The 120,049-nt window shown below is 47.9% G+C and overlaps 4 protein-coding genes across 12 annotated transcripts; 2 read left to right on the top strand and 2 right to left on the bottom strand.

Moving 5' to 3' along the window:
• Nucleotides 1-4,436: 4,436 nt before the first annotated feature.
• Nucleotides 4,437-16,840, bottom strand: CUNH7orf26 (chromosome unknown C7orf26 homolog). Of its 2 annotated transcripts, none has more exons than XM_042686956.1 (6): nt 16,596-16,840; nt 15,859-16,023; nt 12,103-12,268; nt 8,095-8,622; nt 7,314-7,353; nt 4,437-5,121 (listed from the first exon to the last, which is right to left on the bottom strand). In XM_042686956.1, the coding sequence occupies exons 1-6, from the start codon at nt 16,785-16,787 to the stop codon at nt 4,920-4,922; spliced, it is 1,293 nt and encodes a 430-aa protein (XP_042542890.1). In that variant the 5' UTR covers nt 16,788-16,840; the 3' UTR covers nt 4,437-4,919. The 2 variants fall into 2 exon arrangements, with proteins under 2 accessions (XP_042542890.1, XP_042542889.1); XM_042686955.1 differs by having other exon boundaries at nt 15,859-16,080; nt 16,596-16,839.
• Nucleotides 16,841-18,151: 1,311 nt separating this feature from the next.
• On the bottom strand, nt 18,152-34,366 carry Zdhhc4 (zinc finger DHHC-type palmitoyltransferase 4). 4 transcript variants are annotated; one of them, XM_042687041.1, is made up of 9 exons: nt 34,312-34,366; nt 33,507-33,707; nt 32,843-32,933; nt 32,519-32,644; nt 30,092-30,165; nt 29,321-29,499; nt 25,587-25,712; nt 22,869-23,113; nt 18,152-18,495 (listed from the first exon to the last, which is right to left on the bottom strand). In XM_042687041.1, the coding sequence occupies exons 4-9, from the start codon at nt 32,633-32,635 to the stop codon at nt 18,205-18,207; spliced, it is 1,032 nt and encodes a 343-aa protein (XP_042542975.1). In that variant the 5' UTR covers nt 32,636-32,644; nt 32,843-32,933; nt 33,507-33,707; nt 34,312-34,366; the 3' UTR covers nt 18,152-18,204. The 4 variants fall into 4 exon arrangements, with proteins under 4 accessions (XP_042542975.1, XP_042542976.1, XP_042542977.1 ...); XM_042687042.1 differs by lacking the exon at nt 33,507-33,707 and having other exon boundaries at nt 34,312-34,334; XM_042687043.1 differs by lacking the exons at nt 29,321-29,499; nt 30,092-30,165; nt 32,843-32,933; nt 33,507-33,707; nt 34,312-34,366 and having other exon boundaries at nt 32,519-32,599.
• Nucleotides 34,367-50,020: 15,654 nt separating this feature from the next.
• LOC122113766 (Grid2 interacting protein) lies at nt 50,021-89,033 on the top strand. 5 transcript variants are annotated; one of them, XM_042686846.1, is made up of 22 exons: nt 50,021-50,419; nt 56,496-56,650; nt 67,640-67,888; nt 68,062-68,147; nt 70,739-70,808; nt 71,276-71,370; nt 71,642-71,825; nt 75,004-75,158; nt 76,435-76,575; nt 76,741-76,838; nt 77,058-77,175; nt 79,285-79,640; nt 79,967-80,383; nt 82,675-82,762; nt 83,775-83,852; nt 84,612-84,808; nt 85,093-85,248; nt 85,360-85,446; nt 86,153-86,282; nt 86,372-86,490; nt 88,335-88,499; nt 88,661-89,033. In XM_042686846.1, the coding sequence occupies exons 1-22, from the start codon at nt 50,021-50,023 to the stop codon at nt 88,730-88,732; spliced, it is 3,615 nt and encodes a 1,204-aa protein (XP_042542780.1). In that variant the 3' UTR covers nt 88,733-89,033. The 5 variants fall into 5 exon arrangements, with proteins under 5 accessions (XP_042542780.1, XP_042542779.1, XP_042542784.1 ...); XM_042686845.1 differs by having other exon boundaries at nt 76,432-76,575; XM_042686850.1 differs by lacking the exons at nt 50,021-50,419; nt 56,496-56,650 and adding an exon at nt 58,986-59,027.
• Nucleotides 89,034-95,487: 6,454 nt separating this feature from the next.
• On the top strand, nt 95,488-116,736 carry Kdelr2 (KDEL endoplasmic reticulum protein retention receptor 2). Its single transcript, XM_042686731.1, has 5 exons — nt 95,488-95,709; nt 106,991-107,091; nt 111,456-111,614; nt 113,912-114,164; nt 115,734-116,736. Exons 1-5 carry the CDS (start codon nt 95,619-95,621, stop codon nt 115,766-115,768), a joined length of 639 nt encoding a protein of 212 aa, XP_042542665.1. The 5' UTR covers nt 95,488-95,618; the 3' UTR covers nt 115,769-116,736.
• Nucleotides 116,737-120,049: the final 3,313 nt, after the last annotated feature.

The raw sequence follows: 120,049 nt of genomic DNA, 5'->3' as shown, positions 1-120,049 counted from the left end.
TCTGGACCACAACCCACTTATTTTATATCTCATTTCACCTGACAGACACACACCACCACCATGCTCAGTTTCTTCCATTAAGATAAAATCTCACAAAGCTTTCTTTTTTGCCTAGGCTGGCCTGGAACTACAATCCTCCTACTCTCAGCCTCTTATGTAGCCAGGCTGATAGGTTCACAGTTTAAGATATAGCTTAAGATATATCTATTAATATGCACAGTTGTCCTCTCATTCTGCCTTTGCATAAACAATTTTGGGGGTGATTGCCTAGCTCAGGTGACAGAGTATTTTCCTAGCACATGCCTGGCAACTCATTAGCATAAGCTCACAACAAAGTCTCACTGTGTACATCCTAAGATTTTAGAAGCCCTGTTGCAAGAATCCAGGGCAAAAGAAATGCCCTTTCTTCCTGTGGCACAGGTATCTTCCCTCCCTCTCTCACTTCCTCTCTTTTCTTTCTTGTGGAAGGAAGAACAGAAACTCTTGGTAAGTCTCCAAGATAGGTGGCCCACCCTATCATACTGTCCATGAGATTTGGATTGAGGTGTTGAGTCATATGATATTAATGTGCTCCCTGGGAAGGAAGCTGGACATTTAGTTTGATCATCTTCTCACCACTGCTGCCACCATGTCAGATACTGTTTTGCTTCCTTGTCCATAGTCAATGCTGTCTCCTCTTTGTGTTACCAGCTCAGTTGGCTTCTCACTTATTGGGCCTTACTGGTAGCATAGGAAGGTGCCACCTGTTGACTCCAAAAGTGAGTTGAAGAGCCTGCTTATATATAACCTGCAAGGCACTGTAACAAAGGGTCTGCACCAATCATGGAAGACCTTTGTGTAAATGAAGGACTCTGCACCAATCATAGTGACCTCTGTTCAAGTTTTGATTACAGGCCTTCTGCTGGGCCCGGGTGAAAATGGTTGCTGAGGCTTGTGATGGCAAAAAGATCCAAAAAGCTGTCTAATAGAGGTGTGGCTGAGATAGTGCCTTCTTGAGAGTTATGGCACTCTGGCTTTTTGGTGGCCAGTTGGAGATACTCTCACAGACTTTCCTGCCCAGGCTGGCTTCTAATTGTGATCCTCAGACTTCATCCTCCTGAGTAGCTAGGACTACAGGCATGAGTCACTGGCACCCAGCTCTTGTTTCTTTTCTAGTCTGACCATGGACAAATTAAAGTACCATATAGTATCTGAAATCCTGAGAGGAACTATTTCTGGAGTAAGTAACCTGGAGGAAAGGTACCTGCTGTGTGGGCTTTTGTTTTTGTACTTTGCAGTAAATCCTGTGGTGACACATGTGCTATGTCATTGTCTGTCCCCCACCACTATACTGGCTTTTTTTTTTTGGTCGGTCATGGGGCTTGAACTGTGGGCCTGGGCGCTGTCCCTCAGCTCTTCAGCTCAAGGCGAGTGCTCTACCACTTGAGCCACAGCGCCACTTCTGGCTTTTTCTGTTTATGTAGTACTGAGGAATCGAACACAGGGCTTTATGCATGCACTCCACTACTATGCCGCATTCCCAGCCCCCCTCCCTTTTTTTTTTTTTCCCTGTGTGGTACTTGGCATGAACTCAAGGTCTTGTGACTATAGGCAAACATGCTACCACTTGAGCCATACTCCCAACCTCCCTTCCCCTGCTGGTTTTGCTTTAGTTTTTGGATAGTCTTGCTTTTTGCCTAGGCCACTTCCCTAAGACCCTGATTCTCCTATCTCTGCCTCCAGGACTACATGTGAAACATGTATGGCTTCTTTGCTAAGACAGGGTCTCAGTAACTTTGTGACCAGGCTGTCCTCAAATTATGATCCTCCCAATCTCCACCTAAGTAGATGAGATTACAGATGTGTGCCACCACGTCCATCCCAATGGCTCAACTAAAAAAAAATAAAACACACACTTGGAAACTATGATGTTATAAGTCAAGATTGTGGGGCTAGGTATGGTGGTACATGCCTGTAATCCCAGCTACCTCATTATTTGCACTGTTTTTTATTTAGGAGGTAGAAGTAGGAAGATTATACTTTTAGGCTGGCCTCAGGCAAAAGTATAAAAATCTGTCTGAAAAACAAACTAAAGCAAAAGGGTTAGGAGTATGACCTTAAGTGGATCTTGTAGCAAGTTCCAGAAGATTCTTAATTACAGCATGCAAAAACTCATTTCCATCATCTCCAACACTCAAAGTCCTGGCAACACTTACTGGTGCCCATAAATGGCAATGATGAGTTCTGTGTTCTCCAGTGCAGCACAGTGCCTAGCCCTTCCTGGAGTCTAATCCTAGAGCACAGGACAGGCTTAGTCATAAAGGAGTTACGAATTTATAACTGGTAGCTAAGCCCTTTTTGATGACTCTTCAACCTGTTTTTGGATTTTCCTTATCAAAAAACTATTGCATGGAGCAATTTGTGTGTGTGTGTGTGTGTGTGTGTGTGTATTTGAAACTCGAGCCCTGAGTTCAAGCTCAGTACCCATATCTTCCCCACCCTTTCCACCCACCCAATAAAGGACTCAGAGCAAGAAGGCAGACACAAGGTACATTGCTGTTTGATTCCACCTGCGTGAAATCTTCAGCAATGCAAGTTCATATCAAGCAGACTGGTGGTTGCCTGGGTCTGGGGAAAGCAATAGTGACTTCTGATGAGTATGAGTATGAAGTGTCTTTTGCAGGGTGGGAGTGGGGGGATGAGGGGAAAATGGCAGGGATCCTTGAAAATGTCATTTTAGTTCTGGAATTGCTGAGTGATGAGGCCATTTTATATTTTACTCTCTCAAGAGGGGCCAAACGATTGCACACAGAGTGACAACTGGTTCCTCCGTGTCAAAGCACATTTCCTGTTGTGTCAGTCTGGATGGGTGACAGAACAGGATATCAGTTAGACTGGCAATCTGCCCACATGTACTGGCCATTTTATGTTCTGTTTCTATGTTTATATTGATGAATATGACATGTTTTGAATGTCTTTTGATTAGTTTGAAGTTCTTTATATAATCTATAAGCTGATTTATATATTGCAAATATGTTTGCATGTTTATGAATGTAAGACACTTAGCCAAGTGTTACATTGTAACTATTAAATAAGAGGCTATCTTCCTAGTTAGTATAGAAAGAACTGGTAAGCAGTTAGACATGGTGGCACATGCCTAAAATACCAGCTACTCAGAAGGTGAAGGCAGAAAGATCTCAAGTTCAGCACCAGCCAGGATAAAGTTAGAGAGTCCCTCTATCAAAAACAAAGTGAAAATAGCCAGGTGGAGGCCAGCCCGGGCAGAAAAGTTCATGACCCACCATCTTCTTAACCCTTGCCATCCCAAGCTATGTAGAAGACTGAGACTGTGAAAATCATGGTTTCAGCTCAGCCTAGAAAGGAAAATCTGACTCTCTTACAAGGGAAAGAACCTACCACTTGAACACAACTCCATCCCTGCTTTTTGCCATGCTGGCTTCAAACTGTGATCCTCTGGATCTCAGCCTTCTGAGTAGGTAGGATTACAGGTATGAGCCGCCACCACCCAACATTGCTTAGGTGGAAGTAGGTGGTGACATGAGAGCTGACTTTGGATCATTGCTGAAACACTCTGTCGCTGGGGCTGATCTCATAGTGCCAAGGTGTGCATCTGGGAAGAGCTGAGAGCTCTTCATTTGACATCAGCCCATAAACACAGAACTTGCTGAAGCAGGGATTACCAGCTTAAACTCAAAATGGCCTTTATACTTATTTTGTTTTTGTTTTTCCACTCTTGGGTAATACTGGGGCTTGAACAGAGTCCTGAGCTTGCTAAGCTACTTCAGTCATACCCCAGCCATATTGCTGTTTAGTTTGAAAATAAAGATTTCTGATGGACTTCACTGTCAAGTCTGGCTTTTCTGTGCATGCTCTGGCTGCAATCCAGGCCATGAGGAAGCTGTGGGCTCTCATCCATGAGAAGGAACACAGGCCCTTCCACAGAAGGCCAGCCCTATATGCAGCCCAGCCTCCATTCTTGACCATGGACACACACAGCAATTAGGCCACTAGGAACAGAAGCGTGACAAGGTCACATATCTAACCTCAGTCTGGTCAGGCTGCAATGGCTGCGGTTAGCATCTGTCACCAGTCACCTACAGGCCAGGGGTGCCAGTGACGTGGCCACTCCCCACCCCCTAACTAATGAGAAGTTAAAGCAGGTACCTTCCAATGCCATTCTAGAAAATCCCTCCTGAGGGGGACCTCTGTGCTGGGGCAACAAAGAACCAGGACCTGAGCAGGTGGGGCAAGGACCCAGGACTACATTTCTGTCACCACCTGTTACCTCTCCTTAGCAGGCAGCATAAGCACATTTATGATGTTGTTAAAATCCACTCTGCAAGGCTGGGGTAGCTCGATGGCAGAGAGCTCACTTAGTGTGAGCAAGGCCCTGGATTTCAGCTCCAGCACAAATAAAGAATCCATAAAGTCTATAAAACTGTTTAGAAAAAATGTATTTGATCATATGAAAGGAAAATTTGGAGACTCCCAATAAAACAAGTTTCTTCCCGAGGTGGCGGGAAGCACCGCCGGTGTCCCTGAGCAGTGCCGGAGCTGCAGCGAGCTGGGGCCGTTCCAGCTGAACTCCCGGAGCTGACTGCGGGCATCACGTCCTGAGGAGCGAGGCCAGGAGTGGGACTGGCAGAGCTGGCAGAGTGGCTTCCCCACTGGGGTCCCCGGGGCTGGGAACTGGCACGCAACCATGCAGGCACTCGGCAGAGAGCTGCATGCCTCCCTTTCATTCATCCAATCTGGATGTTTAAGAATATGACCAAGAGGCACCTGGACTTGAGCGACTCAGGACTTCTGCCTGCTGCTTCCTGAAGCCCCTCTGGGGCCAGCACCCCTTTGGCTCTGAAGGCGTCCTTGGTCCAGGCGGGAAGGCACACCACCACCGCCCTGCGGTGCACAGGCCCGGTCTAGCGGATGGGCCTGAATGGGAAGGTCACGCCTGAGATGAAGGTGTGCCCGGGGTGCGTGGGCAGTGCAGGGTGGGCGGCAGGGTGGGCTGGCACAGGCCCGTAGCCCAGCGGGGGCGTGTGGATATGCGGATAGAAGCCAGGAGGGAGAGCTGCATGTGGCGACTGCTGCACAGGGCCTGAGATCACCAGCTGGAGGAGGCTGCAAGCACAAGGACAGGGGTGAGGATGCCAACTCCAACCATTCTGTGACCTATGGGGCCTGCTCTGTCCCAGTGCACCTGGCAGCTGGAAATGGTGGCACTCACCCACGGACCAGGAGAGGCATGGATGGAGGCACAAGGAAGGAGGAAGGATTGACAGGCTTTAGCTCCAGGGCTGGACAGAGCCAAGGGCAAAGCCACGAACCCCAGCAATGAACATGAAGAGCAGGTCTATACCCTGGGCCATGGGCCCTGTGGAAGCTCCCACTGGCTTCTGCAGCCCCAGGGGATTGAGGCCCACCACACATTGGCCAGTTTCAGCTCAGCTGTCTCTGCACCTATGTAGACTGCACAACAATCCATACCATGGCAGTGAGGACAGCAGGTAGTTTCACTAACTCTTCATGCCTCAGTCCTGAATGGACTCTACTCATACGCCTCACAGAAGTTGGCCTTCCAAATGATCTTGAAATAGACCATGTACAGCTTCCTTGGATACAACCTAGGTCTGAACCACAGCCTCCACCAACCTGAACAGCCCACTGGTCAAGACCCACCTTGGGGGGCTGGGAAGGTGGCTCAGTGGTAGAGTTGCCTTGCATGCATGAGGCCCTGGGTTCAATTCCTCAGCACACATAAGCGGAAAAAGCCGGAAATGGCGCTGTGGCTCAAGTGGTAGAGCACTAGCCTTGAGCTGAAGAGCTGAGGGACAACGCCCAGGCCCAGAGTTCAGGTCCCATGACTAACCAAAAAAATTAAAAGACCCACCTTGGGAAACTGCAGCCCTTCTTTTTCCCAGTTCTCCACACCAGGCCCACAGCACCCCAGTGCCATCTTCCCTACCCAGGGCCTTAGCCTTCGCCCATCTTTCTTTACCCTCCACTTTTAGGGATGCTCCTTCCTGAACTCGGTGAGTTTCCAATGCTGGGTTCTTTGAATGAGAAACTTCCTAAGAGAGCTGCTGCCTTGCCCTCTAGTTCTCACTTCTGCAAACCCTGCCATGGAAATGTCCCCTTGTGTGTAGGGGGTCACAATTCTTTTTTTTTTTTTTTTTTTTTAAGTGCCTGTCCTGGGGCTTGAACTCAGGGCTAGTGTTCTACCATTGAGCCACAGCACCACTTTGGGCTTTTTTGGTGGTTCACTGAAGATAAGAGTCTCACAGACTTTCCTGTCTGTGCTGGCTTTGAACCATGAGCCTTCAGAGCTCAACCTCCTGAGTAGCTAGGTGCGAGCCAACAGCGTTTGGCACAATTGCTGTTTTTTAGTGGCTATGTAATACTCTACCTTTCAGAGGCACAAGGCTCACTTACCAATTCTCCCAAGACTTGGGTTCTTAAGACTAAGTGGTTTGCACGAGACAGTTCTGTGCACACCTTTGACCTCTTTTCTAAGGATAGCTTCACAGACATGACACCCTAAGTTCCGAAGTGAGCAGCAGTGCACATTGACTAGACCTCACACACCTGGCTCACACCTATCTAAGGGCTTCCTGTGCTTTTTCTCATCCCACTCACAAAACCCTCTGGCAGGTGGGTGGGTGGCTAAGGCCATGAGTCCCAAAGTAAAACCAGAATTCTCTTGATTTTTCAAAGGAAGACACACATCACAGGAGGCAGAGGACTTGCCGCAGGGACAGGACTCTGTAGAATGTGAGTGACACTTCCTGCTTTTCCCACAATGAGTGTGATTGGGGAGAGGGATGAGAACTCCACTCCACTTTAGCACAGACCATGGGAGGGCAGACTGGTATTTCTCTTCACCAGCAGGAGTCAAGGCTGGGAGACAGTAAGCCCACCCCAACGTCACAGCAAAGCAGAGCGGGGCACTGCTCAGAAACCAGGTTCCTATGGCCAGAGGCCTTGGCACGGATATGATCAATTCGTGCCTCTAGGTCGGTGGCCCTCTGTTTCTCCCCAGAGCTCCAGCAGGACCTGCCCTGACATGGGGAGCACACTCTGCTGCCTTCTCAACCTCCAGCCAGATACTAGCCTCCAAGTTTACACTCTGCCTAGGACTCCCCACACAAGGGTCACACGAGCACTTCTGCCTCCCACTTTGCAGGTACTGAAGCCCTTGCAGACCACCTCGCTAAAGCATCAGGATGGAGGAGTCTGCCCCACTGGACACTTGCTATGTCTCCCCCCCCCCCCCCGTGCTGCTGGCCCCACTGCAGGCCTCCCAGGGCACCTACTTGTTATGGGGCAGCCTGGAGCACAGCGTTCGCAGGTCATCTGAAACAAGGAAACACATGATTAAGCAACAGACTGCAGACAGGTGAACTTTGCTGAAACTTCTCAAGGATGCTGGCAAGAGAGCTACATGTTCTCGGCATCCTTTTGAAACTGGCTTCTCCTTTCTCCCATTCTTGCTTTAACAAACTGGCCCACAAGAGAAGAAGCTGCTCAGAAGGGAGCAGATTTGCTGATGCTTGTCAAGTGGCTGCAAAAGAGCGGGGGCAAGGCTGTACTGAGCAATAAACCATACAAGGTGGTCCAGGAGCAGCAGTGCGGTAAGATAGAAAACTCACCACTGGCGGTGCCATGGTGACCTTAAGCAAATCAACACTGACAGAGCAAACACAGCCAAGCAGCAGGCCACTCCCAGGGTGGACTGTGAGCACCAGAATACAGAGGCACTAGAATTCCTCAAATCAGGAGGTAGGAAGGTATGCCTAAGTGGGCAGTGTTTAAGTGTAAATGTTTCACCAAACACGTCACCTTTTACTGTATGTAAACCACCTCTGGAGAAAGGATAATAGGAAAAGATAACTGCTCAAGGGGAAAAAACTCCTATGTTCTCCAAGAGTCCCCAAAGAGTCTGGGACAAAGAGCCAGGTGGTGCCTGGTATAGCATGGTAGGACCTGATGGGGGTGAGCCCTGCCCCCAGTATCTATCTAGGGGGTCTATTTTCTCTCTGCCTGGGCAGAGTTATTGCAATTCCAGGAGGCTTGCAGGGCAGGGGGAGGACCCACCTCTGGTGCACAGCAGAGCTCCAGAGGCCATGGCCACCTGCAAAGCTTGTGCCAGCCGGTCCAACGAGAGCTCAATTTCCTGGGAGGCGTTGAGGGGGTTCAGTTCATCCGCGAGCCTATTGATCTCCTCCACCAATGGGACCATGTGGTCAAAGAGAATGAGCCCCAGGCGCCCATAGAGATTCTTCTCAGTCAAGTGCAGCTGCAGTGTCATGAGGACTTGCAGGACACTGAGGTGGAGTTTGGAGTACAGGAGGTGCGCGTCGCGATCCAGCCCCACGCCCGGGTCCTTGGCAACCTTGCTACTGACATGCCCGTTAGACAAACAGGGCTTCTTCTTCCTTTTGTAAGCCAGGGGGGCCTTCACGCACCAGCGGATCAGCCCAATGAGGGGCGTGAGCTCTAAAAATCCTATCGGGAGATTGGCTGCAATCGGAGTATTTAAGAAAGTGATGAGGATCAACCTTGGGTCCTCAAATATCCAGTGGACAATCATTTCTAGCAAGTCCAGAGGTGGGATGAGGTCATCTGTAAACAAAAGACATTGTCAGCTGTACTCCTGGCCTTGGGAATAGCTCTGGACAGAGACACCAGATCTCCTAGTCCATAGCCTAACTGACCAACTCCAACCTCTGAGGCGTGGCTCCTTTCCTGGAACACCACCCTAGGAGGGTGTGGACTCCTGCTCTAGTCACTGCCCAGGAAGCTCTGTCAAGGTGAAGACTGAGAAATTACTTAAGCCAGAAGTTCTTAAGAGTACCATCATGCAGAGGAAACAGCCTAAATGTCCATTCAAATAAAGCCTACTTCTGACATCCCAAACCACATCCACACTGACCACTTTCCACAGGAGGGGTTTTTCTATTCAGTGTCTCCTCCATGGGGTAGTGACAGCTGCAGTGGCCTGGCCCTCTGCAGCTCAGATTCCTGTCAGTTATCTGTGAGAGGCCAATGGTAACCCTGGCCAAAAGCAGAACCTTCTTAAGGTACAGTGTGACTTTCTGTGGTCCCAGGACCCAGCATGAGCCAGAGAATAAACATAAAATGGTAATAATGAGGACCAGTGTTGACAATGCTTACCATGTGCCAGTCCTGCACATAGACCCACGCAGTCCCCACACAAAGGATGGGGAGACTGAGGCACAGAGATAATAAGTAATTTCCTAGATTTGGACTCAGATCTGACCTCAGCAGCCTGGTTGCCCAGTGCCTCAACGAAAAGAAAAGGAGGAGAGGGGAGGAGCGGGGAGGGGAAAAAAAGCTTAAAAGCAAGAAAACAGGTGTTAGAGGCATGGCTCAGGTGGTAGACTGCTAGCCAATGATGACTGGTGCTGGCAGAGTAAAAGAGAGGGCAGAGGAGAAGAGAGCGGAGAGAAGGAGGAACATGGAGCTAGTAGAAAAGCAGGCTTGGAGCTGAACTCTGCAAAGAGCTGGTCATCAAGGCCTGTCAGTTTTCCTGGAGGAAAGCAACACACCTGGCCCCTGCTGGGGAGCCACACAGCCCCACTGGGACCACAGATGACCAGACATGGACAGTGTCAGTACACTACATGCCCTGCTTATCAAACCTTGTTCCTTGGGCCCCACTCCTGGTGGTAGAGGCAGGCAGAAGAGCCTACTGCCAGTGAGACCCCAGATGTCAATTCTTGCTGTTCCTTGTTGTTTCAGTCTGACCCGAGTTCAGCTATTGGACAGCGATTAGGCCATGGGCTTCTCCCATGGAGAAGAACACTCTCAAGACAGACCCAAGAACCTCGACTGGCATTATGCTAAGGAAGTCTCAAAACTGTCACCAAAGCAGAACCAGCAAGCTGGACACTGATGGCTCACACCTGTAATCCTAGCTACTTAGGAGGCTGAGATCTGAGGATTACTGTTCAAAGCCAGTCCCAGCAGCAAAGTCCATGAGACTCTTATCTCCAATTAACCAATAGAAAACTGGAAGTGGCACTGTGGCTCAAAGTGGTAGAATGCTAGCCTTGAGCAAACAAAGCTCAGGGACAGCACCCATGCCGAGTTCAAGCCCCACAACTGACAACAACAACAACCACAAAAAGCAGAACCAGCATGTACCAGACACCAAGGACACTCTTCCCCTATGTTGGGCTGCTGCCAAAAGGTTTAACTTGTCTTTTCATTAGGAAACAACTAGACAAACTGAAGTTCAGGGATATTCAGTAAAACAACAGGTCTAAGCTCTTCAAAAATGTCAGTGTCACAGACTAAGGAGTAGACTGAGTGTGGCTCAGCAGTCAGGGTGGGGAGAACACTGGGTGGGGAGAACAAAGTGCCCGACAATTATGTATAACGCATCATCCCTAATTGGAGATCCTGATTCTCTTGATCCCTCAAAGTGGAAAAGAGGCTACTGAAAAGCAATATCAGAGCCAGGTGTTATGGCTCACACCTGTAATTCCAGACTACTTGGAAGGCTGAGAACAGGAGAGCCAGGTCAGCCCAGGCAGCACCCTCTCAACAGAGGTGTACACATCTGTCATTCCGGAAATAACAGGAAGTGTAAAATAGGTAGTTGGCAGTCCAGGAGTGCTATCCTAAAAACAGCTAAAGTGAAACGCTATCTTAAAAACAGCAGCAGAAAACAGATAGAAGCATGGCTTAGCAGTAATACAGTGCCTGACTAGCAAGCATGAAGCCCTGAGTTCAAACCCCAGTACTGAGGGGGGGGGGGGGAAAGCAACATAAAGATAATAAAGAAAATCTGAATACAGGCTATCATAGTAATAATATTTTATTCACCATTAAATCCTAAGTATGATGGGATTATAGCTATATAAGGGGATGTCCTACATCTTAGAAGATACAAGGTGTATATATGTACGCACATACATGTGAGCCAATACTGGGTCTTGAACTCGGAGACTGGGTGCTGTCCCTTAGCTTTTTTGTCCAAGGCTGGCACTCTACCACTTGAGCCACAGCTCCACTTTTGGCTTTTTGCTGGTTAGATAAGAGTCTCAGATTTGTCTGCTCAGGCTGGCTTTGAATCCAATCCTCAGATCTCAGCCTCCTGAATAAATAGCTAGGATTACAGATGTGAGCCAACAGCACACAGCTAGGAGATATAAGTTTAAATACTTGAGAACTGATATCAACAACAAATGTTCAATAGTTTGTGGGATGTATGTAGGAATAATCTTTGGTTGCTGTTAGTGGTTATGAGGCACATAAATGTCTATTGTACTATTCTCCCAATTTTCCCAAACATTTTAAATTTTCACAGTAAAAAGTGGACCTGGGTTCGATTCCTCAGCACCACATAAGCAAAAAAGAAAAAAGCTGGAAGTGGCGCTGTGGCTCAAGTGGTAGAGTGCTAGCCTTGAGCTGAAGAGCTGAGGGACAGCGCCCAGGCCCAGAGTTCAGGCCCCACGACCAGACGCCCCCCCCCCCCAAAAAAAGTGGAATATAAAAAGGCAAGTTGCATAGCTGGGCAAGGTGCACGTGCCTAAAATTCCAGCACTTGTGAGGAGGAGGCAGAAGGATGAGTTCCAGGCCAACCTAGGTTACATAGGTTGCAAAATAAAGTAGGTCATAAGCCTTTAGACACTCTGTCTAGGCCCAAGTCTTGGGGCTACTTGCCACTTCTACCCCTGGAACTTGGAGAATACTACAGAAAGTTGTCACTTAGCAAACTGTGTGGGTCTAAGTGCTTGCATTTTTAGCTTTAGACCCTAAAGTAAAGATATACACTTCAGCTGGGTGCCAGTGGCTCACGCCTGTAATCCTTGCTGCTCAGGAGACTGAGATCTGAGGATCACTGTTCAAAGCCAGTCCAGGCAGGAACACCCGTGAGACTCTCATCTCCAATAAACCTCAAGAAAATCCAAAGTGGCGCTGTGGCTCAAGTGATAGAGCACTAGCCTTGAGCTGAAGAGTTCAGGGACAATGCCCAGAGTTCCAGTCCTACAACTGACAAAAGAAAAAAGAAATACACTTCAGGGGGAAGTGTGGAGGAAGGACTTCACTGACAGCAGTGCTGTCTTGGCTTACCTGATGACAGGTCGTAGAGTGCAGTGACGGATGTTATGAATTGGCAGCAGAACCGTGGGCTGGCGCTAAACGTCTGCTTCAGTGTGTGAACAGAGCCGGGCACCAAGCAACAGTAGTCATCCACGAGGGCCCTGGCCAGCCTCACACAGTAGACCACAGGCGTCCTCTGGGGAGAAACCACAGCCTGTGTCACTGCAGGCAGCAGCCAGCAGGCAGGAGAAGGGACAGACCCACACAGGACAGGAGAAGGACAGAACAGCCTCCTTTGAAGGAGATCAGTCAGGTCCCTTCGAAGAGCCTCACTAGGATCAGCCATGTTCCTTCACTCCTGTGCCACACAGGACACCTTGCTACCAGGCAGTGGAGCAGCTGTGACCCACAAATCTGCCCACTCTTAGGAAAGATCATCTTTGACTTTGGGTGAGGAAATGATACATCTGGTAACCTTACTGGAGTACTAGTGAAACCCAACAGGTACAACAAATGCCAGGCTCACGCCTGTAATCCTAGCTACTCAGGAGACTGAGACCTAAGGATTCTGACTCAAAGCCAGCTCAGGCAGGAAAGTCTGTGAGACTCTTACATCCAATAAACCACCAAAAGCTGGAAGTGAAGCTGTGGCTCAAGTGGTAGAGCACCAGCTTTGAGTGAAAAAGCTAAGGAACACAGCATCTTGGCCCTGAGTTTATGCCCCAGAACTGGCACAAAAAAAATAAATAAAAGTTTCTCACATGATGAAAATGCCTGCATTGGCACCACTCCCAAATTCCCCTTACAATCCTACTCCCTTTTTTTTCTTTTTTTTTTTTTTTTTTTTTGGGGGGGGGGGGGGAAGTCCGGTCATAGGGCCTGAGCTCTGGGCCTGGGCGCTGTCCCTCAGCTCTTCAGCTCAAGGCTAGCGCTCTACCACTTGAGCCACAGTGCCACTTCCGGCTTTTTGCTTTTTGCTTATGTGGTGCTGAGGAATCGAACCCAGGGCCTCATGCATGCAAGGCAAGCGCTCTACCACTGAGCCACCTTCCCAGCCCAATCCTACTCCCTTGAGGTTTCTATAATACTTCCAGGTCATGCGTCACCCCCCTCCCATCTATTCCTTCCCACCTGTGTAACTATTACTAGCTGTGGCTGTGCTCAACAGTGGCAAATAGAACAACTACCTAGCAGATAATGTACTGCAAAAGAAAAAAAGCAATATGGAGACAATTAGGGAAATCTGAATACAGGCTGTATCATAGATAACTGTATTCCATGACCATTAAGTTTCTTTTTTTTTTTTTTGGGTCTGGTCGTGGGCCCTGAACTCTTGGCCTGGGCGCTGTCCCTCAACTCTTCAGCTCAAGGCTAGCACTCTACCACTTGAGCCACAGTGCCACTTCCAGCTTTTTTTTTTCTTTTTGCTTATGTGGTGCTGAGGAATCGAACCCAGGGCCTCATGCATGCAAGGCAAGCGCTCTACCACTGAGCCACCTTCCCAGCCCCCCATCAAGTTTCTTAGGTGTGATGGTATTATGGTTGTATAAGAAAATGTCCTTGTTCCTAAAGAGACACATCTTCTACACACACAAATTCATAATGGTTTAGGGAAAAAAATGGTAGGGTTAGGTTTGCTCAAGATGCTATTCCAGGACACCCACTGGACTACAGAGGACAGCAAGGACAGCCGGCTCATGCAGCTGGTTGACTGCTCACACAGGACCAGAGCAGTCAATCACAACATGATCTCTCTGCTGCTCTCAGGAGAAAACTCATATGACAGGACCAAACTCAAGCTATGAAGATGGCTTTCTTTCTTTTTTTTTTTTTTGTTGGTCATGGGGCTTGAACTCTGGGCCTAGGCACTGTCCCTCAGCTCTTCAGCTCAAAGCGAGTGCTCTACCACTTGAGCTACACCACCACTTCCAGTTTTCTGGTGGTTTATTCAAGATAAGAGTCTCACAGTCTTTCCTGCCCAGGCTGGCTTTGAACTACAATCCTCAGATCTCAGCCTATTGAGTAGCTAGGATTACTGAAGATGGTTTTCTTGGTAGTCATCTGCCTTCAGTTGCCAAAATGCCAGCACAACACCATCAGATGAGATAAATTTTAAATTACATGATAACACTAGAAGAGGCTTAACTCAGCTTCACTAAAATTGCCAAGGAGTGAAAGGTAATCAAGCTTGAGGTCAAACACAACACAAATGATCCATAGACACTGGATTGGGGCTACACATAATCATATGGACAAAGGTTGTAAGAAAAACAGAAAGCTGGGTACTAGTGGCTCACACCTATAATCCTAGCTACTCAGGACACTGAGATCTGAGAATCAAAGCCAGCCAGAGCAGTCCATAAAACATGTATCTACAACTCATCACCAAAAGGCTGGAAATGGAGCTGTGGATCAAGTGGTAGAAAGCTAGCCTTGAGCTTATAAAAAGCTCAGGGATTATACCCAAGTCCTGAGTTCAAGTCAGCACAAAAAGAAGAGGGAGAGGGAGACCAAGAGAAAGAGAGACAGAGGGGAGGAGAGAGAGGGGGTGAGGGGAAAGACAGACAAAATTCCAAGTACTTGGTCAAGAAGCAGGTTTATGACACTGACCAGGGTACATTCTGTTAATTTCACTAAAGAATAGATTAGCCACATAGCTACTGTGTGGAGTGTTTGTTTTTTAACCCTTAAATAGCAAAATAGTAAAACCAAAGACGTCTTGAAAAATACCTTCTAAAACTAAATCTATTATAAATACTTTTTCCTTTCATACATTCAATAAGGAAACCAACAACTATGTGATGTCACCATCAAACTGTGCAAAACAACCCACATGCTTACTGATCTACCTGTATAAAAAGCAACCTTCTGGTTGGGAAGACAGAGAAGTTGGAGGCCAGCCTGAAGAAAAAGTTGGCAAGACCCTATCTCAACCAATAAGCTAGGCATGGTAATAGACCCCTAAAATCCCAGCTACTGGGAAACAAACAGGAGGATCACAGCATGAAGCTGGCCTTAGCAGAAAAAGCAAGACCCTATCTGAAAATTAAATAAAGCAAAAAAGGGCAGAGAACTTGACTCAAGTGGTACAGCACATGCTCAGCAAGGACAAGGCCCTGAGTTTAAAACTAGTGTTACACACACACCAAAAAAACAAAAACCAACTTCAAAGGATATACATCATCATTAGTTGACTATGTGTGTGTGTGTGTGTGTGTGTGTGTGTGTGTGTGTGTGTGTGTGTGTGTGTGTGTGTGTGTGTGTGTGTGTGGCAGTGCTGGGGCTTGAACTCAGGACCAGGGTGCTGTTCCTTAGCCTTTTCACTCAAGGTTGCTTGGTGCTCTCCTTACATGAGCCACCACTTGTTGATAGTTAACTGGAAATAAAAATTCATGAACTTTCCTGCCTGCGCTGACTTCCAAACATGATCCTCAGATCTGAGCCTCTTAGCCTGACTCACAATGATCTTTTAAAAAAGAAAAATCCTGTCTTTGAGACTGAATGCATACTGTTTTCAAATTCCTATTTTGCTTAAGAAAAGGATTTTTTCACTTGTTCTAAAGCCCTTTCTTCATTAAATGACTTAATCTACCACTATCGACTGTTAGTGAGGATTTTTACATTCTGTATACAAAATTGGGGTGCTGATGTCACCAAGCACAACAATGACCCAGTGACACAGTGCATTTGTAAAGACTGTGTCAAGATCTCTCCAGGAATCCTGCTCCATGGAAAGCCCTAAAAGCAAGCTTGACTTCGGAATACCAGGAGGAAGGCTAGCAGTACCTGGAGCCAGGAGGCCGCACACTCCAACACTGGGATTCGGCACACGGCAACAGCCATAGAGACCAGTTTCCCCAACAAGCTCATCCGGCTGTCATCAGCTTTATTCCCTTGAGGGCTGAAAAGCGATGAAAAAATAATCTGCCGCACAGAGTCCTTGGTTTGCTCCTGGAAATAATTGCACATGATTTCAAGTAGTTGAAGCTCTTGGAGAGAATTCAGTCTCTGTAAAAACAAACCCGGGGGGAAACGGTGAGAGGTGTGGTTTTCACAGGCTGGTTAGAGTACAGAGGAAGAAAGAAAAAAGCAGGGGATTGATTCCTTTCCCGCCCCCAGTGTGTACCCCGTACCCTTCCGAAAAAGAGCAGGCCCCAGGGAGCAGATCAAGAAAAAGTCCTGTGACATTAGCTGTCACTTCGAAGAGTTCAGGCTGCCCCATGGGGTGGCGACTCTAGATAAAGAAGCCTTTGGGGGGGGGGGGTAAGCAATTCCTAAAATGTCTCAGTGGAGAGCTACCAATGGGGGAGGGGGGGGAGAGGGGAGGAGAAGAGGCTGCCACTAGCTTGCAAACCAGGCAGGCTGAGTGAAGCTCCAAGGCCTCGGGGCAGGGGGTGCATGGGCTGAGCGATGCCCCAGGGCCGCGGGGCAGGGACGGGCGTGAGCGTGGGGAGAATGAGTCGGGAGCCGGGCTGAGGGAGCGCCCCGGCGGCAGAGGGGAGGGGCGCGGCGGGGCCGGGCACCTTGGGCTGCGCTCCGCGCTCCTTGGGCACCTGGAACACGAACTCCTCCAGCAGCTCCACGGGGCCCTTGTCCACGAGCGGCAGCGGCGCACTCTGCAGCTGCCCGCTGAAGTAGATGTCCAGGTGGTACAGCACCTCCTTGGCGGCGCTCAGCGCGTCGCGGCGCAGCAGCGAGTGCCGGATGTCGCTCATGGTGCGGCCGCCGCCGCGGCCCGGCGCCCCGCGCGTCCACTTCCGCCCCGGCGGCCGGGGACGCGCGCCGCCGCCGCCGCCGCCGCCGCCGCCGCCGCCACCGCCGCCTGCGGGGGAGACAAAGAGGCGCGGCCTGGGCTCCGCCCCGACACGGCGGGCTGAGTCGCGGCGCCCGCCCGTCTTCCCGCCGCTACCTGATGCGGGCCCGCTCGCGAGGCCCTCGCCGCCGCCGCCGCCGCCGCCGCCGCTGGCGGCCAGCGGGCGCCCGGGGTCCGACTGCGGCGCCGCCCAGAGCTGCGGGAGCCGACGCCGCGCAGCCGAACGGCGGCCGAATGCCGGGCGAGCGACGGCGGCCCGCAGAGGCCAAGCGCAGGCTGCGGCCTCGCGCTCTCCGGAGGGCGCCCCCTGGCGGCACGGCCGGGCGGGAGGCGGTGTGTCAGAGGTCGGCCCCGCCCCGCCGCAGGTAGGCCCCGCCCCGCCAGGCCGCGGGGACGCACGCGGCCGGGTCCGGCGCCCCCCCATGGCTACCCCTGGAGGCGCCCTGGCCTGCGGTCACCGCGCTCAGAGCCTCCACCGTGCTTTCCACCTGTTGGGACGGGGCAAGGGCGCAGGACCTCGGCTTGGAGCCAGCGAACTTTGGGGCTCTCCGGGCTCCAGCCATTGAAGTTGCATCCTTTGGGGAAGCCATGGGCTCCCTGCCCCCGTTCCTACTTCCTTTCCAGGACACCCATCTCCAAGTTCTCTCCGGAGGCCTGGCCTCTCTGGCTGCTGACCCTTGGCCCGCTAGCCCTGGAGGGCCATGGGCATTTTCGTAGCTTGCAAGGTCACAGGCCGCCAAGTTCCTCTCTGGGACACCAGGCCACCCTACAGACCTCAGTATTTATACCACCTCCTTTCTGCACTGAACTAGATGGCACTCTCACTTCAGAATTTTTCGACAGGGCAGGAAAATTGATTAAAGTTAAAGCAAGCAACCAGCCAGGGCAGGAGTGAATGAGGGTGAGGTTAAGATCACGAAAATCCTCTGGCAGAGGGGTATAGACCAGGGAATGGCATAAAATGAGGGTAAAGCCAGGCATAATCCAAAATGTTGAGTCACTGCAACCCTCTTGCACTCTAGGGGACATGGCTAAAAGGCTCTCCTTGTCCAGGTTCGGGTATGCAGTGAAACACCAAGGTCTCCTTGGTAGCTGGGGCCTTGGACAAGTCTGCTGTAGACCTCCCCCCCCATACCTGGACCTCCCGGTGCTCCATTCCAGCAGATGACAAATACAGCACCGTGTGAAGCCTAGATACCCAGTGAGCCCAGGTTTTCCCTTCTCTCCCTCCCCAGCTGGAAGCCCATTTCTACATACACAGCAGAATCCGAAACAATGAATATATACTGTATTTAAACAGTAGTAACAATCTCTCCATTCTATTTCTTCTTTTTCTGGTAATAGGGGAGGGCAGGTAGAAAGATCTCTCCAAGGTTGCTCCAAAGCCCTCGGGAGTGAATGTTCCTATAGACTTTGGGATCTGCTGATTGGGATCTGGCCACAAGGGGGCAGTGTTGACACCAGGTCCAGTCACCTCTGTACCACTCATTGGTGGTCTGATTGGTGGCAGCCAAGTATATCACAAAGCACAAATAGCCCCCCAGGAGGAAGCTCAGCACCAGGACGAAGCCCAGCAAGAAAACGATCCTTGGAAAGCTCAGGAACAGGTACTAGAGGCAAAGAAAACACACAGGTTAGGAAGTGGACCCACAGGGACAGCACCCACCAGCCCTAATCCTGCCCCGCCTCCCCCCAAAAAAAGTCTCATGGACTTTCCTGCCAGAGATGGCTTTGAACCATGGTCCTCAGATCTCAGCCTTCTGAGTAGCTAGGATTACAGGCATGAACCACTGTTGCCTAGCAACTTCTCTCCTTTTTTCTTTTTCTTTTTTTCTTGTCTTTCTTTTTTTCTTTTTCTTTTTTTTTTGGGTCCGGCCATGGGGTCTGAACTCGGCTTACCCGCTGTCCCTCAGCAGTTCAGCTCAAGGCTAGCGCTCTACCACTTGAGCCATAGCGCCACTTCCGGCTTTTTTCTTTTTGGTTATGTGGTGCTGAGGAATCGAACCCAGGGCCTCATGCATGCAAGGCAAGCGCTCTACCACTGAGCCACCTTCCCAGCCCTTTTTGTTTGTTTGATTGTTTCATTGTAAAGATACTACACAGAGGGTTACAGTTGCATGAGTGAGGTAATGAGTACACTTCCTCTTGAACATTGTTACCCCCTCCATTGTTTTCCCCCTACCATCCCCTCCCTCCCTCCCTTCCCCAGGTTCTTTTTTTATTTGATTGTGATTAAGTGATTACATAATTTCCGGAAATTCACAGTATTGTGGAATAATGATGCTCATTTAAAGTCACAAGTTCATTCTAACTTTCCTGGAGCAAACTGTCTATCACAGTCTGTAATATATAACGGTGTTCACATGTTATATACCATATATGTGATCAGCAGCATGGGGATATTTAGTAGTGGTTCAACCAGATGAGTGGGAGTTCATTGTTTCTTAAGTCCTGTTAGTTTTGTCATATCACCTAACATTTTAGATTTAGCATCCACTTTATCAGGGAGACCATGTACCGTTTGTCTCTTCGTTCTTGGCTAACCTCGCTCAACATGATTCCTTCTAGCTCCATCCATTTCCCTGCAAATTGTTTGTTTTTGTATTTGTGCTAGTCCTGGGACTTAAAGGCCTGGGTGCTGTCCCTGAGCTTCTTTTGCTCAAGGCTAGCACTTTATTATTTGAGCCGTAGCTCCACTTCCCTTCTCTCCTTTTTGAGACAGTCTAACTGGGTGTCCCAGGCTGACCTGGAACCAGTGACCATCATAGCTCAGCCTCCCCAAATGCCAGGGTGACAGCCTAAACCACCACACTTAGTCCCAACTGTCTCCAGAATGGCTATCAATCTAGCACTATCATGCTGGTAAGGATGTGGGAGAGTGAGGTCACCCACACTGCTAGTGGGTGTAAAACAATGCGATTGCAAGTCCTTTTCAAATCCTACAACCCAACAATTACTCTCAAGACTGGTTTTCATGGAGGAATTTAGAAACAGATGTTCACAGCAACACTACCCAAATGTCCTTCTAACAGTAGAGGGTTAAACTACCTAGTACATCCACACTTGGAACACCGAAGACAATAGAAAGGATCGACTACTGCTGTGTGCAACAACATGTGAATTTCAAGGGAAAAAAGTGAAAAAAGCTAATCTCAGCTAAGCAAGGTGGCTCACACCTGTAATCCCTGCTACTCAGAAGACAGAAATCAGGGAGAGTGTAGTTACAGGCTAGCTTAGGCACACACATACACACACATGCACACACACAAACTGGCACAACCCCATCTCAACCAATCAAAGCTGTGCGACATAGTGGTGATATATAGGTATATACCAACTACACCAAAGACATAAATAGAAAAAAATATTGTCTAGGCCAGCTATGAGAACAAGATCCTATTTAAAAAGGAAACTAAAAACAAAAGAAAAGGGGCTATTGGGTCAAGGGTAAAGCCGCTGTCCAGCAAGTATAAGGACCCAAGTTCAATTCCCAGTCCCCGCCCCCCACAAAAATGTTTAAAAGCTCCATAGCACAAAATTCTTTTTTATTTTTATAATAAAAATTTTTAAATAATAATAATGGGACTTAGAATTCAGGGCCTGGGCACTGTCTCTGAGCTTCTTTTACTCAAGGTGAGCACTCTACCACTTGAGCCATGGCTCCACTTCCAGCTTTTTTGAGTAGTTTATTGGAGATAAGAGTCTCATGGAGTTTCCTATATGGTCTGGCTATAAACTGCAATCCTCAAATCTCAGTCTCTTGAGTCGGTAGGATTATAGGTATGAGCCACCAGCACCTGGCATGAGATTCTTATTTATGAAAGAACAGGGATGGGAAGATCAGCAGTGGGCAGGTGTTCACAGTGGGGAGAGGGAGGAGTCCAGTGGAAGCAGTTCAGCATCTTGATGGCAATGGCAGCTAAGCTGTGCAGAAGTGTGCAGACAGACAGGTGCACAAAAGCCTATGAGCACATGTAACTAGTGCAACGTGAATCTGCCTGCCACCATGTAGAATTCTAAGCCCCAGGTCTGTCAAAAAAAAAAAAAAGAAAGAAAAGAACTTTGTGCTATGGAGTTTTTAAGCATTTGGAGGGGGGGGGGGCTGGGAAGGTGGCTCAGTGGTAGAGTGCTTCCCTTGCATGCATGAGGCACTGGGTTCAATTCCTCAGCACCAAATAAACAGAAAAAATCGGAAGTATTGCTGTGGCTCAAGTCCTAGGGTATTAGCCTTGAGCTGAAGAGCTGAGCCTAAGCCGAGTTCAGGTCCCATGACCAACCAAAAAAACAACATTTTTGGGGGGGACTGGGAATTGAACTTGGGTCCTTATACTTGCTAGATCCATAGCCCCTTTTCTTTTGTTTTTAGTTTCCTTTTAAAATAAGATCTTGTCATTCTCATAGCTGGCCTCGACAGTATTTTTTCTATTATGTCTTTGGTGTAGTTGGTGTATACCTATATAACACCATTATGTCACACAGCTTTCATAGTTTTGACACTGAACTGTAGTTGTACAAGACATTAGCACGTGAGAACATTAGAAATGTGTGAGCCTGCATTGGGAATGAGGCTCAGTGGTAGAGTGTTTGCCTAGCATGTACAAGCCCTGGTTTTGAAACCTCAGTACCACATAAACAGAAAAAGGTGGAAATGGCGTTGTGGCTCAAGTAGTAGAGTGCTCACCTTGAGCATAAGAAGCTGAAGTACAGTGCCCAGGCCCTGAGTTCAAGCCATAGGACTGGCAAAAAAAAAAAAAAAAAAGAAGCATGTGAGCCTTCCTGCATGCTTCTTTAAATCTATATTTACTTTCAAATAAGAGATGAAAAGATATTGGCTTTAGGACTAAATGATATGTGTATGTGTGTAATCATGTGAGTTTTTTTTGTTTGTCTGTGGGTCGTGGGGCTTGAATTCTGGGCCTGGGCGCTGTCCCTCAACTCTTCAGCTCAAGGTTAGCAATCTACCACTTGAGCTACAGCACCACTTCTGGTTTTCTAGTGGTTAACTGGAGATAAGAGTCTCATGGACTTTCCTGCCTAGGTTGGCTTTGAACCATGATCCTCAGATCTCAGCCTCGTGAGTAGCTAGGATTACAGGTGTGAGCCACCACCGCCCAGCTGTAATCATGCTAAGAAAAGAAAATAGCCTTCAGCTGAGGGCAGGTTGGAGGAAAAGAGACTCAGTCTCAAAAAAGAAAAAAGTAAAAAAGTAAATGAATAGCAGGGGCGCTGGTGGCTCACACCTGTAATCCTAGCTACTCAAGAGGATGAAATGTGAGGATCTCTGTTCAAAGACAGCCCGGGCAGCAAAATCCGTGAGACTTTTATCTCCAATAAACCACTCAGAAAACCGGAAGTGCACTGTGGTTCAAAGTGGTAAAGCCCTCGCTGTGATCTGAAGAGCTGAGGGACAGTGCCCAGGCCCAGAGTTCAAGTTCAGAGATATCACCCAGGCCCGGAGTTCAAGCCCAAAGACAGGCAATAATAATGATAATGATGATGACAATGATGATGATGATGAAATAAATGAATGAAATGTTTTTAAAAGCCAGAAGTGGAACTGTGGCTTGGGTAATAGAACACCAGTTTTGCCGGGCGCCGGTGGCTCACGCCTGAAATCCTAGCTACTCAGGAGGCTGAGATCTGAGAATCCTGGTTCAAAACCAGCCCAGGCAGGAAAGTCAGTGAAACTCTTATCTCCAATAAACTGTTAGAAAACCAGAAGTGGCGCTGTGGCTCAAGCGGTAGAGTGCTCGCCTTGAGCTGAAGAGCTGAGGGACAACGGCCAGGCCCAGAGTTCAAGCCCCATGACCGACAAAAAAAGAAAAAAAAAAAGTAGGACAGCAGCTTTGAGCCAAAAAGGGACAGATAGCACTCTTCAAGTCCCAGAACCCACACACACAAAAAAAGGAAAAGCATCATACATTTACAGGAGAGTAAACATTTTTTATCGCATTCTGAAACCTGAAGTCCTCTGTATCATTACCTGAATAATCAAGACAAAGTCCATCTCCTGGAGGCGTCCAAGGTCATCATGGTACATTTCTTGGTACAGATCGGACACCATCACCAGGTGGACCAGAAATGCAGCACTCACGGCAGCTATGGTGGCAGCAGACACTGTCAGCGTCAAGAGGTAGGTGAGGAAGTACCTGGTGTTCCAGGCGCCAATGCAGTTATTCACCCAGACACAGTGATGGTCGAAGCGGTGCACACACCTGTCGCACACACCTGCGAGAGGAGGGGGCAGCAGGCCAGGTGTTTCCAGGGCAAGATGATGGCTCCTGCACATCTGCTGAGGTTTCTACACACTCATCATGGGAGGACTGGGGAGAGCAGGTAGCAGGGACTGTGGGCAAGTTTAAGAACTGCCACTATGGGCCACATGAGGGTATTACTGAACTATGGCCACAGGAGAAAACTTAATACTGACAGGTGTGTTTCAATTCATGTACCACCCTCTGAATCAGTACATATAATACCAAAGTGACCCAGAGTTAGTGACTGACTCAACGTGGGTCTAATCGGTTCTTCTGAAAAGTGAACTGTGGTCATTGTAGACATGGGGAGTGAGGAGAAATGTGTGATTTCAGTTAGTGTAAAGCTTTTTTTTTTTTGTCGTGGGGCTTAAACTCTGGGCCTGGGCACTATCCCCTCAGCTCTTCAGCTCAAAGCGAGCACTCTACCACTTGGGCCACAGCACCACTTCTGGTTTTCTGGTGGTTTATTAGAGATAAGAGTTTCATGGACTTTCCTGCCTGGGCTGGCTTTGAACCACAATCCTCAGATCTCAGCCTCCTGAGTAGCTAGGATTACAGTTGTGAGCCACTGGAGCCTGGCTGAAAACTTTTAAGAATATTTACAGGGGGCTGGGAAGGTGGCTCAATGGTAGAGCGCTTGCCTTGCATGCCTGAGGCCCTGAGTTCGATTCCTCAGCACCACATAAGCAAAAAGAAAAAAGCCGGAAGTGGTGCTGTGGCTCAAGTGGTAGAGCGCTAGCCTTGAGCTGAAGAGCTGAGGGACAGCGCCCAGGCCCAGAGTTCAGGCCCCACAACCGGACCCAAAAAAAAAAAAAAAAAAAAAGAATATTTACAGGGGCTGGGAATAAGGCTTAATGGTAGAGTGCTTACCTAGCATGCATGAAGCACTAGGTTTGAATCCTCAGTAGTACCACATAAACAGAAAAAGCTGGAAGTAGCACTGTGGCTCAAAGTGGTAGCTTTGAGCAAAAGAAGGTCAGGGACAGTGCCCAGGCCCTGAGTTCAAGCCTGACCGAGGACTGGGAAAAAAAAAAGAAAAAAAATTTACGTATAGTTTGGGTGTGTGAGTGAGTCTGTTCTTCCAACTAGAATTGTCATGAATTTAAACATAAATCAAGTCTTTCCAATGACAAATTTAGTATCTGAATCAATATGTACAGAAAATGTAAAATGCACTCTGGATTTCAAATGATACTATGAAAAAAAGAATATAAGCAGATTGCCAGTAGCTCATGCCTGTAATCCTAGCTACTCAGGAGGCTGAGATCGGAGGATCACGGTTCAAAGCCAGCCCGGGCAGGAGAGACTGTGAGACTCCTATCTCCAATAAACCACCAGAAAACCGGAAGTGGCGCTGTAGCTCAAGTGGTAGAGCGCTCGCCTTGAGCTGAAGAGCTGAGGGACAGCGCCCAGACCCAGAGTTCAGGCCCCACAACTGACAAAAAAAAAAAAAAAAAGGCTCAGGGACAGCACCTTAACTCTGAGTTCAAGCCCCCACAAAAAAATAAAATAAAATAAAATAAAAAATATTCTTTTTTTTAAAACTGCCTCATAGATTGTGTGTGTGTAGGGGGGAGGGGCAGTCCTGGGGTTTGAACTCAAGGCCTGGGCACTATCCCTGAGCTCTCTTTGGCTCAAGGCTAGCACTCTACCACTTTGAGCCACAGACCACTTCTGGGTTTTTTGTGTGTATGTGTGATTCATGGAGATAAGAGTCTCATGAACTTTCCTACCCAGACTGGCTTTGAACTGCAATCTGCAGATCTCAGCCTCCTAAGTAGCTGGGATGATAGGTGATTGCTGGTGCCCGGCTCATGGACGTGTCCTGTCACTGACAATATTTGATGGTTGGATTTTACAGCTCAGTGACAAGGGGCTTACTTGGCATATGTGAGGCCCTAGGTTCCACTCCCAGAACCACAGGAGGGAAAAAGATATATTTTTTTTTTTTTGGTCCGGTCGTGGGGCCTGAACTCTGGGCCTGGGCGCTGTCCCTCAGCTCTTCAGCTCAAGGCTAGCACTCTACCACTTGAGCCACAGCGCCACTTCCGGCTTTTTTCATTTTGCTTTATGTGGTGCTGAGGAATTGAACCCAGGGCCTCAGGCATGCAAGGCAAGCGCTCTACCACTGAGCCACCTTCCCAGCCCGGGAAAAAGATATTTTAAGTGCACTGATTTAAATAAAATGTATAATTAAAACTAAGTAATTAGGGCTGGGAATGTGTCTTAGTGGTAGAGTGCTTGCCTCTTTAGACAGAATAGCACGGCAAAGGTTCTTATTCCCAGGCTTGTAGGCCAGCCCCCAGTTTATCCTGTTGTCTGAAAGAAACCAAGTGGTGACCTCTAACAGTGGCAGCTACCCCATGTCTGCTTTACACTCATGAAACATCTGGAAGCCTGCGTGGGTACTGGGAGGGGCCACTGTGCCTCAGCAGCTAACTCACGGCAGTGCTTGGACCGAGCTGGCTTCCGTAAGTCACAGGTAGAGCACCTCGCATTCTGGGGAAACATCACATTATCAAATTCATAAACTTGAAGAAACAGTAATTCATCTGCTTTTGTGATGGTGCCTGCAAAAAGGATAAAGATCACTTTCAAACAGTGTAGTGCACTTGATGTTCACAACACCTGCCCAACGCAACACAACTGAAACAGCTACATTAAGCATTTTAAGTCATTTACTTTTTGTTTTGTTTTTTGTCGGTTGTGGGGCTTGAACTCTGGGCTTGGGCACTGTCCCTCAGTTCTTTAGCTCAATGCTAGCACTCTACCACTTGAGCCACAGTGCTACTTCTGGTCTTCTGAGTAGTTTATTGGAAATAAGAGTCTCACAGACTTTCCTGCCTAGACTGGCTTTGAACCGAAAACCTCAAATCTCAGCCTCCTGAGTAGCTAGGATTACATGCTTGAGCCACCTGGCCCAGCTAAGTCATTTACTTTTTTTTTTTTTTTTGTCCGTCGTGGGGCTTGAACTCTGGGCTTGGACTGCTGTCCCTGTGCTCTTCAGCTCAAGGCAAGCGCTCTACCACTTGAGCCACAGCACCACTTCCAGTTTTCTAATGGTTTATTGGAGATAAGAGTCTTGACTTTCCTGCCCAGGCTGGCTTTGAATGGCTATCCTCAGATCTCAGCCTCCTGAGTAGCTAGGATTACAGGCGTAAGCCACCGGCGCCCGGCTTCATTTACTTTTTACAACTACTTTAGGAGATGGGACCCACAAATCCCATTAAATATAAATTATATATGGTGTGCAGAATCTTCAGAGACATATTAGAACACCATCACCATCCTCCCATCCTGTCAGCAGCCATTCCACGCCAATGCCCTAGATGCCAGAAGACAAGTCACCTGCTTTCTATCTCTATGGATTTGTCTTTTCTGGATATTTCATATAGATGGAATTTTTTCATCTGTGGGTGTTTACTTCTAGCTTCTTTTTGTGTATTACCTGTAAGTGCCAGTGCTGGGGGCTTGAACTCCGCCTTGTGCTTCACTTGGCTTTTTTGCTCAAGGCAAAGCTCTTTCTAGTTAATTGGAGATAGCATGTCTTGGACTTCATTGGGGCAAAGTCTAGCTACTCACGTCTAGTTACTCAACCCCTGAGTAGATAGGATTACAGGCATGAGCCACCAGTGCCCAGCTATATCTGGGTTTTTTTTTTTTTTAATATTTATTTTTTATTGTGCAAATACTGTACAGAGGGGTTACAATTACATGGGCAAGATAATGAGTACATTTCTTATCAAGCATTGTAGCCTCCTCCTTTGTTTCCCCTTCCCATCCCTTCCCATCCTCCCCCCACCCCCCTATATCTGGGTTCTTATACCCATTATGTTTCCATGGTTCTTCAAATTGTAACATGAATCTGTGAATCCTTTTTTATTTTGTTTTGGGGTGCTGGGAATTAAACCTGATGTTTCACACATGCTAGGAAAGTGCTCTACGACTGAGCTATATTCACAGCTCTTCATTTTTTTTTTTTTTTTTTAATGGGTCATGGGGTTGAACTATGGGCCTGGGCACTGTCCCTCAGCTCTTCAGCTCAAGGCAAGTGCTCTACCACTTGAGCCACAGAGCCACTTCCAGTTTTCTGGTGGTTAATTGGAGATAAGAGTCTCACAGACTTTCCTGCCCAGGCTGGCTTTGAACCTCGAACCTCAGATCTCAGCCTCCAGAGTAGGTAGGATTATAGATGTGAGCCACTGGCACCCAGCTCTTCATTCTTTTATGGCTAAATAATATTCCATTGGATGAGATTATGACATTTATTCATTTTTTAGTTGATGGACATTTAGCACTTCAATCACCAAAAAGTTTGGAAATAAAAAATAAAAAAAAAAGGGAATAAAATACCAATTATATGCCAAAAGTAAGTATAATCAATTAATATCAGGCAAAGAGACCTGAATGAAAACAGCAGTAGCTGTGCTACACTATGAGAGAAACTCAGTTTACCAGGAAGAGGTAACACTAACTCTAATCTTGAACATACCTACTAAGAATATGCATATATAAGACAGGTGCTAGTGGCTCACACCTGTAATCCTAGCTACTCAGGAGACTGAAATCTGAGGATTGAAGGTTGGAAAGCCAGCCGAGCAAGAAAGTTTGTAAGACTCTTAGCTTCAATTAAACACCAAGAAGCTGAAGTGGAGCTGCGGCTCAGTGGTACAACAATACCCTTGAGAGAAAAAGCTCGGACTGGAAGAAAAAAAAAAAGAATATACAAATATACATTTCAGTTTCAGAAGAAGTGAGGTACAAGCTACAAGAACTCTGAATGATAATAATGAAATCCATTGTTTTGTACAATTAATATACATTATTTTAAAAAAAGAACAGCTTCACATACCACTCTCAGGAAGTGATTGACAAAACAACTCATATGGATGTAAAAAATTACACATGAATAACTTGGTTAATGGACTTTTGGTTCTCTATACCCAAGAACTAGAAAACAAAACTGCAATCAAGCAAATAGAGATCACTTATAAAAACTGCAGTGCAAGTCTAAAAAATTGTTAAAGGAGAAATGGTATCATACTGACCATAGTTCTACGTGTATGTAATTAAGTCAAACTATCAAAAAGATAAAATTTGGGGTTAGGAAGGTGGCTCAGTGGTAGAGCGCTTGCCTTGCATGCCTGAGGCCCTGGGTTCGATTCCTCAGTACCACATAAGCAAAAAGAAAAAAGCCAGAAGTGGCACTGTGGCTCAAGTGGTAGAGCGCTAGACTTGAGCTGAAGAGCTGAGGGACAGAGTTCAGGCCCCACGACCGGACCCAAAAAAAAAAAGATAAAACTTTAAAAAAAAGATTGAAGCTGGTCATGTAACTCGAGAGCCTGGGAGGTAGATGGAGGAAGGGAAGTAGATGGAGGAATTCAAGGCCAGCCTGGGACACAGAGAAAGATTCTGCCTCAAAGCCGGGCACTGGTGGTTCACACCTGTAATCCTAGCTACTCAGGAGGCTGAGATCTGAGGATCCGGGTTCAAAGCCAGCCCAGGCAGGAAAGTCCGTGAAACTCTTATTTCCAATAAACCACCAGAAAACCAGAAGTGGTGCTGTGGCTCAAGTGGTAGAGTGCTCGCCTTGAGCTGAAGAACTGAGGGACAGCACTCAAGCCCAGAGTTCAAGCCCCACGACCGACAAAAAAATAAATACAAAAAAGAGATTCTGCCTCAAAAAATAAATAGCTAGGCATGATGGCTCATGCCTATAATCCTAGGTAGTCAGGAGGCAGAGATGGGGGCTCATAGATGGAGTCTAAACTGGACAAAAAGCTCATAAGACTCCTTTTCACCCGATAGCTAGGTGTGGTAGACTGTCATCGTATATACAAGAAAGTAAAAACATGAAACCTTCTCCCAAAAATAACTAAAACAAAAAGGGCTCAAAGACAACAGTGCTTGCCTAGCAAGCATGAGGCCCTAAGGCCCTGAGTTCATACCCCAGTAATAGGTATAAATTGTTGTGAATATATGTATGTATCGTGTATTGGAAGATACTAAATAACCTATGGATCAAAAACTAGGAATATAAACATAAAACTAGGAAACACTTCAAAGTGAGAGATTGGGAAACATGGCACATGTACACTGCCATGTACACTGCTTGTTCCCAGCACTCTCAGCAAGATGACAGAACTATCACCAACCTGTGACAAGCGCCTTGACTCACCAGGATTGGTTACACAAGTCAGGGTGAAGAAAACCAGGTTGACAATCAGCAAGAGATAGGGCAGAAGAAGGTAAGACAAAGAAAACTCCAGGTCTTGACAGTAGCCAAGGATTTCCCAGGTGTATTCCACATAAACTGTCCCTTGCAAGACCAGGTGCAGCACGATGAAGATGTGGTTGCTGGAAGGAAGCAAAGGGCCGCTTATTCCCAAGGCCGCCCCATGAAGAAAGTACACAAAAGAAAGTAACCAAGGCAACCACTGCCACTAAGGAGTGAATAAGAAAAAAATGAAACATTTCACAGGTATGTTACAGAGTATGTCTCAATACTTTCCCACTCTTTAAATATCTCCATTCAAAAGCAGACATTTCAAGCGGGCCCCAGTGGCGCTGGTGGCTCATGGCTATAATCCTAGCTACTCAGGAGGCTGAGATCTGAAGATCAAGATTCAAAGCCAGCCCAGGCAAGAAAATCTGTGAGACTCTTAATTCTAATTAACCACCAAAAAAGCCAGAAGTGGAGCTCTGGCCCACTAAGCACAAAAGCTTAGGGTCAGCACCTAGGCCCTGAGTTCACCCCCCAAAAAAAAGAAAAAAAAAGACATTTCAAAACCCAGAGACCAATGGCAGACTGGCTCTTTGTGAGTGGAGGCCCCAAGCCCAGAGCTCCCACCCCTGCTAGCACCCTTCCCGTCACTACACTGAAAACCACAGCTTCCTGAAGCTATAAGCAGCAACAATTATTAAAAAAGAACTCTGAATGTTTAAGTACCGTGTGTGGAAGAGGTAATGGAAAAATCTCTGTGTGGCTCTCTGAAGGCACTTTGGGAACACACAGGAACATAGCTGAAATGAAAGAAAAAAGCTCAGTTCTACTTCTTTTTTTTTTTTTGGTCGGTCATGGGGCTTGAACTCTGGGTGTGGGTGCTGTCCCTCAGCTCTTCAGCTCAAGGCTAGCGCTCTACCACTTGAGTTACAGCACCACTTCCGGTTTTCTGGTGGTTTATTGGAGAGAAGAGTTTCACAGACTTTCCTACCTGGGCTAGCTTTGAACCCCGTTCCTCAGATCTCAGCCTCCTGAGTAGCTAGGATTACTACTGGCGTGAGCCACCAGCACCTGGCTTCAGTTCTACTTTTTATTCTCCTTACTTCCAAACAAATTAGATCTGCACACCCCCCTGGCACTGTCATGAGTGTAAGTTCTGTCCATACATGGGCAGAGAGAATGAAGGACAGTAAAGAACAAGGACTTACTGGCCCATGTTGAGGCCAGCTCCTCCACTTCTACTCAAACCCCAAAGGTGGCACTGAAAAGCAGGCAAGATGCTCGGGGGATGCTGATGTGAAGGCTGCTCCTCTCCTTCCCCTCCACTGGATTTGACCCCATGTTCAATGGAGTCATCACTGGATGGTAATCCAGATCCCTTCTAAATCAACCTCCTCAGAACTGGGACAAGATGGCACATTAGAAGCATCTTCTGTTTCCACTCCATGAATGAGAACATTCTGATAACACAGAAGAGATTCTGAAGAGAGGAAAATATGGGAAGAGAACCAGGACCCACAAAGGAGGTGGTGGTGCTGAGCAAACCAGGGAGTCAAATCTGGCAGAAAAGAAGCATCAAGGAGCTCCAAACCCATCCCTAACTCCATGGGGGTCAGGTCGATGCTGAAGACTCTAGTGCAAGGTAGGACAGAATCCTGGCAATGGATGGATTGCCAACTCTCATGGCAGGAAAAGTCTAAATCCTTCAAGTCTTAATCCCAAGCAAAGAGATCTGTGAACAATGAAACATCAAGACTCAGGGATTCAGAGGACACTTTCCCACAGAAGTTTGGTATAAATTAGTTATAAGAGCCATGAACCAGTAGCTCACGCCTGTAATCCTAGCTGCTCAGGAGGCTGAGATCTAAGATCACAGTTCAAAGCCAGACCTGGCAGGAAAGTCTGTGAGACTCTTATATCCACTTAACCACCAGAAAACCAGAAGTGGAGCTGTGGCTCAAAGTAGTAGAGCACCAGCCTTGAGTAAAAGAGCTCAGGGCTAGCACCCAGGCCTCAGTTCAAGTCCCCTGGCTGACAAAAGGAAAAAGAACAGATAGAAATTAAAGGAATAGATAGCTTATTCAATAAAATTTTTTTTTTTGTTTGTTTGTTTTTTGGGTCCGGTCGTGGGGCCTGAACTCTGGGCCTGGGCACTGTCCCTCAGCTCTTCAGCTCAAGGCTAGCGCTCTACCACTTGAGCCACAGCGCCACTTCCGGCTTTTTTCTTTTTGCTTATGTGGTGCTGGGAATCGAACCCAGGGCCTCAGGCATGCAAGACAAGCGCTCTACCACTAAGCCACCTTCCCAGCCCCTTATTCAATAAAATTTTAACAGAAAACTAAGTCAACCTCTTCCCATGGGTTACTTGCCCCAATTTTGCTGCCTGATCCCTGAAGCCCAGTACTCAGCTTTCTGCTCCCATTTCCACCAGTTTCACTCCCAGGCACTTCTGTTCAGAGCTAAAGAGCCAACCTCAAGAATGCGACCTTGTTTCAAATCACTACTAACTCTCCGCAGTAACATAAACATCAAATACACCACAACAGCCATAAATGAAGGACTAAGTAAACCAATAAATTTAACTGCCATCACCTGGCCAGGTATGGTAGCATTCGCTTGCAGTCCCAGCACTGGGGCAGGAGGATCAAGGGTTTGAGGCCAGGGGCTAGGAATGTGGCTTAGTGGTAGCATGCTTGCCTAGCGTGCATACAGCTCTGGGTTCCATTCCTCAGTAGAAAAAGTAAGAAGTGGTGCTGTGGCTCAAGTGGTAGAGCACTAGCCTTGAGCAAAAAGAGCTCAGGGACAGTGCTCAGACCCTGAGTTCACACTCCAGCACAGGCAGAAAAAAAGAGAAAAAAAAAAAAAAGGTTTGAGGCCAGCCTGAGAAACAGAGAGAGACATCACCTCTAAATAAATAAGTAAATGAATTCTTGTCTTTTTTTTAATTGGGAGATAAGACTTCTCTGCCTGGACTGACTTCAAACCATGATCCTCAGATCTCAGCCTACTGAGTAGCTAGGATTTCAGGCATGAGCCACTGGCACCCAGTGGGTTTTTTGTTGTTGTTGTTGTTTTTGTTCTTAATCTTATTAGGTGAAGCTTTTACATTAATAAAGTCATCCAATGTCAGTGGTATCTAAGGATCATCATTACCTGTGCTCCTTCCTGGGCCAGGCCTTTCAAACGAGGGGTTTTTGAGCAGATGCAGATCAGAATTACAGTAACCAGTATAAAAGTCAGGTACCACAAGAAGAGAACCAAGAAGTCCATCCTGGGAGACTGCAAAAGAACAGAATGCATATGTAGTGCAGCTCAATAAAATTATAACATTCACTTATGGCATTACTTCTATAGCACATATTCTTTGATAACAACTCTCTCAAGAAATGAGTGGTCCTACAGCGCCCAAGCCCAGAGTTCAAGCCCCACGACTGACCAAAAAAAAGAAAAAGAAATGAGTGGTCCTTATGTACATACCACAGAGCCAAACTGTTTCTCAGTGTGGCCCCAGAGATGGTTATGAGCTCTCTTTCAAGATGAACACTGCGGTCTGCTTTTGGGACATCTCCTGCCCGTAAATTCCAAGATAAAACAAGGAAGGAAATGAATCCACAGTAACATCCTTTAATATTACATCCTTTAATAATACATCCTTAAATATTCCCATACTCACTAACAGAGAAAAGATTCAAAAGAATCTGCTGCCCTCAGCTGAGTACAGTGCTACAAACTATAATCCCAGCACTTAGGAGGGTGAGACAGGAAGACTGGGAGTTTGAAGGGAGCATGCTGTATATAGCAAGTTCTAGGCTAGCCTGGGCTAAGTAGCAAGACCCTACCATGCAAAAAAAGAAAAAGAAAAGAAAAGAAAAAAGAACCTGCTGCCTCATTGGAAGCACTTCTTAGAGGCAATCAGAGGCCATGAATCCAAGATTAGCCACACAGAATTAGGCAGAGACATGTTATGAAGCCTCTCTCCTGGCCTGGGGCCACAAATGAAAATAACTCCGAAGAATCAAGAGTTAATATGTAGGTCTGTGCTAAGGAAGTGGAACTGGTTACATTGAACCTTCGTGGACAGGCTACTGTGCCAGAATTCCAACTGAGATAATGAAAGTAGAAAGTATTCATGACTCCGTACAAAGAGCAGCGATTCTCACGAGGGGATGCAAGCTCTCCCGCCTACATCTTCCTCTAGGTTGGATACATTTTCAGCCCGCAGCTCTACCATTCCTTTTTGCCAAAATTCATGGAGAATTCAGACAGCAACTCCTCTTGGGCGGCAAAGTGTTCCAGGCACACCCCCAGCTGCAGGAGACATGGTTCCACCAGGAGGCTGGATCTGGTGCACAGACAAATCAGTTCAAAACACAGTAAGACCGGAGTTCTCTGGGAAATACATTGTGGAGAAGGATTTGGAAGTAAGGGGGTCTGGTTTTCTTACTGTGCTGGGAGTCAAATTCAGTGCTTTGAGAATGCAAAACATGCACTCTACCAATGAACTACATCCCCAGTCCAGGAGTAGGGGAACTTGGATCCCCGTAGCGTGGACAGTCGTAAGTCTTCCTGGGAAACAGCTAACGGATAGAAACACGCCTGGTGTGGTAGCCTCGGGTCTAATCTCCCTGTGCCTGTACTCATCCTAATCCATGACCGCCCATCCTGGGACCTGTGGACCTGCCCCAGGCTACTCTTTATCTGGGCATAGCCAGAGCTTTCTATCTGGAAAAACTGGAGGCTGGGGGTGCGGCGGCTTGAGGATAGAGTGGAGAAGACAGAGGAGGCTAATGGACCGCAGGCTCAGAGGAGCGGGGAGGAGCTGTAGGACACCCGGGCGTGAACACGGGGGACCCCAGCCCTCCCCCCCCAGTAGCACTGTGGCCACAACACAAAATAGGTTCGGACAGAGAATGCGAACGGCCCCGGGCGACGAAAGCCTAACTCACAGATCCGCGAACCGCCCGCAGCACGGAGCCTTGAAGACCTGCGGGAGACTTCCGGCGTGCCTGTGACGTCATCGCGGCGACTCTAACAAGCCGCACTTCCGGCGGACGTAGATGCAGGTACCGGTCCAGGGAGCTGTGACAGTTTTTGTTGTTCCGCCGCGGGTGTTTGGTTTGGTTTGTTTTTCCCGGTTTGGGGGTTTTGAGTTTTGTTGTTGTTTTGCTTTTTTTTTTTTAAACGGGAGTCTGTGTAATCCGGATTGTCCTGGAACTTGAGATCGTTCCTGCCTCAGTCTCCCTAGTGAGGGGATTAGAGGTATTCATCACCACACCCGCTGAGTTTAGCCCGTGGTCCGGGCCATAAGGAGCATCCGCGCTTAAGCTACTCAACTATTGTGTCTTCATGGTGGGTAAAGTTTGCAAGCAGCCTGCACACCACTGGGATTTCTCTTAACCTATCCAGAATCTTCCCACGCGTGCTCCTGCTCCTCTTGTCTATGTGAGGCTCTGTGAACACCACCTCCGGCTGGGTGAGGGAAGGGCAATGACCAGTGCTTGACCATAAGCCTTAAAAATAAAAGGGAAGGCTGTTTTGATGATAGCCAGGCTTAGAGTGAGAAGAGCTGTTTCTAAACATAGCACCGAGAAGGCCTCTGTGGGGTGTTGCTTTGTTCTGAACGCCTTGGAAGCCGCTAACAACGACGGTCTATTCTTGATGTTTCTGAAAATCTGAGCCAGGCCTGGCCTTTTGAAAGGGGAAATGTCTGATCTCCAAACAACAGGCCTCAAAGCCTTCATCTTGTTTGTCTTTGCTACTCAACCTGGCTTCTTGATCGCCTTTCTTTTTCCTGAAGAGGAGGGACTGACCTAGAATTTTACTAAGCTAGAAACCAACTTTCTGAATGCATTATACTCAAGGCCTTCTTGAATTTTCGAACAAGAAATCTAAAGATGTGTTGGGACCAGAGAAGATTAATTATAGATGGGACCCATCCCACATTTAGTGTGTGCATTTTGTTCTGGGTTGCCTTCATTATTTTCGGGGTTTTTTTGTTGTTGTTGTTCTTGGTGGTGGTGGTGGTGGTCATGGGGCTTGAACTCTGGGCCTGGGCACTATCCTTCATCTCTTCAGCTCAATGTGAGCACTTGAGCCACAGTGCCACTGCTAGTTTTCTGGTGGTTAACTGGAAATAAGAGCCTTATGGACTTTCCTGCCCAGGCTAGCTTTGAACCACAATCCTTAGATCTCAGCCTCCTGAGCAGCTAGGATTATAGGCGTGAGCCACCAGCGCCTGGCCTGAGTTGCCTTTATTGTTTTTTAAAAAATATCTGAGACACAATATGTTCTCCTTGCCAAAGTGTCATACTATCAAAAGTGAAAAAGATGCCATTTCACCCTCCCAAATCACAGTTCCTTGACAGATTTCTTTTGGGGAGGTGGGAAGTATTGGGTCTTGAAACATCTGCTACTTGAGCCATGCCCACAATCCTTTTTACTTTATTTTTCTAGTAAGAGCTCACTTTTCCTGGGAGTCACCTTCTGATTACATCTGACCTAGTTGGGATTACAGGCCCGCACCTCCACAGCCAGCTTTTTTTTGTATGTTCATTCATTTGTTTTTGTGGTTTGAACTCACTCTACCATGTAAGTACCAGGCTGCTAGCCTTACTTTCTTCTGGTGCCAGTCCTGGGGCTTGAACTTAGAACCTGGCTACTGTACCAAGCATTTAAGCTCGAGGCTAGTACTGTACCACTTGAGATGTAGCTCCATTTCTGTTTTTTTGCTGCTTAATCGGGGATGAGTCTCATGGATTTTCCTTCTCAGTCTGGCTTTGAACCTTCACCTCAGCCACCTAAGTGTCCATGAGACTCTTTTCTCCAGTTAACCACCAGAAAACAGAAGTGGCTTGTGGGTTCAAGTGGTAGAATACTCACCTTGAGCTGAAGAGCTCAGGGGCAGTGTCCAGGCCCAGAGTTCAAGCCCCATGAGCGACAAAAAAGAGAGAGAGAGAGAGAGAGGAAAAAGAAAGAAAGGAAGGGAGAAAGGGAGAAAGAAAGAAAGGAAGGAAGGAAGGGAGAAAGAAAGAAAAGCAGAATGAACATGCCAGGCCATGAGTTCAAGCCCTGGCACCAGAATAACAACAAAAATATTTTCCTCAGGTTGACACAGTGCTTAGTCAGTGTCTGAAAATCATGTGCTTCTGGCAACTTCTCTTTCCACTCTGTTCTTCTAAACCTCCAAACACAAATATAACACCTGTAGGGTTTTGTTTTGTTTTGCTGTCAGTTGTGGGCTTGAACTCTGGGCCTGGGCACTGTCCCTGAGCTCCTCAGCTCAAGAAAAGTGCTCTACCACTTGAGCCACAGTGCTACTTTTGGTTTTCTGGTGATTAGAGTCTCACGAACTTTCCTGCCCATGCTGGCTTTGAACAGCAATCCTCAGATCTCAGCTACTCAGTGCTCAGCTCCACCTGTAGTTTTTAATCACCATAGAAGAAGACACTGTTTAAGTCTAAAACAAGACTGAAAAGGACTGTATCATCTTTGATATGTCGGCGGGGGGCGGGGGGGGGGGAGGAAGAGAGCCTTCTTAGCATTCCTAAACCACCCAGGGGCCCTGGAACTGGAACTGTGGTATCAGATTTTTTTGTTGATTTTTTACCATTGCAAGATCAGTTGTCAGGATCAACCATCTTTTATACCATGATCTCTTTGGAAATGGGATACAAGACTCCATAGCTGCTTTTAGAGTGAGCCCATGTCACAGGATGCTGGATCATAGTGATTTGCTGACCAAGAGAAATTTTGCAAATGAAGATTGAAAAAAAAAGAAATGTAACAAGCAGTTTTAGTACAAAAGAAGGACTGCATGAATTGTGTAAATCATACCTGAAGGAAATCTGTATTGTAGAGAATACCAAAATAGCCAGGTGATGGTGGTTCCATGCCTGTAATCCCAGCTACCCAGGAGGCTGAGATCTGAAGATCAAGCTTCAAAGCCAGCCTGGGCAGAAAAAAAAGCTGCAAGATTTTCGTCTCCAATTAACCAGCAAGAAACTGGAAGTAGGGGCATGGCTCAAGGGGTAAAGTGCCAGACTTCAGCAAAACAGCTAAGCAACAGTGCAAGGCCGTGTGTCCAAACCCCCCAAAATTATAGGTTAGGGCTCAAATGGTGGAGTATCTACCTAGCAAGCACAATTCTGAATTCAAAACTCAGTACTGAAACTAAAAAAAACCTATTCAGTAATATGAAATAGCTGGAATGATGGCAGCAACATATTAAAAAGTCCCCATAATTTATAGATGAAAATGCCACAGTGAAAATATGGGATGCTTTGGGGATCCAGCAGTATATAGAGGCAAGTGCCCTTTATTTCCCAGACTCAAAGGCAAATCTATTAATAAAATTCCTTCCTGGCAGCTGTCTCCTGGTACAGATTCAAGGAAATGTGCATTCAAAGGCAAGAAAAAGAAATCTTATCCACAAAGCTGCAGTTACACCCTGGTGCAAGGTCACCCAGAACGGATGCAATTCCTTAAGAGGGGCAAGGGAGTGTAAAGAGAGAAAAGGTCTTGGTGCTATCACCTCACTGGGCCAGCAGAAAAAGAGGAGTTGGCAAAGCAGGCCAAGTTCATATGGTCAAAGATGTAAGAGAGCCAGGCACTAGTGGCTTACACCTGTAATCCCTGCCATGCAGGAGGCTGAGATCTGAGGATAATGGTTTGAAGTCAGCTGGGGCAGAAACGTCCCCATGAGACTCATATCCAATTAACTAGAAGTGGTGCTAACCTTGAGCAAAAAGAGCTCAGGACAGTGTCAAAGCCCTGGGTTCAAGCCCCATGACAGAGAGGGGTGCAGGGCTGGGGGGGGGGGGGAAGGGCAGAATAAGGCAAGAGGAGCATCTTGGGAGCTAGAAAGAGAGGTGACATGGGCTCTGATCTCTCCAAGGAGCCAAGAACAACAGTGAAGTCAAGGGGTGGAGCCTGGAATAAGCCACATGCAGAAAGATTGGCAGGTCCCCCACCCAATCCTTGCTCCAGTGATGATTACAGACCAGCCCACTAGATGCTGACAACTCTACTTAAAGCTAACTTGACCTTTGGGGAAAGCCATGAGTGTCAGGAATGGGAAGGTCAACTTCAAAATGGGACTCTTGGGCTGGGAATGAGGCTTAGTGGTAGAATGCTTGCCTAGCATGCATGAAGTCCTGGGTTTGATTCCTCAATACCACATAAAACAGAAAAACCCAGAGTGGTGCTGTGGCTCAAGTGGTAGAGTGCTAGCCTTGAGCAAAAGATGCTCAGGGACATTGTCCAGTCCCTGAGTTCAAGCCCCAGGACTGGAAAAAAAAAATGGGACCCTTACACTCCCCAATACCTCATCTGGCACTGGAGACTGAATCCAAGGCCTTGTGCTTGCAAGGCAAGTGCTCTACCACTTACACCCTGATTTTTTAGTTTATTTACCAAATATGGCCCCATGCTTTTGCACAAGATGACATCAAACTACAATACTCCTTCCTCCATGTGCCAAGTAGCTGGGATTATGGACATGCATCACCATGTCTAGCTCACTGTATTTCTTTATATTGGCCTGTTTTATCCCAGGAAATATTGGGGAAGGTATGCAAAGACAGACAAAGCAAGAGAAAATCTTTTCTTTTTGGTGGTCATGGGCTTGAACTCTGGGTTTGGGCATTGTCCCTCAGCTCTTCAGCTCAAGGCAAGCACTCTACCACTTGAGTCACAGCACCACTTCCAGTTTTCTGGAGATAAGAATCTCATGGACTTTCCTGCCCAGACTGGCTTTGAACTGGGATCCTCAGATCTTAGCTTCCTGAGTAGCTAGGATTACAGGTGTGAGCCACCGATGCCTGGCTGAGGAAATTCTTAAAGTGAGTAGGAAGGAAAAGAATAGAAAAACAGCAAGGCAAAGCCAGGTGTTCCATCAAGAAGTGTGGTGCTAGAGGCTGACACAAAGACTCCCAGACCAGCACTATAAGTAGGTGACAAAGGAAATTTGATCATGGGAAACCATGGAGATTGAAGTCTTGTTATAGCAACTCGCCTTATGAGGCTGACTAATACACAGCCAAGATGTTGGTGAAAGCCAGAGTGGCCCAATGCCAACCATCAAGCCTGCTCTCAAAATGCCACTGTCAAAATGCCATTTATCAACCTCAGTTCAGTCATATGGATAGACAATCATCTGATCCAATTCATTCTCCACTCTAGGCTATCATACCTCCTCCTTGGTCTGTCATCCAAGGTTGGGGGAGGACACAGGACAAACACATACAGAGACTTTATACAGGTGTGTATGACCTCAAGATATGAATTTCAGCTTGGACTCTGTCTCCTCACTCCAGAAAGGCTGGATCTGTTGTGTAGGTTGAGCAGGAGAGGACATCTGGATTTCCTAATAAATCTCTGTCTGCTCTCATTTGCTCTCCTTCATGGAGGCCTCTTAACCCCATACCCTCTCAACACATCCTAAATGGAAAGTCAGCCCTGTGCAGATGTTAAGTTCACTGTGGCAGCCCATTTGTCTACTAGAGCCTCCTTGACAGAATATCAAGCCTGAGGAGCTCCAAACACAGAAACTTATTCTTTCATAGTTTGCGGCCACTGGTCTGAGATCAAAGTGTCAGAATGTTCATTTCTTCTAAGGCCTCTTTCATGTCTTGTAGTCAGAAGTCTTCTTTGTGGTCCATGTGAGTTTCTCCTCTTATAAGAATATCATCTGTTCAGGCCCACAACCAGACCACCCCCCCCCCCAAAAAAAAGAAAAAAGTGGTAGAGCACTAGCCTTAGCTGAAGAGCTTAAGGACAGCACCCAGGCCCAGAGTTTAAGCCCCACAACTGACAAAAAAAAAAAAGAATTCTGTTGTTTGGGGCTGGGAAGGTGGCTTCAGTGGTAGAGCGCTTGCCTTGCATGCATGAAGCCCTGGGTTCGATTCCTCAGAACCCCATAAGAAAAAAGAAAAAAGCGGGAAGTGGTGCTGTGGCTCAAGTGGTAGAGCACTAACCTTGAGCTGAAGAGCTGAGGGACAGTGCCCAGGCCCAGAGTTCAGGCCCCATGACCAGACCTCCCCCCCCAAAAAAAAAACAAAAAACCATCTGTAAGCCAGGCCCTAGTGGCTCACACCTGTAATTCTAGCTACTCAGGAGGCTGAGTTCTGAGAACTGCAGTTTGAAGCCCGCCCAGGCAGAAAACTCCATGAGACTCTTATCTCCAATAAACTACTCAGAAAAAGCCCAAAGTGGAACTGTGGCTCAAGTGGTAGAATGCTAGCTAGCCTTGAGCACAAAGAGGCTCAGAGTTCAAGCCCCATGACTGACAAAAAAGGAAGGGAAGGGAAGGAAAAGGACAGGAAGGGAAGAAGGAAGGAAAGAGAGAGAGAGAGAAAGAGAGGAAGGAAGGAAGAAAGAGAGAGAGAAAGAGAGAGCGAGCTGGGCGCCGGTGACTCACGCCTGTAATCCTAGCTACTCAGGAGGTTGAGATCTGAGGATTGCGGTTCGAGGTTCAAAGTCAGCCCAGGCAGGAAAGTCCGTGAAACTCTTATCTCCAATAAGCCACCAGAAAACTATAGCTCAAGTAGTGGAGTGCTAGCCTTGAGCTGAAGAGCTGAGGGACAGCACCCCAGCCCAGAGTTCAAGCACCATGACTGAAAGAGGAAGGAAGGAAGGAAGAAAGAAAGGAAGGAAGGAATACCATCTGGCTGGGCACAGGTGGTTCACACCTGTAATCCTAGCTACTCATGAGACCAAGATCTGAGGATCAAGGCTCAAAGCCAACACAAGGAGAAAAGTTTGAGAGTTGTTTTTTGTTGTTGTTGTTTTGGTCAGTCATGGGCTTGAACTCTGGGCCTGGAAGCTGTCCCTGTGCTCTTCAGCTCAAGGCAAGCGCTCTACTGCTTGAGCCATAGCACCACTTCCGGTTTTTGAGTTTATTGGAGATAAGAGTCTCCTGGACTTTCCTGCCCAGCTGGCTTTGAGCCTCGATCCTCAGATCTCAGCCTCCTGAGTAGCTAGGATTACAGGCGTGAGCCACTGGCACCCGGCTAAGTTTGAGACTTTTATCTCCAATTAACCAGCAGAACGCAGTACTCATGGCTTGAGAGAGTGAGAAAGCTGAGTAAGAGTGTGAAGTCCTAAGTTCAAGCTGCAGTCCTGACACAAACACAAAAACAGAATACCATCTGAAGTCCCTTTCACAGTCCACTGACACTATTAAGGATAGACTGCAGGAAGCACAGGAAACCCAGTGAGGAAGATCATTTGATGATGACTTGAAATGGGACCTCTTTTTTTTTTTTGGCGGGGGGGGGGGGGGGGGGGGGGGGGGTCTGGTCATGGGGCCTGAACTCTGGGCCTGGGCACTGTCCCTCGGCTCTTCAGCTCAAGGCTAGCACTCTACCACTTGAGCCACAGTGCCACTTCTGGATTTTTTCTTTTTGCTTATGTGGTGCTGAGGAATTGAACCCAGGGCCTCAGGCATGCAAGGCAAGCACTCTACCACTGAGCCACCTTCCCAGCCCCTCCCCTTTTGTTTTTGGTTGGTCGTGGGGCTTGAACTCTGACTCTGGGCTTGGGTACTGTCCCTCAGCTCTTCAGCTCAAGGCAAGCGCTCTACCGCTTGAGCTACAGCGCCACTTCTGGTTTTCTCATAGTTTATTGGAGATAAGAGTCTCACGGACTTTCCTGCCCAGGCTGGCTTTGAACCCCGATCCTCAGATCTCAGCCTCCTGAGTAGCTAGGATTACAGGCGTGAGCCACCGGCACTCAGATGAAATGGGAGCTTCTGATGATTTGAAAGTAGAGGATGGAGTCTAGGATTTGCTGAAGCTTAAATCTAAGATGTAAAGTAGAGAGAGAGGGAGAGAGGCCTGAGGTGGTAGCCCAATGATAGCACTTTCCTAGCACACACAAGACCATGGGTTCCACCCCTACACCACAAATGTGAAATGAGTAGAACAGTAATAAGAACAGAATAGAAAACATGGTTGAAAATAGAATAGAATGAATAGAGAATAAAATAGGAGGACAGAATAGGATAGTAGAATAGAAAGAATAGAATATGTTAAGCTGGGCTGGGAAGATGGCTCAGTGGTAGAGCGCTTGCCTTGCATGCCTGAGGCCCTGGGTTCGATTCCTTAGCACCACATAAGCAAAAAAGAAAAATACTGGAAGTGGTGCTGGGGCTCAAGTGGTAGAGCACTAACCTTGAGCTGAAGAGCTGAGGGACACCGCCCAGGCCCAGAGTCAGGCCCCACGACCGGCCCCAAAAACAAACAAACAAACAAAAAACAAAAAAAAAAGAATATGCTAAGCTGGGTGCTGGTGGCTCACCCCTGTAATCCTAGCTACTCAGGAGGCTGAGATCTGAGGATTATACTTCAAAGCCAGCCCAGGCAGGAAAGTCCATGAGATTCTTATCACCAATAAACTACTCAGAAAAAACAGGAAGTGCAGCTGTGGCTCAAATGGTAGAGCACTAGTCTTTTCTTTTCTTTTCTTTTTTGCCAGTCCTGGGGCTTGAACTCTGGGCCTGGGCTCTGACCTGAAGATTTTTGCTCAAGGCTAGCACTCTACTACGTGAGCCACAGCACCACTTCCAGTTTTTTCTGTTTGTGTGGTACTGAGGAATTGAACCCAGGGCTTCATGCATGGTAGGCAAGCATTCCACCCTAGAGCCACATTCCCAGCCCTAGAGCACTAATCTTGAGCACAAAAATGCTCAGGGACAATACTCATGACCTGAGTTCAATCCCCAGGACCCAGCGAGAAAACAACAACAACAACAACAACAAAAAATATTTCAAGAATGCCAATCTTGGGGGATGGGTAGTTGTGGAGGTAGGAGGGAAGGGATGGTAGGGGGAAAACAAAAGGAGGAGACAACAGTGCTCAATAGGAAAAGTACTCATTACCTTGCTCATGTAACTGTAACCCCTCTGTACAGCATTTTTACAATAAAAAATGTACAAAAAAAGAGTGCTAATTTTCCACAGTGCCCCTCAACAGGCTGCAAGGGTTTGTTTTTCCACACCCGCAGATAACCCTGCTGATCCACCACTCTCCCTCTATCAGGTGGTGAGAAGATGGAACATGTAGGATGGGGAAGGTAGTCCGAGCAGGTATGAAGCAATGCCTCTCTTCTACAGTGAATAGAAAGAGCACAGGATACAAGAGTCCCCCTGAAGGCTGACAGGCAGCTGGGTTCAGTCTTCAGTACCACGAAAATATATAAGCTAAAATTAGATCTACATGCTTGAGAAAAATGAAGAGCATGAATGAGCATCCAGAGGAGCAGGTTAGGGATCCACAGAGCAGTGACACCCAGCCCTTCCTCTCAGCATGAACTGCGTTCTTGTTCACCATCTTCACTCTCTTAAGCCAGCCCCTCTTTCTGGGTTTTATGGAACTTCTACCCTGTAGGATGGCTGAGTCCCTCATTTGCCACTGAAGGATCAACTTTCATTGTCAGCCCTTCCTGGGTTGGAGGCTAGGGATTGGGGCTGAAAACTCCAGCCATATAATCATCTAGTTGGTTACCCTGGCAACAACCCCTGCAGCTCTCCAAGAGCCCACCAAGAGTCAGAGTCAGCTCATAAGGACAAAAGATGCTCCTATAACTCAGGAAATTCCAAGGGAGTTAAGAGTTGTCTCTACTCAGGAAATTTACACAGATCTTGTGTCAGAATCCAGGATTGAGATCAACGTGTGTGTGTGTGTGTGTGTGTGTGTGTGTGTGTGTGTGTGTGTGTGTGTGTGTGTTTGTCTCTCTGTATGCATGCGCACACATGTGCACACATACACACCAGTACTGGGACTTGAATTTAGGGCCTGGACACTGTACATCACTACTGAGACTTGAATTTAGGACCTGGACACTGTCCCTTAGAATTTTTCACTCAAGTCTGGCAACAACTTGAGCCACAGTTCCACTTCTGGCTTTGATGGTTAATGGAGATAAGAGTCTCAGGATTCCTAGAAATACTTTTGCCTTACTTAGAAATACGATAATTTTTGTATAACAAAAGGGTCGAAGGGTTTTCTAATTTAAATAAAGTTACCTGAATTTCAAAAAAAAAAAAAAAAGAGTCTCAGAAATGTATTCTAGCACCAGTGGCTTACGCCTATAATCCTAGTTACTCAGGAGGCTGAGATCTGAGAATCACAGCTCAAAGCCAGCCCAGGTAGGAAGGTTCGTGAGACTCTTATCTCCAATAAACCACCAGAAAACCATAAGTGGCACTGTGGCTCAAGTGGTAGAGCGCTAACCTTGAGCTGAAGAGCTGAGGGACAGAGCCCAGGCCCAGAGTTCAAGCCTCACAACAGACAAAAAAAATAAGAAAAGAAAAATTAAAAATAATGAAAAACAAAAAATGTGAGGTGCTGGAAGGTGGCTCAGTGGTAGAGCGCTTACCTTGCATGCATGAGGCCCTGGGTTCGATTCCTCAGCACCACATAAGCAAAAAGAAAAAAGCCCGGAAGTGGCGCTGTGGCTCAAGTGGTAGAGAGCTAGCCTTGAGCTGAAGAGCTGAGGGACAGTGCCCTGGCCCAGAGTTCAGGCCCCACGACCAGACCAAAAAAAAAGAGAATGTGAGTTCTTAAATTCAAGCCCCAGTACCAGCTCAACCAAAAGGGGGGAAAAAGTATCAGAAACTTTCCTGCTCTGGTTGTCTGCAAACTGTGATCCTCAGATCTCAATTAATGTATTTCTTATTATTTTACAGCAGCAGATCAAATACTACTTCATAGTAAGGTGTGGTGGTACATGATTATAATCCCATCACTCAAAGACTTCAGTGGGAGACTCAAGAATTTGAAGCCAACCTGGACTACACAGTGAAATATTGTCTCAAAAGCAAAAAAAGCCCAGGAGCCAGAGGCTCATACCTGTAATCCTAGCTACTCAGGAGGCTAGAGGCTGAGATCTGAGAATTGTGGTTTGAAGCCAGCACAGGCAGCAAAGTCTGTGACTCTATTATCTCCAATTAACTTACCAAAAAAGCCAGAAGAGGAATGGTGGCTCAAGTAGTAGAGCAGTAGCATTGAGCATAAAATCTGAGGACAGTGCCCAGGCCCTGAGTTGAAGCTGTGCATACATGTGTGCATACACACACACACACACACACACACACACACACACACACACACACACACACACACACACACACGGAAAGAAAAAATACTCCCTTAGCTGCTGACGGACTCATGTGACCCTGGATTAGTCTCTTACTCCCTCCAAAGGTCTACTTATTCATCTGAAAACTAAGACAAACAACTCAGTTGGTTGAAATGATTGTGACAATTGAATGAGGATAAGAAATATATGAAAACCGATAGAAGAATGAGGTCTGGCTCTACAACCCTTACTTTTCCCAGGCTCTTGAGCTATAAGTTTCGAAATTTTTCCCTCAAGGAATTCAAGTTTTAAAAAAATCAACTTTGGCTGGGTGCAGTGGTACATGTCTATAATCCCAGCTACTTAGGAGGTATCTAACAGGAACAGATATGTAAATATGCTCACAAGTGTATTTTAGCTTAATAAGATTTTTTGGGTTTTTTGTTGTTTGAGTTTTTTTTTGTTTTTTGTTTTGCCAGTCCTGGGGCTTGAACTCAGGGCCAGGGCACTGTCCCTGAGCATCTTTTGCTCAAGGCTAGCACTCTACCACTTGAGTCACAGCACCACTTGTGGCATTTTCTGTTTATATGGAACTGAGGACTCGAACCCAGGGCTTCATGACTGGTAGACAAGCACTCTACCACTAAGCCACATTCCCAGCCCTAGGATTTGGTTTTTTCCCATTTTCTTCCTCAATCTCCTATCTCTCTGCTTCCCGTTCCATTCCTATGTGAAGGACATAAAAAATGTCTTTAGAGCTCAAGTAAGGTCATCATGATTTTCTCCCTATCTTACTAATCAGAAGAGTAACAGGACATTCAAGACAGCAAGGAATATAACTCTGGAGACTAACACCAGCCCATTAGAAATTAAGGACGCCCAAGGCCACTAACTGTTTGGCCCAGAATAATGCCTTAGCACACACATCCAGAAGCCCTAGCCTGTGGAATTGCCTAGAATCGCTCACACACACTAGAACTGTGTTGAGAGCTGTGTAAGCAGTTCTCATTTTTGACTGGCAAAATGAGTAAGCCTTTATTTCCTGTTCTCCAAAAACTTGATCTCATTATTTGTAAAGTAGCACTGAGTTCAGGGGACTGAATTTCCAGTAACAGCTGGACATAAGAGGATCAAGGTTCCAGAATGGCCTGCACAAAAAACATGTGACCCTTCCTAAAAACCAAAATTTTGATGGGGTGGCTCACACCTGTAATACTAGCTACTCAGAAGGCTGAAATGTTAGGAGTGCAGTTCCAAGCCAGACAGGACAGAAATGTCCATGAGATTCAAATCTCTAACTAGTAAAAAAAAAAGAAAATCTGGAAATGGCCGAGAGCTGGTGGCTCACACCTGTAATTCTAGCTACTCAAGAGGCTGAGCTCTGAGGATCAGAGTTCAAAGCCAGCCCTGGCAAGAAAAGGCCATGAGATTCTTATCTTCAATAAACAACTCAGAAAAAGCCACAAGTGGTACTGTGGCTCAAGTGGTAGAGCACTAGCTTTGAGCACAAAGAGGCTCAGGGACAGCACCCAAGCCCTGAGTTCAAGCTCCAGTACTGGCATACATGCTTACATTTGCATGCACACACACAGAAACAGACACACACACACACACAAATTGAGATAGTAGTGTTCCTTCTCTATCTGGACCTAATTTTCCCAATTGTGGTCATCTTACATATGGTACATTTGTCACCAAGAGTGATCTATTTTTGTAAATTTATTTTTTTCCTGTTGTGGGGCTTGAACTCGGCACTGTCCAGCACCACTTCTGGTTTTCTGATGGTTAATTGGAGATAAGAGTCTCAGGGACTTTCCTGCTTGGACTGGCTTCGAACCTCGATTCTCAGATCTCAGGCTCCTGTACTCAGGATTACACACTTGGGATTACAGGTGTGAGACACTGATCCGTGGTACCCAGCTTAACCTATTATTATTTTTTTTTTTTTGTCGGTCCTGGGGCTTGAACTCTGGGTCTGGACACTGTCCCTGAGCTCTTCAGCTTGAGGCAAGCGCTTTACCACTTGAGCCACAGCATCACTTCCAGTTTTCTGGCAGTTAATTGGAGATGAATCTCAACAGACTTTCCTGACCAGGCTGGCTTTGACCCATGATCCTCAGATCTCAGCCTCCTGAGTAGCTAGGATTACAGGCGTGCGCCACGGCACCCAGCTATTAGTTACTATTTTAGAGTCTGTTGCCATTTGTTTATAAAATGTCCCCAAAGGCTATGTTTACTGAAGGCCCCACTGGTAGTTGCTGCTGAAAGGAGATTAGATTGTGAAGGCGCAAACTCATCAATGGAGTTCATCAATGGATTGGCCCAGTGTTATGTTCATCACTAAGTGGAGTATTGGGAGGCGGGGCCTGTTGGAGGCAGTTGGTCACTGGTCCCATTGAACCAAAAGCTACTTTCTGCCCACAAGTAGCCCTACTGAGTCTGCTCCCCCTCACCCCCACCCCCCTGCCAAGCCCCTGGGCTTCATGGGTGGAAAAGCCCAGTAAATCTCCACTTCCAGCTCAGGAATGGCTGCTTGCCCCCTAAGACCATGCAGTGGGGGCCAATAAGCCTGGGTCTTGGCCAAGCTGCTCAGCATCCCACTGGTCTACCTGGTAACAGGGGCCTGACAGGGGCCCTTCTCAGGTTACTCGGAGGATCACTTTGCCTTAGAAACTCCAGCTGTCCCCTTGGGTGCACCAGTAACTGATGCCAGGGCCCTGAGCAGCCAGAGCCCACAAAAAGCAAGTGTCCCTGTGCGTTCCTAGAGCGCTGTGCTTTGTCATTTGTGACCACAACAATTATCAGCGTGGAAGGTGAGCAAATGCGGGGAGTGGGTCTACCACCCCACGATCCGGGATGGGGTCTCTAAGATGCCTCCACTCATATCCTGAGATAACCTAGTCAGCCTTGAGATGGTGCAGGAGGACAGAACAGCCAGTCTCTGGGCTCTGGGTAAATAGGAGAGAGCTTGGGTCCATCTGCAGAGTTGGGAGAAACATCAAAGGGCATGCCCTGGTTTTCAGAAGCCCTAGGGAACTGCTGGCAGCCTCTTAGGTCCCATGGGGACCCTCAGGATGGTTGTAGAGGTTTTAAGGATGTATGTTCTGGCCTTTGCCAGGCAGCCCTGCCACCCAATGTTAAGTGTGCGTTTGGAGGGGGGTGGGGACCCCAGTTTCAGCATCTACTCAGCCTTTCTCTATGGGACCTCTCTGGACTGAGGTTTGAGGGGTGGGAGGAAACACTATTCTAAGAGGGAGTGGCCCCTGCCATTCCACAGAGGGGTAACCTTGGATCAAGACCCTCCTGTCTTCAGATGCCGGCATTCTACTGTCTGGAACTGGAGAAATTTGTAAAGCTTCTTCCTGGGGTCTGCATGAGCTCCAGGCCTCTTCATGTGGGGCTGTGAAGGAGAATTTGAACAGCTATGTAAATATGAACAGATATATAAATTCAAACAGGTAAATAAGAAGAGGGTTGAAGGTTTAGGGAAGAGTAAGGAGAGGGCCATGAAAACTTCATGTACCATGGAAACCAGACAGTAAAACAGCATGGAAGACCTTAAGGAATGGACATTTGCCTTTGGCTTACCAAGAAAATAACTGTCTTAAAATGACAAAAGTCCGGGGCTGGGAAGGTGGCTCAGTGGTAGAGTGCTTGCCTTGCATGCATGAGGCCCTGGGTTCGATTCCTCAGCACCACATAAGCAAAAAGAGAAAAGCCGGAAGTGGCGATGTGGCTCAAGTGGTAGAGCGCTAGCCTTGAGCTGAAGAGCTGAGGGACAGCGCTCAGGCCCAGAGTTCAGGCCCACGACCAGACCCAAAAAAATTAAAAAAATAAAATAAAATAAATGATAAAAGTCCAGGATAGTGCACAGTAGTGCTTATCTGTAATCCCAGCTATGTGAAGGATTGCACAGTTGCACTGACAACCAATCTGAAAAATAATCCAAACACAAGGGCAGGAAGTGTGGCCCAAGTGGTTGAGCAACTGCCAGGCCCCAAGTACAAATCCCAAAACCCTATAAAAGTAAAGTCCAACTCGAAGGAAAATATGAATGATGTCTTCAGAAACCCTTGTCTTGGTCATTGGTGACCACAGGGTACTGGGAGCAGTCTCAGCGATCCTCGGCCCCCTAACCTATTTTTGGAGACAAGGTCTCACTAGTAGTCCTGGCTGGCCTCAAGTTCACGACGCTCTAGCCTCAGCCTCTGCAATACTGGGATTACAGACAGGAACCACCATTCCAGGATTCCTCTGCCCACCAGAAACCCCTCCACCCCCGCCCCCCCCCCCCCCCCCCCCCGCCCATCCTACCTTTCCCCCTCTAATCACATTCTTCTGAACTGTCTCCTCACCATTCCTCCATCTGGACTTAGGGCCAGACAGGTAGGACTCAAACCGAACAGGCTGTTGAATGGGGAAGGGGAAAAGCATAGACAGGCGGACAGAGAGTCAGAAGGAGGAGGAGGCAGGGAGATGTAGAGGCCCAGACCAGCACGTGTCCTGGGGCCTCCAAGGACAGGATCACAAGAAACCCCGTTCTTTCCCACTCCAGTCACATCGCCGTCACGGCTGCAATGCCAGCCACCAACCAGGGCTGGCCGGAGGACTTCGGCTTCCGGCTGGGCGGCTCCGGCCCCTGCTTCGTCCTGGAGGTGGCCGAGGGGAGCAGCGCGCACGCCGGGGGGCTGCGGCCCGGGGACCAGATCCTGGAGGTGGAGGGGATGGCCGTGGGGGGCCTGAGCCGCGAGCGCCTGGTGCGCCTGGCACGGCGTTGTCCCCGGGTGCCACCCAGCCTGGGTGTGCTCCCGGGCCCCGAGGGTGGCCCTGCTGCCCTGACTACAGCCTTGCGGGCCGCTCGCCCAGGCCGCGGCCTGGCCCTGGGCCGCGAGCTGCTGCGCCTGGCCGGCCGCCAGCGCCCTGACGCCGCGGTGCATCGAGAGCGCAGGCGCAAGGCCCAGGAGTTCAGCCGCAAGGTGGGGCGTGAGGGGCGTGGTCAGAGGGTGCGAGCGGGCTGCAGGTGGGGCTGATTGGCGGAAGGGTAACACGGGGGGCGGGATCTTTGATGAGTGGGCGGGGCTAGGACTAAGCCCACTTCTGGAGACGGATTGTAATAGAATGAGGCTCAAGCTTCAGGATTCTGTACCTAATTTTCTGATTTCTGTTCATCTGTTCGAATGGGGTTTTATGACCCCCCCCCCTCGTTTTTGTGTGCCCATCCAGGACCTGGACACTGTCCCTGAGCTTTTTATTCTCAAGGCTGGCACTCTACCACTTGAGCCATACCCCTACCTCTACCTTTTTGGTAGTTAATGGAAGATAAGAGTCTCATGGTCTTTCTTGCCTGGGCTAGCTTTGAACTTTGATCATCAGTTCTCAGTGCCCAGCCATGACTAGGCAATTTTAATTCTTCGACTGTCCTCCACAGAAAGGGAACTTCCCAGTCCTGTCCTTGACAGGGCCTGGCCTAGAAATCCTGTTTGAGTTTGGTTATTGAAAAAAAAAAAAAGTCTCCTAGCCCACTGTCCAAATGCCAAATCTCCAGCCTCCTCCAATGTCCAAGTTTGGTACACTCCTTACTCCTTCTGAAATGACTATTTAAGAGTTTCTCCATGCTATAACCTAGGACAGACCCCTCTCAGCTTATACCCCTGAGCATATACTGTAAGCATCCCTCTGAGATACATTCTCCATGCACACAGAACTCGCTTCTAATTTCCTTGCATCACTAATATCCAGCGAATCCAAAGTTGTGATTTTTGTATAATGGAGTTGCCTCCTGCCTGTCTTAGTGTGTAGTTTAGGGGTAGAGAGCAATTGATTATGTTGTGCCAAGACCATGGACTCCATTCACAGTGCTGAAAACACAAAAATGAGTGACTTTCTTCCTATACCCAGAAGAGGTTCTGCTGAATCAAATCAGCATTGTAATGCCTTTGTGCTTTTTATTTTAAAATGGCAGTCATAGGGCTTGAACTCTGGGCCTAAGCGCTGTCCCTCCTCTCTTCAGCTCAAGGCAAGCACTCTACCACTTGAGCCATGGCACCACTTCCAGATTTCTGTTGATTTATTGGAGATAAGAGTCTCACAGACTTTCCTGCCCAGGCTGGCTTTGAACCGCGATCCTCAGATCTCAGCCTCCTGAGTAGCTAGGATTACAGGCATGAGCACCGGCACTCAGCTGCCTTTGCACTTATATTTCACCTACACAAAATCCTCTAGAAGGGCTGGGAAGGTGGCTCAGTGGTAGAGTGCTTGCTTTGCATGCATGAGGCCCTGGGTTCAATTCCTCAGCACCACATAAGCAGAAAAAGCCAAAAGTGGCACTGTGGCTCAAGTGGTAGAGAGCTAGCCTTGAGTTGAAGAGCTGAGGGACAGAGCCCAGGCCCAGAGTTCATGCCCCACAACCGACAAAGAAAAAAAAATCCTCTAGAAGTCCAGACCACTTTCTAGAGCCACTGATACCCAGATGAGATCTCAGCACTTCCTCGTCTTAACAGGGAAACCTCCAGATTTCCCAAAGGAACAGGAAGTGGACAAGGAAAATTTTCCTTCAGGATTCATGGCATCACTGTCAAATCAATGCTCATTTGGGCAGAACTGGGCAAAACGGTCTTCCCAGAGAATGCTGAGAAATAGTCTAATTTCTGCAGTGTTAGAAGGGGGCATGTTTATCCTCCCCAGCAGGGGGCACTGTGGATAGGGAAAGCTAACCAGGAAACAGGACTAGCTAAGGAAAAAACTTTAAGTCTGCCAGGTCTGCTAGGATCCATTTCCTGGCAATGAGGAGTCAGAAGTTATGAGTCATCAAGCACTCTGAAAAAGGTGAATGAATCCGAATAAAAGAGCATGTGGAAAATGAAGAGCCTCTGCAAAGCCCCCACTGACTTTCAGGAACCAGCTTCCCACTGGGTTTTCCCCAGCATTCTGCCTGCCCCAGTTTTTTCTCCTTGAAGTAGCTGATATTTAATAGAAAAACCATTAGCGTCCCGTGATGGTGCCACATGCTTGGATGTAGGTTGAGAACATCTGGGTAATAACAGACACCGAAACCACACTGTGGCAAGGTCCCCAGGAGGGAGAACTATTTTTTCCTCTTTCTTACATAAAGCATCTTTGCAGCCAGCCATATTCTCCTTTGAATCGAGGCTGCTGCCTTTGGTCTCACATCATCAGCCTTCTCTGTAGTATAGCAGGTGCATGAGGAGGGGGGTGCCTGGTGTTACAGCCTGCCCCATCCACTGGAAGAACAACAGAGGCGAGCAGGGGACCTGCAGGAAATGCAATGCAATTGCAACCTTTACTTCAGTTCTAGGCTCATGCATAAAGAGCCTACTGTGTGCCAGGAGACAGACAGTGAGGCATCCATGATGGATATAAGGTCATGGCGAGAATGTGCTAGCATTCAGACATGTGCAGAAAGTAAGCTTGGTCTGGAATTCTTCAAAGCCCCCTGATAGTGCCTTTTCAATCCTCTCTGAAAAGCCACTGTACATAATCCCCTGGTGGAACATCTAGAAAGCAGATAGAGTTCTGAAGTTCAGGAGCGAGCTCCAGGCCAAAGATCAAGATGTGAGTCACCACCAGAGGACATGGGTAGAGCAGAGTTATGCAGCATGCAAGTCAGCAGGCAGACTATAATGGTTAAGGGAACTAGAACATGTAGACAGCTTGGGACTAGAAAAGGGAAAAGGATGATAGAGTTGTGGGTACTAGGGGAAATTATTGATTCATTTAATTTATTTGTAAGAGACTGGGACATTTACATAATTTGAGAGGGAGGAAAAATGTGAAAACTTAGAAGTTCCTCATGCACTTAGAAGTCATTGCTTATAGAGTAATGATGTGCAGCACAGGGGAAACAGCCATGAATGACAGACAATGGAGCTGGGTATAGTGGAGCATGACTATAGTCCCAGTGCTAGGGAACCCGAGATAGGAGAATCAAGAATTCCAGGCCAGAGTGAATTATACAGTGAGAACATCGCAAAAAAAAAAAATAATAATCAAGCACATGCCCGCGCTGGTGGCTCACACCTATAATCCTAGCTACTCAGGAGGCTGAGATCTGAGGATCGCGGTTCAAAGCCAGCCCGGGCAGGAAAGTCCATGTGACTCTTATCTCCAATAAACCACTAGAAAACCGGAAGTGGCAATGTGGCTCAAGTGGTAGAGCGCTCGCCTTGAGCTGAAGACATAAGGGACAGCACCCAGGCCCAGTGTTCAAGCCCCACAACCAACAAAAAAAAAAAAAAAAAAATCAAACACATATCTATAATCCCAGCTACTCAGGAGGCAGAGGTAGGAAGTTCATAGTCCAAGGGTGGCCCAGGGAAAAGCATAATGTACTTGAAAAACAAAGCAAAAAGTCATGGGAGTATGGCTCAAAAGGTAGAGGGCCAACTTCCAAGTGGTCCAATCCCTAGTCTCTCTCTCTCTCTCTCTCTCTCTCTCTTCCTCTCTCTCTCTCTGTCTCTCTCTCACACACACACACATATACATGCATGCACCAACACTAACAAGGAGCCTGGTCTCTTACAACTAACACAACAATCAACAAATGGAGGAAGTGGTTCTGTGGCTCAAGCAATAGAGTGCTAGCCTTGAACTGAAGAGCTGAGGGACAGTACCCAGGCCCAGAGTTCAAGCCCCATGACCCACTAAATAAATAAATAAAGTATATGGGGCTGGGAAGGTGGCTCAGTGGTAGAGCACTTGCCTTGCATGCCTGAGGCCCTGGGTTTGATTCCTCAGCACCACATAAGCAAAAAGAAAAAAGCTGGAAGTGGTGCTGTGGCTCAAGTGGCAGAACACTAGCCTTGAGCTGAGGGACAGCGCCCAGGCCCAAAGTTCAGGCCCCACGACCAGACCCAAAAAAACAAAAACAAAAACAAATGGACAAGTAGATAAATGCAAAATTCCAAAAAATGACCAGTAAGGGAATGGAGTACAGGAGAAAGTAAAAGACACTACTTTGAAAGAGTAGTCAGGAAAGGCTCCCTAATGGGGTGAGTTTATTTAGATCTGGGGAGCAAATGAGTAGCAGGTGGCAGGAAGATAGAGGTTTGAAGCTAACTTGAGCAAAACACATGAGAATGTCCATCTCCGTGTTGGATGTGGTGGCATCATTCCTATTGTCCCTGAGACACAAAGATGCCCAAGTAGGAAGATCACAGTCCAGGTTGGCCCAACTATTTTAAAAAAATGTGATTGGGTGCTGGTGGCTCAAGCCTATAATCCTAGCTGCTCAGGAGGCTGATATCTGAGGATTTCAGTGCAAAGCCAGCTGGGGCAGGAAAGTCTGTGAGATTCCTTATCCCCAATTAATCACAAAAAGCCAGAAGTGGGTCTGTGGCTCAAAATAGTAGAGAGCTAGCCTTGAACACAAAAGCTCAGGGACAGCTCCAAGATTGTGAGTTCAAGCCCCAGGACTGACAAAACAAAACCTTTCCTCAAAAATAACCAAAACTCAGGGCTGGGAAGGTGGCTCAGTGGTAGAGCACTTGCCTTGTATGCTTAAGGCCCTGTGTTTGATTCCTCAGCACCACATAAGCAAAAAGAAAAAAAAAAAAGCTGGAAGTGGTGCTGTGGCTCAAGTGGCAGAGCGCTAGCCTTGAGCTGAAGAGCTGAGGGACAGCGCCCAGGCCCAGAGTTCAGGCCCCACAATTGGACCCCCCCCCAAAAAAAAAATAACCAAAACTCAAAAAGTGCTGATGAGGTGGCTCAAGTGGTAGAGTACCTGCCCAGCAAATGGAAGGCACTGAGTTCATACTCTAGTAATGTAAATGAAAAAGAAACAAACAAAAATGGATGTTGACTTCACTGACAGGCAGGAAAGGAATTTATAGGAACTGATTTTTGGTTCACATAATCAGTGCTGAAGACTCAGACCAAGGTTGACTAGCTGGGCACCGATGGCTCACACCTATACCCTAGCTACTCTGAAGCCTGAGATCTAAGGATCTAAGTTCAAGGACAGCCTGGGAAGCAATGTTTGTGAGACTCCATATAAACAGCAAAAAGCTAGAAATAGAGTTGTGGTTCTAGTGGTACAGCACTAGCCTTGAGCGAAAAAGCTAAGGGACAGTGCCCAGGCCCTAAGTTCAAGCCCCAGTACCACTGTGCATGCATACACGTGCGCACGCGTGCGTGCGTGCATGCGCGCGCGCACACACACACACACACACACACAGGGCTACATTCCAGAAATGTGTATATCTGCAGGTTCATGTTTGATGGCCACAGAATCCTCTGAATAGATGTGCATGGAGAAAAAAAACAAAACCCAGGAGGGAGAGCTGAGAAAGTCAAAATTCAACACTGGAATATGTGCTGTATAGCATTTTTATGGAGCCAGGATGTTCTCTGTGGGACCTCACAGCAGTGCCGTAGAACCCAGCATAGTATTATAATAATAGTAACTAGCAATTAGTGAGGGCCTGTCACATGTATAAGCTCTTGTATTGATTCATTTGATCTTTCCTTCCCTCCCTCCTTCCCCTACTCTCTGCTTCCTTTTTACCTTCCCTGCCTTCCTCCTTTTTTTCCTTTCCTTCCTTCCTTTCTTCTCCCTCTCTCTCCCTCCCTTCCTTCTTTCTTTTCTCCCTTCCTTTCTTCCTTATTTCCTATCTCCCTTCCTTATTTTCTTCCCTCCTTCCAACAAGTATCCTAGGCTGGCCTGGACTCTTCTGCAACAGCTTCCAGAACTCTAGGACTACAGGAATACACCACCACACCCAGCTCTCCTTTGATCCTTAGAATTTTTATTACAATGGCCATCCCTGGATTTGGATCCTGATTCCATAATTTCACAACCCACATTGATACTGTGCACTGTCCCTCCTGTAAACTGCTTTCCTGCAAGTCTTCGTTTCTATCAACTCTGCTTGGATTTAAAAAGGAAAATAACAAAGGGGGAAGCCATAAATTTGGAAATAAAGTCCTGTGGGCAAAGTGCTCCCCATGTCAGTTACCCTATGGAGATAAACTGAGGGAGGAAGAGGTGGGGAAAGGGGAAATCTGTACAGTTTTGCCTTGGATCCTTCCTTGCAGGTGGATGAAATCTTGGGGGACCAGCCCATTGCCAAGGAGCAAGTGTTCATCGCTCTAAAACAGTTTGCAGCTGAACAGCGGGTGGATGAACTGGTGTGGGCTCTCACGTTGGCACTGCCCGGAGAGGCATGGGGGCCACTCCTGGATAACCTCAGGTACTTCTGATGGGGCCCAAAATGGGCAGAGACTGGGTGAGCGTCACACTGAACTGGCCGCCCTCCCATCACCAGCTCAGAACATTCTGCCAGCTTGGGGAGATGCTGCCCAGAAAGACCACTCAGGGAAGGCAACTGTTGGTGTTACTAAATGCCAGGGCCTCGTCCTACAGGATGGTGACCAGTGCAGGGCAGTGACCTGAGAGAGGACACATTCATGATGTCATGTCACCCGCTTGGTGCCAATCTCCCAACAGGATACCAAAATACTCCTGGGTAGTTTTGGTTTGTTTGTTTTTATGGCAGTACTGGGGTTTGTAGGCTGGCTCTCTTACCACTTGAGTCCTGTCTCTGGTCCTGATTTTTGCTTATTATTATTATTTTTTTGTCAGTTGTGGGGCTTGAACTCTGGGCCTGGGAGCTGTCCCTTAGCTCTTCAGCTCAAGGCTAGAGCTCTACCACTTGAGCCACAGCACCACTTCCTGCTTATTATTTTGAAGATGGAACTGTGCTAGGTGCTGGTAGCTCATGGTTGTAATCCTAGCTACTCAGAGGTTGAGATCTGAGGATCAGGATTCAAGGCCAGCCTGGGCAAGAAAGTCCTTGAGACTCCTAGCTCCAATACACCACTAGAAACTGGAAGTGGCACTGTGGCTCAAGTGGTAGAATGTTTGCCTTGAGCTGAAGAGCTGAGGGATAGAGCCCGGGCCCAGAGTTCAAGTACCATGACTGATCAAATAATAATAATAATAATAATAAAAATAGCCAGGCGCTGGTGGCTCATGCCTGTAATCTTAGCTACTCAGGAGGCTGAGATCTGAGAATCACGATTCAAAGCCAGCCTGGGCAAGAAAGTCCGTGAAACTCATCTCCAATAAACCACCAGAAAACCAGAAGTGGTGCTGTAGCTCAAGTGGTAGAGCACTAGCCTTGAGATGAAGAGCTGAGAGACAGCGCCCAGGCCCAGAGTTCAAGCCCCACAACCAACAAAAAAAAAAAAAAAAAAAGAAAGAAATGATCTAATAATAATAATAATAATGAAGTTGGACTCTAATGAACTTTCTGCCTGGGCTGGCCTTACACTTTGATCCACCAGATCTCTGCCTGCTGAGTAGGTAGGATTACAGGTGTAAGCCACTGGCTCTGGGTTCTTTACAAAGAGGGACCAATGGTGCAATGTGAAGGCAGGACGCTTAGGTGCTGTGAATCATGACATTCACCCTCATCCTACAAGAAGTTGTTGTTTTCTGCCCTTTGGGTGCCTTTATTATATTTTATTTAATTTTGGCAATACTGGTTTGAACTCAGAACCTCATGTTTGCTAGGCAGATACTCTACTACTTGAGAAACACACCCAGAATTTTTTTTTATTTTAGTTTAGTTATTTTTCCAAATAAGGATTCCCCTTTTTGGGTTGGGCAGGCTTAGAACCTCGATCTTCCCATCTCTTCCTCTTAAGTAGGTGGGATTAAAAGCATGAGCCACTTGCCAGGCACAAGTGACTCAATATCTGTAATTTTAACTACTCAGGAGGCTGAGATCTGAGGATTGTGGTTTGAAGCCTGCCTGGTCAAGAAAGTCCGTGAGACTCTTGTCTCCAATAAACTACTTAGAAAAAGCCAGAAGGCGGGGCTGTGGCTTAAGTGGCTAGCCTTGAGCCAAAGAAGCTTATGGACAGTGTCCAGGCCCAGAATTCAAGCCCCAGGGCCAGCAAAAATTAATTAATTAATTAAAATAAAATTGTGAGCCACTATGCTCTTTGATGACGGTGAAAGGTATGTGCTAAGACCTCACTAGGTCCTGATGGGACACTGGGTCACTAAATTCACTCTGTGCCACACTACTAATCTCAGAGAGGTTCAGAGACTGGCCAGAAACCACACAGCCAACTAGTTGCCATCACAGGACGTAGAACCAGGTCAGCTTTGCCTTAGACTCACCATTAAGTTTGTTAGTTAGAAAGGAAAAAATCATGATAGTACTGTTGGGTTCTCACCTGGGGTGACCACAGGTGGCCCCAGGGATCACCCCAGCCCACCTTCATGCCTTGTGGGCTCCACTGTGTGGACAACTTCCCATCAGGCTCCTTCTGAGAGTTGTTCTGCCTGGGTCTTGCCAGGCTTTCTCCCCCACCCCACAGCCCCCCTAAACACCTTCAGAGCCTGAGGCTGTCCCCGCCCCGCCCCCATTCCGCGGCTCAGCCCGCCCCCTCCCCTCGCTGCCAGTCACCCCGCAGCCTGCCCCTCCCTCTGGGCCTGGCCAATGTCAGGGACGGGGCTGGCCACTCGGTCCCCCACCTCCGCCCGGGAGGGAGAGAGGGCGCAGCCCGAGCCGAGCACCGGAGGCCACCGACACCGGCTACCATGAGCTGCCTAGGGTGAGTAAGGGGAAGGTTAATGAACACTGACAATAATAACAATAAGAAAAAGTTCTTGCTAGAGCTGAATTTGGCTCCGGGGTGGTGCTCAGCGCCGAGGGCTGCCTGGGAGGGGATGGATGGGCACCACCCCGTACCCACCCGCCCTGCCCAGGCTGGTCCTGGGAGGTTCTGCCCCGGGGAACTTGGCAGGATGGTCTTCCTGGCTGCCACACTCGGCTTGGAGGCTTGGAGTCCCTCCCAGGCCCCCTGGTGTCTCCTCCGTGCTGCCTGGCGTCTGTCCCACACCTCTCCGGGTTGCTTTCCTGTCCCCAGGCGATCTATCCACAGCGGGTCAGGAAGGGAGGAAGGGGCGGGGGTGGGGGGGGAGGGGGCTCGATTTAGATCCCGAGCACCTAGGGAATGTCCCATGCCCTCAGCATGCTCAGGGCACAGCCCCTGAGCAAAGAAGAACAGCTGTGTTGTCAGCGGGTGTCAAGTGTGACAGGAAAATTAAGGGGAGGCTGCTGGAGGTGGGGGATGGTGCAGAGGGTGAGGCTGGCAAGCAGGGGCTTCAGCCACCGAACCCTGACATCACAACCCTCCCCCTACTTCCCTACATCCCCCCTCCCTTCCCAGGCTGGCCAGTTGCCAGTGGGCTCCAGGCGATCCAGAGATACAATTACAGCATCTTCAGGAAGGGCTCAGAGGGGTTGCAGAAGGGACATTGCCACAGCTAACTGTGATTCTCAGGCCTGGTGGGCAGCCCATGGCTAAGTCACCCACCCACCCTCTCCCCAGAATCCCCACAGGCTCCTGTTCTTTCTGGAGACAGCAGGTGTCTGCACTGTAGCTCAGACGGTGAGGATCGTGGGTTCTGTGAAGAGGCATGGACAGTCCCCAGGGAAAGTTCATCAAAACTGGGCTTCTAGCCACAGAGGACAAGGGTAGAGTCACAGTCACACTCCGAACCCGATAATGCCAGCATGGAATGGGTGTGGGGCACTGGGAACTATTGCTTAGGGAAGACCCCACATGGAGGAGAGACAGATTTAAATGAAAGGTTAACACAGCCAAAGAGGAACAGATGATGAAGTACATGTTAAAGTTCTACCCAAGCCAGGTGTAGTAGCACGCACCTATAATTTCAGCACTCAGGAGGCAAAGACAGGAGGATCAAGAGTTCCAGGTCAGACTGGGCTACATAGTGAAACCCTGTCTCTAAAGAGTCCAGCTTATTTTCATTGGTTGCGACTGAAGCACTAGCTCTGTATGGCCCTTAGGTGCTATCTGGGACAACACAGATGCGGAACATGTCCAGGTGCCTTTGGGCTGAACTGTGGTGAACTGTGACAGGTCAGTGTAGAAAAGAATCATCTTGGGGAACCAGTGGCTCATGCCTGTAGTTCTAGCCACCCAGAAGGATGAGATCTAAGGATTGTGACACAAGATCAATCTCCGCAGGAAAGTCTGTGACACTTTTTTGGTCAGTCATGGAACTTAAACTCAGGGCCTGGGCGCTATCCCTCAGCTCTTCAGCTCAAGGTGAGTGCTCTACCACTTGAGCCACAGTGCCACTTCCAGTTTTCTGGTGATTAATTGGAGATAAGAGTCTCTCGGACTTTCCTGCCTGGGCTGGCTTTGAAATCATGATCCTCAGATCTCCACCTCCTGAGTTGCTAGGGTTACACCATTGCCCGACTGTGACAACCTTATCTTCAATTAACCACCAAAAAGATGGAAGTGGAGCTGTGGTTCAAGTGATAGAGCACTAGTCATGAGAGAGAAAAAAAGAAAAAAAAAAGCTAAGAGATGGCACTCAGGTCCTAACTACAAGCCCCAGGGCCTGGCATAAAAGAAAAAAGAAGCCTAATTTGGGCCCATCCCCAAAGGAAACTCAGTCTGATTAAGTGACAAAATGGCTTTCTAATTAGGCCAGGCCAGGCAGTTTGGAAAGTGTGCCATGGCCAGGAGGGAACCAAAAAGCAACTAGAGGTACAGGGAATAGATGAGGAGGGGGAGGGCAACACTGGGTTCTCTTGTTACGGAACCACGTTAAGTAGGCTAATTGACCTTTACAGTTTGTTAAATAGGGCTGGTCAGACCTATGTGTTCCTACAAGAGTTCTTAATAGGAAACCACAAAAATAAACTTTTCAGACCATAAGTAGAAAAGGGATTTGCTGAGGATGTGGGGATGGGGAGGGACCATCTGCACCTTCATCTCTACTGCTCAGTGGCAAGGTTTGCTTGTTTTGGTTTGGGTTGTTTTTGGTACCAGTGCTGGGGCTTGAACTCAGGGTCTGGGCACTGTCCCTGAATTTTTGTGCTCAAGGCCAGTGCTCTATCACTTGAGCCCCAGTTCTACTTCCAGTTTTATAGTGGTTCATTGGAGCTAAAAGTCTCAGGGACTTTCCTGCCTGGGTTGGATTCGAACCATGATCCTCAGATTTTGGCCTCCTGAGTAGCTAGAAATTACAGGCATAAGCCACAGTGCTCAACTGTGGCAAGTTCTTTTTCAGGAGAATTTTATAAACTGGTACTGAGAGAAGAGACGATAGTATGTCCTCAGTCAGTGTTGGTGTCACTTAGAGAGGATCTTTTTTTTTTCCCTCAGGAGCAGACAGATTTCTCAATGTGGCACTGTTTGTATTTTGGGTCTGCCATTTTATTGTTTGGAGCCATCCTGGGCTTGTAGACCTCTACTCACTACATGCCAGTAGCACAACTCTTTTCTTTTCGTGTGTGTGTGTGTGTGTGTGTGTGTGTGTGTGTGTGTGTGTGTGTGTGTACTGGCTTGAACTCAGGGCTTCTCACTCTTGCTTAGCTTTTTTGCCCAAGGCTGGCACTTTTTACCACTTGAGCCACACCTTTGCTTCCAGCTTTTTACGAGTTAGTTGGAGCTAAAAGTTTATCAGATTTGTCTGTTTGGCTGGCTCTGAACCTTGTTCCTCCTTTGAACCTCCAGATATTAGCCTCCTGAGTAGTTAGGATTACAGGTGTGAGCCACTGGCACCCGTGAGCCACTGGCACCTGGCCAGATGTCATCTCTCTCTCTCTCTCTCTCTCTCTCTCTCTCTCTCTCATGCCAGTCCTGGGGCTTGAACTCAGGGCCTGGACACTGTCCCTGAGCCTCTCTTGCTCAAGGCTAGCACTTTACCACTTGAGCCTCAGTAACACTTCCAGCTTTTTCTGTTTATGTGTTACTAAACAATTGAATCTATGGGGCTGGGAAGGTGGCTCAGTGGTAGAGCGCTTGCCTTTGCATGCAAGAGGCCCTGGGTTTGATTCCCCAGCACCACATAAGCAAAAAGAAAAAAAGCCGGAATTGGAGCTGTGGCTCAAGTGGTAGAGCGATAGCCTTGAGCTGAAGAGCTGAGGGACAGCACCCAGGCCCAGAGTTCAGGCTCCACGACTGGACCCCCGCCCCCCCTCCCAAAAAAAAGAATTGAATCCAGGGCTTCATGAATGCTAAGCAAACACTCTACCACTAAGCCATACTCCCAGCCCTGGATGTCATTGTTCAACAACTGAAAATATCTCTAGACAATAACAAAAGCTTGCTGAGGAGTGTGGGGTGACAAAAATCACCGTGATGGAGAACTATTGCCCTGGAATACTCTTTGGCAGTGTTTTCTCATTGAAGTAGTCCCTTCGGAGAAGTCCAGCTATGGCCTGTCCCCTGGCACTGCTCCTGATGCTTGGGTCACCTGGCCTGGTATGCCAGCAGCTGGCCCCATCTGAGGCTCTAACTTCCTACAAGGACCTGGTCTTGAGGCAATGTGTCTGAAATCCAGCATGAACATTTGCTCTATGTGTCTGTCCTTAGCCTGGAGGACAGTTTTTATGGCCTTTGGAAAGGCCTGGTTCTGGGCCATTGCATCTGGCACAGAACATCAGAAATGGCTCCATCCTGATGGAATGCTGTAGCCCTGCAGAGGTCTGAGAGCTGTGTTCACCGTGAGGGTATTCAGACATTGCTCTCTCTGGCAAGGGAGAAGACAGGATGTGGGGATTGTGTGGCATGGAAGGGCATTGGCACTGACTGGCTTCCTGCTGCCACCAGGGAGAAATGCCACCCTAAGAGCTCCAGGCAGTGTGGCAGTGTCATGAGGGTCAGGATGTCAGCTCTGCTGTGTCCTTCCTGGGATTGACTTGCCGGCTCCTCAGATCCCAGAATTTGGTCCTCTCTCACACTCAGGCCTCTGGATTGGCAGGAATGACCGTACAGAGCAGGTGTCTGGCATCTGCTCTTGCATCTGACTTGAGGCCCTGAATGATTCAGATATTTTCCCAGCACTTTTTCTCCTTTCTCCTCTAACAGGGCACTGTCTTTATCAGAGAGGCTCCCTTTCTCATCTGGAAGTTGTCCCTGCCTCTTCCTTGCTTGTACTCACTCTCTACTTCCTTATGTTTACTTTTTTTGGGGGGGGGTCCGGTTGCGGGGCCTGAACTCTGGGCTTGGGCGCTGTCCCTCAACTCTTCAGCTCAAGGCTAGCGTTCTGCCACTTGAGCCACAGCGCCACTTCCGGCTTTTTTCTTTTTGCTTATGTGGTGCTGAGGAATCGAACCCAGGGCCTCAGGCATGCAAGGCAAGCGCTCTACCACTGAGCCACCTTCCCAGCCCATTCCTTATGTTTTCAAATCTAGCCACTTATCCTACCTAATGGCTTTCCTGGGCCTCCTCCCAATGTCACCCCTCCCTTGGAGTGACAAGCTCTTAGGGGTTTCTCCACATCCCTTTTGAGTCTATAAACACTAGTATGGACATACACACACACACACACACACACTGCTCTGGAATGTGACAGTCAAGGCCTCCCTCTCCAACCTCTTCAACTGGGTAGGTAGGGAAGGTTTCTCTCTGAGCTCTGGAAACAATGGCCAGCTTCTCTAGAAAACCTCCTTAGGGCCAGGCACCTGTGGCTCACACCTGTAATCTTGGCTACTCAGGAGTCTGAGATCTGAAGATCATGGTTTAAAGCCAGCCAGGGCAGGAGAGTTCTTGAGACTCTTATTTCTTTTTCTTTCTTTCTTTTTGTCAGTCATGGGGCCTGAACTCTGGGCCTGGGCGCTGTCCTTCAGCTCTTCAGCTGTAGACTAGCGCTCTACCACTTAAGCCTCAGCCTCACTTCCAGCTTTTTCTGCTTACGTGGTGCTGAGGAATCGAGCCCAAGGGCTCATGCATGCAAGGCAAGCACTCTACCACTGAGCCACCTTCCCAGCCCCAAGATTCTTATTTCTAATAAACCACCAGAAAACTGCAAGTGGCACTGTGGCTCAAGAGGTAGAGCACTCCCCTTGAGCTAAAGTACTGAGGGACAGCACTCAGGCCCAGAGTTCAAGTCCCACAACTGACAAAAAAAGAAGAAGAAGAAGAAAGAAGGAGGAGGAGGAAGAGGAGAAAGAGAAAGAAAAGAAAAGAAAGAAAGAAAGAGAAAGAAAAAAAAGAGAAAGAAAGAGAGAGAAAGCCTTCTTAGGATGCTGGATGCAGGTACTGGTGGCTCATCTCTGTAATCAATCCTAGCTACTCAGGAGGCTGGGATCTGAGGATTATGATTTGAAGCCAGCCTGGGCAGGAAAGTCTAGGAGACTCTTATCTCCAATAAACTTCTCAGAAAAGGCCAGAGTGGCATTGAAAGCTCAGAGATAGTGCCCAGGTCCTGCGTTCAAGCCCTGGGACCTGCAAAACAAGAAAGAAAGAAAAGAAAAAGGAAGGGAGGGAGGGAGGGAGAGAAGAAAAAGAAAAGAAAAATCTTATGATCTACAGAAGGCAGTGAGGGCTTCCCCTGAACTCTCTGGCTACACTAGGGGTGTTGAGGATCACTGGGCAGCTCCTGCAGAGAGAAACAGACGGAGCCAAGGAAAGGAGATTGCATCCGACCCCGTCCCCCCTCCCACCTCCAGAGAGCTGTAGCGCGCCTAGACTGGGAATGGAAGGGACAGGGTTGGGAGGGGCGTGGCTGGGAGAGGCGTGACCTGTAAGTGGGCGTGTTGGTGGGGCGTGGCCGCCGCGAGGGGGCGGGCGCAGGACCACGGGCCAGGACGTCTCGGGAGGGGCCGCGCGCGCGCTAGCCGGGCACAGGCGTGTGGAGTCGCGCGGTGCCCTCGCTCCGCTCGTGGGTTCCGCCGCCCCGTGCCCATCAGCACCTGCCGCGCCATCATCCCGGATCCAGATGGGGAAGGACCAGGGCTTCTCTCGGCACTTTAGGTAGCTTCCGCGCCGCGCCTCGCGTCCTTGGGAACCGTGCGCCCTGGGCGCAACGGATCCTCCAGGGACCTGAGCGAAAGTGGGTGGGGCTGGGGCCTGGAGGGGCTTCCTTGCCCTGGGCTAGACACCCACGGTGTCTAGGAGCCCAGGAACTGGGGATGGTGGAAATAAAGTGGGTGGATACAATAGAGGTTTGGGTGTTTGGTGTTAGGTGAACTCAGCGCAGCGCTAGGAGTTGTTAGATCAAAGGGCTAGGATAGAAAAGCCCTCTCCCTTTCCCGCAGTGGTGGAGGGAACAGGATGGAGCCAAGGCTGGAGTCCATTGCTCTGGGTGACAATCTAATACATTGGGTCCTGCGATTGGAAGGCACGACCCGTCCACCCTCTCCACTGCCGCTCACAGCCCAAGCTGATGCTATCCAGTGAACCAGGGCACATTTGCCCTCTCTTCTATTCCCACTAGTTCACTTTGGCTGCTCATGTTCAAGGGCGAAGTGAAGAGGCTTGGCTAGAGCAGTGAGAGAATGGAGATTCTAGGGGAACCCCATAGTAGAACAGACACTGAGTGCAAGATCATTGTGAGCCCTGGGCCTCAGGCTTGTTGGCATCACAGGGACTCAGGAGACCTGGGCACCTTTTGCTGGACTGTCACATGCAGAGAAGCCCAGGGATACCATTGCTATTATCAATTCGGTTCTACTGCACTTGGCTGTGATGACTTTAGTCAATTCAGTGCAGACCTGGAGTTGCCAGACCCAGATGCATGGAGAGGTCTCACAAGCCAGGAAGGGTGTCTGGCTTACAGCACAGCCCTGGCCTTTAGCCCAGCCCCCAGGGTGCCAAGCAGAAAACTGGCCAACCAGACTCCTTCCACCTGCCCAATTGGTGACTCAGCCTAGTTCCTCCAGCAGTGGGGGAGGCAGAATCTTTTCTTCTTGTTGCTGGATGAAGGGTGGCACTGGGCTGGGTCATCTGGTTCCTTTCTAGGTTGGGCTAGGGGACTGATCCCCTGCAGAGCCTGAGAATTGGAGCTCCTGATGTGAGACTAGACAGTCAAAGGCTTGTCTTCCCTCCCCACGAGACCAGGAGGGAATGGGGAGTATGGAAGCCAGAGAGAGAAGGCTGAGGCTTTAGATATGCAGGGATCACCAAGGGTGGGTGAGGAGAGGCTCCTAGCTGGCCGTTCATTCTGGACTTTTGGTCATTTGGAACACTGAGACCTGAAGAGGTAGGGCCACTGCATGCCATGGGGAGAGAGTGACCCCTTGTCCCCTCCCACCAGGCAGCTTACTCTGCTGGTCTTGCTTTGTGGTTTTACTCATCTTCCCCACTGAGGCTGAGGAAACTCTGTGCTCTGGAAAGATACAGAGAAGCTGGGAATAGGGACTTGCAAAGCTATTGACCCCTTTTGTCTCCTTGTTCTCCATCATGCCCTTTACATTGGCTCATGGAATCAAGAATGGGGAAGAAATCATTGGGATGTAGCCAGGGAGGCCCAGTGTTGAGGTGCAGGAAGGCCAGGCTCTGATTCCAGCTGTGTGGCTCTGGAAAGGTACAAAACGCTCATGCCTCAGCGTCTTTGGTCATAGACCTCGAAGCCCACCAGGATGTTAGCTGCTGTTGTTACTCAGAGATGTGATTTGGCTGTTGGCAACCCCCTATGTCTGTTGGCAGACCCATCCCAGATGCCAACCTCTGGCTCAGAACTAACTGCAAATCTCAAAGAGGAGACCCCTGGGTACTCAAGACTCATTCTAGGGTGTAAACTATGCATGGGAGCCAGGCCTCCCACCACTTCTCCAACGTGACTCGTTGGCAGGCAGTAGCCACAGGCCTTTCAGCTTTGGGCCCCAGTGCCTGGCTGGTACAAATGGCAGAGGAAGCCAGTCCATGAATGGTACTCTGCATATCTGTAATCCTAGCTACTTAGGAGGCAAAGATAAAAGGATAGAGATTTGAGGCTAGCCCAGTTAATTTTTTTTTTAAGTTAACAAGACCTTATTTTAAAAAACAAGAGCTAGCCAGGCGCAAGTGGTTCACGCCTGTAATCCTAGCTACTCAGGAGGCTGAGATCTGAGGGTCGCGGTTCAAAGCCAGGCCAGGCAGGAAAAATCCGTGACTCTCTTATCTCAATTAACTAGCAAAAACGCTGGAAGTGGACGTGTGGCTCAAGTGGTAGAGCATTAACCCCGAGCAAACAAAAAAATCTAAGAGCGTAAGACCCCCCGAGGTCAAGTCCCAGTGCACGTGCGCGTGCGCGCATGTGCGCGCGCGCGCCTACACACACACACACACACACACACACACACACACACACGGAGACAAGCTTCCCAGGTCACCCCTGGGGACGATCCGGAGGCAGCTTTGGGCAGCGGTGGCGATGCCATCTGTGGCCCTCGTCTCCCATCCCCTACTCCCCACAGGATCTTCATCCCCAAGAAGCACCGGGCGCGCTTCGACGAGGTGGTGTCGCAAGGTCTGCTGGGCAAGCTGTGCCGTGCGCGAAGGGCGCAGGGCGCGCAGCGACTCCGCCGGAGCCGCAGCGAGGAGCGGCCCGAGCGCCTCCTGGTGTCCACGCGCGCCAGCGCCGCGCCGCGCCGCCCGGACGAGCCGCCCCCGCGCAAGGCCGCCTCGCTACTGGGTGGCCGCGTCGGGGCCGGGGGAGCGCGCAGGTATCCAGGGCGCCGAGACACGCGGGGAGGGCAACCCCGAGAAGGGCAGGGGAGGTACCAGGAGCCGGACAGGGACATCTCCTTCTCCTGAGCCCTTGGCCTCATTCTCTCCAGCTGGAGGCAGGGAGGCTGCGGGCCTCGGGTTTCCCACCCCACCCTTTCTTTATCCCCAGGACTGTCCGCATCTACAAGGGTAACAAGAGCTTCGGCTTCACGCTGCGCGGCCATGGGCCTGTGTGGATTGAATCTGTCCTGCCTGGTGAGAAGAGGGCAGCTGGTCTTGAGCCCTTAAGAGCTAGGGTGGGGTGAAGGATCTTAGTACTTTTACCTGTGTGTGTGTGTGTAAAGATTAGATAGATAGATAGACAGATAGATAGATAGATTTGTGTCTGTACTGGGGCTTGAACTCAGGGCCTGGACACTGTCCCTGAGCTGCTGCTTCTTTTCTTTGTTGGTTGTGGGGCTTGAACTCTGGGCCTGGGTGCTGTCCCTGCGCTCTTCAGCTCAAGGTGAGCGCTCTACCACTTGAGCCACAGCACCACTTCTGGTTTTCTAGTGGTTTATTGGAGATAAGAGTCTCATGGACTTTCCTGCCTGGGCTAGCTTTGAACCTCGATCCTCAGATCTTAGCCTCCTGAGCAGCTAGGATTACAGGCGTGAGCCACCAGTGCCCAGCTCCTTGAGCTTCTTTTGCTCAAGGCTAGCACTCTACCACTTGAGCCACAGCTGTACTTCCTGCTTTCTGTGGTTAATTAGAGATAAGAGTCTCTCAGACTTTTCTGCCTCAGCTTCCTGAGTAGCTAGGATTACAAGTGTGAGCCATCAGTGCCTGGCCTGGCAGATATATAGATAGGTGTATGTATGTGTATATATATATACACACATATATATGTATATATATACTACATATGCATATATACTATATATGTATATATAGCATATACAATATATTGTATATACAATATATTTTACAATATTGTAATATATACAATTTATGTGTCTGTCTATCTATCTGTCTATCTATATACAGGTTGTTCATCCATTCCGCCCTCCTAACACCTGCTCAGGTAGCAATCTCATGTAGCAATCTCTGTTTTCCAAGGGTCTCAAAGCCTACCAAGGAGGCTTCAGGTCAGAGGCCTGGGTTGAGGCATCTCTTCTCCAAGTTTACCCAAAGCCAAGTCAACCTTGTGGTTCATCCAGACTTTTCCTTGTCCACAGGAGAGGCTGGGGACATTTTCTTGGCTCTGAAGTCAGTCAGGACAGAGCCGGGGTCTGCCCCCAACCCTCTATGTATGACCTGGGAACTTGTCAGAAAGCCTATGAGGCCCCCATGTAGCCTCCGCCCCTTCTCACACTCAGCCTGACCCTGCTAGATCCTGGGAACTGAGGTCTTGAAGAAGGCAGAGCCTTCTTAAAGAGGAATCTTCTTTTATTGTCCCTATAGTGATTTATAGAGGGAGGAAGCAGTACTCATCTTCAGAAACCTCTCCTGGCCCTAAATTGAACCCTCCATCCTTGAAAACATCACACAGAGCATGGGGTGGGCTTTGTCCTGCATCTTGCTCCCTCCCCCCCATTCTAGGAAGGCTACACTGGATTAGTCACCCTATGAGACCCCATACTTGTGGGGCTTAAACTCTGGGCCTGGGCGCTGTCCCTGAGCTCTTCAGCTTAAGGCTAGCGCTCTACCACTTGAGCCACAGTGCCAGTTTTCTGGTGGTTTATTGGAGATAAGAGTCTCAAAGACTTTCCTGGTCTGGGCTGGCTTTGAACTGTAATGCTCAGCTCTCAGCCTTCTGAGTAGCTAGGATTACATGCATGAGCCACCAGTGCCCGGCAACCCTCTCCCTCTTTAGGGTGCCAGGCAACAGACTTCTCTCCATCCTACCTTCCCAGGAAGTCATCCCTGATCTCCTTCCTCTTCCCACAGGCCCAAGAGAGAACTCAAATCAGAGAGTGTTTTATTTAGGCATTTATCATTTCTCCTACTTGGTTCCAAATCAGGTTTAGCGTAATGACAACTTAAAGGCAGGAAAGAAAAATCCACATCCATAGGAGCCAACTTTCCAGATGAAAGTTACAACCTTTGGGAGCACCAGGGCAAAAATGAGAGTTAGCTAGCCATTCCCAAGTGTAACAGGTGTTATTTTTAGTCATGTGTCAGAGTAATTGCCACTCCAAACTAGGTGGCATACCTCTAATGGTTCATACATATAATCCAAGCTATTCCAGGTATTTGGGAAGTCAGAAAGAGGATGATCATGGTCCAAGGCTAGCCCTAGCCAAGTTGGCACAAGACTGTCTGAAAAACTAAAGGCAAAAATAAAATGGGCTGCCGGGCGCTGGTGGCTCACGCCTGTAATCCTAGCTACTCAGGAGGCTGAGATCTGAGGATCACGGTTCAAAGCCAGCCCGGGCAGGAGAGACTGTGAGACTCCTATCTCCAATAAACCACCAGAAAACCGGAAGTGGCGCAGTAGCTCAAGTGGTAGAGCGCTTGCCTTGAGCTGAAGAGCTGAGGGACAGCGCCCAGGCCCAGAGTTCAAGTCCCATGACCAACAAAAACAAACAAACAAACAAAAAAAAAAAAAAAATAAAATGGGCTTATTTATTTGCCTAGAAAGTATAAATCCCTGTGTTCAGTCCTCAGTACTGAAAAAAAAAAAGAAAGAAAAAGAAAAGAAAAATCTGTATCTACATCTATCCTGATTGGTTGGTTTGCAAATGAAATGTATACTTAGAAATGAGTCTTTTGCCATCCTTAAATTGGCCCTTGGGGCCATACTGGGCCCACTAGGTTCAGGATGAGGCCTGCCCATCTGACCAGTATAGTCTTCTTTCTTCCAGGCAGCCCAGCTGACAATGCTGCTCTCAAGTCAGGTGACCGGATCCTCTTCCTCAATGGACTGGACATGAGGTCAGAGGCCACTGGGGACACCTGAGCTTAATGATGAGCCATCTCCCAATCCTCCTGCCTCTTGAGGCACCCCAACTGTGGTCCTGATTGTTTCTGGACCCTTGATTCCCCAGCATCTCTCTCTTCAAGTAGGAACTCTTGAATCTCTCTGTCCATTAGGCTAAGACTTCAGTCCATCCTTCTAACTAGAATATACCCATGCTGGAGAAACAGAATGGGAGGGGCCATTCATGACTTACTCTGGAGGGGGAGTTTTGGCCTGGTGATGAACAATCAATCCTTCCAGGCCAGAGGGTAGCCACACACCAAGCTTCCCAATGCCCAGGGCTTCCCTTCTGAAGGTTAACAAGCAGGACAGGCAAGGCCCTGGCAGTCCCCATCCAGCTGTGGACATTCTGTGTGGCCTCCTGGGGAAGGATGGGAGGATTCACCTGTCAGGGCTTACCTGTGTCATGTCTGTCTGGCAGGAACTGCTCTCATGACAAGGTGGTGTCTATGCTGCAGGGCAGTGGCGCAATGCCCACGCTGGTGGTGGAAGAAGGGATCGTCCCGTTTGCCAGTGGTAAGACCCTTATGCCATCACCTATACATGCATGATTTATAACTCCAGTGGGGGACCATGCTCTTCCCCCAAATCTACAGCTGCACTTCCCTGGGCTTCCCCTGGGTGGCGCTGTAGAGCCTACAATGCTCAGTGTTGAAACCTTGCTCAGGGCTCTGCCTCTATCCCAGCCCCCAGCTGCAGGCAGTAGGTGTGTGTCCCCATGCATGACACACCTCAGCTGCCTGGGACTCTGGATGACCCATTTTTCCCTTGCCCGTGGTCTCCTCAGACTCTGATTCCTTGGACTCCCCCAACCGGTCGTCAGCGCTCACGTCCCTGCAGTGGGTGGCGGAGATCCTGCCTTCCAGCATCCGAGTCCAAGGGAAGACCTTCAGTCAGCAACTGGAGCATCTGCTCACGCCCCCCGAACGCTATGGGGTCTGCCGTGCCCTTGAGAGCTTCTTCCAGCACAGGTGGATGGACAGAACTGTGGTGGGCACCTGTCCTGGATGGGCCCTAAGTCTTAACCCAGGTTCACCATCCTGGTCTCCAGGCCTGGGCCTCCTCAGACTCCTACTCTTGGGGAAGTATTCAAGATTGCAGCAATTGGTACCAAGGGCCCAAGGTGGGGGTTGCTAGGAATGCCCTAAAACAAACCCTGACTGCTGACATGATTCACCATGTGATTGTGGACAAATCATAGTCTCTGTAGAGTGAAGCAGCCACAAATGTTTTGTGGACCCGTATGAGAGCCTCACTGTGGAGACTTGCCATGGGCCAGGCCCTTGGGATGGGAGTGGAAGTTTTTTGTTCTATTTTTTTGTTTGTTTGTTTGGTTTTTTTGGGGAGGTTGTTTTGGGATTTTGTTTTTGTTTTTTGTCAGTCATGGGGCTTGAACTCTGGACCTGAACTCTAGCCCTGAGCTCTTCAGCTCAAGGCTAGTACTCTACCAGTTCAGCCTCAGCGCCACTTTCAGTTTTCTGGTGGTTAATTGGAAATAAGAGTCTCACAGGGGCTGGAAAGGTGGCTCAGTGGTAGAGTGCTTGCCTTGCATGCATGAGGCCCTGAGTTCGATTCCTTAGGTATCACATAAGCAGAAAAAGCCAGAAGTGGTGCTGTGGCTCAAGTGGTAGAGTGCTAGTCTTGAGCTGAAGAGCTGAGGGATAGCACCCAGACCCAGAGTTCAGGCTCCAGGACTCAAAAAACAAAACAAAACAAAAAAACTCAGGGACTCTCCTGCCTGGGCTGCCTTTGAACCGCAATCCTCAGATCTCAGCCTCCTGAATAGGTAGGATTTACAGGCATGAGCCACCAGCACCCAGTGTTTATTTTTTTATTGTTTTTTGTTTTTTTTCCTCCTTATGCTGGTACTGGGGGTTGAACTCAAGGGCTCCCATTCTTACTAGCCTTTTTTGCTCAAGGCTGGTGCTCTATAACTTGACCCACACCTCTACTTCTGGGTTTCTACTAGTTCTTTGGATGATATGGATCTCAAAGACTTTTTTGTCCAGGCTGACTTTGGCCTCAATCTTCACTCAGATCCCAGCCTCCTGGGTAACCAGGATTATAGGCATAAGGGTATGAAGCCACTGGTGCCAGCGTGGGTCTTTCTTTTTGGATCACAATGGTAGCAGGCTGTATTCTCCCCCTCCTTACCCCATGGGGTTATTAGCATGTTCTGTGCCAAGTCTCTCTTGAATCAATTCCCTTTTGTTTAAACAGTTATGTTAAACTATGATCCACATACCATATAATTCATTCTTGTAAGCAGACAATTCAATATGTTGTGGTACAGTCATCACTATAGTCAATTTTAGAACTTCCTGATATCAAAAAGAAACCCTAAGCCAGGCGCTGGTGGCTCACACCTGTAATCCTAGCTACTCAGGAAGCTGAGATCTGAGGATCGAGGTTCAAAGCCAGCCTGGGCAGGAAAGTCCATGAGATTCTTTTTCTGGGGGGGAGGGGGTCCGGTCATGGGGCCTGAACTCAGGGCCTGGGCGCTGTCCCTCAGCTCTTCAGCTCAAGGCTAGCGCTCTACCACTTGAGCCACAGCACCACTTCCGGCTTTTTTTTCTTTTTGCTTATGTGGTGCTGGGGAATCGAACCCAGGGCCTCAGGCATGCAAGGCAAGCGCTCTACCACTGAGCCACCTTCCCAGCCCTCCATGAAATTCTTATCTCCAGTTAACCACCAGAAAACCAGAAGTGGTGCTGTGGCTCAAGTGGTAGAGTGCTCACCTTGAACTGAAGAGCTGAGGGACAGCGCCCAGGCCCAGAGTTCAAGTCCCAGGACTGACAGAAAGAAACCCTAGCCAATGACTCACACTTGTAATCCTAGCTACTCAGAAGGCCGAGATCCAGAGAAACAGGTTTGAAGCCAGACAAGGAAGAAAAGTCTTCAAGATTGCATCTCCAAAATGCCTGACATAAAGCAACTACTTTGTGTATCGATAGCTTTTCCTATTCTGGTCTTTCATATGACTTGGAATCATATGATGTGTGGGCTTTTGTGTCTAGTCTTTTTGCACTTAGCATATGTGTGTATGTATGTATGTATGTATATGTACGTATATGCATTTTTTATGTCAGTATTGTGGCCTGAATTTGTGGCCTGGGTGCTGTCCCTGAGCTTATTTGCTCAAGGATAGCACTGTACCATGAGCCACAGCTCCACTTCTGGCTTTTTTGGTAGTTAATTAGAGATAAGAGTCACATGGACTTTTCCTGCCCAGTCTGTGTTTGAACTGGAATCCTCCTCAGATCTCAGCCTCCTGAGTAGCTGGGATTACAGGTGTGAGCCATTACTGCCTGGCTTGTATAAGTTATTTTAACATTCATAAATTTTGATGTGCACCTCACTTCTTTGTATTTTCAGTTGTATAGATTCACCACATTTTGTTGATCCATTGGTCCAGTTGTGGGCTGTTTCTCTTTTTCATCCCCTTTTGGCTGTCCCTGAACAGTTTTGCTCAAGACTAGCACAATCATTTGAGCCACAGCTCTACTTCCAGATTTTTTGGTAGTTAATTGCAGCTAAGAGTCTCACAGGCTTTCCTGCCTGGGTTGGCTTCAAACTGAGATTCTCCAATCTCAGCCTCCTAAATAGCTAGGATTTTAGGCATGAGCCACCAGCACACCATGAGAGGTGCTATTTTTTTTTTTTCTTCAGTTGTAGGGCTTGAACTCAGGGCCTGGGTGCTGTCCCTGAGCCTCTTGGTGCTCAAGGCTAGCACTCTACCAATTGAGCCACAGCACCACTTCTGGTTTTTGAGTGGTTAATTGGAGATAAGAATCTCACAGGGACTTTTCTGCACTGTCTGGCTTTGAACTGGGATCCCCAGACCTCAGCCTCTTGAGTAACTAGGATAACAGGCATTAGCCACGGGTACCCAGCAGTAGATGCTGTTTTTGCCCCTACTTTTCAGAAACTGACCCAGAGAAGTTAAATAACTTGAAAAAGGTTCCTTAGCTGGTAAGTGGCAGAGGAGGTTGGAATATGAGCAGCCTGTGCCTTGGATTCTGCTGGCTCTGTCTTTTGAGGTTGGGGGTCCTGGCATGAGTTGAATTCTGTGGTTTGGAAGTGCCATCCTTGCTCACCACTAGGAGGAGCCAATGAGTAACAAATCCCTCATCCTGTGCTCTCTCCTAGGAATATAGACACCCTCATCGTTGATGTCTACCCTGTGCTGGACACACCTGCCAAGCAGGTGCTTTGGCAATTCATCTATCAGTTACTGACCTATGAAGAACAGGAACTCTGTCAGGAGAAGATTGCATGCTTCCTGGGATACACGGCTATGACAGGTAAGCATCTGCCCAATCTACCAGATGAACAGACACCTGTTCTTCCTTATGAGGTTGAACAACTGCTGCTCTAAGCCCCACCCACTCACATATGCCTGAGTGCCAAGCAAACGCAAGCTCCCACCTTGACTTTCATGCAGTATATCCACATTCCTCGGGACTTTGGACACCCTGCCTAACTGCCTAGGGTCCCAGATTGGACATGCACAAAGTGGGAAGGATCTCAACTGTCCTTTGATCCCTAGGAAGAAGAACTTTGTACCCAGATCAAGAAATGAGTAGCTAGGTGTCTGTGTCTCACACCTGTAATCCTAGCTACCAGGCGACTGAGATCTGAGGGTTGAGATTCAAAGCCAGCCATGGCAGATAAGTCTTTGAGACTCCATCTTCAAAATAACCAATAAAAGTCCAGATTAGAAGCTAGGAGCTGGGAGCTCATGCCTGAATCCTAGCTACTCAGGAGGCTGAGGTATAAAGATCTGTGGTCTGAAGCCAGCCCAGGCAGGAAAGTCCATGAGCCTCTTCAATAAATTACCAAAAAAGCCAAATGTGATTGCTGTGGTGCACTAGCCTTGAGAAAAAAAAAAAAATCAGGGAGCTGGGAGACAGTGGCTCATGCCGTAATCCTAGCTACTCAGAAAGCTGCGATCTGATGATCCAAGTTCAAAGCTAGCTGGGGCAGAAAAGTCCCTGTGAGATTTTTTTTTTTGGTCCAGTCGTGGGGCCTGAACTCTGGGTCTGGGCGCTGTCCCTCAGCTCTTCAGCTCCAGGCTAGCTCTACCACTTGAGCCACAGAGCCACTTCTGGCTTTTTTCTTTTTGCTTATGTGGTGCTGAGGAATTGAACCCAGGGCCTCAGGCATGCAAGGCAAGCGCTCTACCACTGAGCCACCTTCCCAGCCCCTCCCTGTGAGATTTTTATCTCCAATTAACCACATAAAAACCAGAAGTGGAGCTGTAGTTCAACGTGGTAGAGTGCTAGCCTTGAGCCAAAGGGAGTAGAGACAGCACCCACGCCCTGAGTTCAAGACCCAGAACTGGCACAACACATGAAAATCAAAAGCCAGGCTAGAAGCATGGCTCAAATGATAGAGTGCCAAATGAACAAGCAAGCAGAGCAAGCATGAAGCCTTGAGTTCAAGCCTCAGGGCTTCCCCTAGACATTTACCCTATAGACAAACAGAGAAGGCTCCCTGGCACAAATGTCTACCTTCACTGTCCTTGCTTGTGGAGGCTGAACATGGGCCTCTGTCTCCCCCTGCATGTCCTAATAGCAGAGCCTGAGTCTGACCTAGATCTGGAGCCAGAACCCACGCCAGAGCCCACACCAGAGCCCCAGCCACGGAGCTCCCTGAGGGCCTCCTCCATGTGCCGCCGCAGTCTCCGCTCCCAGGGCCTGGAAGCCAGCCTCAGCTGCGGTAAGACCCCTCAGATGGAAAGGCTGGGACTGGGTGATCCCTTTCTACATTGGGTGAGATGAGCACTCACAGAGACTGGAAGGCAAAGCTCCCTCCTGGAGCTGCAAGGTCTGAGCCTGAGAGCTCAGATAGGGTCTCTAGATCTCCATGACAACCTCCCAGCAGGTCCCAGTGAATGCCCAGAGCTGCCTCTTCCTCTGATCCCAGGAGAGCGCCAGGCAGGTGATGGCACCTCCCTCCCTGAGACCCCCAATCCCAAGATGGTAAGACTTTGTCTCTGCCTTATGGGGTGGGAGGGGGTCAGAGGAGGGTGGGAAATGGGTGGCCCACAGGACACGACCCAGGAGACCCCAGACCAACACACCTCAGTGGCTACTTCTGGTGGGGGCAGACTGCCATACCCAGCCTCTGAAGCCCTTTTGGGGTCCTGGGGGGGGGGCGGTGGGAATGGGCTAGCCTCACCCCCACTATCCTTACCTCAGATGTCAGCCGTCTATGCAGAGCTTGAGTCTCGACTAAACAGCAGCTTCAAAGGAAAGATGGGGACTGTGTCCACATCCCGGGCCTCTCCGCCAGGCCCCAGCCTGACCAGCACAGCAGGTAGGGGGGGCTCAGCTAGCCTCATGTCCAGGATGGGTGCCTTGACTGGATATCTGTCTGGGTGTTGTCCTCACTCCCAGGTACACACTCTTGTGGGGAATTCTAGAATCCTCTGGACATTGGGGCATGAAGGTCAGGCTTGCTTTAATCCTTCCTTCGCTCCTGTCGTCCTCAGCTCCACTGGGCATCTGGAAAAGCAGAGGACTTCTTCCTAAGAAGTCCTGAAGTCAGCACATGGATTTTGCATAAAACATGGTTTCTCTGGGGTTAGAAGGCAGGACTAGGGTCTGGATAGTAGTGTACTCCTATAACCTTAGCTACTTAGGAGGCACAGAGAAGAAGTTTGAAGTTTTAAGCCAGCCCAGTCAAAAAGGTAGCAAAACTCTTATCTCAGAACAAGTCAGGCTGGGAAGGTAGCTCAGTGGTAGAGTGCTTGCCTGGCATGCATAAGGCCCTGGGTTTGATTCCTCACCACCACATAAGCAGAAAAAGCCGGAAGTGGTGCTGTGGCTCAAGTGGTAGGGTGCTAGCCTTGAGCTGAAGAGCTGAGGGACAGTGCCCAGGCCCAGAATTTAGGCCCCAAAACCAACAAAAAAAATATTCAGGCATAAAAGTACAAGCCTGTGGTAGCTACTTGGGAAGCAGAGGTAGGAGGAGCATGGTCAGGGCTAAAGTGAGAGACCCTACCTTAAAAAAATAAACAATGGCAGAGGGAAGGGATAGTCGGAGAAAAACAAAGGAGGTGGTAACAATGTTCAACAAGAAAGGTACTCATTATCTTACACATGTAACTGTAACCCCTCTGTATAGCATCTTTACAATAACATTCAATTAAAAAAAATAAAGCAAAAGACTGGAGGGGTGTGGCTCAAAAGTGCTTGCTAGGCAAGCGAAAGGCCCTGAGTTCAATCCTCAGTATTGCACAAAAGAAGTGGAGACAGAACTCCTAGGAGATGTGTCTGTGTGTCCAAAACTTGCTGGGTAGAGGAAATGTCTCATGACCCTAAACTGGGGCCTAGAAGATGCTTTTTAAAGCTATACCACTGGTTTGTAATCCTAGCTACTCAGAAGGCTGAGAACTGAGGAGTATAGTTCAAAGCCAGCCCAGCAGGCAAATCTGAGCGACTCATATCGCCAATTAACCAGCAAAATGCCAGAAGTGGAGCTGTAGTTCAAGTGGTAGGTTGCTAGCCTTGAGTGAAAAAAAGCCAAGCAAGAGCTCAAGGCTCAGGTTGGAGACATGGCTCAGGTGGTAGAGCACCATCCACTGAGCAAAAGCAAGCATCAGCTAGTGAGTTTAAGTCCCAGTCTTAAACAAGAAACAGCCGGGCGCTGGTGGCTCACGCCTGTAATCCTAGCTACTCAGGAGGCTGAGATCTGAGGATCACGGTTCAAAGCCAGCCCGGGCAGGAGAGACCGTGAGACTCCTATCTCCAATAAACCACCAGAAAACCGGAAGTGGCGCTGTGGCTCAAGTGGTAGAGCGCTCGCCTTGAGCTGAAGAGCTGAGGGACAGCGTCCAGGCCCAGAGTTCAAGCCCCACAACCGACCAAAAAAAAAAAACAAGAAACAAAAACCACAAGGCTCTGAGTTCAAGACCAAGTGCCAACACACAAGAAAAGAAAAAGTAGCCAGGGTAATTCATACCTGTCATCCTAACTCCTCAGGAGGCTGAGATCTGAGGATTGCAATTCAAAGCCAGCTCAAGCAGAAAAGTGAGACTCTTATCTCCAATTAACTACCTGAAAAACCAGAAGTGGAACTGTGGCTCAAAGCAAAAAAAATGAACAGCACCCAGGCCCTGAGTTCAAGCCCCATGATGGCCACCCCCCCCCCCAAAAAAAAAAGTGTTTTTCAGCCCTTCAAATTGTGTTTGGTGGGTGCTAGCTGGGACCCCAAGGAACTTTTTCTGGGCTCAATTGGGGTTCCCTGCAATCCTGCTTCTAGTCATCCTTCCTTATAGAAGAAGCTGGGGAGCAAGTCAGAGTCTCCCAGTTCTGTACCTAGACAGAGATCAGGGACACACAGCCCTCAGGGGCCTCCCCTCCTGCTTGCACATGGAATCAGATGCTGGCTGAAAGTGGTCCCCTTGCCCTGTCCTCCATCCAGGACCCAGGACTCTATCCACCATCTCATGGCCAAGCGAGCGGCTTCTGTCTTCCCCCTGCTACGACCCACTGTGCACTGGAGGCCTGGCGTCCCCCAGCAGCTCCGAGTCTCACCCTTACGCCAGCCTGGACAGCAGCAGAGCACCCTCCCCACAGCCAAGCCCTGGGCCAATCCACCCAGACAGTCCCCCGAGCCCTGACCCTGCACGATCGTCCAGCCGCAGGAAGCTCTTCACCTTCTCGCGGCCCATGCGTAGCCGGGACACCGACCGCTTTCTGGATGTGCTGAGCGAGCAGCTGGGTCCCCGGGTCACGATTGTGGATGACTTCCTGACCCCTGAGAATGACTATGAGGAGGTGGGTATGGAGGTGGGGAGGGGACAAGCAGGTGGGGAGGGAGGCAAGGTGGGGAGCACTGCAAAGGGAACAGCAGCAGCCCCAGGTCCCTTCCCATGCCTTCCTCAGACCGACCCTTCACATGTCTGTCCTAGAGTATATCTCAGGCAACCCCACTCCCTAGCCAGAGATATCCCACTCTGCTCCAAGCAACCCTGGGAGCCAGCCTCCCAGCCTCAGGCAAACCCATGGACTGTCCCAAGGCTCTCTGACCCAGGCTATCCCACTTGCCCGCCTGTTCTGGTCTGTCTGGGAACATAGCCTTCCTCTTGTTCTCCATGGACCAGATGAGTTTCCATGACGACCAGGGCAGCTTTGTGACCAACGAACGGAGCAGCGCCAGCGACTGTATCAGCAGCAGCGAGGAAGGCAGCTCCCTGACCTACTCCTCCATCTCTGACCACATCCCTCCACCCCCGCTCAGCCCCCCACCGCCACCACCCCTGCCTTTCCATGACCCCAAGCCCAGCTCCCGTGCCTCTGATGGTCCCCGGGGACCCCCCCAGGCACTGGCCAAACCTCTCACCCAACACAATCACCCAATCCCACCACCTCCCCCACCACCTCTGCCCCCACCTGTTCCCTGTGCACCTCCCATGCTGTCTCGAGGCCTGGGTCACAGACGAAGTGAGACCAGCCACATGAGTGTCAAGCGCTTGCGGTGGGAGCAGGTGGAGAATTCAGAAGGCACCATCTGGGGTCAGGTAGGTGACATGGGGCCCCCGGCGCTTCACAGAGGTAGGTAGCCCAGGCAACCAAGATAAGATACACCCTCCCAGTCTTTTTCTGCATGAGCTAGGCCATTCCTTGGTCATCTCTGCCCTGAACAAGGGAAAGGAAGCCCATATCAAGGACATGCTCACCTTTGGGGAGGACAGTGTACCCATGGAAGTCAGTCTGTGTTCCTAAGCCAGAGTCATACTGAGGGCATCTAGAAATGCCATCTATTCAGCTGGAGGCTGGCCTAGTTCTCAGACCTTCTTAAAAGGGGGGATGGTGTTGAGCATGGTAACTCATGCCTGTGATTCCTGATACTCGGAGGCAGAGGTAGAATGATCATGATCTGAGGCCACTTGGGAAGTTAGTAGGTAATCCTATCTTTAAAACAAAGCAAATGAGCCGAGTGCCTGTAGCTCATGCCTGTAATCCTAGCTACTAAGGAGGCTGAGATCTGAGGATTGTGGTTCAAAGCCATCCCAGGCAACAAAATCTGTGAGTCTCTTATCTCCAATAAAAGCACCAGAAAACCAGAAGTGGTGCTGTGACTCAAGTGGTAGAGCACTAGCCTTAAGCTGAAGAGCTGAAGACAGTGCCCAGGCCCAGAGTTCAAGCCCCATGACTGACAACAACAACAACAAAAAAAAAACCCCAAAACACAAAAACAGCAAAGGAAATGGCCGGGCACTGGTGGCTCACCTCTGGAATCCTAGCTACTCAGGAAGCTGAGATCTGAGGATCACAGTTGGAAGGCAGCCAGGGCAAGAAAATACATGAGTCTCTTCTCTCCAACAAACTACTCAGAAAAAAACCAAAACTGTAAGTGGTGCTGTGGCTCAAGTGGTAGAGTACTAGCCTTGAGCAAATGAACCTCAGGGATAGCGCCCAAGCCCAGAGTTTAAGCCCTAGGACCTGAGGCAAAAAAAAAAAGGCAAAAAGGCAAAAAGGCTGGGGATGTGGCTCAAGGAGGAAAACAAATTTGGGGCCCAGACTTCAGTCGTTAGTACTGGAAGAGAAAAAAAAAAGACATCTTGTAGTCAGATGTGATAGTACACACTTGTAATTCCAACACTCAGGAGCCAAGCTAGGAAGATCATGAGTCTTAAAACAGTTTAAGCTACAATACTAAGTCCCTGTCTCAAAAAAAAAAAAAAAAAATCAAGCCAGGCACTGGTGGCTCACACCTGTAATTCTAGCTACTCAGGAGGCTGAGATCTGAGGATCACGGTTCTATGAGACTCTTATCTCCAATAAGCCACCAGAAAACCAGAAGTGGTGCTGTGGCTCAAGTGGTAGAGTTCTAGCCTTGAGCTGAGGAGCTGAGGGACAGTGTCCAGGCCCAGAGTTCAAGCCCCATGACTGACCAAAAAAAAAAAAAAAAAAAAATCAAACCAAGCTGGATGCTGATGGCTCATGCCTGTATTCCTAGTTACAAAGGAGGCTCAGATCTGAGGATCTTGGTTCAAAGCCAGCCTAGGTAGAAAAGTCCACAAGACTCTATTTCCAATTATCCAGCAAAATGCCGGTGTGGAGGTATGGCTCCAACAGTATAGTACTAGCTGTGAGTACCAAAGCCAAGTGAGAGCATGAGGCCCTAAGTTCAAGCCCCAGTACTCCATCCTTCCACTTTCATGCTTGAATCTCCTCCTGAGCATCACTGTCAATATATACTTGAACACCTTCAGTGATGGAGCACTCACTACCTGTTGAGACCTCACTGGACAATCTTTTTATGTACTGGGGCTTGAACTCAGGGCTTCAAGCTCTTGCTTCGCTTTTATGCTCAGAGCTAGCCCTGTATCACTTGAGCCACACCTCTACTTCCACTTGTTGTTGTTGTTGTTGTTTTGGTGTGTGTGTGTGTGTGTGTGTCCTGGGCACTGCCCCCAAGCTTTTGTGTTCAAAACTAGTGCTCTACCATTTAAACACACTTCCCCTTCCAGTTTTTTGCTGATTAATTGTAGATAGGAGTGTCTTGGGCTTTTCTACTGGGGTTGGCTTGGAATCTTGATCCTCAGATCTCACCCCCTTGAGTAGGTAGGATTACAGACATGAGCCACTGGCATGTGACTTGAATGTCTATACAGTACTACTGATTGGAATGGAAGACAACTCCTCACCTGATAACTTGGATGATTTAGCTGCTGCAGTCTCCTACTGCTCTTGGATTCATCCCCAAGCCTATTGGATCTTTCCCTCTAAGAATGGATGTGGCCAGGAAGGTCAGTCCAGCTGTGAACGTGTCTCCTACTTTGAACTTTCCCATGCTCCCTTGCAGCTTGGGGAGGACTCTGATTATGATAAACTGAGCGACATGGTGAAATACCTTGATCTGGAACTCCACTTTGGCACCCAGAAACCTGCAAGTGAGTGGCCTGATGGCCTGGCGGCAGGGGCGGGGGGAGGGAAAGGGGGGAAGGCCTACCTCCTGCCTTCTGTGTTGTCATCAGAGACTCTACCCTAAGGTCTGATGGACTGTCATTTATCCAATGTATCTAAAAACTTTCAAGCCCTGGGTTAGTTTCCCCCACACCCCATCTCAAAGTAGAGATAATAATAGTTGCCATTTACTATATACTCACCAAATTCCAGGTACTCTGACTTCTATGTGAATCCCTTGACAACACTACCAAGTACATCAAACGATCACCCCCACTTTCTTTTTTTTTTTTTTTTTGGTCCGGTCGTGGGGCCTGAACTCTGGGCCTGGGCGCTGTCCCTCAGCTCTTCAGCTCAAGGCTAGTGCTCTGCCACTTGAGCCACAGCACCACTTCCGGCTTTTTTCTTTTTGCTTATGTGGTGCTGAGGAATCAAACCCAGGGCCTCAGGCATGCAAGGCAAGTGCTCTACCACTGAGCCACCTTCCCAGCCCCACCTCCACTTTCTAAGGAGGAAACAGAGAGGCTAGGTAATTTGCGCTAAGTCACACAGCCCAGAATAGGGTAAAATGGACCACCTGTTCTAGCCTCCCTCTTCTACAGTCCCTTTCTGAAAATCTCCTGGTAATGAGTGAGTGGTTAGGTGAGACTCCAAGCAGCCAGAGTCCTGGTTACCTATGGCAGGTGGTCCCAGGATGGAGAAGAAAGAGGAACTATGTGAAGTGTTGAGAAATGTGACTTTTCATTGCTCTGCTAGCTTAGTCCAGACAGGCCAGAGGAGAGAGTGCAATTGGGGGAAGGGGGAGGGACATATGTCACAGGCCAAGTACATTGGACTGAACCTGGGAATGAGGAGAGTAGGGATGCTTGGAGCTGATTTAGTCAAGGTGGTGCCTGCGGAGAGGGGTCTGCTGAGGTTGAATGTGTGGTCATACTTCTCCTAGTAGACCCAGCCCTACCCACCTTCAGCCCCTATTAAGTTATCCGTTTTCTCTTCCAGAGCCAGTTCCCCGGCCTGAACCCTTTAGGAAGAAGGAAGTGGTAGAGATCCTGTCCCACAAGAAGGCCTACAACACCTGTAAGGGGCCAGAGACTCCTGGGGATTCTAAAGGTGGACAGTGGCCTTCCTTCTGGGTCACAGTCTTAGGCAAGGGTCCAGGCCCTCGCCACCCGGTTAGCTGAAGGAAAGCTGCCAGGTCCTACAGCTAATAAGATCCCAGCTGGATGCAGGTGCCAGACTTGGTATCATGCTTTATTGGCCAATCCCTCAATTCTCGTCTTGCCTCTAACCACGTTCTCTACTCTGCTTCTCAGACCCCGCCCCAGTTCCCTGTTTTGCACTCATGGGTTTCTGTCCTCGAAGACCCGTTCCTCACTGTTTAATCTGCACTCAAAGACCCTTTCCATCAGTGGAACCAAACACGCTCCGTCCCCTAAGGGGCTTCTCTCAGGCCCCGCCCACTTCCTAATCCCAGACCCCATCCAATAGTTTGTGGCCCAATTTAATAGGTCCGCCCATTCTTCGGGCTCCGCCCCTAGCTCATCCTCCTGACCTCGCCCACCTCGAGTTAATCACCACTACCATCACCTCCCCACCCCCGGCTCCACCCAATAGCATGTGGCCAATCTTGATGCCCCACCCCCTCCCAACCCAGTTCCTAGTCCTGCCCCAACCCCGCCCACCTAGCACCCGTGCCCCAGCTTATCTTCACGAGGCAGCTCACCTCAGTCTCCACCCAATAGAGTGCTTGCTAATCTTGAAGCCCCGCCTCATGCGCCTGGCCCCGCCCCCCGCCTGGCCCCGCCCCCAAGCTCTTCCTCGCGGCTTCACCCTCAGCCATCCTCCTGGCGCACCTGAAGCTGAGCCCCGCGGAGCTGCGGCAGGTGCTCATGAGCATGGAGCCCCGACGCCTGGAGCCCGCGCACTTGGCACAGCTGCTGCTCTTCGCACCCGACGCCGACGAGGAGCAGCGCTACCAGGCTTTCCGCGAGGCGCCCGGCCGCCTCAGTGAGCCTGACCAGTTCGTCCTGCAGGTTCCTCAGCCGCATCCTCCACCCCCAAGGCCAAGGCCGTCTCCCTTAGGGCTCCAGCTGTAGCTGGGGCGTGGGGCCTGCTTCTGCCTCTCTGACCCAGTTTGACTCCTCCACGGCCATTCCCCCCCTGAGGTCAATGTTGATGGCATGTTAGTGTCTCTAGGGAGCCTGCTTACTTTCCCCTACTCGACTCAAGCTGAGAGCTGGCCCTTCCCCTAAGCTTTGGTGGGGCAGAGGGTCCCCTGGTGGGAGATTGATGAATCCCCACCCTGCTTTCGTGGCAGATGCTGTCTGTTCCCGAATACAAGACCCGCCTGCGCAGCCTCCACTTCCAGGCCACCCTCCAAGAGAAGACCGAGGAGATCCGAGGCAGCCTCGAGTGCTTACGACAGGCATCCCTGGAGCTCAAAAACAGCCGGAAACTCGCCAAGATATTAGAGGTCAGGAGACATCCCCTTCCTGACAGCCTAACCTTCTGTCCTCTGGTACTTGCCACCTGAGCACAGGTGGGTGGGTACTTGGGCACCATCAGCCCACTTTATTCCCCACAGTTTGTCTTGGCCATGGGCAACTATCTCAACGATGGACAACCCAAGACCAACAAGACCACTGGCTTCAAGATTAACTTTCTAACAGAGGTGAGGGTCAGGCAGCAGTAATTTGCCATACCTCCTAGGCTAGGAAGGCAAGCCTGAGTTGTGACAGAGGGGAGGAGAGAACATGAGCCAGGAGGAGATTTAAGCAAGGCCCTGGTGCTCTCACCTCTTACCCTAGCTATTCAGAAGGATGAGACATGGGGGGATCATGGTTCAAAGCAAGCCTGGGCAAAAGAGTCCAGGAGATTCCATCCCCAATTAACCAACAAAATGCTGGTCTGGAGGTGTGGCACAGTGGTAGAGTATTAGCTGTGAGCAAGAAAGCTGAGCAAGAATTCAAGCCCCATCCCAGCAAAAGAAAATGGACCTAGAAACATTGTAGATTTATTCAAGATTTGAATAACTACTTAATAACAATAATTTTTTTTTTTAAATAGAGGGGCTGGGAATGTAACCTCCTGGTAGAGTGCTTGCTTAGCATGCATGAAGCCTTGGGTTCCATTCCTTAGCACCACATAAACAGAAAAAGCTGGAAGTGGCACTGTGGCTTAAGTGGTAGAATGATAACCTTGCACAAAAGAAGCTCAGGGACAGTGCCCAGGTCCTGAGTTCAAGCCCCAGGACAGGCAAAAAAAAAAAAAATCCAACATAGAAAATTAAGGCCAACCATATAGGGAGGAAAAGTTGAGGCCATGTTCCCAGGCATCTGATGAGTCCTGAAGGAAGATGTGTTTTGGGTCACTTGCAGCTGAACTCCACCAAGACAGTGGATGGGAAGTCCACCTTCCTGCACATCCTTGCCAAATCGCTGAGCCAGCACTTCCCAGAACTCCTGGGCTTTGCTCAGGACCTGCCCACTGTGCCTCTAGCAGCCAAAGGTAGGCTTGGGTGCAAGACTAGGGAAGCAGATGCTTGCTGTCCTGGCCTTAAATGTGTCCTAATGAGGCTTCCATCCTCTTCCTTACAGTGAACCAACGGGCCCTGACCGGTGACCTGGCTGACCTCCATGGCACCATAAGTGAGATACAGATGGCCTGCCAGAACATGTCTCCATCTAGTGAGGACAGGTTTGCTGTGGTCATGACTGTATCCTCTGAACCAAAGAGAGACTTCCAGAGCCTCATTGAGCCAATACTACAGCTTGTACAAAATGTTCCTTCCTCCATCCCCTTTCATTTCACATAATACCTCAATGTTTGCTAATGTGGAAATCAAGCTATTCAGATGAGGCCCCCTCATTCTAGCATCCATCAGTCCAGGGGTGCCGGCCTGCTTATATAGACTTGGAAATCTCCAGAGCAATGATAGAAGATCTCTCTACAGAGGCACTTGAGCTGGTCCATCCAACAGGCTGAGGCCAAGATCTTGACTTAGTAGCTTACCAGCTATGGGATTTCAGCCATTCCATTTATACCTCTTTGAGCCCAGTCTTCTCATTAGTACAGAGTAGTCATGAGAATTCCATACAGAATGACTCATGGCCATCTCATATTGTAAAATTCATTCAGTCCATTTCCAAGAGTTCTCAAAGTCTCAACAATTCCAACATTGGTCAAGTGTCTAAATCTGGAGTCTCTATGAAACCCCAGGGCATTCTTGTAGCTGTGAAACCCTGTAAAGTCAAAAAGAAGTTATAAGCCAGGCACCAGTGGCTTACGCCTGTAATCCTAGCAACTCAGGAGGCTGTGATCTGAGGATTGTGGCTCAAAGCCAGCCCAGGCAGGAAAGTTTGTGAGACTCGTATCTCCAATTAACCACGAGAAAACAGGAAGTGGCACTGTGGATCAAGTGGTAGAGTGCTAACTTTGAGCTGAATTGCTGAGGGACAGTGCCCAGGTCCAGAACTCAAGCCCCACGATCGACAAACAAACAAAAGAAGCTACATACTCTCACCATACAATAGCACAAAAGTCAACCTTTCCACTCTTGAAGGGAAAAATGCAGAACTAGAAAAGAAGAATAGTACCAAAGCAAAACCAAATACAGTAAGGCAGACATCATATCCTGTAGCTCTATCTATGGCATCCAGGGTAGCTGGTGGCAGACAGCATGTAGAAAGACAAGAAGGGACCAAAGGCAACATACCCCTAGGGACCCACCCTTGTGACCTATTTCCTCCATTTCCTAAAGTTTCCATAACCCTTCAAAATAGTGTCACCAGCCAGGAACACTTCAAGTTATCTGATTTGGTCATAGTTGGAGCTTCACCATTTGAACCATACCAGTCCTGCTTTTTGCTAGTTAGTTGGAGATGGAGACTAAAAATTTTTCCTGCCTTTTCTGACTTTTTGTGTTGAACAAATTATACGTTTCCAGGACTTCTTCCTGTCCTAAGTACTGGTAATACATAGAGAAACCAAACTTGACCTTGGAGGACAGAAAATGTACTTGTGAAAAAATTTCAGGCTGGGCACTGGTGGCTTGCACCTGTAATCCTAGCTACTCAGGAGATCTGAGGATCACAGTCAAAGCCAGCCTAGCCAGGAAAGTACACAAGACACTTATCTCCGATAAATGACTCAGAAAAAGCCAGAAGTAGTGCTGTAGCTCAAGTGGTAGAGCACAAAGAGTCTCAGGGACAATGCCCAGGCCCTGAGTTCAAGCCCCAGGACTGGCCAAAAAAAAAGGGGGGGGGGGAAGGAAGGGAGAAAAGAAGGAAGGAAGGAAGAGAGACATAGAGAAAGGAAGAAAATAAGAGCGAGCATGGAGTCAGATATGGTGCTATACAACTGTAACCCCAATTACTAGAGAGACATAGCCCTGCCTGGGACTCACTTCCAAGTTCCAAGGTGAGTTTAGTGGGCAGGGGTGGGCCTGTAAGGCCTCAGGCAAAGCAGGAAGGGAGAGCCCAGACTGGGGTCCCAGCCTGGCAGGAGAGGATCAGTAGGCATCTAGTGGTGGCTGTTTCCTTAACCTATGCCCTGCTCTAGTCCTTCCTGGAGACAGCCCAGCCTGCATTGCGGGCGCTGGACGGGCTTCAGCGCGAAGCTATGGAGGAGCTGGGCAAGGCACTGGCCTTCTTTGGGGAAGATTCCAAAGCCACGACATCGGAGGCCTTCTTTGGCATCTTTGCTGAGTTCATGAGCAAGTTCGAGGTGAGCCAAGGTGATGGCTGAAGGTGCCCCCTAGAGAAGGTGGGACCCAATATCATACGAGGGTTTTGTCCCCTTTTCTGGTCATCAAGCTGAGCTCTGGGGGTGGGAGGCAGGGAGGTTGGCAAAGCCCTGACCACCCCCTTCCATTATGCACCCTCCAGAGAGCGCTCAGCGACCTGCAGGCTGGCGAGGGCCCTCGCAGCTCCGGAATGACTTCACCCCTAGCCTGGTGACAGCTACCATGAAGAATCCTCTGCATGGAGGCAGACACAGGAGCTGGCCACACCCCAGGGCAGCCAGGATGCTGTGGAGGTCGAGGTCAAGGGCACAGATTGTACAGCAAAGGGAGGTGGGGGGGAGCCTGAGCGCAGCCTGTCTACCTCAACCCCAGCCTCCTCCACCCATCCTCCACCTAGGCCCGGACTCCAGGGCAGCAGGAATGGTGGCAGCCAAGCCCACTCTATGCTTTCCTGGACCTCCTGAATCTTCTTTCTCTCTGTGGAGCCATTAAATAAAGTGTTGCTGTGCACCCTGTGTGGGTGGATTGCAAAGCAGGGCAATGTCTGCTGTCTGGCAAGAGGATCATTGGCACTAAGGATATTCCCATGGGCCTCAATGAAGACGGATACCATGGGTTTGTCCCACTAAGCCAACAATCAGAAGGCCTGGGAGGGGCTGCTTACCCTCTTAAAGGGCAGTACAAAGGAAGTTAGGCAGGAAGGATGGAGTGACCCAAATGCCTAGGTGACTGATCTTAGAAATGGCAATTGACGGCAGTGAGGGACAGGAAGAGAGGTGCCTCCATCCTCAGAATCTCAGCTTCCTGAGTAGCTAGGATTGCAGGTGTGAGACACCAGCACCCAGCCAGAATTGCCATTTAATCCAGTAGACAAAGTTGATCTCATTTAGGTGATCACTTTCCCAAGTGAAGGGGTCGGGAATGAACTACAGGTCCTCCAGATTGTGAAAGGAAAGGATAAGAGCTAGGTGGCAGGGGACAGAATTGGGTGGCTGATTGCTAGCTTTCTCATCCAGATGTTAACAGCAGTCCTTGGCACAGATCATAAGCCCAGGGCAAGTTCAGAAGCAGACACACAATCTGGGATGGAGGAGGGATTCTGAGGCTGCTTTAAATGTCTGGAGATAGAGATGGGAGTTAGCTGGATGCACAGGTGGAGCAGCTGGAGCAGCAAGCAAGGATTACATACAACTGGTTTTCCCTGCTCTGGTTGGCAGATCCTTGCAACGACTTCCTAACTTCTTCCCTGCACATTTATTCCATGGAAGTCTGAAATGGACGTTCAACCTCTTCTTGTCCCCACCAGAGTCAAATGACTAATGTTTCTCCCAGACAGAATTTGGGGCCCATTTGGTCTTTCTCAGTCTTCCAGCATTTGTCTCTGAGCCCTTGTGTGTTCTCCCTTTGTTTCTCACTCACACATACTATATAAAAATGTTTAAACGGGGGCTGGGAAGGTGGCTCAGTGGTAGAGCGCTTGCCTTGCATGCATGAGGCCCTGGGTTCGATTCCTCAGCACCACATAAGCAGAAAAAAAGCTGGAAGTGGTGCTGTGGCTCAAGTGGTAGAGCGCTAGCCTTGAGCTGAAGAGCTGAGGGACAGTGCCCAGGCCCAGAGTTCAGGCCCATGACCGGACCCCTCCCCACAAAAAAATGTTTAAACATGTTAGGCACCTGTAATCCTACCTACTTAGAAGCCTGAGATCTGAGGAGAGTGGTTCAAAGCCAACCATGGCAGGAAAGTCAATGACTCTCTATCTCCATTAACCACCAACATCAGAAGAATTGGAGTTGTGGCTCAAGTGGTAGAGCACTATCCTTGAGTTAAAAAAAAAAAAAAAACTCAAGAACAGTGCCCAAGCCCTAAATTCAAGCCCCAGGACTGGCACACACAAAAATTCCCATTTGAGGTCCATAGAGATTATACAGATTGCACCAGGCATGATCCCGAGGCCCAGCGACATCCTTTTGGCATTTTTCTGGAAATTAGAAACACAAGATCCAACCCCTGGATTGCACAGTTTGGAAAGCCAAAGCACTAGCTAGAAATTCTCCCTTATATGCCTTGTATCTGTTAGCTACTTGTCACAGCAATACTTGGTAACAAATTACTCCCTAAGCAAGCTCAGTGCCTTAAAATAACAACCACTTATTGCTCATGAATGTATGGGTCACCTGAACACTTCTGATCTGAGCTGGACACAGAAGGCTCATCCCTGATCTGTAATCAATACATTGACTGAGTGGCTGGGAAGGTGGCTCAGTGGTAGAGCGCTTGCCTTGCATGCCTGGGTTCGATTCCTCAGCACTACATAAGCAAAAAAGAAAAAAGCCGGAAGTGGTGCTGTGGCTCAAGTGGTAGAGTGCTAGCCTTGCACTGAAGAGCTGAGGGACAGCGCCCAGACCCAGAGTTCAGGCCCCACGACCGGACCCAAAAAAAAAAACAAAAAATACATTGACTGAGCAGCTTTGCAAACCATGTAAGGAGCTCCTCCACATCTGGAATCCTGGCTGAGAGAGCTTGGGCATTCTGGGTGTGATTACTTGGTCTCCCCCCAATAAGAGTCACTTACCCACAGGAGAGGAAGCAGAGGTCCTTCCATTTCTTCCACCACGTTCATCACCAAGCATCATCCATTGGTGGCTTTGAAAACCACATTGCACAGGCTGTGCATTCAAGGATGTGTGGGAGATTGGGGATAGCGTGTGTGTGTGTGTGTGTGTGTGTGTGTGTGTGTGTGTGTGTGTGTGGTGTGTGTGTGTGTGTGTGGTGTGTGTGTGTGTGTGTGACAGTTCTAGGGCTTGAACTCAGGACCTAACACTCCCATCTGGCTTTTTCACTCAAGGCTGGCACTCTGTCACTTGAGCCACAGCTCTACTTCTAGCTTTTTGGTGGCTCATTAGAGATAAGGGTCTCACAGACTTTCCTGCCTGAATTGGCTTCAAACTGTGATCCTCAGATCTCAGCCTCCTGAAAACTAGAATTACAGACTTGAGCCACTATACCCTTCTTTAGCACGTGTGTGTGTGTGTGTGTGTGTGTGTGTGTGTGTGCACTGAGAGTTTTGAACACAGGGCCCCTGCTTCCTAGGCTAGCACAAAACCACTGAGCCATACCCTCAAACCTATTTTACCCTAGTTATTTTTAGGTTTGAGTCTTGTTTCTGCCCAGGTAGGTTACCTGAGCCAGGCCACTGTGGAGATCATAGATGTGTACCACCACATCCAACCTTCCCCCCATGGTGACAGTCTGGTGCACTTTGCTTCCCCAGGTTTGTTGGTACTGTGATCTCCTCAATCTCAGTCTCATGTAGCCTGGGATGACAAGCATGCACATCTGTACCTATGGGTTGAAAGGGGGTCTTAGGAACTTTAGCCTCAAACTGTAATCCTCCCAGGTGTGATCAGGAGCTGGTGCCAGCTGGTTTAGCTTAAGAACTTTATGAGTATCTTCATCAGCATTTTGATGACACTTTAGCAGATATCAGCTTTCTGGATGATGGTGATAGTGCAAATCTGTGGTCCCAACTATCAAGAGAAGGAAAAAAAAAATCTCAGTTTGAGGATCAAGAACATTAGACCCTAACTCAAAGGAGCCGAGTACTGGTGGCTTATGCCTGTAATCCTAGCTACTCAGAAGGCTGAGATATGAGGCTCACAATTCAAAGCCAGCCCGGGCAGGAAAGGCCATGAAACACTTATCTCCAATAAAACTACCCAAAAACCGGAAGTGGCACTGCAGCTCAAGTGGTAGAGCTCTACCCTTGAGCTGAAGAGCTGAGGGACAGCGCTCAAGCCCAGAGTTCAAGCTCCATGACCGACAACAACAACAAGGGAGTCGTGGATCATTCCTATGATCCTGTAGGATCATCACTATAATCCTATATGAGAGACACTCTGGTGGCTGAGATTTACACTTCAGTTAGAAGCAGATTGAGCAGAGAAGTTTGAGAGATTACATCTCCAAAATAACCAGCAAAAAACATGGTTGGAGAGATGGCTCAAGTGGTAGAGCACCTGCCTAGCAAACAAACATCAAGAATGTGAGGCCCTGAGTTCCCACTGGCAAAAATATATAAAGCTAAAAGCTAATATTTTACAGAGAAACTATTCTATTGGGTGAGACTTTTCCCCCTTGCATATGCATCTATAATCTTTTACAAATGTATCCTTAACCACATCCCCTATCCCAGAGCTATTTCTCCATCTGTGTCAAGTAACTGCCTCTTCTGTGACCATCAATCACTAGCCATTGGCTCTTTCTGACTCTCCTTTCTGTCCTTGAAATACCTTGGTGGCTGTTGGCCTCTCCTTCTGCTTCAGAGCCAATGTCTTCAGATATTATTTGCACCTGCTACCTCTATGGTGCTCCACTTACCAGTGGGCACACTGAAGTCTGCTTTCTCTTCCTCGAACCTATGAGAACCCCAGGATTGGAAGCCAGAGGGAAAGCTTAGTCTCCTATCTTCTTTGACCTTTTAAGTTGGGACACTATTTACCTTCCCTTAGTAAATTCTCACACACCCCGAGTTCAGCCACTCACGGTGTATCTGCTGATAACTCCACCATCTCATTGGCCCTGCTGCTTCCAGCCACTACATACAACAGGTGCTCTATAACTGACCACTAGATCAAACAAAAAAATTGCATCAAGATAGAATGCTACCAAGTTACTCAAGAATATGAACTTCTCCAGGCCAGGTATGGCAGAGCATGCCTGTAATCCGGCTATGTTGGAGGTGGAGGTGGTAGGTTTGTGTTTTGAGACTGGCTTGGGGCTATAAAATAAAGCAAAAAGGTCTAGACACCGGGCACCAGTGGCTCACACCTGTAATCCTATCTACTCAGGAGGCTGAGCTCTGAGGATTATGGTTCAAAGCCAGCCCAGGCAGGAAAAGTCCATGAAACTCTTATCTTCAATAAACCACTAGAAAACCGGAAGTAGCGCTGTGGCTTAAGTGGTAGAGCACTCACCTTGAGCTGAAGAGCGCAGGGATAGCACCCAAGCCCAGAGTTCAAGCCCCACGACCAACCAAAAAAAAAAAAAGGGCTAGACTTGTGCCTTAAGTGGTAGAACCAGTGCTGATGCTTGTGTGGCTAATCAGGAAGCTGGGATCTGAGGATTGGGCTTTAAAGCCAGCCCAGAAAAGTCTGCCAGACTCTAGCTCCAATTAATAAGCAAAAAGCTGAGCTGGTTGGTGTGGCTCAAGTGGCAGAGCACCAGCTGTGAGTACACAAGGTGAGTGAGAATTTTCGGCTCCCTAAGTTCAAGCCCTGGCATTAGCATAAAGAAAGGAACCAAAGCAACAACAAAAAAGAACAGTAGAAATGCTTTGGAATCCTGCAGCTCTTGTAATGGAAGAAATATGATCAAGGTTTTCTCAAATAAGACAAAAAATCCTAAAACTAGCCATGACTTAACATTATAATTGAGAAGATGAAAGAAATGTTTCCAAATTATCAAAATCACCTACACTACATAAAATAGTTTTTTCTATTCTTTCTGTAGAAAATGTGTTAAAACAAAACAACAACAACAAAACCCAATGTTGCCAGGCTACTCAGAAAGCTGAGATCTAAGAATTGCAGTTTGAAGCCAATCTGGTCAGAGAAGACCCTGTGAGACTCTTACCTCCAATTAACCACTCAAAAACCGGAAATGGCACTGTGGCTCAAGTGATAGAGTGCTAGCCTTGAGCACAAAGACACTCAGGGAGTGCCCAGGCCCTGAGTTCAAGCCCCACAACTGACAAAAACCAACCAACAAACCAAAAACCAATGTCATATGAAGCGGTAAAGAATGTCTAGTGACAGAAATACAGGAGGAAGCATTGTAGAAGTGTATATGATCGGGGCTGGGAAGGTGGCTCAGTGGTAGAGCACTTGCCTTGCATGCATGAGGCCCTGGGTTCGATTCCTCAGCACCACATAAGCAAAAAGAAAAAAGCCAGAAGTGGCGCTGTGGCTCAAGTGGTAGAGCACTAGCCTTGAGCTGAAGAGCTAAGGGACAGCGCCTAGGCCCAGAGTTCAGGCCCCATGCCCGGACCAAAAAAAAAAAAAAAGAAGTGTATATGATCATTAATTAGTCAAATTTCATGTCATTTCCTGGCTTTTGTGCTTTTTATAGTAGGAAGCCCTTGTTTCCTGGACCCTATTGGGCCCACACTCTAAATCTACTGTCTTGAGTGTGTGTGTGTGTGTGTGTACGTACACTTGAACTCAGGGCCTACGTGCTGTCCTTTAGCTTTTTCACTCAGGGCCCACTACTTGAGCAACAGCTCTATTTCTGGCTTTTCAGTGATTCACTGGAGATAAAGAGTCTCATAGACTTTCCTACCTGGGCTGGCTTTGAACTGAGATCCTCAGATCTCAACCTCCTGAGTAGCTAGAATTACAAGGTGAGCCATGGGTGCCTGGCACCTTCTTGTGATCTATTTCCTCAACTTATAGAAAGAAATGTTCAATGTCCTCTCTAATTTTACACTACCATTCCCCACCCCCCATTTTCTTCGCCAGTGCTAGGGGTCAAGTACTCTACCACTGAGCTACACTCTCTTCCAGCTTTCTCTTGCAAGACAGTCCCCAGAACGGTTAAAAAAAAAAAAATAGGAATCCCAACTTCAACTGCATCCTTCTGCATCGACCTCCAATGTCGACCTTGAGTGACGTGAACACGAATTATTTTTGCATACAAGAATGTAGAGTCTATGGCCAGTGGGAAGGGGATGGGAAGAGAACTATCACCAGCGAATGTCATCTCAAAAGTAAAAGCGAATCGCTGGCACAGAGAAGAAGCCAAAATCCTTGGCAGATGGAAGTTAGGGAGGATTGGATGACCTCAGCGGGAAGCCAAGGCGGGCTGATGGAGAAGAGCCAAATCTCCAGCGCTTTCCCCTTAAAGGGGCGGGGCACGGGAGGCGGGGCCTGGAAGTAGCCCGCTCTCCCAGAATGCCCCGCGAGCGCGCGCGCGCGACGGCAGTTCGGCCACGTCCCCGGCCACGTCGCGCCGCCCTCGCCATCTTCTCCGCTTCCTCTCAGGGGCCGCCGCCTCCTTAGTCGCCGAGCTCCGTGGCCGCCGCGCCAACTGTCGCCGCTGCCGCCATGAACATCTTCCGGCTGACCGGGGACTTGTCCCACCTGGCGGCCATCGTCATCTTGCTGCTGAAGATCTGGAAGACGCGCTCCTGCGCCGGTGAGCGGCCGGGCCAGGCCCTGAGAAACCGGGGCGCGGGGCCGGGTTCCGAGGACCCGTCGGCCTCGGTCGCTCCGGGACCCCCCCCCCCCCACCCCTCTCTGGGATCGTGGTGGCCCGACACCCCGCGCCTCTCCTGCCGACCTGACGGATACCGAGGCTGGGGAGCACCCTGCCGCCCCTCGGGGTGCGCAGGGCCGGGCCCTCCGTCCCGGCGAACTTGAGTCGTCCGGGCGTGGGGGCGCTGACCGGACTGCGCGGTGTGGGGGAGGAGGGTGCTGTGGTGTCTGAAAAGTTTGGGAGGAGAGCGGGGGTCCGGTGGGCGTGTCCCGCGCCTCGGACTTGTCTTGGGGCGCTTCTCAGGCCGAGGTCCCGTGCTGAAGGTGTGTGGCAGGGCCGGAGGGTGGGGTGGAGTGGGGGGGGGGAGGTGTCCTCGAATCAGTGGGCTTGGCGGGAGAAATTGGGGCCGGACCGTGGCCTGACGTGGCAGCCGGACCACTCCAGGGGGGCGGCGGCGGCGACCAGGGGAAGAGGTCATCCTGATGTCCACCCTGTCCCCTAAGGGATTGGGCTGTGGGTTAAGTTCCAGGCTATGGAGTGTGGTACCGAGCCTGTGCTGGGAGTTGTGTTGGCTGCGTCCCAGTCCTCGGGGCCCCGGATCGATGGCAGGCGCCGCAGGCAGGGCTGGGGGCGTGTGTGTGTGTGTGTGTGTGTGTGTGTGTGGTGTGTGTGTGTGTGTGTGTGGTGTGTGTTAGTTCGGAGAAGCGAACTGGTTTTGTTTCGCTGTAATAACGGGTTCTCGAAAAACTGCAGCGCTGGGTACTGCCGAGATCCCTTGTGCTTCCATGCAGTTCCTAGCTCCACGTCACCAGTGAGTTGGCCCAGCCCCTCCCCCGAAGTCTGAACACTCTTGTAAGTCTTGCTGGGAGGAGGCCGGGAAACAATCTTTCCCAGATAATAATAGCATCCGAGTTTTACGTTTCCTTAACCCAAAAGCTTAAGAAATACACATTTAAAAACCTTTTTTAAAAGAATTTTTCTTGTGTTGGTACTGGGGCTTGAATTCAGCCTAAATGCTGTCTCTTAGCTTTTTCTGCTCAAAGCTGATGCTCTAACCACTTAGGCCATAGCTCCACTTCCAGCTTTTTGGTAATTAGTTGGTTATAAGAGTCTCATGGACTTTCCTGCCAAGGCTGGCTTCCAACAGTGATCCTCTGTCTCAGACTCCTAGGTTTAAAGTCATTAGCCACTGGCACCCAGTTAAAATTGTTTATTAAAATGACAGGACTGGGCTGGGAAGGTGGCTCAGTGGTAGAGCGCTTGCCTTGCATGCATAAGGCCCTGGGTTTGATTCCTCAGCACATAAGCAAAAAGAAAAAAAGCCGGAAGTGTTGCTATGGCTCAGGTGGTAGAGCGCTAGCCTTGAGCTTCAGCTGAGGGACAGCGCCCAGGCCCAGAGTTCAGGCCCCATGACCAGACCCAAAAAACAAACAAACAAAATAAAATAAAATGACAGGACTTCCTTAATCTTAGTTCTAATTGTATGCCTCGCCCATGGAAGGGGAGATAGCTTTTGAAGAATTCAAGAACTTAATTTTTTGAGAGGTAGAGAAAGATAGAAGTGCTGAAGAACCTGTGGGACAGAGATTCCATTCATCTGGTTAATTTATAAAAATCTCCACATCTAAAATAACACCATGTCTTTGATTTTGCTGTCTATGGCACTTGCCTGTTTCTCTAGAACATAGCCGAGATTCAGGAAGTAAGCAAAACCAAAAAAGACCTTTGAGCAATCAAAATAAATGTTACAAAGTCCATTTACTGAACTAGTGTGTCTGACTTGGAGGTAATGTCTCAGTTTTTATGTAGTTCCATGGGGTTCCATTGCAGTGACTGTAAATTAATAAATTTCAGTCATTATGATAGTTAACAAATACACTGCTATATACTAAGTAGTCAGCTAAGTGCTTTATATGGCTGATCCTAGGCAGTGCTTAAAATAACCTTGTGGGGTAGATGCTGTTATCTCTGTTCTGAGAGCAGAGGAAGCTTAGGGAGATGAGCAAAGTAGTGTTTGAGCCAGAGTTGAAACACAGTAAGTTACAGTTAATGATTTTGAATAAATTCATTTGCTTTGGCCTAAGCAGTTTTGGTGTAAATGTTTGATTAACAAGACACCAATAGTTTAAATGTAATAGTTTAGGTTCTTTAGTTTTGTGTTGCTTCAGAATCTTTGAATCTATTCATCTTGCTTCTGTTTCTTATAATCGCCTTTTCTGGAAGGTGGTTTTAAAGGTGAGGTAGTATGCTGTCTTCCAAACTGAGATGTTTGGGAGAATTGAGTGCAGCCTCAGAAATAGAATTCTTAAGAGGACCTTAAGTAACAACGAGAAAGGGGAAGTGTCTTTTTCCCCCTTCTCTTCTCATTTGGGAGATTTAGAGTATGAAAGAAAATGTTATTATTTCAGCTGAAATGATGAGAAAGGTAAGTAGATGGGCTCAGTCTGTGGTTGTTCCCCAAGTATTCCGTAGGCATTATTAAACTATTCTCATTGTCACACACAGGATGCTTTTCCTTATGGCATGTGAGTTTTCACAGCCTTTAAAAAATTAAGACCAAGGTCATTCAGAATTATGTCCTAAATTTGACTAGCTACATTGTTTTTCCATACTAAATTATAAAAGTTGTTTAGAGACTTTTGAAAGAGTAAGAACTTGATAAGAGTTTCTCAGATAACTGGAATAGGAGACATGTATAACCAGGTTGTATTTCTCTCTTGAAAATACCAGAATGAGGTAAGCCAGGCACTGGTGGCTCACACCTGTAATCCTAGCTACTCAGGAGGCTGAGATCCAAGGATCATGGTTCAAAGCCAGCTAGGGCAGGAATGTCTGTGAGACTCTTATCTCCAAGTAACCACCAGAAAACTGGAAGTGGCGCTGTGGCTCAAATGGTAGAGTGCTAGCCTTGAGCTGAAGAGCTGAGGGACAGTGCTCAGGCCCAGAGTTCAAGCCCCACGACCAACAAAATAAACAAAAAACCAGAAGTAGTGCTATGGCTCAAGTGGTAGGTCACTAGCTTTAAATACAAAAAGGCTCAGGGACAGTACCCAGGCCCTGAGTTCAATTAGCCTGGGGGTGGGGGTGGGGGGATAAATACTGGTATGAGTGGTATGAGGTTCATTTTAGGATTTCCACAGTTCTCTCTTTAACATGGCTGGAGCTGCAAAACCACATACATTTCTTTCCTAGGGGTGAGAGATGAGGCAGGGTGGTAAGGAAACTAGAGATTCAGTTATCTGGTAGTCTAATCCCAGAGTCCCTACATTAAGGACCCTTTTTAAAATGGGGGCAAGGAGTTAACCTTGTCTGAATCTGCATTCTTTTATTGTTGCATCTGCCATTGTTATGACAGAGGGCTACCAAAGTTCATATTTCTAAACTACTAGGGCAGTTTGATGTTCAAGTGGTCACTTTTTGTTCTAGACCCTGGCCTGGAAAATCTAGGGAGAACAAGCAGTGGTTTTTAGATGAAGGGCTTCAATTTATGTTTTCCTGTAGTCTAGTAAGTTCTAATAGTGTTGTATCTTCTGTGCTTAAATAACTAGGGAAGTCCTCCTGACAGTCAGCTACCTAGCCTTCCTTATCTGGTCACTTTTCCTCCCCTCCTAGCTGCTGTTATGTAGGCTGTCAGCTTTCCAAAACACCAAATATGACCTGAGAAACTGTGTCCTTGTGTATCACCTAACTGGATTGTTGACAGTTTTTGTTTTGGGGTTTGTTTTTTTTTTTTTGGGTGCAGTCATGGGGCCTGAATTCTGGGCCTGGGCACTGTCCCTCCGCTCTTCAGCTCAAGGCTAGCACTCTACCACTTGAGCCACAGCGCCACTTCCGGCTTTTTTCTTTTTGCTTATGTGGTGCTGAGGAATCGAACCCAGGCCTCATGCTTGCAAGGCAAGCGCTCTACCACTGAGCCACCTTCCCAGCCCCGGGTTTTTTTTTTTTTTTTTTTTTTTTGGTCTGGTCGTGGGGCCTGAGCTCTGGGCCTAGGCGCTGTCCCTCAGCTCAAGGCTAGCGCTCTACCACTTGAGCCACAGCGCCACTTCCGGCTTTTTTCTTTTTGCTTATGTGGTGCTGAGGAATCAAACCCAGGGCCTCAGGCATGCAAGGCAAGTGCTCTACCACTGAGTCACCTTCCCAGCCCCCCCCCCCCCCCCCCCCCGGGTTTTGTTGTTGTTGTTGTTTTTGTTTTGCCGGTTAAGGGGCCTGAACTCTGAGCCTGGCTGCTGTCCCTGATCTCTTCAGCTCAAGGCTAGCACTCTACCTACCACGTAAGCCACAGTGTCACTTCCGGTTTTTTTTTTCTGCTTATATGGTGCTGAGGAATCGAACCTAGGGCTTCATGCAAGCAAGCCAGCCATTCTACCACTGAGCCACCTTCCCAGCCATTGTTCACAGTTTTTTTTTTTTAATTAATTTATTTTTTATTGTGAAAATACCGTACAGAGGGGTTACAATTACATGGGGTAGATAATCGTTCACAGTTTTGAAGTAAATTAAAATTGTCCCATCTATTAGAGTTGACTCAAGATTTGTATCACACACATTCCCAGATTCTTCTTGTAGCTGTTGAATACAAGTCTCCCTCTCTTTTTTTTGGGGGGGGGGTGGTCGTGGGGCCTGGGCACTGTCCCTCAGCTCTTCAGCTCAAGGCTAGCGTTCTACCACTTGAGCCATAGCACCACTTCTGGCTTTTTCTGCTTATGTCGTGCTCAGGAATCAAACCCAGGGGCTGAGACTTGAACTCAGGGCCTGGGCACTGTCCCTGAGCTTCTTTTGCTTTTAAAGCTAGTACTCTAGCACTTGAGCCACAACATCACTTCTGGTTTTTTCTGTTTATGTGGTACTGAGAAATTGAACCCAGGGCTTCATGCATGCTAGGCAACACTCAACCAATAAGCCACATTCCCAACCCCTGAGCTCAGGTCTCTTGAGTAATAATTGCTGTGAAACATCTATCTTTCTATCTGTCTAATCTATTGTATCTATCTTATATGTCTATTTGCCAGTTCTGGGGCTTGAACTTGGCCTGGGCACTGTCCCTGAGCTTCTTTGTTTGTTTAAAGCTATTGCTCTACTTGAGCCACAGTACTACTTCTGGCTTTTCTGTGTATGTGGTACTGAAGAATCGAACCCAGGGCTTAATGCTTGCAAGGTAAGCACTCTTCCACTGAGCTACATTCCCAGCCCTGAAACATTCATTAACCACCCATTGTGTTCAAAGCACTGAGATATTCAGAGCACCAGCAGGCAACAAAGTTTCTACTCTTTTTCGTGTGTGTGTGTGTGTGTGTGTGTGTGTGTGTGTGTGTGTGTGTGTGTGTGTGTGTGTGTGTGTGTGTGTGGTTGTGGGGCTTGAACTCTGAGCTTGGGAGCTATCCTTCAGCTCTTCAGCTGAAGGAGGGCGCTCTACCCTTGAGCCACAACGCCACTTCTGGTTTTCCAGTGGTTTATTGGAGATAAGAGTCTCACAGACTTTCCTGCCTGGACTGGCTTTGAACCTTGATCCTCATATCTCAGCCTCCTGAGTAGCTAGGATTACCTCCTAAGTAGCTAGGATTACAGGTGTTAGCCACCAGCGCCAGCCAAAGTTTCTACTCTTAGAAGACCTTTATCCTTTAAGCTTATATGGTCAGATATGTACAAAAAGAAAAATAAGCAGGGCACCTGTGGTTCATGGCTGTAATCCTAGCTACTCAGGAGGCTGAGATCTGAGGATTGTGGTTCAAAACTAGCCCAGGCAGGAAAGTTCCTGAGATTCATCATCAATTAACCACCAGAAAACTGGAAGTGGTGACATGGCTCAAAGTGGTAGAACACTAGCCTTGAGTGAAAAAGCTCAGGGACAGTGCCTTAGACCCTGAGTTCAAGCCTCACGATTGAACCCCTCTCCCCCCCCCCAAAAAAAAAAAAAAAATAAGATTGCAGAGAGAGTGGAAATCTGCTGGTAGACAGAGATGATCAAGTGTACATTCATTGCTTGGAATTGGAAGGAACCCAGCAGACTGATTAAGAGGCAGGATGGCATGTTCCTCCAATTGAACGTGACAATTCAGAGTATTATTAAACAATAAATTGAGAGAAGTCATTTACAGTACATGTGACAGAAAGCTAATAGAAAATAACAAGAGCAGGTAGGGGACTAGGAATGTGGCTTAGTGGTAGAGTGCTTACCTAGCATGCATGAGCCCCAGGTTTGATTTTTCAGTACCACATAAACAGAAAAAGCCAGAAGTGGTGCTGTGGCTCATGTGATAGAGTGCTAGCCTTGAGCAAAAGAAGCCCAGGGACAGTGCCTAAGCCCTGTGTTCAAGCTCCAGGACTGGCAAAAAAAAAAAAAAGAGAGAGAGAGAGAGAAGGTAGGCATGAAACAATGCTCAAGCTGTACTAGAACTTCAGGACTTGGATGTTAAAATGGCAGTACGGACTGTTACTTTCCCACCAGGAAGGAAAAAGTAAAAGGTATACAAACCTCTAACGTGTACACAAGAAAAGGACAGTCCCATCTTGGGGCAGTGGGAATGTGAATTGGCATAGTCTTCCTAAGAGGGATTTAACAGTGTTTACTGAAGTTTAAAATGTCTTTTGCCCCAGTAATTCTAAAGACTCTGAACTATAGCAGTTGTTATGGTGTGAACCAAATGACATAAAGTGTTCATTGTACCTAAAAACATGCAAAACACTGTTTAGATACAGAGATGTTCGTGCAAGATTTATTTATTTTTGTCAGTCATGGGGCTTGAACTCTGGGCCTGAGCGCTGTCCCTCAGCTCTTCAGCTCAAGGCTAGCACTCTACCACTTGAGCTACAGAGCTACTTCTGGTTTTCTGGTGGTTTATTGGAGATAAGAGTTTCATGGACTTTCCTGCCGGAGCTGGCTTTGAACCATAATCCTCAGATCTCAGCCTCCTGAGTAGCTAGGATTACAGGTGTAAGCACCGAAGCCTGGCTTCATAACAATGTAACTTAGAAACAACCCAAATGGTCCCTCAAGTTTTGGCATATCCATGCTGTGAAACACTGTATAGCCATTAAAAAGATTTGCGCCACTTGCCCATGTAATTGTAATCCCTCTGTATGGTATTTTCACAATAAAAAATAAATAAAAAAAGATTTGAGCCAGAGTTAGGTGTGTTAACATCAGGAAAAGATGAATCTGAGATGGAAATTCAGAGGACAAGTAGTAAAACACAGGTAGGCTACACTTTAGGAGATAAACACATAGAACACATACAAACATGTAGAAAAGGGACAAAATGGAAATGAGAGGGGTAATGAAAAGTCATTTTCATTAGGGGGAGCAATACTAAGGGAAGCTGAACTTGGGACCTTGCACTTGCTAGGCAGGCACTCTACCATGCGAGCTATGCTCTCAGCCCTTTTGCTTTAGTTAGCTTTCAGATAGGATCTACAGTCCTACCCCTGCCTCCTGCACAGCTCAGGTTAAGGGTGTGAATCACCAGTACCTGGCAAGGGTCTTTTTACAGAAGTTACCACACACGTGCCCTAAAAAGGCAACTTTTTAAAGCTGTAACAGAACTTTTACCCTGCACCGAAGTATATAGATGGGGACTTTTTTTTTTTGGTTCGGTCATGGGACCTGAACTCTGGGCCTGGGCGCTGTCCCTGAGCTCTTCAGCTCAGCGCAAGTGCTTTACCATTTGAGCCACAGCACCACTTCCGGCCTTTTCTGCTTATGTAGTGCTGAGGAATTGAACCCAGGGACTCATACATGAAAGGCAAGCCTTCTACCACTGAGCCACCTTCCCAGCCTGATAGCTGTGGACTTTTATAAATTCTTCTTGGTTATGTGGAATCAGAAGAGTGATATTACCTTTAATGAATGACTTCCATTTGACAAATTACTGTAGATGTTTGGGCATTTGGTATTGGGATGTCAGTATCTGAAATGTTTATGGGTATTCTGTTGAGCACTTGTTACCTGATAGTCTTGACATGTTTTTTTTTAAGTCTAAAAGCAGATTAGTATTGTTCGAAGTATAGCTTGGTGGTAGAGAACTTGCCTAGCATGTGTGTGTCCCTGGGTTTTATCTTTGGCACAAGTGGATTTCCATCTCAGATTCATCTTTTCCTGATGTTAACACACCTAACTCTGGCTCAAATCTTTTTTTATTTATTTTTTATTGTGAAAATACCATACAGAGGGATTACAATTACATGGGCAAGTGGCTCAAATCTTTTTAATGGCTATACAGTGTTTCACAGCAGGTAGATAGGTAGGTAGATAGAAAGACAGACAAATAGATAGATTACTGACTTAGTAGCAGATACTCTATACCATCCTTCCTAGAGATTGCTACCTCCTCTCCTCCTGTCTTGAGTTGGGAGCCTGCTTTCCTGTGAGGACTGACAACTTTACAGATTCATAGGGAAAGGCTGCTCCTTGCTAGTCAGGTTCCAGCATACTGATTCTATATCAAGAAGTACTTGCTTCCTGAACTCTCCTCTACTCTGCTTGCTTGGGCAAAGGGAGATTCCACCCTCTAGCTGGTAGAGCCCAGAGCATTTTGTCTTCATAGTAATAGAGACACCATTGGATTTTAATTCTTCAAAGTGTTCTCTCAAAATACCATGCAATGAGAATTTGTCCCATGACATGAAGCTAAGATGGATTTCTTTTTCTTTTTCTTTTTTTTTCTTTTCTTTTTTTTTTTTTTGTTGGTTGTGGGGCTTGAACTCTGGGCCTGGGTGCTGTCCCTCAGCTCTTCAGCCCAAGTTGAGCGCTCTACAACTTGAGCTACAGCGCCACTTCCGGTTTCCTAGTGGTTTTTGGAGATAGGAGTCTCACAGTCTTTCCTGCTCAGGCTGGCTTTGAACTGCGATCCTCGGATCTCAGCCTCCTGAATAGCTAGGATGATAGGCGTGAGCCACCAGCGCCCAGTTTGAATTTCATTTACTTTTTTTTTTTTTTTTGGGTCCAGTCGTGGGGCCTGAACTCTGGGCCTGGGCACTGTCCCCCAGCTCTTCAGCTCAAGGCTAGCACTCTACCACTTGAGCCACAGCGCCACTTCCGGCTTTTTTCTTTTTTCTTTTGTGGTGCTGAGGAATCGAACCCAGGGCTTCAGGCATGCAAGGCAAGCGCTCTACCACTGAGCCACCTTCCCAGCCCCGAATTTCATTTTCTTTTGTCCATGTGTTATTCATTTATTCAGCAAATGTCTTCTGGTCCTTGCTTTGTGTGTGTGAAACCCAGTGCCTAGCATAGGGAAAACAAAGTGGAGTCAGGCATGACCTTGCTTTAGGGCAGGATCCAGATTATCACAGTGTGTCTATACAAGTGTGTAAGAGAAGCTAGGGCAGATGCCAGCATGATGCAAGTTCCATGCTGTGGGTGCTGTACGAGTCCACTGCATGAGGAGAAGGTGTGTAGAGGTGACCTCCCAGAGGTCAAAGACATTGTTCAGAGGTATCATAGTTCTTGTTTTTTACTAAAGGAATGCTAAAAATAGGACAAAACCCAAAACGCCACTAGAATAAGCTCTTCAAGTTTTGCTCGTCCATATCCTTTAAGTTTTTAATAAAATATTGGAAGGAACCATACAGCAAACCAATTGGAAATCTCTCAAGATGTCAGCAAACCTGCAGTATGAGCCTTCTGCTCCCATGTCTTTCTGGGCTTGTGTTCTTCACCTTTCAGCATCCATTCTTTGGTTCTTCCTTTGGAACATTGATCCCTGATAGGAAAAAGTTCTCCATTACCACGGAAGACTAATTTGCTCATGTTGAGTCTTTCATCTAAACTGCCCCAATCTCTTTCTTTGACCCTCAAAATTGGCTTCTGTCAATGAATTTGGAAGGAAATTCAACTTTTCCTCCTTTCTATTTGAGTGTCTGTGAGTAGACTGGAACTTTAATTCTGCAGACCTAGAAAAATGACATTTTTTCATTCAGGTTCTTGATTTCAGCAAGCAGCAAAATAATTGTAACGTCATTAAAAAACAATATCACTTTCATGTTCCACAGTGTTGTAAATGACTTCAATGTAGACATTCTTTTTTTTCTTTCTTTTTTTTTGGGGGGGGGGGGGGTCCGGGGTCCGGTTGTGGGGCCTGAACTCTGGGCCTGGGCGCTGTCCCTCAGCTCTTCAGCTCAAGGCTAGCACTCTACCACTTGAGCCACAGCGCCACTTCGGCTTTTTTTTTTTTTCTTTTTGCTTATGTGGTGCTGAGGAATCGAACCCAGGGCCTCAGGCATGCAAGGCAAGCGTTCTACCACTGAGCCACCTTCCCAGCCCCCAATGTAGACATTCTTGTGCAATACACACTTACTAAAATGTGTAATGATGCTAATGAGCGTGGTGGTTCACTGCTATAATCCCAGAGCTAGAGAGATAGAGGCAGGAGGATCAAAAGTTCACGGCCAGAGCCTGGGGGGATAGCTCAACTGGTATATTACCAGCTTTGCAGGTGGAGGCCCTGTGTTTAGCCCCCAGTACTACCAAAGACAAATGTCCTCCACAAGTCCAGCCTGAGCTATATACTGTTTAAAAAACAATCATGCTGCATGGTGGATCCAAAAGAGAGTTTTTAAAGATCTTAATATACCCCAGAAATGCCAAGCTCATGTGGCATATACTAGTCATTTTGGGAGGTCATGCCTTTATTCCAGAAGATGAGGTTCTTCTACTCAGACCCTACCTAAGCTAGTATCCTCAGCTGACTCCTTGTCCCCATATCAGAGTAACTTGGGACTCCATCATCAAAAGATTGGTGACTTTGGAGAAACTGGGATTTATGTTGTATTGATGGTGCTGGAAACTGAGCCCAGGTCTGCATTCATGCTAGGCAAGCACTCCACTACTGAGCCATATTCCTTGCTTAGGAGGTACTGTTTGAACATGGAAAGGAAGACCTGGAGGTAAAGGCAAGTTTTAACACTAATGAGCACAGTTACTGAAAAATTGATCCCTACTTAAGAGGAAACATTTGAGAAGTATAACGCTCACAGTAGGATACCTGTGCTGGTAAGGTGGATGCCTATGATGATGTCACTTTCCTAGTGAATAGTTCCTCCCAGAAGGAACAGTTACAAAATAAATGAAAGAAAACCAGAAACTGCTCATGTTCACTACAGTTGCCTCCACATCTGGGCCTTGAACCCTCACATACCCATTTCCCCATCTGCATTTCTGTGTTATGATGGTGGGGGTCAGTCATAAAGCTCTCCAGGCTTTTCTAACACTTTTTTTCTGTTTCTTTAGGTATTTCTGGGAAAAGCCAGCTTCTGTTTGCACTGGTCTTCACAACTCGTTACCTGGATCTTTTTACTTCATTTATTTCGTTATATAATACATCTATGAAGGTATGGTAATGGTAAACAGAAATGGAAACCTATAGAAACTACTAATGTATGTAGGCTGTGTGCTATTCCTAAAACTTTTTAGGCCCCCCTGTATGCATGGCTGGGAATAATTACTCCGTTTCAGAAAGTACTTTGGGCTTAAGAGACATTAAGCTTGAAGTTCCTTAAGTATGATACATCTTTTAAAGCTCCTGATAACCCAGTAAGAAAGAGGGATGACAGTGGAACAGTGGGGAATTACAGACCTCCTAGGACGGTGAGTATATAACAAGAAATAAAAGGTGCAGTGTCTCATTTTGCAATGTGTGAGGCACTGTAGCGTAGGCTGCTGCTGCTTCCCTGTTTCCACTTAGTTTTTTAAGGCTTTTTTTTTCACCCAGCATAGGAATCTTAGGGCTTCACACTTGCTAGTCAGGCACTTTACCACTTGAGCCACAAGTGCATTCCTTAGATGTCTTCTGTGTATCTGCTGTCATTAATTGTGCTTAAATAACATCTGGACCCTAAGTTACTTTGTGTGTGTGTGTGTGTGTGTGTAATTTTTTGGGGGAGGGGGTTATGGGACTTGAACTCTGGGCCTGAGTGCTTTCTCTAAACTCTTCAACTCACGGCTAGTGCTCTACCACATGAGCCACAGTGCCACTTGTGGTTTTCTGGTAGTTAATTGGAGATAAGAGTATCACAGCCTTTCCTGACTGGGCTGGCTTTGATCCTTGATCCTCATATCTGAGCCACCTGAATAGCTAGGACACTGGCACCTGGCTTACTTAATACATTTTTAAACCTTTAATATGCCCTAAGCACTATGAAACTTTTGTTGTCCTTGCTTTCTTCTAATTCATATCGAAGCAAACTATTAGCTCTCAAAATAGAAAATATTCAGGCTCAGGCCTGTAATCCTAGCTTCTCAGGAGACTGAGATTTGAAGATCACAGATCAAAGCCTGTCCAGGTAGGAAAGTCTTATCTGCAATTAACCACCAGAAAACTGGCACTAGAGCCTTGAGCTGGGAAGGTGGCTCAGTGGTAGAGCGCTTGCCTTGCATGCATGAGGCCCTGGGTTCGATTCCTCAGCACCACATAAGCAAAAAGAAAAAAAGCCAGAAGTGGTGCTGTGGCTCAGGTGGTAGAGTGCTAGCCTTGAGCTGAAGAGCTGAGGGACAGCACCCAGGCCCAGAGTTCAGGCCCCACGACTGGACCCCGCACCCCTCAAAAAAAAAAAAAGAACAGAGTGCTATCCTTGAGCAGAACAGCTCAGGGACAGAACATAGGCCTGAGTTCAAGCCCTACAATTGACAAAAAAAAAAATTTTTTTTTAATTTGCATGCTTCCTAATGGGTGCCTAGCACGAGTGGGGCCACTCCACACTCAGCAAGCATGGGCCTGAGTGAGCATCAGCTTTTGCTGGTCATGAAACCCACATTATGCAAGCAGGAGCCTTGTAGAAAGATCATCACAGCACTAGTCACCAACTTCATTTGGCAAGGGGGCCTCTGAAGGGAAAGTGGACGGGCTCGTGAGATGCCTACTAGGGTTTGATTTCCTTCATATTCTACAAGTTCTGAGTGCCTGCCTCCCATGCAGTCTGATAACCTAATTTTGATGTATCCAGTGAAGTAATAAGCTCATGCCTATTAGTGGGCATTTAAACAGGTGACACCAACACTTAGTGTTCAAAAACATTTTTTATAAATACATGTTAAGACAAAGCAATATTTGGGTCTACCAAAAAGCAAGTTTGGGTCATCTATAATTATTCTAGGTGATAGCCTAATTACTTGTCTTCAATTTTTGTGTGTATGTGTGTGTGCTAGTCCCAGGACTTGAATTCTGGGCCTGGACACTATCCCTGAGCTTTTTTGCTCAAGGTTAGCACTCTATCATTTGAGCCATGTGTCCAGTATTTTTTGCTGCAGTGTAGGGTTTTATGTTGTTTTTTTGGCCCACCACACCTAATTCACCTACTTCTATCTCCCACCTAGCTAGGAATACAGCCATGTGTCACCATGCACAGTTTTTTTTCTTTTTGCCAGTCATGGGGCCTGAACTCTGGGCCTGGGCGCTGTCCCTCAGCTCTTCAGCTCAAGGCTAGCACTCTACCACTTGAGCCACAGCGCCACTTGTGGCTTTTTCTGCTTATGTGGTGCTTAGGAATTGAACCCAGGGCCTCATGCATGCAAGGCAAGCACTCTACCACTGAGCCACCTTCCCAGCCCATGCACATTTTTTTTTTGAGGTGGAGTTCTTGCTAACTTTTTGCTTAGGTTACCACTGAAGCACATACTGTAGCACATACTACTTTGTGCCTTCCGTGTGGCTGGGATTGCTGGTGTGCACTGTAACATGTTATGCTCAGCTGCTTGGTTGTAGTTTCTTTTTTTTCCAGTCATGGAGACTGAACTCTGGGCCTGGGTGCTGTCCCTCAGCTCTTCAGCTCAAAGCTAGCGTTCTACCACTTGAGCCATAGCACCACATCTGGCTTTTTCTGTGTATGTGGTGCTGAGGAATCGAACCCAGGGCCACATGCGTGCAAGGCAAGCACTCTACGACTGAGCCACCTTCCCAGCCCTGAAAGTCAGTGGAGTGAGAGCCATGTAGTTTTTATCTGCTGAGCACTAGGGGTTAGGATATAGCTGTTCTTTAGTGGTTGCTGAGGCCCCAGTGGGCTAAACCCCATTGACCACAGCCACTCAAGTGAGGCTTTAGCTGCCCTGATCCTTATCTAGTTTCTTTGTGGATTTTTTTTATTAATCATGTAAGTGCTTGACTGTCTTTATTTACCTATTAAGTCATTTGCTCAAATGTTTTCCTAATTAAGTTTCTCAAGTTGTACATCCTAAGAAGTAACACCAGATGGTGTGGTCCCTATCCTAGTCATTTCTTCTCATTTGATTGAACAGAGACAGCTATTTGATTCTTGGGCTTATGTTTTGGTTGATGTGAAAATTGGTTCTTAAATTTGGTGACCTTGCTGGTTTGATTCTTGAGCCTAAATATAGGTGGTTTGAAATTGACATATTTTCACAGTGTCAGAGTTTATGGTATACACTGTTACAAGTTACACCCAGCTTAACTTGGGGTGGGTAGGTAGGGGGCATAACATCTGACTTCTGGAAGATGAAAGAAAACAAACCTTACTTCGGGGCCTTTGAATAGCCAAGATGCTGTATACACAGAATTTTCCCTTGGAGGCAGCAGGTTTTTCCAAATAATTTCTAACCTTCAGGGCTTTTATTGTGATGACAGAATTTCTATCAACGATCTAGGTATGTAGTGATAGAGTAACATAAATTAAAAGATAATCACTGCCAGGCTGTGGTGGCTCATGCTTGTAATCTTAGCTACTCAGGAAGCTGAGATCTGAGGATCATGGTTTGAAGCCAGTTAAGCAGGAAAGTCCATGAGACTCTTTATCTCCAATGAACCACCAGAAAACTAAAAATGGAGCCGTGGTACAAAGTGGTAGAATGCTAACCTTGAGTGATATAGCTCAGGGATAGCATACAGGCCCCAAGTTGAAGTTCCATGACTTTCAAAAAAATCAAGCTGGTGGCTCATGCTTGTAATCCTAGCTACTCCTGAGGCTGAGATCTAGGATCATGGTTCAAAGCCAGCCCAAGCAGGAAAGCCCATGAGACTCTCACGTCCAGTTTAACCAGCAAAAATCCAGAAGTGGTAGAGCTCCACGCATGGGAAAAAGTCGAGCAGGGCTTAAGGTGCTGAGTTTCTTTGCCATAAATTGGGGGGTGGTACTATAAGTTGAACACCTCCCAAAAGAATTTGACTATGGGGCTGGGACTTAGTGGTAGAGTGCTTGCCTAGCATTCATGAAGCCCTGGGTTTGGTTCATCAGTACCACATAAACAGAAAAAGCTGGAAGTAGCACTATAGCTCAAGTGCTAGCCTTGAGCAAAAGCAGCTCAGGAACAGTGCCCAGGTCCTGAGTTCAAGACCTAGGACTGGCACAAAAAAAGAAAAAGAAAAAAGAAAAGAATTTGACCATGTTTAAATATTAAAATACAACCCCCCTTTGGGGCTGGGAAGGTGGCTCAGTGGTAGAGCACTTGCCTTGCATGCATGAGGCCCTGGGTTTGATTCCTCAGCACCACATAAGCAAAAAAGAAAAAAGCCGGAAGTGGTGCTTTGCCTCAAGTGGTAGAGCTCTAGCCTTGAGCTGAAGAGCTGAGGGACAGTTCCCAGGCCCAGAGTTCAGGCCCCATGACCGGACCCCAAAAAAACTATTTAAAAATAAATAAAGTACAACCCCCCCCCCCAAATGCTGAGTAGATGGGTGTTATAGAAAGCTGAGAGAGTGATGACTCTTGTTGTGTATTGCTAATCTGGACATTGTTCTCTCATTTTTAGCTTATCTACATTGCCTGCTCCTATGCCACGGTGTACCTGATCTACATGAAATTCAAGGCAACTTATGACGGCAATCACGACACCTTCCGAGTGGAGTTTCTGGTGGTCCCTGTGGGAGGCCTCTCATTCCTTGTCAATCATGACTTCTCTCCTCTTGAGGTTAGTTAAGAAGTCATGTCTGATTCCCTGTTTGCTGATAATGTAAATTTTTGTTTTTATTTTCCAACTTGACAATACTTCCCATGCAGCATGCACCCTTTGGTATAAATAAATTATAGACAGCAATTAAAGCACCCAAGGTTTTGGGGGTTTGGGGGGAAGAAGGAGGTATCTGCTGATACTAATCCTTAAGAATATAAACTCGGGGCTAGGAAGATGGCTCAGTGGTAGAGCACTTGCCTTGCATGCCTCTGAGGCCCTGGGTTCGATTCCTCAGCACCACATAAGCAAAAAGAAAAAAGCCAGAAGTGGTGCTGTGGCTCAAGTGGTAGAGCATTAGCCTTGAGCTGAAGAGCTGAGGAACAGCACCCAGGCCCAGAGTTCAGGCCCCACTACCGGACCCAAAAAAATAAATAAATAAATAAAAAGAATATAAACTCGGGGTGGGAATGTGGCTTAGTGATAGAGTGCTTGCCTAGCATGCATGAAGCCCTGGGTTTGATTCCTCAGTACCACATAAACAGAATAAGTCACAAGTGGCGCTGTGGCTCTAGTGGTAGAGCGCTAGCATAGGGAACAGAGAGGCTCAAAGACAGTGCCCAGGGCTGGGAAGGTGGCTCAGTGGTAGAGCGCTTGCCTTGCATGCATGAGGCCCTGGGTTGGATTCCTCAGCACCACTTAAGCAAAAAGAAAAAAGCCAGAAGTGGCGCTGTGGCTCAAGTGGTAGAGCACTAGCCTTGTGCTGAAGAGCTGAGGGACAGCGCCCAGGCCCTGAGTTCAGGCCCCACGACCGGACCTCCCCCCCCAAAAAAAAAAGGTAAAAAAAAGCTAAGTAAAGACAGTGCCCAGTCCCTGAGTTAAAGCTCCAGGACCAGCAAAAAATTAATAAATAAACTCGGATCTGTATTTAATCACTTCTTTCTTTCTTTTTTTTTTTTTTTGACTGTCATATTAGTTTTTTTTTTTTTATTGTGAAAATACTGTACAGAAGGGTTACAATTTCATGGGCAGGATATTAATCACTTATTTCTTTCCTTCTTTTTCTTTCTTGGTGCTGGGGATCACTTAAGGCCTTGAATGTGCTAGGCAAGCAAATGCTCCAGTGAGTGACATAAGCCCTGTATTTTTGTGATACAGACACAGAGCCCTGTCTTCCCTAGTGTCTGGAAAACTCAGTCTTCTCCCCATTCTGCCTAGCCTTTGTCTTTCCTCCACGTACGCTGACATGCATTGGTATTGTGTCTGGTGCCTCCTCACTTTTGGGAGCAGGAATGCAGAGTCTCTGGCCCTGTACAGTGAGCTGCTGCCTAGTGCCTTCTTCCCCATTCTCAGGGGCTAAGAAATTTGTGCTCTGCTCTAGGTTATTGGATTGGTGCTGGTGGGTATGGGTTAGTTGTACTTTACCACTCTTTCTGACCCCTTTGAGTTAACCACACCAAAAAATCTTAAAGCATAAGAAAAATACAGGTGCTCCTTGACTTAGGGCTTATGGCCTGATAAATGAAAATATTGTAAGCTGAAAAAGCGCTTAATATGCCTGATCTACCAAGCATCATAGCTTAGCAGTGCAGAACACAGTAGAATATTGGTGGTTACCCTCAGGGTGTTCTGACTCACAAATCTGCAGCTCCCTGCTGCCCAATATCATGTAGTGGTAAGAGTATTGTAGTGCTTGTCTCTAGACCAGGAAAATAGTGAAGTTGCAAGTATGGCTCAAACAGAATGTGTAATACTGATGATTTTTCCAATACCATCATCATGGTAGAAAGTTATTAGTTGAGTGAAGACCTTCTGCAGTAGAACAGTTAGAGCCTGGAAAGGAGATGAGTTGGTAAGGAAAATCTGTTCTGAGATGGAGAGAACTATAACCCCTGCTGTCAGCCCCATAGAAAGCAGAATTGAAGCTAGGTTCCAGTGGCTCATGGGGCTAAGATTGGAGGATTGAGATTTGAAGCCAGTCTGGGCAGACTTATTCCAGAGACTCTTATTTCCATAAAACTAGCAAAAAAAACTGTAAGGTGGGGGTGTGGTTCAAGTGGTAGTGTTCCAGCCTTGAGTGAAAAATCTTAAGGGAGAGCATAAGGCTCTTAGTTCAACCCCTAGTACCACCATGAGAGAGGGAATGGGAGAGATGGGGCTGTCAGTGCCCTGCCTGTGACATGTTCTCAGTCATCTGGGATAATGCAGTGCCAAGCTACTCAGTTCATACCAAGATGCCCACACCCTGGACTCTGGAGGATTTCCCCCTGAACTGGTGGGCACTGGGTCCTTACTGATGCTTGCTGTTTGTCTTCTAGATTCTGTGGACCTTCTCCATCTACCTTGAGTCGGTGGCCATTCTTCCACAGCTCTTCATGATCAGCAAGACAGGGGAGGCAGAGACCATCACCACCCACTACCTGTTCTTCCTGGGCCTCTATCGGGCTTTGTATCTAGTCAACTGGATCTGGCGCTTCTACTTTGAGGGCTTCTTTGACCTCATTGCTGTGGTCGCTGGCGTGGTCCAGACCATTCTGTACTGCGACTTCTTCTACTTGTACATTACAAAAGGTATGTTGGTTCCTGCACATGTGCTCAGCCTGGCTCCCTTGCCCAGCATGACTAACCAGGCATGCTCTCACAGAAAGAACTGCCATGCTGGAGATCAAACCCTGGTTTTGCACGTGGTAGGCAAGCACTAAACTATGCCCCCAATCCTTTAGGAAAAACATCTGAATGATTACTAAATAAAATTCTACATCATGGGCTGGGAAAGATGGCTCAGTGGTAGAGTGCTTGCCTTGGATGCATAAGGCCCTGGGTTCAATTCCTCAGCACCACGTAAGCAGAAAAAGCCAGAAGTGGGGCTGTGACTCAGGTGGTAGAGCACTAGCCTTGAGCGGAAGAGCTGAGGGACAGTGCCCAGGCCCAGAGTTCAGGCCCCACAACTGACCAAAAAAAAAAAACCTACATCAGGGTTTGCAGCCTTTTTAAATATAGGGACTTTTTTTTCTTGTGCTGTAGCTTTATTGTTTTCCTAAAATGTCTATTTTCATTGTAAAAGTTTCGATCAGAGCTAATGATTTTCAAGACAATCATCTTAATTCTCCTTCATAGAAAGAATACCAGGAGTGTTCAGTACAATTCCAAACATGGCACAAGGCAAACTAGTGCTGGGCTAGAATCTGCTTTTCCCTCATATTTTTCATGTCCAACAACAGGAATTATAGTGTCTTTCGCTATGTGTTTTATGCACTGTCATTTGCTTACCTGGCCTGTTAGTACCTTAACTGGTTTGCTGCTATTAAAACCCAGTATTTTTTATTTATTTATTTATTTATTTTTGGCAGTTGTGGGGCTTGAACTCTGGGTCTGGGCGCTGTCCCTCAGCTCTTCAGCTCAAGGCGAGCGCTCTACCACTTGAGCTACAGCGCCACTTCGCGTTTTCTAGTGGTTTATTGGAGATAAGAGTCTCACGGTCTCTCCTGCCCGGGCTGGCTTTTTCTCAGCCTCCTGAGTAGCTAGGATTATAGGCGTGAGCCACCGGCACCCGGCTTAAAACCCAGTATTTACAATCATATTTTTGTATGAATTTGGCTGTTAAAAACATGATAAAAGCTATGGTCCTTGCTTAGAAAAAGGTGTGTATTTATTTATGCATAGGTCTACAGATTCATGCGGACATTAGTGAGGAATTCAGCCTAACCACAGATCTAGACTTAAGTCCCTGCTATCAATAGATACTGGCATTTCTAATGGTGAACCTGCTTAATAAAAGAACGTAAATGTCATCTCTTTTTTAATGTCCAAAATTTCAAGAGACTCCTCCATAAGTCATATTTTATATGTTGATTACGGGAATGTTTATGATATTACTCCTTATTTACACAGTACAGCTGTGGTTGGGCATAATAGTTGCCCTCTGTAATTCCAACACTAGGGAGGCTGAGGTAGAATCAAGAGTGTAAAGCCAGCCATGGCCAGTGAACCCAAATCAGAAAAAAAGACCAGTTTTTGAATTTGATGTGATTTCTAATTTTTAAAAGCAATTGCTTACTTCCTTCTGCTTGGTAGAGTCTTATGTTTGCAAGATGCTATGAGCAGGAAGGAGAAGAATAACCTTTTGTTTCTGTCTTCTAGTGCTCAAGGGAAAGAAGCTGAGTTTGCCAGCGTAAGTGCCAAAGCACATCATCAGCCTCTGTCCTTCAGGGTGCTCGGACAGAATTCGTACCATAGCAAAGGCACGAGACGCTTGATGCGGAAAAGCAGAAACTTCACTCTTTGGTTGCACACAGTCACCGGTGGCTCTGTGAGGACATGGAGGACAACAAGCAGATGTTTCTGTTTAATGCATCTTGCCTTATCTTTTTTTATTACTATGTACAAAGATTTTTTTACACAAAGAAACTCTGTATTAATAAATTCAGTGTGTAGCTTAATTGGGATAGTTCCAAAAGTGATGATTTTGTGAGGAAAGCTTTTTTTATTTTAAAAAAAAGTCATTGAAATTGTTGATTCTGTCTGCAATGAAATTGTACCCCCTTGACAGCTGGTAGATTATATATTCAAACCAAATTCGCATCCCACTATATTTATTTTTATTTTTATTTTTTGCCAAAATGATGAGCTATATTTGTTGGGAATCTGAGATCTTATGTTTAGTTGGGTCCATTAGTCCAAAATTATTCCCACTTGCTGTGGAAATCCTTCCATGGAAGACACACTACATTTGAGGTTGGTGCATATGGCTTGCAACTCGGTTTTCATTACCAGAATTTTAAAGTTCCGAAAAGAGATGGAGTTGAGAGTCACCACAGGGGTCTGCATCAGCTTGGGACTCTTCCAGGATCCCCTGGGAGGGGCTGTAATGATGGATCCTGCTGGGTACAGGACTCCACTCCTCTGAGGAATGGAACATGATACTTAACCTATTGCTTTTGTAAACAAATCAAAAGCTGACCACAACCATGTCTACACCCAGAATCGAGTGGGTTTTTATATCACTGTTGAGTGATAAGAGGATTTGTGATATTTTTTAATTGGCAGCACCAGTTACCATTCCTTATATTCTTTTTTTTTTTTTAAACTGAGCTCTTGCATGACTTATCTTGTGTTACCATCCTAAATAAACATTTTCTTAAACAGAATAAATTGTCTACTTCATGAATTAGGCTTTTGAACAGCCTACATTGGGATGACTTTTGTTTTCATGTAGCTGTCAAAGCTCTATAGTGCTGCAAATATCTAAAGTTAAAAATCTGTAAAGTTTCTCACAGATATACTAGGAGTTTTCATCCTGATTTTTGCCATCATACTCATTTGCTGCTTTTTTAATTTCTGCAAAAGTATGCTGATGTGATACACCATTAAATAGTAAAGTGTTCAGTACAAACAGTGCTTACTACAAGGAGGATGTAATATTCTGCTTCCTGTATTAAAGTATCTTCTGGAGGAAGGGAGCCCCTGAGCTCTATTTTTATTGTGTGGGTTGTAATCTTCCTGGATTGGCAGTGTAACTGCCTGGTATAACCTCTCTCACTGCTATGTTTCACTTTTGCCCTTTGGTTTCAGATGTTTGTGTTGTATATCAGAAAACTTTGATTCCCCCAGCATCTTAGTCTTGGTTTAATTTCTGTGGTCTGTTCTCATCCATGGATGGTTCTGAGAGGGGAGGCAGAGTGGGAAATTTGAGTTGCACGAAGCCAAGCAGAGGAGCTGGGACAGTGCCCACACCTGCCTTTGCCCGTGTATGTCAGTCATAAGCTGGGGTCACACACTGCAGAGCACAATGCACAGAAAAAGGATCTGAACCTCAGTGGCTCAAAGCCTTCCAGAATCATTCTGCCCAAGTTTAAATATTGGGTCAGAGTGCCATCTTATTAAGGAGAGGCCTGAGTTGTGCATGGGGCTGGACATTGCCCTTACACAGTTAAAACAGGCCTTGCCTGAGTGAAGCACTGTTTCATGGTTACTTTCACTTGCTCAATAAAGATTATCAGGTAATTCAGTTTTCATTGAGCTGTTTTACTGTGTGTGAACCTTTGAGAAGGTGGGGTGGGGTGCTATAGCCCTAACCTAGGGTCTTAGGCATGTTAGGTACGTGCTTTACCACTGAGCTCTCTATACAACCTATGTGAGTGATTTAGATGTATGTGTGCTGGTCCTGGAGCTTGAATTCAGGGTCTAAGCACTGTCTCAGTTTTTGTGCTCAAGGCTACCACTTTGAGCCACAGCTCTTTTTCCAACTTTTTGATGGTTCATTAGCGATGAGTCTCAAGGACTTTCTTCCCCTGGCTGGTACTGAACTGTGATCCTAAGATCTTAGCCTCCTGTGTAGCTAGAATTACAGGTGTGAGCCACTGGCACCCAACGTTTTTTTTTTTGTCAGTCCTGGGGCTTGAACTCTGGGCCTGGGTGCTCTTTCTGAGCTCTTCAGCTCAAGGTAAGCACTCTACCATTTGAGCCACAGCACTACTTCCAGTTTTCTGGTGGTTAATTGGAGATGAGTCTTATGAACTTTCTTGCTGGAGCTGGCTTTGAGCCACGATCCTCAGATCTCAGCCTCCTCATAAGTAGCTAAGATTACTAGGCACTCCCTCTACCAGCTAAGCCACACCTCCAGCCCTTTCTTTTTTTTTTTTTTTTTGTCGGTCATGGGGCTTGAACTCGGGCTGGGCGCTGTCCCTCAGCTCTTCAGCTCAAGGCGAGCGCTCTACCACTTGAGCTATAACGCCACTTCCAACCTCCAGCCCTTTCTAAAAAAGTTATTATAAATGTGATGTACAGAAGAGGTATAGTTACACAAGTCAGGCAATGAGTACATTTCTTTTTGGACAATGTCACCCCTTCCCTCCCAGTTTTTCCCTCCCATTCCCCACCCACAAGTTATATAGTTCATTTTCAATATTGTCTTTCAATATTGCACCACTGCTGCATTTGTTCATCCTTTGTCCTTCCATTTCTGTGCCCCCCCCCCTTCCCAAAGGCAGATAAACTAGACAGAAAAGAAAGCCAGATATTGGGTGGCTCACCTGTAATCCTAGCTACTCAGAAGGCTGAGATCTGAGGATTGTGGTTCAAAGCCAGCCTGGGCAGGAAAGTCCCAAGAGACGCTTATCTCCCAATTAACCACCAGAAAACTGGAAGTGGAGCTGTGGCTTAAAGTGGAAGAGCATTAGCCTTGAGCAAAAAGACTCAGGGACAATGGCTAGGCCCTGAGTCCAAGCCCCATGACTGACAAACTAAATAAGTAAAAATAGAAACAAAAAAACCTCTTGTTTCCATTTTCTAGAGTTCCTTTCAATAAATATATGATCAAGTGCAAAGAGGCATTGTGCCTTTGTGATTCTCTCCTAAGAGTATCCTCTGGTCTCACTATGCCTAGAGTCTTATATATTTGTCATGTCCTCCAGCCCTTTTTATTTTGGTCGGTAGTGGAGCTTGAACTCTGGGCTTGGGTGCTGTCCCTGCACTCTTCAGCTCAAGGCGAGCACTCTACTGCTTGAGCCAGCGCGACTTCCAGTTTTCTAGTGGTTTATTGGAGATAAGGGTCTCACGGCCTTTGCTGCCCGGGCTGGCTTTGAACCGTGATTCTCAGATCTCAGCCTCCTGAGTAGCTAGGATTACAGGCATGAGCCACCAGCGCCCAGCTTCTCCAGCCCTTTTTTATAGTTATTTTTTACACTGCTCCTTTTTGCCCAGGACCAGCCTAGACTGCAATCCACCTATTTAAATGTCTTGCATGTTATGCCATGGTCGCAGGACCCCCCCCCCCCCCCTGCAAGAAGACCACTGAGAGTCAGACTCTACAGCTGTTTTATTTAAACGGGCTGCAGCTCGGCCTCGTCCTACACTCCAACACAGTGGAGCCTAGGAGGAGAGCCCCGAGCTAAGGATTTGCAGGACTTATATAGGCACACAATCAACCAGGTGTTTTGTTTTGATTACCACCACGTGTTGCTTTGCTAGACAGAAACAAGCAACAAGTGGTCACTGCCTCAAACTTTAACCTTTCATTGCATAGCAGAGATGACAGGCGCACATACACCTCTTCCCCTTACCCCCCCCCCCCCAAAACACACCTCTACTGTTTTGGCTTTGGGTTTTTTTTTTTTTTTAACTGTTTAAAATCGGATTTAAGAACTTTCCAGGATGGTCTGAAACTATTATCCTCCCAATCTCAGCCTCCTAAGTAGCTAGTATTACAGGTATTATTTTGCTCAACTGTGAGAGAATTTTTTAAATATGTAGTTGTAAAGCAGAATGAACAAATTTGCCCTGTATTATAAAAGCTGCTGGCTAGCTGTGGCTTAGGCATCAATCTGTTCCTGTCCAGTCAGTAGCTGAGTGAATCACTCAGATTTGACAGAAGTCAGTGGTTTGGGGTTGGAAGCATGGCTCAGTTGGTAGAGCCCTGGCCAATGAGTGAAAGTGACAGGTTCCAAGTTCAAGTCCCT

This window comes from Dipodomys spectabilis, unplaced genomic scaffold (assembly GCF_019054845.1).
Source record: "Dipodomys spectabilis isolate Male_0828 unplaced genomic scaffold, ASM1905484v1 ptg000098l, whole genome shotgun sequence".
NCBI classification, from domain to species: domain Eukaryota; kingdom Metazoa; phylum Chordata; class Mammalia; order Rodentia; family Heteromyidae; genus Dipodomys; species Dipodomys spectabilis.
Note: the sequence above shows the minus strand (reverse complement) of the source record. Positions and strands in the feature narration are given on the sequence as shown.

Coding starts and splice junctions, on each gene's coding strand:
- CUNH7orf26 (XM_042686955.1), bottom strand. CDS start 16,787: ATGAGCGACATCCGGCACTCGCTGCTGCGCCGCGACGCGCTGAGCGCC. Junction 16,081..16,595: donor AGCGCGGAGCGCAGCCCAAG/GTGCCCGGCCCC, acceptor TTGTTTTTACAG/AGACTGAATTCTCTCCAAGA. Junction 8,623..12,102: donor ACTCTACGACCTGTCATCAG/GTAAGCCAAGAC, acceptor TTTTGTTTACAG/ATGACCTCATCCCACCTCTG.
- Zdhhc4 (XM_042687041.1), bottom strand. CDS start 32,635: ATGGACTTCTTGGTTCTCTTCTTGTGGTACCTGACTTTTATACTGGTT. Junction 29,500..30,091: donor CATTACCTCTTCCACACACG/GTACTTAAACAT, acceptor GCTTCCTTCCAG/CAACCACATCTTCATCGTGC. Junction 23,114..25,586: donor AGCTCGGTCCAAGCACTGCC/GTGAGTTAGCTG, acceptor CTCCTCTCGCAG/GTGTGTGCGACAGGTGTGTG.
- LOC122113766 (XM_042686845.1), top strand. CDS start 50,021: ATGCCAGCCACCAACCAGGGCTGGCCGGAGGACTTCGGCTTCCGGCTG. Junction 77,176..79,284: donor CAGCCTGACCAGCACAGCAG/GTAGGGGGGGCT, acceptor TCCTCCATCCAG/GACCCAGGACTCTATCCACC. Junction 83,853..84,611: donor CAAGAAGGCCTACAACACCT/GTAAGGGGCCAG, acceptor CTTCACCCTCAG/CCATCCTCCTGGCGCACCTG.
- Kdelr2 (XM_042686731.1), top strand. CDS start 95,619: ATGAACATCTTCCGGCTGACCGGGGACTTGTCCCACCTGGCGGCCATC. Junction 107,092..111,455: donor TATATAATACATCTATGAAG/GTATGGTAATGG, acceptor TCTCATTTTTAG/CTTATCTACATTGCCTGCTC. Junction 111,615..113,911: donor ATGACTTCTCTCCTCTTGAG/GTTAGTTAAGAA, acceptor TTTGTCTTCTAG/ATTCTGTGGACCTTCTCCAT.